Here is a 144,179-nt window from a genome sequence, read left to right on the forward strand (position 1 = left end):
GACATCCTGGAATGTGAAGGCAAGTGGGCCTTAGAAAGCATCACTACAAACAAAGCTAGTGGAGGTGATGGAATTCCAGTTGAGCTATTTCAAATCCTGAAAGATGATGCTGTGAAAGTGCCGCACTCAATATGCCAGCAAGTTTGGAAAACTCAGCAGTGGCCACAGGACTGGAAAGAACAATTTTCATCCAATCCCAAAGAAAGGCAATGCCAAAGAATGCTCAAACTACCACACAATTGCACTCATCTCACATGCTAGGAAAGTAATGCTCAAAATTCTCTACGCCAGGCTTCAGCAATACATGAACCGTGAACTTCCAGATGTTCAAACTGGTTTTAGAAAAGGCAGAGGAACCAGAGATCAAATTGCCAACATCTGCTGGATCATGGAAAAAGCAAGAGAATTCCAGAAAAACATCTATTTCTGCTTTATTGACTATGCCAAAGCATGGATCACAATAAACTGTGGAAAATTCTGAAAGAGATGGGAATACCAGACAATCTGACCTGCCTCTTGAGAAACCTATATGCAGGTCAGGAAGCAACAGTTAGAACTGGACATGGAACAACAGACTGGTTCCAAATAGGAAAAGGAGTCCGTCAAGGCTGTATATTGTCATCCTGCTTATTTAACTTCTATGCAGAGTACATCATGAGAAATGCTGGGCTGGAAGAAGCACAAGCTGGAATCAAGATTGCCAGGAGAAATATCAATATCCTGAGATATGCAGATGACACCACCCTTATGGCAGAAAGAGAAGAGGAGCTAAAAGCCTCTTGATGAAAGTGAAAGAGGAGAGTGAAAAAGTTGGCTTAAAGCTCAACATTCAGAAAGCTAAGATCATGGCATCTGGTCCCATCACTTCATGGGAAATAGATGGGGAAACAGTGGAAACAGTGTCAGACTTTATTTTTGGGGGACTCCAAAATCACTGCAGATGGTGATTGCAGCCATGAAATTAAAAGACGCTTACTTCTTGGAAGAAAAGTTATGACCAACCTACTTAGCATTGAAAAGCAGAAACATTACTTTGCCAACAAAGTTCCATCTAGTCAAGGCTATGGTTTTTCCTGTGGTCATGTATGGATGTGAGAGTTGGACTGTGAAGAAAGCTGAGTGCCGAAGAGTTGATGCATTGAAGTGTGGTGTTGGAGAAGACTCCTGAGAGTCCCTTGGACTGCAAGGAGATCCAACCAATCCATTCTGAAGGAGATCAACCCTGGGATTTCTTTGGAAGGAATGATCCTAAAGCTGAAACTCCAGTACTTTGGCCACCTCATGGGAAGAGTTGACTCATTGGAAAAGACTCTGATGCTGGGAGGGATTGGGGGCAGGAGGAGAAGGGGCCGACAGAGGATGAGATGGCTGGATGGCATCACCCGCTTGATGGATGTGAGTCTGAGTGAACTCTGGGAGTTGGTGATGGACAGGGAGGCCTGGTGTGCTGCGTTTCATGGGGTTGCAAAGAGTCGGTCACAACTGAGCAACTGAACTGAACTGAACTGAACACATTTACATATTGAAAATAAAAGCTGTACTATTTTATTGCCAATTATTTTCTTTTATTTCTTCTTTATTGAACATCTAGGCCATTGTATTTGTTCTTTAAATTAACTTCTATGGGTGAGTATTACATATAAAACTGGTAAAGCAAAATATTTGCTTTAAAAAAAGATTTTAAGGGACTTCCCTCGTGGTCCAGTTGTTAACTCTGCACTTCCACTGCAAGGGGTACAGGTTTGATCCCTGGTCAGGGAATTAAGAACCCACATGCCACGTGGCCTGGTCAAAAAATTAAAAAAAAATAATAAAGACATATAAATATATATTTAAAGGGTCATTAGTTTGAAACAGATTTAAACATTGGTGTGAACCATGAAAACTCCTTATATTAAGAGCTGCTGAATTAAATGGTCTTTAAGGATTTTAGATGGGATATGAAATGAACCATTTCTATTTAATGGTGCCCTACAAAGAACAGTGAGTTCCTAGTATTCAGCCATAGGTACACAAGAGAATAATGTGACAGCTTTTTAAAAATGCCAAGACCTACTTAGCGACTTATGCTGAAGCTGAAACTTCAATACTTTGGCCACCTGATGCAAAGAACTGACTCATTGGAAAAGAGCTGGATGCTGGGAAAGATTGAAGGCAGGGGGAGAGGGGGATGACAGAAGATGAGCTGGTTGGATGGCATCACCGACATGATGGACATGAGTTTGAGTAAGCTCTTGGAGTTGGTGATGGACAGGGAAGCCTGATGTGCTGTGGTCCATGGGGTCACAAAGAGTTGGACACAACTGAGTGATTGAACTGAACTGAACTTAGTGACTAAACCACCACCACTACCACCACCCTGGCCAATGAGATGAAATCCCAAGTATCAATTGCATGTACTTGAACCTTAAGACAGCCCCTTGGAGGAGTGATTCTCCATCCACATTACATGTTAGGAGGTACCCCCAAAAGTAGCAGCAATCCCACTAGGAAAGTCTGAGTGAGATCATGGCTACACAAGTTTTCTTAAATTTCCCAGGTGACTCTAATTTATGACCATTGGTGGGCATCACTCTTTCAGAATATAACTAGAAGTTCTGAGAGCCTAGGGCTCCCCAGGTGGCTCAGTGATAAAGAATCCACCTCCCAATGCAGAGGACTTGGGTCAGGAAGTCCTCTGAGTCTTCCTTCCACTTCCCTGGAAGAAGAAGTGGGAACCCACTCCAGTATTCTTGCCTGGAGAATTCCATGGACAGAGGAACCCGTGGGGTCTCCAAGCGTTGGACACGACTGAATGACTGAGCCTGCCTGCATGCTCAGCACCTGAGAGGTCAGTCAAGAAAGCTATGGGCTCTGGAAATTAAGCATCAGGCTTTGATGAGAGCTATGCCATTTGCTTTGTGTGCCTTGGCATCTTCTCCTGTTGAGTGAGGACCACAGCAACGTCTGCTTCATGGGGTGTGGGAATTAAACAAGTTCATTCATACATGGCCCTTGGAACAGACCAGGTGTTCTGTACTCCAGAGCCACCCAGTGAGACTTAGAAAAATATGAGAAAAATATTTTTTTTCTCAGTATAATCCCAATCCTTGTCATTCACATGTCACATTTCATTCACATCTGTTTCTAAGATGATAGAACATTCTGATTTAAAACTATGATTTTGCTTCAAGATGGCAAACTACCGTCATTCAAATGTCCACTTCTTTTAATAGTGCTCTTTTAAAAAAACCAAAAAACTTCTTTTTTAATATGGGCCATTTTAAAAGTCTTTACTGAATTTCTTACAATATTGCTTCCACTTTACGTTTTGGTTTTTTGGCTGTGGGATCTTACCTCGATGGTGAGGAATCAAACCCGCACCCCCTATACTGGAAGGCGAAGTCTTAAACACTGGACTGCCAGGAAGGTCCCTCAATCGCACTCTTGATTTAGTTGAAATCTGACTTTGTCTCTTGTGGTCTATGTATATCACTCCACCTGCCACACTCCGAGGCCAAGATTAGAGGCTCAAGTGAACCCTGGAAGGAGTCCAGAGGAAAAAAGCGTCCCACAGTCATTATAAGGTGAGCATCAATATTCTCAAACACATTGTTCCATATTTTTGAGAGCGACTTTCAGTGTATAGAAAGCATGAATAAACATGTTAGGTCTTTATGTCAATGGAGAGGTTTAAAAAAAATTAGATACTGCTGGAATCTGAGAGCTCAGGGATTCCAAGATGACTTTGAGAAGAGAGAATTTCTACAGAGCTCAGATGGTTGACCACACAAAGGAAATCCATTTGAGAAGCTGTCCAGCTAGCTCTGTGCATGCACAGACATTGTAGTATTATTTTCCTGGCACTCAGCAATTCGTTCCCCGGGTCTGAGAACATCATCTAAATCCTAATTGATGCTGTAGCTGCGCTTGACTGAGAGACGAAGATGAGTCACAGCTCCTCGCTAGTTTAAACCACGTATCACAACTGGAATAATGATTTACATTCTCTTCTTCACTTTTCTGATTTAATTCACAACAGTGTGTGTGTGTGTGTGTGTATTGTATACACACAGTGTGTGTGTGTGTGTGTGTGTGTGTGTGTGTGTGTGTGTACAGAGAGTGCTTCCCTGATAGCTCAAACAGTAAAGAATCTGCCTACAATGCAGGAGACCTGAGTTTGATCCCTGAGTCAGGAAGATTCCATGGAGAAGGGACAGGCAATCCATTTAGTAGTCTTGCCGGCAGAATTCCATGAACAGAGGAGCTACTGTCCATGGGGTTGCAAAGAGTCAGACATGACTGAGAGACTAACACATGTACAGAGAGAGGGTATAATTTTATGGCCTGAGAAATCCGAATCTTTTAAGACAGGCGGAAGGTGGGAGGGTCACGCAGTCAGCTTTCTGCCAGGGAGGGGAGGAGGACACCTCTGAGAACGGGAAGGCAGCACCATCCCAGGCCTCCAGCATCCCATCCATCCTGGGGTTGGTGCAGCTGCTGTTCTTGTATAGGTCGCCTTTCCCCTGTCACGTGACCAAACATCTGGACTCGGAACTGGCAAAAGTTTTCCTTTAAAGGTCAAGATAGTAAATCAGTGACCAGTTCAGTGGCTCGGTCATGGAAATATTTAAGGCTTTGCGGGATGTCCCTATCTGATAATCCCCCTTGTTTTCGTCTCACTCTTTTTTTTACAACCTTTTAAAAATTTAAAGTCCTTCCCCGCTCCAGAGATGTGCAAAAACAGACTGCAAGCTAAACTTGGCTGTCGGACGACAGTCTGCCAACCCCAGCTCTTGATAAATGGACCTAAAACTGGTGCCCAGGACTTAGTCAGGGCTGAGGTTTGCAGTCCTGGTTTGAGCAGACTATGGAGCTAGACGGAGGGTCTGAAGGAGAAGACAGAGCAGGCAAGGACAACCAGCAGAGCCGGGACAGGATCTGGGTCCTCACTGCACTTCACTCCAGACGTGTCTCAGTTCAGTTCAGTCGCTCAGTCGTGTCCGACTCTCTGTGACCCCATGGACTGCAGCACAACAGGCCTCCCTGTCCATCACCCGCTCCCAGAGCTTGCTCAGACTCACGTCCATGGAGTTGGTGACACCGTCCAGCCCTCCTATCCTCTGTCTGCTGCTGCCTCTTTCTCTGGACTCTGGGGAGTCCAGAGAGGATGTTGGGGAGACCCTTCGTGTACATCAGGCAGTCTCAAAACACAGAAATGAGACCTCTTGAAGAGAATGGCCGGCACATTCCCCTTCAGAAAAGACTGGAATTCTCTAAACTCAGAAACCCTCTCTGGTAATTCAAGCTACTGTGGCCAGGGGTGTCACCTGGCCCCCCTTCTCGTTGCCCTGTGAGAACTGGGGCTCAGGACTAGTGCAAAAATAAGTCTGCTCATCTGCCGCTGAGGGGAGTAAAGTCCTGCTTCTCTGACCCGGGAGTCCCGCGTCTTTCTAGGTCTGTGCCCTGACAAGAGATGTCGGCAGCCAAAGGAACTGTGAGCCAGGAAGGCATTCCCCAAGGTCTGCCGTGGCATCTTCAGATAACGTTAGAGACTATGTCTTGTTTTCGCCTTTGAGTCTGACTCAGAATCCAGGATGTTGCCTGACGGTGTGGATATTTAGTAAATGTGGACAGAAGGAAGGAGGAAGGGAAGGTAGGGAGTAAAGAAGAGGAAAAGCGAAGGGCAGCAGGGATCCTTTTCAGGGCTCACTTGTGTAAACTCTGTCATAAGCTTTTTCCATGACTACTCAATTTTTCCAAACAGAAAGAAACCAGATATTTCTAGTTCTGTCACTCTAAAGTAAAGGATGAATTTATCCATAGCCTTCCTTACCCGCAGCTTGGGGCGAGAATCCAGGACTGCAGCGAAGCAATAAATAAAGACTAAAAGGAGGTGTGGGGCAGGGGGTGGGGGAGATAGTTTCCAAAATGAGTACTACATGATTTGAGAAGGAATATCTCAGGAGTCCAGTTGAACTGTTCAGCTGCAGGCTGCGATGTTATTAAAATAGCTGACGTATACACCCTTTGTGCAGTCACTCTAAAGGAGTCATTTGGAGCCAGCTGCCCTGGCTGGAGGATCTCTGTGTGCTGTGCTTAGTCTCTCAGTCATGTCCAACTCTCTGCGACCCCATGGACTGCAGCCCGCCAGGCTCCTCTGTCCATGGGGATTCTCCAGGGAAGAATACTGGAGTGGGTTGCATGCCCTCCTCCAGGGGATCTTCCCAAGCCAGGGATCAAACCCAGGTCTCCCACATTGCAGGCAGATTCTTTACTGTCTGAGCCACCAGGGAAGCCCAAGAATACTGGAGTGGTTAGCCTATCTTTTCTGCAGGGGATCTTCCTGACCCAGGAATCAAACCGGGGTCTCCCACATTGCAGATGGATTCTTTACCAGCTGAGCTACCACGGAAGCCCAGAGGATCTCTACGTGTGACTAAATGTGTAAAGAAGCAAATGGGGCCTCAGATGAACTGTCAGTTATGAAGATGCTCTCATGATAAAAGCTGGCCCCAAAGCAATCACAGAAGCTTTGAAAGCATTCTGGGGGTAGAAAGCACGCTCAGGGAACATAGGGTCTGCAGTAGGATTATTGTTGTTATTATGATCAAGTTATTTTTCAAATAATTTTCAGTCATCTGTCATGGCTTTGAGGAAAGTCTTCAATATCATTGTCCCACACAGTGAATGTGGGTAAAACAGGAAACAGATGGAACTTTAACAGGCAAGTCTGGAGACTGAAGCATCACGGAAACCCTGGCACCAACCAGAAGTGTAACAGGTCACCTGCACCCTTTTGAGGCATTCAGAGCAGAAACGCAGCGTTTGGGTATCGACCTGCAGGGCACGTGAACAGGTGTCTGTGCTGCAGATGGCTGGCTGGTCCCCAGGGCTGGGTTCCTCTCTGACACATTCCTCATTAGCAAATGGGACCAGTGTGATAACCCAGCCAGCCAGATGTTGCTCCATCCTTGACGTCAAAGATTTTGCCTGTCATTTACAGCATTTTGCAAGCACTAATTCACAGTCCCAGGCTAGGCAAGCTCTGTATTTCCTGGGAAACTTTTAACAATTTTAAAACTTAAACATCAGAGGTTCTGATTCAGGCATGGAAACTCAGGAATAGGTATTTTTTTTTAAATTTCCCTAGTGATGTTAAACAGTCAAGTATTTAAAAAATCACCGGTGTAGACTTTCTATTTTGGAGTGTAATTAGATTGTCTCGCTGTTCTTTTATATTATTCAATTATTGCTAGGTTGAAGTTACTCATCTAAGATTTGAGAGCACTGTTCCCCAATCCCGGTCAATGGTACTCCCAGTACTGAATGAATGAATGAAGGTCCACCCAGGGTCAGAAGGTCAGGAGGAACGATGTTTCTCTCATCATCTCCACATTACTGGGAAAAGAAACACAAATCTCCCTTTTTAAGGAAACAAAAAGGGAAAGGGAGGGAGGAGAAAGAGGGTGAAAGAAAGAAGGAAGAAAGAAATCACATTTAAAATTGACAGAAAATGTTCTTTGGCTTCAGGGGCCCATGTGATAAGCCTCCAAAGAGAAAGGGCTGTGAGCTCTCTGGGTAAGGGCTGCGGTATGAACACTGCTGGAGCCCACAGCTCAGATCCTGGTTCAGATGCCAGCTCCTTCCTGGGTTCCTCGGTCCCTCCAAGGAAGCTGGGCTCCTTCCAGGGTTAACAGGTGTCATGGGAGTTAAGTTGGGGGACTCTCTACCCAAACAAGTATGGCAAAAACTGGCTTAAAGGAAAGTTAGCCGGGTCTCGATGCATCAAGATTTCTGGGCTTGAAACTTGCTAATGTGCTCAGAACTTTTCCTGAAAAGAAGCGTATCATTAGAGCTTGCCCTGGACACAATTGACAATGGCACCGATCGCGTGATACACACCCACGCAAGGATTGGCAGAGGTGCGCTGAGCACCTACTATGCGCCAGGCACTGTGCCGATTGCAAAGCAAGCCCCTTGCAGTCCCTGCCCCACCTCCATGGTGCTTTCCGAGCAGACACCTGGGGAGCACTCATCTTGGGCCCTGGGTCCCCAGTTCTCTCCCTCCTCTCCCCTCCAGTCCTGCATTTTCTCTCAGTCTTCAAGGTCTTTTGAGGACAGGGGTGGGTCTTTTCCTGGCTGGTCTCCAGTCTGGTTCCCACACTTTGACCTTCTGGGAGAACCTTGGCCTTGGCCGTCATTCCGCTTGCCCCTATAGACAGGGTCGCCTGGGCCCTTTCTTCCGCTGCCATGCTTGTCACCTTACCCAGCCTCCCTGAGCCAAGCTGCTGGCATTCATCAGCACTGTCTGTCTCCTCAGTTCTAACCCTCTTCCTTTCTTTCCATATCCTCCTGGGCTTGCACCTGAAGCTCTTCTGTCAACCCGGTTCCACAGCTCCTCCAATCCATCTGTGCATTGGGTCCATGGGTCAGCTCTCTTAGCCTCCTACCCTGGCCCACACTCTCCCTGGCCCATCTGGCTCAGCCTGGGACTCCTCCCCTGGGAGAGCCACCATAGTCCCTCTTCAGAAATTGATACTTAGCTCTACTGCATGGTGAAGACCCTGTATCTTGCTGGGGAACATCCCTCAAGGTTGTCTGCAAGTAAAGAAACAAAAATTAAATACTCACCCCTGTCCACATGCTGCTTCCTTCATCCATCCTCTGCCCTGAGTCGCCTGCCCACTGCGGGAGGAATCCGCCCCCCTCTCCAGAAGCAGCTCTGTTCTGGAAGCATGGTCCCCACCTGCCCTGCTCCGCATAAGCAGCAGTGCCCCATGCTCTGTGGGTTTTTTTTGCTTTCTTCCTTCCTTTCTTTCTTTCTTTCCTTTTTTTTTTTTTTCTGCATTGGGTCTTTGTCGCTGCACACGGGCTTTCTCTAGTTGCAGCCAGTGGGGGCTACTCCTCTTTGCAGTGCACGGGGTTCTCGTTGTGGTGACTTCTCTCGTTGCAGAGCACCAGCTCTAGCTGTGTGAGCTAGGCAGTTGCAGTACGCAGGCTCAACAGTTTTGGCGCTAGGGCTTCATTGCCCCGTGGCATGCGGAACAGCCCTAGACTAGGGGTCGAACCCCCGTCCCCTGCAGTGTCAGGTGGACTCTTAACCCCTGGACCACCACCAGGGAAGTCCTCCATGCTCTGGTTTTATACAGAAGATCAGCTCTGCTTCCTGGCCACAGCCTACTGGACCAGGAATTAGCACCTGAGCGGAAAGCAGCTCCCAGAAGCTGGGCACTGGGCAGCCAGCCACCACTTCCCCAAGTGGCTTAGATACAGCTTCTGTCCTCAGCTTCAGTTTCACCTGGAGAGCAGCAAAATGGCCTGAGAAGGGACAACTGATCAGTTTTGCTTCCGAGCAGGGGAAGAAATGAGTGAAGATGGCAAGAGGGAGGAGCAGTAGATAAGCACCACCAAGATGCTTGCCAGGCCAAGGTCAATGGTGGAGCCACAGAGGCTGGTTAACACCAGAGAATTCTTTGCCTTTTGAGTCGTGTGTGTTGCGGAGAGGCAGCTCCACCCCAGCCGTCTCTGCACCCACCATGCTGGTAAATTCTGCTGGGCCACATGGACTTCATGTGAGTGGTTATGGATAAGTTTGGTCTGGTTCTGTTTGTTAGAACATAAAGGGGGTGGTTTTTAAACCAAAATCAACTCTGCAGAATAGAGATCTTTTGTGTTTGAGAGGCACCTGAACCCCCCTGGGTTCTCCTGGGGCTTCCATTCCTTTGCACAGAGATCACCAGCAAATGTGAGGCCACAGCTGACACTTAGATTTGATCCACTTATTAATCTGCCCAACCAACTCCACAGCAAGCAAGAGCGGAAAGGGTTTTCTGGGTGCAGTAGGATTCATTGAAAATATTTGTGCAAAGAAAGTGAGTTTTGTAGGCGAAAAGGAAGAGAGCTCCCCATAGAGCAGGGGTATTTCCAGATGGTGAATCAACAATATCTGTAAAACTCAGAGATGCAAACAGGCATGAAGGCTGGTGACTCATATGCGGCAGGTGTGGGAGGCACTGAAGGAAGAGCCTTCCTTCAGGTTAAAGGCACCTATTGTTTGTCAAACAAGCAGCCCCCTTCCACTGGGAAGCTTTCCCTACCATGCATCTCCATCCACAGGATTTCCACGGGCAGTAATGTTTTGTATGACCCACCCTTCTCCTGGCGTAACAGCTCTTAGATGTAGACTGCTGGTGCTGGGTGGCCACAGTTCCTACAATGTGGATGCGGGAACCCTGGCTCTCTGAGCAGAGAAGAATGATGCATGATGAGCAGAAAGGAGCAAGAGAGATTCTTGGTGGCTTCTAAGTCTCTGTGTTCCAGTTAATCCTGAGACATAGCCGGTTTTCGGCCCTTAGATTTTGGATGTCCCACCTTCTAAAGGTTCAGTTCAGTTCAGTCGCTCAGTCGTGTCCGACTCTCTGCAACCCCACGAATTGCAGCACGCCAGGCCTCCCTGTCCATCACCAACTCCCGGAGTTCACTCAGACTCACGTCCTCTGTCTGGCACAGTCTGTGAGAGCTTCCAGAGAAGAAAGAACCCAGTGGCGGCAAGACGACTGGCCAAAAAGCTTGAACGATTGTCCGGGTTTGATGAGACTCAGATCTCCACCACGGCTTTAACATCGGGAATGAGCACATCCCTTGGAGGAGATCACTCTGTCAGAAGTGACGATGGAGTAGAGAGTTTCCCAGCATGTGGAATACTCACCATAGCAACCTGTTCCTGTGACACCTTTGTAGACGGCAGCATTTTTATAGCAGTGATGGATATAACAGCCTGGGTACTAACCCAGTAGCTCCTAGGACAGGACTCAACCACAAAACATGTCAGAAAGCCAAGGGCATTAATTTAGACTCAGGGGAGCTATAACTTAACCCAAAGAAGAGATTTACCCAGCCTTTCCAAAAAGGAAATTAAGCAACTCAGCTACCAAATTCACCAGCAAGTCCTAATCTCTCCGAATGAAAGGGCAGCTGTGACTCCACAGGAAGCACCAGGGTCTATTCCCTGGAGGGCCTGGACCGGAGCTGAAGCATCTGGTATCCAGGGAAAGCTGATCAACTGAGAGTTAGGTCCTGGAGGGGCGCCATGACAACCGGAGCCAAAAATGTGTCCAAGTCCAGAGAAACATCACAGCTCATTAGACTAGTCTGTGTTTTCTAACCACCTATACAAATATTTGTGGATCTTTCCCCTGTGATCTAGGCTGATGATAAGCTTTGGGGAAATTTATAGCACAGTGATCTCACAAACTTTCCTTGCACCAGTCTTTCTTTTAACTAAGATCCCTGACATTAATTATTAGCCATATAAGAGGGAGTCTCTTGGAACAATGATTCCTCCAGGGCCTTCTTTTAGAGGAAAGGAAGGTTTACACAGAATCCTATCATTCCATGACATTCAAGCTTATTATCCATTAGTAATTCCAGAACCTCCAAAGAAAATGTGAATGCCTAACAAGAAGAAATCAATCTACAGCAGAAGTAAGTAAGTTAGTCCTTTGGCCCTTTCAGCATTCAATTTCAAAGTATAGAAATTTTAGTTCCCTGCTCAGTGAGGGATGGGAAATAAGCTCGATCAGTCAGGGTAGGCTCTATGTTATGCTGCAGATGCAAAAGACCCAACAACCTTAGGGGCTTAAAGTGTGAAAGTGTCTGACTGTTTGTGACCCCATAAACTGAATTCTAGGCCAGAATACTGGAGTGGGTAGCCTTTCCCTTCTCCAGGGGATCTTCCCAACCCAGGGATCAAAGCCAGGTCTCCTGCACTGCAGGCAGATTCTTTACCAGCTGAGCCACAAGGGAAGCCCTAGGGGGCTTAAACAAAAGTTCATTTCTAGCTCAGATTCCATGTATAAAGGCCAGCAGGGGGCACCACTTGCAACAGCCACTCATTGGCCTAGGCTAAGAGTGCTGCCATCTCCAATTGCTGATGGCTGTGCTAAAGGGAGAAGCCTCTTACTGCTCCCACCCAGAAACACTACGTGTCTAGTCCACTCGCATCTCATCAACCAAAGTGAGCTACGTGGCCACACCTTACTCTAAGTGGCCAGCGAAGTGAAATAGTACCCTGTGCTTTAGGGCGTCCCTGGTGGCTCAGATGGTACAGAATCTGCCTGCAATGCAGGAGACTGCAGGTTTGATCCCTGGGTGGGGAAGATCCCCTGGAGGAGGAAACGTCTACACACTCTAGTATTCTTGCCTGGAGAATTCCACTGGATTGCAAAGAGTCAGACACGACTGAACACATATGCAGTTAGTCATGCGTCAGTGGAAGGGTTGAGAAGATTTTATGGAAAAGCTGGCTCACAAATGGTCTTCAAGAAGGGGTCAGGAGTTGGATGGGCTGTGAGGAAGGCATGAGGGAGGCAGGGACAGTGACCCAGCAGGCAGCATTCACGGAGATGACAAGGGAACTGGTTTGGGGTCTTCATGCGCCCAGGACCCCCGTTCCCTAAACGTCTGTTGAGTAGACTTGGCATCCCTGGGATACACAATAGAATAAAAAATATAGTTAAATCTGACTCATAGAGTACTGGAAATAACACATCATTTCGCTTATTTACATAATGAAACCAGGCAGTCTGACTTTTCACATATGTGGAAATCTGAACTTACATTGCAATCTCCTCCAAGTTCTTCTCTGCTCCAACCGTTGCAACAACATAATACAAGTTGTTAGGATCTGCAACAGCTTCCCAGGTGGCTCAGATGGTAAAGAATCCACCTGCAATGCAGGAAGTCTGGATTTGATCCCTGGGTCAGGAGATTCCCTGGAGAAGAGAATGGCTACCCACTCCGACATTCTTGCTTGGCAAATCCCCTGGACAGAGGAGCCTGGCGGGCTACTGTCCGTGAGGTCTCAAAGAGTCACCTGAGCGACTAACACACACACACAGGATACACAATAGTTAGAACATTTCTCTAGAGAGGTATAAAGGGGGGAGTTTTCTGTTTCTTTTCAAATAGCTCTTGTTAGGGGTCTTGCAAAGGATAGTACCTACCAGTTAGCAACCTGACAATGCTCACTGAACACTTATACACACAAACTCTTAGAAATAAATGTGAAACCTAAATCTATTCTTTTACCAAAACCTAGCATACACTCATCAAAGAAATCAACTCTTAGAAGCAAATAGAAGAAAGGCAAAGAATCATATCTATAGCTATGTCACTGTCTAATCACAAAAGGAAGCCACAAAGAGGGAATGCAGGAAGCCATCGGAAATCCCTGCTGCTGCTGCTGCTGCTGCTGCTGCTGCTGCTGCTGCTGCTGCTGCTGCTGCTAAGTCGCTTTAGTCGTGTCCGACTCTGTGTGACCCCAGAGACGGCAGCCCACCAGGCTCCCCCGTCCCTGAGATTCTCCAGGCAAGAACACTGGAGTGGGTTGCCATTTCCTTCTCCAATGCATGAAAGTGAAAAGTGAAAGTAAAGTCTCTCAGTCATGTCCAACTCTTAGCCACTCCATGGACTGCAGCCCACCAGGCTCCTCCGCCCATGGGATTTTCCAGGCAAGAGTACTAGAGTTGGGTGCCATTGTCTTCTCCAGAAATCCCTAGCTCCAGACAGAAACTGCATCTATTGAAGATGTTCTTTCGAATCATTAAGGCTTCCACTTGGAGGAAAATGAAAAAACAACGCAAATCAGGGTTTGTTCTATTTTTTTGGTTTGCCTCTTGGGCTGGGTGCTTAGTATAGATTATCTAAAGTCTGTTTAAATAACCATATTTTGGTTTTCCCAGCTTAGAACAGAAATTCCAGGTTTACGAGTAATAGAGAAAAGGTTAGGTAAATAGAATTAACCAGACTATGGTGCTTCCTCAACAGTCAACAAAGGAGTAGAGTTTATATGAGTGGCAATAAGGAGCCAATACAGGTTTGGGGTCAGAAAAATAGCATAATGAGACCTCTAGTTTGGGAGATTAATCTGTAAAGAGTATACAAATAGACTGGAGAAACTGGAGTCAGAGAGACTTCAAAGAAAGACAGCATATTCATTCACACAAGAGTGATGACTGGAGCCCAAGGGGAGAAATCAGAGAAACTTATGTAAAGAAATCTTTGTAAAACAATAGATTTTGAGAATGAAGGCAAATGAAAGACAACTCAAAGCTTTCCAACCTGAGAAATCAGAAAGGAAGAGTCATTGACGGAAATGGGAACCTAAAAGATGGAGCAATTCAGGGAGAAGAAGGTCAAAGGTCAAGGCCCAGGTTTACATCTTCAGTTGCCCTGAGTATTTGTGGAAGTGTGTATGTTCTCAATCCAGCACAGGCATTGCAAAAACAGATTAATCCATCATTGACCAAAAGCATATTTCTGTAATTCTCCAGTAATGGGATGTTCACATGGAGGTAAATATGAGCATTTCAACCAAGAAGACATACAGACCAGCTAAGCAGAGAACTCAGGTGATTCTCAAATTCATTCCAGTTATAATTTGTAGCAGAACCTCAGAATCACCGCCTTTATCTCAGTTGTCAGTCATGTCCAACTCTTTTTGACCCCATGAGCCACAGCAAGCCAGGCCTCCCTGTCCATCACCAATTCCCGGAGTTTACCAAATAAACTCAAGTTTATTGAGTCGGTGATGCCATCCAACCGTCTCATCCTCTGTTGTCCCCTTCTACTCCTGCCCTCAATCTTTCCCAGCATCAGGATCTTTTCAAATGAGTCAGTTCTTCGCATCAGGTGGCCAAAGTACTGGAGTTTCAGCTTCAACATTAGTCCTACCAATGAACACCCAGAACTGATCTCCTTTACAATGGACTGGTTGGATCTCCTTGCAGTCCAAGGGACTCTCAAGAGTCTTCTCCAACACCACAGTTCAAAAGCATCAATTCTTTGGCGCTTAATGCCCTAATTCTTATTCAAAGCTCAATTCCAGCACCAACTCTCTCATGAATCACTCTCCCACCCAAGTCTTAGAAACAAACACTCTCTCTCTATGCTGTCATCATATGCTATGTACTTAATTAACTTCTATTCTATAACATTTACTATTCCCACTGTATCGTTATTATCTGTTTTCTGGTTTGAAGTAGATGGTAGTTTTTAGCAGGCAAAGATTTTGTTTATCATCTTTATATCCTTAATGGAAGCAAAGTCTCATAGTAAGTACATAATATGAATGAATGAAGACAAGATTCTCATTTTGATGAACTGACTTGTAACAGACAAAACTTTCCATCAGATATCACTAGATAACTGACTAAGATATTGAAAATATCTGTTCAAAGGCATTGGGGAGCTGCCAAGGTAGCAAGACCTGAGGGGCTAAAATCCTGGAGAGAAAGAAAACGTACTGATGAGTCTGACATCATACACCACTCTTCTTCTAATGAAATTGCCAGTTTATAATCAATTTTTCAAAGTCTGAAAATCCAAGGAGAAAGTGGCAAAGTAAATGAGAAGTCACACAGACCTCGTGACAGTCTCAAACACTGGAGAGTTAAAAGTTAGAATCCAAGGTCATCAAGGCAGGTAGCACTCACAGGGCCAGCAAGCCAGCAAGCAGGGATGCACAGAGAAGTGTGTCTGATATTTGCCCTGCTTTTTCCCTGCCATTTACTGATTTGTAAGCAGTGCCCAGCCTTCCCAGGTGGTGCTAGTGGTAAAGAAACCGCCTGCCAATGCAGGAGACACAAGAGATGCAGGTTCCGTCCCTGGGTCAGGAAGATCCCCTGGAGGAGGGCATGGCTACCCACTCCAGGCAAGTCTTTCCTGGAGAATCCCATGGACAGAGGAACCCGGTGGGCTGCCATCCATAAGGTCACAAAGAGCCGGACACTACTGAAGCGACTTAGTACACACGCACACAGCAGTGCCCACAAGACTGAGAAGGTGCGCAGAGCAGTCAGTGGCCTCAGAGTGCCATGGAGACAAAAACTGGAGGTCAAGGGCTTATCCAGGCTTTCAGCTGGCATGCCTGAACTACTACATTAGGATATGAGTGAATCATGAATAGACCAACCCTTCTGAGAACTGAAACCAGATTCTAGTCAGCTCAATCCAAGACAGGATTTAGATGACCTGTCCCTATTCTAGCTGCTTTCCAGAAACAAAAATATCTCTCTGGAGAAAGACATCACCCCAAGCACCTGTAATTTTTCATATACATTGCCTGGCATTCAATAACTATTACCAGGCATACTAGGAAAGAAGTCCAAATAGCTTTTTAAAAAAGTATAGAAAAAGGCCCACAGGAGATCCAGATATTGGGGCTATCAGATATGAAAGTTAAGATAACTGTGAATAGTAAGTTCAGTATATAGACGACAGGATAAAAATTTCACCAGAGAAGTAAAATCTATTTTAAAAATCAAATGGATATTCTAGAACTGAAATATAATAGCTGAAATTAATAGCTCAACTATTGTTTAGTTGCTAAGTTGTGTCCGATTCTTTGTGACCCCATGGACTGCGGCATGCCAGGCTCCTCTGTCCTTTACGATGTCCTGGAGTTTGCTCAAATTCATGTCCATTGAATCAGTGATGCTATCTAACCATCTCATCCTTTGCCGCCCCTTTCTCCTATTGCCTCCAATCTTTCCCAGCATCAAGGTCTTTTCCATGAGTTGGATCTTCGCATCAGGTAGCCAAAGCACTGGAGCTTCCGCTTCAGCATCAATCCTTCCAATGAATATTCAGGACTGATTTCCTTTAGGATGGACTGGTTTGACCTCCTTGCACACTGGTTAGATCTCCTTGCAGTCCAAGGGAATCTCAAGTGTCTTCTCCAGCACCACAGTTCAAAAGCAAAAATTCTTCTGCTCTCAGAAAAATTATGGTCCAACTCTCACATCTGTGCATGACTACTGAAAACACTATAGCTTTGACTATAGGGACCTTTGCTGGCAAAGCGATCTCTTTGTTTTATAATATGCTGTCTAGGTTGGTCATAGCTTTTCTTCCAAGGAGCAAGTGTGTTTTAATTTCATGGCTGCAGTCACCGTCTGCAGTGATTTTCCAGTCCAAGAAAATAAAATCTGTCACTGCTTCCATTTTTCCCCCTTCTATTTGCCATGCAGTGATGGGACCAGGTGCTGTGATCTTAGTTTTTTTTTAAATGTTGAGTTTTAAACCAGTTTTTTCACTCCTCTTTCACCCTCATCCAGAGGCTCTTTAGTTTCTCTTCACTTTCTGCATTATTGTGGCATCATCTGCATATCTGAGGTAGTTGATATTTCTCCTGGGAATCTTGATTCCAGCTTGTGATTCATGGCAGCTTGGCATTTCACATGATGTATAGATGGTTCTAATGTTAGATTAAACACTAAACAGAAGAAGAAGGGGATTCGTAAACTGGAAGACAATTCAGTTCAGTTAAGTTCAGTCGCTCAGTTGTGTCCGACTCTTTTCGACCCCATGAATCGCAGCACACCAGGCCTCCCTGTCCATCACCAACTCCCAGAATTTACCCAAACTCATGTCCATCGAGGTGATGATTCCATCCAGCCATCTCATCCTCTGCCGTCCCCTTCTCCTCCTGCCCCCAATCCCTCCCAGCATCAGGGTCTTTTCCAATGAGTCAACTCTTTGCTGAGATGGCCAAAGTATTGGAGTTTTAGCTTCAGCATCAGTCCTTCCAATGAACACCCAGGACTGATTTCCTTCAGAATGGACTGGTTGGATCTCCTTGCAGTCCAAGGGACTCTCAAGAGTTTTCTCCAACGCCACAGTTGAAAAGCATCAATTCTTCGGTGCTCAGGTTTCTTCACAGTCCAATTCTCACATCCATACGTGACCACTGGAAAAACCATAGCCTTGACTAGACGGACCTTTGTTGGCAAAGTAATGTCTCTGCTTTTCAATATGCTAAGACAACTCAGTGGAAAACATCCAGTATGTATCAGAGAGAGGGGAAAAAAGGAAAAGAATGAGAGATACAACAAAAAGCACAAATTATACGAGACAGGTGAAAATGTCTTACATACATGTGATTGGAATGAGAAGAAAATGAGGCTGAAGCAATATCTGAAGAAATAGTGGCAAAGAATTGATGAAAGGCCTCAGTATGACTGACTAAAATTTTTCAAATTCACTCCTAAAAAAGTAACTCAAACATTTGTGTTGCATCAGAGCGTGTTTTAGACTGTGGGCCACAGCCAGCTCCACTCATCATTCGCGTTCAGTCTTTTCCGTTCAGATCTCTGCAAAACAGAAGGTCTACAAAGGACTCAACAGCACACCAGTTGCCAAGTGAGCATAATGTAGACAAGAGAAAAAACACAGGCTGATTTTCTAAAGGTGACTTGGGAATTTCCAAGCAGATCGACCCAACAAAGTGATGGGTCTACAAGAGAAGATGAACTGGCTCAGAAAAAGTCCAGAGTTTTGTTTGAGACTTTACATAGATTATACATAGAATAAATACAAAATGAAACACACGCAAACAATAAAATTGCATTTATTGTATACATACAATGAAAAATTTTAATAAAAACAGCAATAATTCAGTCCAGGAGCATCAGTTTTAGAAAGAAAGAGAAATGAAGATTTTTTTAAATCATTTCATATAAATCATGTGGAGTCACATGGCTTTAAACAAAATGCAAAAAAATCAGTTATTAGCCCATCATTTAACTCTCACAAAGCAATTAACTGAAAGAGCTAAATTCTTTTCTTCTTTACAACATCTACAATTTAGATTCCAACCCCCCCCCCCCGTTTCTTAACAGTTTTATTGACGTTTGTGCTCTGTCAGTCATGTCCGACTCTTTGCAACCCCATGGACTGTAGCCTGCCAGACTCCTCTATGGGATTCTCCTGGCAAGAATACTGGAATTTTATTGAGATTTAACTGATACAAAAAGAAAATTGCACATGTTAAATTGATACAACCTGATGAGTTTGAGACACACATATACACCCATGATACAATCACCACAATCAAGGTGGTAAACATGTCCATTACCTCCAAAAGCTTCCTTGTGGCCCTTTGTGGTTTTGGTTTTTGTTTGCGGTAAGAACACTAAAGTGAAAGTGAAAGTCGAGTCCGACACTTCGCCACCCCGCGGGCTGTATAGTCCCTGGATTCTCCAGGCCAGAATTTGGGAGCGGGCAGCCTTTCCCTTCTCCAGGGGATCTTCCCAACTCAAGGATCAAACCCAGGTCTCCCACACTGCAGGCGGATTCTTTACCAGCTGAGCTACAAGAGAAGCCTGAGGATGCTTGAGTGGGTAGCCTATCCCTTCTCCAGCGGATCTTCCTGACCCAGGAATGGAACCAGAGTCTCAAACATGAGATTTCCTCTCTTAACAAATTTTGAAGCACACAGTCCTGTATCGTTAACTACAAGCACTGTGTTGTCCGGGAGATCTCTAGAACTCCTTCCTCGAGAATAACCGGAGCTTTGTATCTATTGAACAACAACTGCCCATCTTCCCCAGCCCCCGGCCACCTCCATTCCACTGGCTGCTGCTACGAGTTTGACTAGTTTAGATTCCTCATAAAGTAGAGTCCTGCTTTCCTGGTGGCTCAGCTGGTAAAGAATCTGCATGCAATGTGGGAGACCCGGGTTCGATCTCTGGGTTGGGAAGATCCGTTGGAAATTGGAACAGCTGGCTATCCACTCCAGTAATTCTGGCCAGGAGAATCCCATGGACCGTATAGTCCATGGGGTCGCAAAGAGTGGGACACGACTGAGCGACTTTCACACACGTGTTAAGTGGAAGCATGCAGTACCTGTCCTTCTGAATCTGGCATATTTCACTTAAAACAGTCTCCAGGTTCATCAGCGTTGTCACAAATGGCAGGATGGCTGAGCAGCTTCCCATTGTGTGTGCGCCATGTTTTCTTCAGCCGTTCATCTGTTGATGGACATTTGGGTTGTTTCCACGTCTAATTCAGATTTTCGAAAAAGGACTCTGGTCTTCCTCTCCAGTTTCAGTATAACTCTTCACTTTAATCCCTTTCAACTGAAGATGGTAAGCATGCATAAGACTGAGAGCTGACAAGGTATTACAGATTTTCAGAACAACTGGGGCTATCCCCTCATTACGTCAGGTGTGTCACGTAGAACACCGTGGCTGCAAGAAGGCTGCCGTGAAAATACGTACATCCGCGGTTTTTAGTCACGTGACCACTTTGTCACAAAACTTCTGTTTTTCTTGAGAAGATGAATAGAAATCAATGTTCTCAGCCTCTCCAGAGGATAGCCCAGGTTGTATACACTGTTGCCAAGTAAATCTGAAGACTCTTTTAATTTTAGAGAAAAACAGAATTTTGTAACTTAACTCTTTCCTTTTTATCCCAAAGGGGAACATTCAGAGAGGACCATTTCTGAGTACTCCATGATTTCAACAGAATTCAACACAGGTCATGCCAGCATGTCTTTTTTTTTTTTTCCCAGAAAATACATTACTTCACCTATCCCCTGTGAAAAGGAAATCATGACTAAATACTTTGAATTCTTTCTTGAGCAAATAAGTTACATTTATAGGACGTGAAAGCCAAAATAAAGTGGTACAGAATGAAACAAAGCTTCAGGACATGGGGACAGAATAGGACCCTGCCCCTACCTTTAGACCTTAACTCTGAGTGGCTGTGCAACCCAAATATGTTGGTTTCTGCCGTATGCCAACATGCATTCAATGGCTTTTACTAACACCAGGCATTGCAACTAATAATCTGCTCCCCCTAGCCTGCTCTTAACACTTCAGTTCAGTTCAGTCACTCCGTCGTGTCCAATTCTTTGCGACCCCATGAACTGCAGCACGTCAGGCCTCCCTGTCCATCACCAACTTCTGGAGTCCACCCAAACCCATGTCCATTGAGTCAGTGATGCCATCCAACCATCTCATCCTCTGTCGTCCCCTTCCCCTCCTGCCCTCAATCTTTCCAGCATCAGGATCTTTTCAAATGAGTCAGCTCTTCGCATCAGGTGGCCAAAGTATTGGAGTTTCAGCTTCAACATCAGTCCTTCCAATGAACACCCAGGACTGAGCTCCTTTAGGATAGACTGGTTGCATCTCCTTGCACTTCAGAGCATCAGACAAAAATTCTAGGAAGAGACTGACTACTTTTATTGCAATGTTTTTAAAGAACAGATTGGCCACACCTTTCTCACTGCTTTTATGCTTGCACAGGACTTCTCTTGCTAGACTAGCAAGTTAGAAATCGAATTCTCAAAGTTAGCTTTCTATAGATAGTCCCAACATGGAATACTTTGGAGTTAAAAAAAGTATGGCCTCAGGAAAGGCTAAAATCTGCCCTAGAAGGAAGCGGGCACAAAAAATGGACCAAGCTGTACATACTATTTCTGGTTTCAGTGCCTTGAAAGCTTTTCAAGTCTTACTCTGTGACATTTACAGAGCAGTTTAATAGAATAGCCTTTTTGAAAGTGCCTTTCTTCAACTACAGTATCCATTTATACATCATCAGTGTATAATGATAGTTCAAGACTGATGCTAAAAATATGGCAAATGAGAGAAACTGATTCTATGGGCTCAATGAAGCTGAGTTATCCAGGGAAACAGTCCTGCAGAGAATAAGACATGGGGCTCCCCCACAGTGCTCAGACTTCTCTCCCTCCACAAAGTGAGATCCTAGATAAAATGGACTTTATATTGTTTTTTATGTGTCTGGGCTTCAGGAAGTAAGTTAAGTCTCCAAGGACACATTTTTTTTTTAAGTTATTGAGCTGAAATCAGAGCAGGGAGCCACAAGTTCCAAACAGAGGCATCAGGTGCAATTGATGTGAAAGCAAATGATGATCCCACTCATCAATAAAAATCTGAGACTTGCACCTGCTGCTAGGTGAAAAGATGACTTTGAGATTCCTGCATTAAGTTTGACCACCTGAAGACACTGGGGTATGCCAAATCCTAGTGGAACCAAATGCAAAGTCTTCTCTGGAGGGAAATCCCCAGTTTGGGCTCTCAGGACTCCCCAGTATAAAGATCAGACAAATTCAAGCTCACAACCCAAGATCAAATTAGCAAAGGAAAAATTACCATGAATGTGAGTTAACAGAAATAAATTTGGGTCCCCACACAAGGACTTCAGAGAGCAAGATCATCAAACATAGATAAATTCTGTGTTAAGTGTTTGAAAGAAGGAAATTTTGTTGTTCAGTCTGTAAGACATGTCCGATTCTTTGCAACCCCATGGACTGCAGCATGCCAGGCTTCACTGTCCTCCACTATCTCTCAGACTTTTCTCAAACCCATGTCCACTGAGTCAGTGATGCTATCTAACCATCTCATCCTCTGCTGCCCCCTTCTCCTCCTGCCTTCAATCTTTCCCAGCATCAGGGTCTTTTCAAATGAGTCAGTTCTTTGCATCAGGTGACCAAAGTATTGGAGCTTCAGCATCAGTCCTTCCAATGAATATTCAGGACTGATTTCCTTTAGAATTGACTGATTTGATCTCCTTGATGTACAAGGAACTCTCAAGAGTCTTTTCCAGCCCCACAATTCAAGAGCACCAGTTCTTTCGCACTCAGCCCTTTTGTATGGTCTAACTCTCACATCCATACGTGACTACTGGAAAAACCATAGCTTTGGCTAGATGGACCTTTGTTGGCGCAGTGATGTCTCTGCTTTTTTTTTTTCCTTTATTTTCATTTTTTTTAATTTTTATTTTTACTTTATTTTACAATACTGTATTGGTTTTGCCATACATTGACATGAATCCACCACGGGTGTACATGCATTCCCAAACATGAACCCCCTCCCACCTCCCTCCCCATAACATCTCTCTGGGTCATCTCCATGCACCAGTCCCAAGCATCCTGTATCCTGCATCGGACATAGACTGGCGATTTGTTTCTTACATGATAGTATACATGTTTCAATGCCATTCTCCCAAATCATCCCACCCTCTGAGTCCCTCTGCCTCTGAGTCCAAAAGTCTGCTCTACACATCTGTGTCTCTTTTGCTGTCTTGCATACAGGGTCATCATTGCCATGTATATGCACCACAGCTTTCTTATCCATTCATCAGCTGGTGGACATCTAGGTTGTTTCCATGTCCTGGCTATTATAAACAGTACTGCGATGAACATTGGGGTATATGTGTCTCTTTCAATTCTGGTTTCTTCGGTGTGTATGCCCAGCAGTGGGATTGCTGGGTCATAAGGCAGTTCTATTTGCAATTTTTAAGGAATCTCCACACTGTTCTCCATAGTGGCTGTACTAGTTTGCATTCCCACGGATGTCTCTGCTTTTAATACATTATCTGTGTTTGTCATAGCTTTCCTTCCAAGGAGCAAGTGTCTTTTAATTTCATGGCAGTGGTCACTGTCTGCAGTGATTTTGGAGCCCAAGAAAATAAAAATGATTATAAGACTTCAAAATATGTTTTTAACACAAAGGAAGAAAGAAAGAGTAAGGTTGCTTCCTAGGCAAGCGGTGAAAACCGCACTTAACTTCTATGACTCATTTGTTGGACCATCAGACTTTCAGATCTGGTCTCGTCTCTTAGAAATGCTCACGCATTCTTGAACACATGGATTACTAGACATCTCAAGAGTGACAGTGTTCCTCACATACCGTTAATATTTCTGACTACTGGCTTGTTAAAGCAGAGCCTTGAACACTACTGGACATGAGTTTCTCCTGAGTCTCCCTCCCTTGGTCACTCATCTGATAGCCGTCTACCTCTGAGAGCTGATCACCTAGGTGCAGAGGGAAAAACCAGATGGGCTCAATCACTGCTTTGCACTCCACTGTCCTGAGACCAAGTCCTAAGAAATGGTGGTGGATCTTCACACACCAAAGCTGACACTTGAATGGCTCCATGCCCTGGAATTAAGCAGCAGGTTCCTACATTTTCTGGGAGAGGGGAAGCAGCAGGAGGGTTATTTAGCCAAAAACATTTTGTTGGAACATTTTTTTTTTCAGTCTATCCATCAGCCAACACCATTGGACATCTACTTGTCTCCAGCAATGCCCTGGGCACTATAAAGTAGTTCCAGAAATGTCTAAGTCATGGCCCCGTGCAGCAGGCTCAAAGATTATCTGGGAGGGTTGGATGGTGTACCAGTCAAGGTTCAATGAGAAAAGCAAAGCCAGGTTTTAGGGATAGGGCATTTAATGTGAATCAGACCTCACATTAGGGGTCTAATTAGACTTCCCTGGTGATTCAGACAGCAGAGCGTCTGCCTGCAACGCGGGAGATCCGGGTTCCATCCCTGGGTCCGGAAGATCTGGAGAAGGAAATGGCAACCGGTCCAGTATTCTTGTCTGGAGAATTCCATGAACAGAGGAGCCTGGTAGGCTACAGTCCATGAGATTGCAAAGAGTCGGACATGACTGAGTGACCTCACTTCAGACTTCACATAAATCTAGGAGTGGCTTAAGAAGTGAAGACTTGGAAGGCAAAGTTTGAAGGATCAGAGAAGAATCACTCACTAGGCCACCTGTGGCTCTAACAGAAAAGTCAGAGCTTGTGGGGAAATCTGAGAAGCTGGGGTGGGCAGCCCCCAAGTGAGACAATAAAGGGGTCTTATGGAGGGGGATTTGGGGCCATGCCTCAGTGGCTTCTACCTCCGAGGGTCTATGGCCTGATACTGGGCTTGGACCCACTATGGTCAGCCAAGCCAGCAGCTGGGCAGAAGAGCTGGACACAGAGCAGAGAGGACCTGGGACAAGCTGGGAGCCACGGGGCAGCTCTGAGTCCATCCATCGCTAGACATGACCACCAGGAACTTCTGTGAGTGATGGTCACCTTCACTCCTGCCTTCCAAGGCTCACACAAATCGCTTTCAGTTCAGTTCCGTTTAGTCGCTCAGTTGTGTCCAACTCTTTGCGACCCCACGAACCACAGCACACCAGGCTTCCCTGTCCATCACCAACTCCCAGAGTTTACCCAAACTCATGTCCATTGAGTTGGTGATGCCATCCAAATCTCGATTCCAAATCTCTTTGGCCAACTCTAACGCAGGGAAGGAAATGTAAGGAATCGCAGTGCACCCAGCTTGACCACGTTGGCCCAGAACAACCTAGCACAGCTGGCAATGGCGAACAGTTCCCGAGTGAAGAACGTAGCTTGAAGAAGACAGAGAAAAGGTGGGTAGAGTGTATGTAAAACATCCATGAAGGAGGCACAGCGCTCACCAAGGTTCAAGGAAAGATATGATCAGAATATGGGGAAAGGCGAGAACAAGCAAATCAATTCAGTTCAGTCACTCAGTTCAGTTGTGTCCAACTCTTTGCAACCCCATGGACTGCAGCATGCCAGGCTTCCTTGTTCATTACCAACTCTCGTAGTTCACCCAAACCCATGTCCGTTGAGTTGGTGATGCCATCCAACCATCTCATCCTCTGTCATCCCCTTCTCCTTCTGCCCTCAATCTTTCCCAGCATCAGGGTCTTTTCCAATGAGTTGGTTCTTTGCATCAGGTGGCCAAAGTATTGGAGTTTCAGCTTCAGCATCAGTCCTTCCAAAGAATATTCAGGATTGATTTCCTTTCGGATGGACTGGTTGGATCTCCTTGCAGTCCAAGGGACTCTCAAGAGTCTTCTCCAACACCGCAGTTCAAAAGCATCAATTCTTCGGCGCTCAGCTTTCTTTATGGGCCGACTCTCACATCCATATGTGACTACTGGAATACCAACGTGGCTGCTTTTTTATTTCAGTGTTGGTCCAGGGTGTATACAGCTTCTGCAGAACACTGACAGGAACCATGGACTCCTGACCTGGGGTGTGATGTGGGGACACAGAGACAAACGAAGAGCATTGTCTGGCACTTGACTCTGTCCTGGGGGGAGACTGAGCCAGGGTCCTGCTGCCCAGACCTGGAGAAACGCGTGTGTCCCGCGGCCTCATCTTCGCATCCCACTGCTTCTGTGTCTCCTCGGCAACTACTTGGCAGGCCTGCCCAAAAAGGGAAGGCTGCTTTGAGAATAATGAATTCTGTCTGGCTGCTTTTTAAGGGCAAATTTTAAAATAAAGACAGCATTGAAAGCAAGTAGTGTTTTGTTCTCTGGTGACCTCAGTGAGGTGTCTGCCAGTACCAGGGCCCAATAGCCTGGATTACAGGTCCAATGAGCCGGTGGCCCAGAGCACAGAGCGAACAGTGCAGAGAAGGGACCTCGAGCTGTCAGCTTGCACCATGGCAGGAGGAAGAGCGGCCACTTCCTAAAGGGTCCCACCAGGGAGGGGCTGCAGAGGTGGCCCTGGGTACCTCACAGGGGAGGGGGGTGGGGAAACGCTTAAAGGGTGCCTGGTGCTCAGAAGGAAAGAAGTTCTGAGAGGAAGGAGGTTGTACCAATGAAGACATGGGCTCCGCAAAGATGAACTTCAAATCTCAACCTGTTGCCGTGTACCCCCAAACCTCAGGAGCCTTCAGAGAGCCAAACAGTAACATAGGAGCATAAGACGCCTCTGGTCCCATCATCCTGTAAACTGTGTCTCCTCGTTTCAGGAGAAGATTTGCAAGCAAGTGTTCTCCTGCGGGTTCCTTTGGGAACAATAGCAGATGTTTTCGAAGCTATCTGTTCATTATTTTCAGGTCCTCTCCCCCAGATTGTCAACATTTCAATAGACTCTTCACCTTGCCAGCTCCACGTGTGTGTTACTGTATGCATGGCAGAATATTTTGATTGGGATGCTATATTGCTAACTGGGAACATTAATGTTAACAGGCTTAAAATTTTTTTTTAATTGAAGAATAATTGCTTTACAGAATTTTTTTGTTTTCTGTTAAAACTCGACATGAATCACCCATACGTATACATATATCCCCTCCCTTTTGAACCTCCCTCCCATCTCCCACCTCATCCCACCCCTCTAGATTGATACAGAGCCCCTGTTTGAGTTTCCTGAGCCATACAGCAAATTCCCATTGGCGATTTATTTTACACACGGTATTGTAAGTTTCCATGTTACTCTCTCCATGCATCTCGCCCTCCCCTCCCCTCTCCCCGTGTCCATAAGTCTATTCTCTGTCTGTTTCTCCATTGCTGCCCTGAAAATCAATTCTTCAGTACCATCTTTCTAGATTCCATATATATATGCGTTAGCATATGGTACTTATCTTTCACTTTCTGACTCACTTCACTCTGTATAATAGGTTCTAACGTTAACAGACTTTTTAAATGGCATTGAGGAATACTGAGGTGCTTTCTGTCCCATTAGGTCACTAAGTGAGTGTCAGTAGCTCAGTCATATCTGACTGTTCGTGACCCCATCCATGAACTGTAGTCCACCAGGCTCCTCCATCCATGGGATTCTCCAGCAAGAATACTGGAGTGGGTTGCCATTCCCGTCTCCAGGGATATCTTCCCAACCTAGGGATCAAACCCAGGTCTCGCAGCATTGCAGGCGGATCCTTTACTTCTGCGCCACCTGGGAAGGGTGAGAAGGTGCCAATTCACATTTTCTCAGTTTACATCTACTCAGTGGGGTGGTTCCTTCACCTACCGCTGGAGTAAAGACACTCCCTCCCTGGAGAAGTCATTTGCCTGAAGCTGTCACTGCGCTCATGAGGGGCTCTTCTCTGAGCCCCATCTCAGGGGGACCAGTGCAGGAGGATAATGAATGTCTCAGATGAAGGAAGTTGATGGAGACGGGGAAGCCAAGGCCACAGGTTTTGACCACCTGGAAGGGCAGCCTCCCACCTGGCCCGTCCCGCTTGGCCTCACTGCATTCTCCACACCCCTCTGTGTCCAGCCAGCCCCACCCACTCTCCAAGCCGCTGCAATTGTATCTTTCCAGTGCAGGAGGGTGGGCGGAGGAGGGGTTGTACTTTCCTGCTGACAACCACCCTCTGGCTTCCACTGTCTGGTCTAAAAGCTTTTTCAGGCTTCCAGCCCCCTCTCTTCCCAGCCCCCCTCCCTGGCCTGAACTTCCTTAGGTTCTTCCCTGCTGTCACAGCAACACCACGCCTCTGGTTCCCACCTGCTCCCTCCCTGCTGGGCCAGTGCCCTAGCCCTCTCCCCTGTCCTTCTGGCCAATGCCTCTGCCTCCAGAGGACTTTGTGACCTCTAACCCCTGTGCCTGAAACCTCCTGCATGGATTTTATTCTTCATTTAGTCTTCATTTGCCTAGTTTTTCTAACCTCCATTTCTCCCAATGGAACAGAAGTTTCAAGCGTCCAGAGACTGTACCTGTTTTTCCCACCATGGTTTATTTAGAGCCGAGTACAATGCCCACCATGCTGAAAGAGCTCAATGATCACTTGCTGAGTGAGTGAATGAGTAAATGGACAAATGGTGTGGCTGAGATTTCCACATCCTGCTCCACCCGTGCCCCTGGGTGCACAGGGAGGCCCCAGGCCTGGCCATTCCTTCCTGGACTTGGGCCTGGTGTCTATGGTTATGTTAGATCCATCCACCAGCAGGAAATGTGCCCCTTCACTTCCACCCTCAGCAAAAAGCATGAGAGATCTCTACGTTCTGGAACTCCAGAAGCTCCAAGGAACTCCAGCTTCTAACCCAACCACCCTGCTCCCCTTGTTGAAGTTAACGTCACCAGCACCAGACCTGGAAGGTCCCCCTGTGGTATTTCCCCTTCGTCTCTCCCGCCCTTGTTTACTGATGAGCAAAAGACCCGGGACAGTCTCAGAGGAAGTAACTAGATAGTCTGTTCTAAAATCCTAGGATATGCTAGAATTCCCAGAAGTTTTACTGCTGTGAAATGAAATATTTTCTGCTCTACCACCAGTCAACAAGCCTTTTCCTAATACAAATTTCTGAGCCCAGGTGAAACAAAGCCAGCTGTTTGGAAGCCATCAGCTACTTCCTCCCAGTAAGTGCTGAGGACCTGGAGGGATGTGAGAGGTGGCCATGTGCCACATCCACCATCTCTTATGGTAAACAAGGAATTAGGATGCAAATGATAAAGAAAGCGGGGACTGGCCCCAGATAGCTAGATGCATATGGAAGAAATGATTTCAGCAAGCCTGGATGCCTGCATCTTCCCATACATAGAAGATTGCTAAATCTCTTCCTGTGAGAGATTTAGTTTTTCTTAATCAACAGTAATCTTTTCATATTCAGATTACCTGTCCCTTGCTACAACCTTGTTTATAGCCTGGCTTTTCCCCTGACTCCTTGGAGTCAGCTCTCTGGCGGTCTCCCAGGATCAAGTCCTAACATTCTCACAGAATAAAATCCAACTTTTAACTTTTAGGTTGCGGGTATTAATTTTTCAGTCCACACTGCATGTGCACTGACGATCTCGCTCACATGGTCAGCATCGTCCCCCTCCCATTCTTTGGGTCAGAGCTGCAGATCCCAGGAGCAGGTTATTCTTATTTTCCAAGGGCTTCTTCACCGTCAGCTCTGATTTCAGAATGACTTTGAGACATAACAAGATTTAAACCAATATTGATAGAGTCTAACCAAACAATGCTTTTGCCAGCTCTCCTGTAGAAACAATGTCTCCTCCATTTTCACTTTAAATAGTTCATTTCTGGAGCACCAGTCCTACAGGAAAACTTGACACTTGTGTTCATAGGTGTGCCTGAACACACGCTTGAATAATCTGAGTATCTCTTCCAAGAGACTCCACGTCTGAGGGATGAAATCTGACTGAGGAAGAGGGATTCTCAATGACCACAGTAAGTCAGTAAATGATCTGAGGACCACAAAAGGAGTAAGTAGAATTTTGAGCCACGAGATAAGGGAAAGGAGTTTACTGTTAAACATGTGCACAGAAAGGTGTGTCTTAATAATAACACTGTTCCAAAATGAAATTCATCTGATATAAACAGCCTGAGATGTTTTCACATGCAATAACAAAATGAAGATTATTGGCCCCTATAGCTCCTTCGGGATTATTTGTCTGTGAGCAGCATATGAAGAAACCTTTGGAACCACATCCATATAACAGAAAACATCTGTTTGGGCATCTTTCAATTATAATATGTTACAGAGAAGAAAAAACTGGGATTCAGAAATACCAGTCTGACATGTAAACTGGCCATTCCTGATTTAAACATTTCGTAGACTTACTTGGCAGAAACAGCTATGATGATTCTTTAAATTTTCCTCTTTTGCAATTCTTAAAAAATTTGTCTCCCCATCCTCTTATGTGGTAAATAAAGTAACTAGCGTGCTTGCATGCCCAGTTACATCCAACTCTTAGTGATCCCATGGACTGCAGCCCGCCAGGCTCCTCTGTCCGTTGAAATTTCCAGGCAAGAATACTGGAGTGGGTTGCCATTTCCTCCTCCAGGGGACCTTCCCAACCCAGGGATGGAACCGGAGCCTCTTGCGTCTCCTGCATTGGCAGGCGGATTCTACCACTGCGCCACCTAGGAAGGTAAGATAAAGTAACTAGACAAAGACATATAAACAAAGAGTAATCAAGAGGTTCAAAAACACTTCCCTATGAATATGTAATAAGAGGGAGGAAATAGGACAACCTGGACAGACATAGTTGGAAAATCTTAGTCATATAATGTGAGTCACTGATTTTCATTTCTCAGGTGGAGGATGGCAAGCAGTTAAGGGGGAAAGAGCTTCATCTTCCAACTTTTAAAAAATGTCTGTGATCCCACAAGGCTTTCCAATGCTGTGTTCTCTCCCAGCCATATTCTCACCAGGATGACACCAGCTTCTTGGGCTCCAGAAGCTAGACTCTTCCTTGAAGTCTTCCGAGAGTCACCGGTGGCGTCCTGATGGGTAAATATGATGCCTGTAATACATAAGGGGCTTCCCTGGTGGCTCAGATGGTTAAGCCACCTGGGTTCAACCCCTGGGTTAGGAAGATCCACTGGAGAAGGGAATGGCAATGCACTCCAATATTCTTTCCTGGAGAATTCCATGGACAGAAGGACCCTGGCGGGATACAGTCGGTGGGGTTGCAAAGAGTTGGACACAACTGAGGGACTAACACTGGGACTTCCCCTGACTCTCCAAATACTCTTCACCTTGGCAGTTGATTCCTCTTCTTCTCCACGCTATTTGCTATTTGCACATACTGGTGATTCCTAAAGCTATGTCCTGTGACAGCAGCTACCAGCCCAGGGTGTTTCTAAGCCTGCTCCATTGCCAGCTTCTCCACCTGGGTCCAGGCCCTCATCTTTCTCACCTGGACCACGGCATCTATCTGCTCACTGGCCTCCCCCACTATAGGTTGGCATCTCCACCACATCGTACCTCCTAATCATTGCCCACGTGTAGCCAGGATGGCCAGTCTAAATGGCTTTTTCTTCCTCTTTCTTAAAATCTTCCAGTGGTGCCTCCTAGGCTTTATCTAGCCCAGACTCCTCAGCTTGCCCCTCCCAGTCTGGGCCATCCTGGCCTGCTCTGCCTCCTGTCCTGCCTACCCTTACAACCATCCAACTGCTCTGGCCGGTGAGTAACTGAGGCCTCAGTCCCAGTTCAGGTTGTTCCCACTGCCCAAGATGCCCCTTCCCTTTCATCACCTCCTGATGCATCCCCATCCTCTAAGCCTCAGCCTATATGCCTCCTTTCTTCATGTCTGGCATTGGTTACTTCTATGTTCTTTCCATTTTTTCATTGATCAGTCTCACCCAAGTTAATAATTTTTATTCATCTTTTCAAAAAGCACAACTTTTGACTTTGTTGATCTTTTTTACTTTGCTTTTTCAGTACTTTCTGCTCTTGTTTTTATTATTTCTTCTTTCTTTGCATTTATTTTGCTTTCCTTTTGGCAATTTCTTGAGATAAATACTTGGCTCATTGAGTTTTTTTAGCCTACAGTCTTTCCTAATATAACATTTTAAAGTGAAGATCTCCCTAAAGGGAGTTACTTTCACATGTTTTGAAAAAAAGTAGTATATTTGTTTAGATTTTGGGGGGCTACTGAGTTAAATACTTGTCTTAACATATATGCTGATTTTTTTTAATATGTGCTGATTTTCCAGTTATCTTTTTGTTTTTTAATTGTGATCATAGATATACCTTGTTATTTTAAAATCCTTTGAAATTGTTGAGACTTGCTCTGTGGCCCATGCTGAGGTTTCAGCATCTCAGTTTTTTACTCATGCATTTGAAATCTCTTTTTTTTAACAGATTATTTTTTTTTTTTTGCCTGCTTGTCCTCTTTCTGAGGAAGATTTGTTATAAAATTCCAGCATGCCTATAGATTTATTCATATCCCCTTACAATTCTTGCTGTCTCTTTTTGCTTCAAATATTTCAAGGACATAAAATTAGATGCATATAAATTTTAAATTATTTTATCTTCCCAATGGATTGAATCCCTAGTCAATAAAAAATGACTCAATCTCCAAATTTTTTTTGCTTTAAGATCAAGTTTGTCTGATGTCCATATAGATTTACCAGCATTCCTTTGGCTACTATTGGCAAGGGTAATTTATTCCACTCTTTTATTTTCAAATTCGTTTTATCTTTACATTTTAACTTGTGCCTTTAAAAGACCGTAAAATTTGGCTTTGATTTATAATGTGTCAGAATGTCTTTGTCTTTTAACTGAAGTATTTTGTCTATTTATATTTAATATACTTGTTAATATATTTGACTTTAAACCTACCATCTTTCAGTATGTTTTCTATTTGCTTCATTCACTCCATGTTTTTTTCTCTTTTCCTGCCTTTTTTTGGATTGACCATTTTTATTATTTCATTTTTATAGCTTCATTTTTCACTTTATTTATTTGAAAGTTTTACACTTTCTATTTTGCATTTATGGTTGCCTTGGAAATTATAACATGACTTCTTGACTTATCAAACTTTAAACGTACTTGGTACTTTTACTGCCTCTTGGACAATAAAAGGACCTTAGAACACTTAAAATTTCTTTAATGTCCCGCCCAACTTAAAGATTTTTTTGTCTTATGTCTTTAAATAGATAGATTATACACTGTTATTGTTCAGTTGCTAAGTCATGTCTAACTCTTTGCAATTCCATGGACTGTGTATACCAGTCTTCCCTGTCCTTCAATATTTCCCAGAGTTTTCTCAAACTCATGTCCATCGAGTCAGTGATGCCATCCATCCATCTCATCCTCTGTCGCCCCCTTCTCCTCCTGCCTTCAATCTTTCCCAGCATCAGGGTCTTTTCCAATGAGTCAGTTCTTCCCATCAGGTGGCGAAAGTAATGGAGTTTCAGCTTCAGCATCAGTCCTTCCAGTGAATATTCAGGACTGATTCCCTTTAGGATTGACTGATTTGATCTTCTTGCAGTCCAAGAGACTCTCAAGAGTCTTCTCCAGCACCACAATTTGAAAGCATCAATTATTCAATGCTCTTCTTTATGATCCAAATTTCATATCTGCACATTGGAAGGACTGATGCTGAAGCTGAAACTCCAATACTTTGGCCACCTCATGTGAAGAGTTGACTCATTGGAAAAGACCCTGATGCTGGGAGGGATTGGGGGCAGGAGGAGAAGGGGATGACAGAGGATGAGATGGCTGGAAGGCATCACCGACCTGATGGACATGGATTTGAGTGAACTCCAGGAGTTGGTGATGGACAGGGAGGCCTGGCATCCTGTGACTCATGGGGTTGCAAGGAGTCGGACACGACTGAGCAACTGAACTGAACTGAACTGGAAAAACCGTAGCTTTGACTATACTTACCTTTGGTGGCAAAATGATGTTTCTGCTTAGATGATACATAAATAGATAGATAATAGCTTACACACATATGTACCCACAAATATGAATTATCATTGTTTTATAAATCAATATAATTTGGATTTACTCATATATTTATACTTTCCTTTGCTCTTGATTTATTCTGTATCCTAACCTTACATCTAGGATTACTTTCTGTCTGCCTAAACAACTCTTCTTAATGTTTCCTTTACTGAAGGTCTAGTGGTAACAACTCTCTCTGATTTTGTCTGAAAATGTCTTTATTTCACCTTTTATTTAAAAGACATTTTTATTAACAGTCTATATTGGTGACTCATTTTTTTTTAATCAGTACATTAAAGATATTCCACTATCTTCTGACTTCCACTGTTGCTTTCAATAACTCTATTATCAGTCTAACTATTGTACCTTTTAAAAGCAATCTCTTTTTCTCTCTGGCAGCTTTATGTATTTGTCTACAATTTCACTATAATATATCCTTTATGTTTATCCTGACTAAGAAATTTTGGGAATTTTCCTAGGACACTGTCACTCATTTTTGTTTTATGCTTAAGACTTTTCGACTCTGCTCCTTCTGAGTAGCCCTTTGGATATATGCTGGACCTTTTAATTATATCCTCTATGTGTTTCAGGCTGGTTTTAGAAAAGGCAGAGGAACCAGAGATCAAATTGCCAACATCCGCTGGATCATGGAAAAAGCAAGAGAGTTCCAGAAAAACATCTATTTCTGCTTTATTGACTATGCCAAAGCCTTTGACTGTGTGGATCACAATAAACTGTGAAAAATTCTGAAAGAGATGGGAATACCAGACCACCTGACCTGCCTCTTGAGAAATCTGTATGCAGGTCAGGAAGCAACAGTTAGAACTGGACATGGAACAACAGACTGGTTCCAAATAGGAAAAGGAGTACGTCAAGGCTGTATATTGTCACCCTGCTTATTTAACTTCTATGCAGAGTACATCATGAGAAATGCTGGGCTGGAAGAAGCACAAGCTAGAATCAAGATTGTCAGGAGAAATATCAATAACCTCAGATATGCAGATGACACCACCCTTATGGCAGAAAGTGAAGAGGAGCTAAAAGCCTTTTGATGAAAGTGAAAGAGGAGAGCGAAAAAGTTGGCCTAAAGCTCAACATTCAGAAAACGAAGATCATGGCATCCGGTCCCATCACTTCATGGGAAATAGATGGGGAAACAGTGGAAACAGTGTCAGGCTTTATTTTTGTGGGCTCCAGAATCACTGCAAATGGTGACTGCAGCCATGAAATTAAAAGACGCTTACTCCTTGGAAGGAAAGTTATGACCAACCTAGATAGTATATTCAAAAGCGGAGATATTACTTTGCCGACTAAGGTCCGTCTAGTCAAGGCTATGGTTTTTCCAGTATGGATGTGAGAGTTGGGCTGTGAAGAAGGCTGAGCACCGAAGAATTGATGCGTTTGAACTGTGGTGTTGGAGAAGACTCTTGAGAGTCCCTTGGACTGCAAGGAGATCCAACCAGTCCATTCTGAAGGAGATCAACCCTGGGATTTCTTTGGAAGGAATGATGCTAAAGCTGAAACCCCAGTACTTTGGCCACCTCATGAGAAGAGTTGACTCATTGGAAAAGACTCTGATGCTGGGAGGGATTGGGGGCAGGAGGAGAAGGGGACGACAGAGGATGAGATGGCTGGATGGCATCACGGACTCGATGGACGTGAGTCTGAGTGAACTCCTGGAGATGGTGATGAACAGGGAGGCCTGGCGTGCTGCGATTCATGGAGTCGCAAAGAGTCGGACACGACTGAGCGACTGAACTGAACTGATGGGTTTAATGTTTTCTCATGACCTTATTGCCTTTACATGCTTACTTTTGCATATTTCTATAACCAAGGTTATAGTTTACTATAGCTTTCTCTTCAACTGTATCTAATTTGTCATTGAACCTATACATTGAATTTTTAATTCAGTCAGATTTTCAAGTTCTAGCATTTACTTTGCTCTTATGTAAGTCTGCTTTGCCACTTTTTATGGTTTTCAATAATCTACCAAATTTTCCGCTGGGTGGGGAAGATCCCCTGGAGAAGGAAATGGCAACCCGCTCCAGTATTCTTGCCTGGAGAATTCCACGGACAGAGGAGCCTAGTGGGCTATAGTCCATGAGGTCACAAAGAGTCAGACATGACTGAAGGACTAACACTTTCACCAAATTTTTCAAGCTTCCCTTTCTCTTCTTGAAAGTAGTAAATACAGTTGCTAGGTAATCTCTTGCTATTAGTTCCCATACTTGATATTCTTATGAGTGTGTGTGTGTTATTTCTCATTTTCACTGGTTCCTTCATAGGTGAATGTGTACCACATGCCTAGCTTTTTGTTTTGTTATAGTTGATTTTAACTATGTGCTTGACATTGTCTTTTTTAATTTATAGAAATATTTTGAAGCCTCAGATGATGCTATTTTTCTTTAGATAGTTTTCATTTGCTTTTGCCTAGTCCTGGGGCACAATCAAACCAATCAATTATCATTTAGTCCAACTTCAGGCAATAAAATTTTCTTGGTCACCCAGATGACCTATAAATGGGCAACATTTCATGGAGGAACTGTTTCACTTCCATTTCACCCTTATTTCTAGGAGAAGCAACTCCACTGAAACTGAGACCAAGGCATAGGAAGTTTTATCCTGGGGAGCCCTGGGCTCAAATTTCACGCTCCCCTGATTTTACAGGACTAGAAGCATATTTCTCACTCTCCTAGACATGTATTTCAGATTCCCAGTTACCCTTTGGTCAAAGTAGTCCCAAATGCCAACCTCACTTCTATGAATTTTTATCTTCCTCTGAATCTGGAGCCAGTGATCCTCACTACCTTTATAGCTCCTTGATGCTATTAAAGAACTTTTTTTAATGTTTGCTGCCAAAGTCTGTATAGTCAAAGCTATGGTTTTTCCAGTAGTCATGTATGGATGTGAAAGTTAGACCATAAAGAAGGCTGAGCACTAAAGAATTGATGCTTTCAAATTGTTGTTCTGGAAAAGACTCTGGAAGAGTCCCTTGGACCGCAAGGAGATCAAACCAGTCAATCCTCAAGGAAGTCAACCCTAAATATTCATTGGAAGGACTGATGCTGAAGTTGAAGCTCCACTACTTTGGCCACATGATGCAGAGAGCCGAATCATTGGAAAAGACCCTGATGCTGGGAAAGCTTGAGGGCAGGAGGAGAACTGATTCAATGGGCATGAATTTGAGCAAACTCTGGGAGAGAGTGAAGGAGAGAAGAGCCTCGTGTGCTGCAGTTCATGAGGTCGGAAAGACTCACGATTCAGTGACTGGAGAACAATTATTTGGTGGTTATTTTCAGTGAGATGATTGACCTAAATTACTCCATCACTATCACTAGAAAACAAAGACTATCTTGTGACACTTTGAAGCAACATTATAATCTTCACATCATTTCTATGCAGTATCAAGTAATAGTGCAGCACTGGTCCATGGTATTGTGAGACTGTGATAACCCTGAGCACTAAATCAATAATTTATTCAATATTGGGCAAAAGGCTAGCAAAGAAAAAACATCCAGCTTCTCCAGTCAACTTGTGTCCCCTTCCTGGGCCTCATCCTCTTCTGTCCACTTAGTTCCTCATCAGTGATATCATTCCCACTTTCCCTTGGCTCCCTTATCTCCTGCCCCTGTATCTTTATAAAAGCAATTCATCCTAGAAATGGCTTTTGAATCCATTCTCACTTTTTATGATTCCCATCCTAAAAAATCAAAAGTGGTTTCGTTCCTGTAGGTATTCAGAAGGACTCGTCATTTTAAAAAAAGAAAGAAAGGTCCAGTTGCATTAAACTAAAAGAGACTTTAAGAAGCAAAGTTAAATAAGTGATTCATCATGCTGACATTGACTGGGAGAGCCTCCAAAGCACACAGAAGAGTAAATACCACTTAGAAAGACGGCTTTTCATGTTTAAAATCATAATAATCATGTTACCCGAGTCCTCTTTGTTGAGGCTTAAAGTGCCAGGCTAAAAGTAATTAAGTTTCACACTCAATACAGAAATATATTCAGAAAGCCATTGTGTCTCAACTTTGTTTTTATTTTTATGATTCTTTAACCAGGACTGGCTGTGATGTAAAGGAGGTGACCCTGCATTGTAAACCCTGCCATTCCACACGTGCTCAGCTTCCCTCCACTCTCACAAAAGCCTCAAAGGATGTAAAACCCACAAGATTGAGCTTATTAAAGAAAAACCCCAAACAAAATCCCCACATTCCTCCCTTTTTACATATCTCCAAAAGAACCAACAGCGCTCAGCCCTGCAAATGACCACAGTATTTCCTTTCCAATGAAAACAAACATGCTTTCACTGAGAAATCTCAAAATCCATGGCAATCAATAAGTCAGATAACTCCCCTCAAGAAAGACACATACTTGTAAATAACGAAGCAAAGCAGATTTTGGGGGGCATTCATACTCCATGATTTTCATCAGCTGTTCCCTCCAGTGTTACCCATGCTGCCTAACATTCTTCCCCAGCCAATAAACAACCTAATTAAAACCAGCTGTTTGCCATGGAAATGTATATGTGTATAGCTAGAAAGAGACAGAATATGATGTAGCTGGAGATACAGGTAAAGATAGAGATGACAGACAGAGGAGGTAGGGAGATGGAGAACAATACGAAATGTGAAAAAGTGTTCACATTTGGGTGATCTGGGTGAAGGATAGTTGGAAATTTTTTCTATAAGTCAAAAATCATTCCAAAATAGAAAGTAAAAACAACAACAAAATTCCAGGCCTTCACCCTCCATTCATGAGCTAAAACACGCATCTCCATTCTCTAGCCCCTTGTTAAATAAGTCACCACAAACAGCATCACATCCTACAGGCGGGGTGCAAAGCAGTCACCTGTGTGAGGAGCTTCTTTTACCTCGTTGCTGTCAATGATCTTCCCTAAAGCCTTGCCTTGTTGCCATGATCAAACCTGGGCGCCTTGCTGGTCTCTGCTAGAGATAGGTTAGCACACCATCTCCAGGCAGAGACCTTCTGCAGATGCTCCCAACCAAAAAGAAAAAAAAAAAAGTTGAGGATGAACAAGGTTAGTTTGTAAAGAAGAAACCAAATTTACTGATAGCTCACAGCAGACAAGGTCTGAAGTAACCTCTATTGATGTTTGGTGGATCCGTGCCAAGGTATAAAAGAAAGAACGAAGCGAAGAGGCAGACACAAATTGCACAAAGCACGCATAGGTGTCCATGGTGGGGCTTGCACACTGACTCCTCCGGCCTGGTCTTGCTCAACGTTGAGACCGTCTACCGAGCTCCGCATTCTGGCTCTGCTCCATCCTGAGGCCACGTCAGTTTCCTCAGACCCTGGAAGCTTCAGAACAGCCATGTTAACTGCAGAGAGAGCAGTTCCTTACCTACAAATTCTCATGTTGCAGTCTTTAATGCACAAACATTAAACACAACTTAAGCACAAACAAAATTAAGCACAAACATCTCTCAGCCTCAACTACAGAGACTTCATAAACATTCTTTTGCTCCAGGTCTTCCCACCAAACAAATTCATTAATTCCAAGAACTGGTGGAGGCAGAACCCTCTCCAAGTCAAACACACTCAGCAAAATGCCATAAGCTTGCTAAGTCCTCTGGAGTGTGGCTAGGGGCTTACAGACATTCCTGGGTTTAGGTAGGAACAACCATATCCTCCATGCTGAGGGCTCTCTGTGTGATCATTCTCTGTTTCTCACTTTTCCTCTGTATTTGCCTCCCATCTTTCTTCTAGCTGTGTTAAAAACCCATCCACCTGCTAAATATTTGCCTCATTGGACCTTTGAGATTTCATGTTTTATGTACTTACACTCATGGGTTACAATTATTCAGCAAAACCTGCCAATGGGGTGGACCACAAACAAGGTATTGTTCCTGCTGACCTACAATGCATGTGCTCTCAGAAATCATACTTCAGATATGAGTATTTGACAGTGTATCATGTATCCACATGAGAAGTATCAGCTCAGATAACGTTGATTAACCCTCTATACCTACCTCGCACTAGGCAGCTTTTAAAATAATGAATGAAAATGTAGTAAACATCTACAAAGTGACCTCCCTGGTGGCTCAGATGGTAAAGCAAGTGCCTACAATTGCAGGAGCCCCAGGTGCAATCCCTGGGTTGGGAAGATCCCCTGGAGAAGGAAATGGCAACCCACTCCAGTACTCTTGCCTGGAAAACCCCACGGACAGAGGAGCCTGGTAGGCTACAGTCCATAGGGTCTCAAAGAGTTGGACACGACTGAGTGATTTACTTTCTTTCTTTTAGACCCAAAAAAGGGATAGAGAAGAGGGGTGAGATGGTACTTCTTAACCTACAGGAGTGGGAGAGTTCAAACGCTTCTTAGAGGAGACAAGACATAAATGTGTGGAACAGCAACCATTTATGAAACCTAAGAGCCAGGAAGCCCCACCCCTTTAAAAGAAAGGTGGAGTCAAGGCACCTGCCCTGGCGGGGTTCCAGACATCATGAAAGCGACGTGAGAAAGGTTTCCAAGCCGACTTTCCGGATGCTCTTCCACTCAGGTTTCGCGGGGTACTGTCTATAGCGCATCCCTCCAATGGTACAGAATGGGGTGCCCCACCTGCTCACAGCAGCTGCCACGCAGCTCAGGTTACAGAGGGTCCAGGGGGCGCGCAGGAGACCACCAGGTATGGGAGCTGCGCACACGCACGGCCACCCCGTGTGCTGGGCGTTCCCAGGCACCCTGGGCGGTGGAAGGTCTGTGCGCGTCTTGCTCCCCGTGTACTCAGGAGGCGCGTCCTATCATCCCGGACAGTCTCAGATGCCTGCACTCCTCTCCCCAGCAAAAGGGGCAGACGATGCCAGCCTGATACATGGTCGCCGCCCTGAGTCCTCCGGGCATCAGGCTACCTGGCCTGAACCGTCTGGCCGAGGCCTCTGGTGCCTGCTGTGGAGTGGGCTGGACCACAGGGCACTTGAGAAACACACACGAGTGTGGATGGTACAGCCTGCCCGCGGGGCCCGGGCCGGGTTGTGGGGAGAGGAGCAGAGGTGGTTGTCGGGCTGTTGTCCCTAAACCACGCGGGTTCACCTTCATTCACTCCTTCCTTGGGATGAACCTTTGCTGAGGGCATTCCTGGTCGCTTCGAACAGTGACAGCTGGGTTAAAGCAGCAAAGACTCCAAAGGGACCCCTCCATCGCCTGTGAGGCCAGTGGTCTGCTGTCGTGCCCCTGTTAATTCACAGGACACCGCAGAGGGCCAGCTCTGGGGTCCAGGACACTGACGCTGGATGCCCGTCTGAGATGTGGGGACAGAGACACGTCTGGGAGAGCTGGGGTTCACCTTCCTGCTGGAGAATCTCCGGCCCCGATTCTTCCTTAGGGAAGAGGTTACCAAGCTGATTAAATCTCCCATCGCGCCAGGACGCAGGCTCCATGAGCTCCCTACGCCACCAGTCAGCTCAGACGTCTGGAAAGGAGATGCCAAGCCAGCAAGTAAAGCAAACGCTTCCCTCCACCTCCACCCAACTCCCACCCAGTGATGAAGCCCACCTGCCCCACCTCCTGAGTGGCCCAGGAGACACAATGTGGTGGGGTGCAGAGTCCTGGGTGGTCTGCCCCTCCCTCCAGCCTCCCCAACCTCCCCACCTTCCCCCCCACACCACCCCCTTCACCCCCTGTCACCCCCCAGTGCTCACTTTGGAAAGTGCCACATAGGCAGCTCCTGAGTGTGCCTTTCTGAAGCTGCCGTCACAGTCCAGAACTCTCTCCTTGGGGTCCTTCCTGGCCACAGGCTGGAACAGAAGGTGTAGAGCCCATGTTCCCCGGCAAGGCAGGGAGTGATGAGGACTTTCAGAGGCTGCCTGGTGCCTCTGAATTGTGCTTTTTCCTCCAGGAAGGCAGACTCTCCTGGAATAACTGAGCCAGCCTGAGCTCCTGCTCTGCCCTCCTGCATCTGGCTGGGCGGCCGAGCCCAGTGCCCACAGCGCCTTCGTTGACCATGACCCCATCCCCAAATGCCACAGACCAGGCCTCCAGGAGCGGGAGCAGCGGGATGGAAAGGAGTGTGAAGTCTGCGGATGTGGGCGGACAGAGCTTCACAGAACTCCCAGCCCCTCTCGACTCCTGCACTCACCTCCTCGCACACAGTGAGGCCTCCCTGGAGGGCTTCCGGGCAGAGGGGGAGGGCGGAGCTGAGAGCGGCGGGGAGGTGATGGGCAAGGAGGGGGAGCCCTGATGCCAGGGTGACGAGGCTTCTCTCAGGTTGGATTAGGAACCCTCTGAGGGCTCGGGGCACCTCCTCTCCAAGAGAAAGGCAACCTAGACAGACGTCAGGGGCCATCCCAGAAGCCTGCAGACACAATGGGGACACAGGAGGCCAAACTGGGGAAGGCGGTTGTGAGACACACTCTCGTGGCACCCGGCAAAGGGGCCTTGAGGTCTCAAGGTTCCCCCTACTTGGCCCAGCCTAGACCCTTGTCTCCCCACTTCCCCTCCCGACCACCGCCCCCTCGGTCGCTGCCGGTCAAGGTCAGAATGCTCTTCACCTTGACTCCCGTTCTGCGTCAGCTGCTCAGAGTTCTAGGGGCTCCAGAGGAAACAAGGAATTGCTGGGGCCACCCTTTCCCCGGGAGCCCTCTTTCTGCTCAGCCTAGTCGTTATTAAACAAACTATTGGTCTCTATTCGCGTGGTATATCTTTTTCCAGCCCTTCACTTTCAGTCTGTATGTGTCCCTTGTTTTGAGGTGGGTCTCTTGTAAGCAGCATATAGAGGGGTCTTGTTTTTGTATCCATTCAGCCAGTCTTTGTCTTTTGGTTGGGGCGTTCAACCCATTTACGTTTAAGGTAATTATTGATAAGTATGATCCTGTTACCATTTACTTTATTGTTTTGGGTTCGGGTTTATACACCCTTTTCGTGTTTCCTGTCTAGAGGATATCCTTTAGAATTTGTTGGAGAGCTGGTTTGGTGGTGCTGAATTCTCTCAGCTTTTGCTTGTCTGTAAAGTTTTTGATTTCTCCTTCGTATTTGAATGAGATCCTTGCTGGGTACAGTAATCTGGGCTGTAGGTTATTGTCTTTCATTACTTTAAGTATGTCTTGCCATTCCCTCCTGGCCTGAAGAGTTTCTATTGACAGATCAGCTGTTATCCTTATGGGAATCCCCTTGTGTGTTATTTGTTGTTTTTCCCTTGCTGCTTTTAATATTTGTTCTTTGTGTTTGATCTTTGTTAATTTGATTAATATGTGTCTTGGGGTGTTTTGCCTTGGGTTTATCCTATTTGGAACTCTCTGTGTTTCTTGGACTTGGGTGATTATTTCCTTCCCCATTTTAGGGAAGTTTTCAACTATTATCTCCTCAAGGATTTTCTCATGATCTTTCTTTCTGTCTTCTTCTTCTGGGACTCCTATAATTCGAATGTTGGAGCGTTTCATATTGTCCTGGAGGTCTCTGAGATTGTCCTCGTTTCTTTTAATTCGTTTTTCTTGTTTCCTCTCTGATTCATTTATTTCTACCATTCTATCTTCTATTTCACTAATCCTATCTTCTGCCTCCGTTATTCTACTATTTGTTGCCTCCAGAGTGTTTCTGATCTCGTTTATTGCGTTATTCATTATATTTTGACTCTTTTTTATTTCTTCTAGGTCCTTGTTAAACCTTTCTTGCATTTTCTCAATCCTTGTCTCTAGGCTATTTATCTGTGTTTCCATTTTGATTTCAAGATTTTGGATCATTTTCACTATCAATATTCGGAATTCCTTCTCCGGTAGATTCCCTACTTCTTCCTCTTTTGTTTGGTTTGGTGGGCAACTCTCCTGTTCCTTTACCTGCTGAGTATTCCTCTGTCTCTTCATCTTGGTTATATTGCTGTGTTTGGGGTGGCCTTTTTATATTCTGATAATTTGTGGAGTTCTCTTTATTATGGAGCTTCCTCACTTTGGGTGGGGTTCTATCAGTGGCTTGTCAAGGTTTCCTGGTTAGGGAGGCTTGTGTTGGAGTTTTGGTGGGTGGAGCTGGGTTTCTTCTCTCTGGAGTGCAGTGGAGTGACCCGTAATGGGTTATGAGACATCAAAGGTTTTGGGATAATTTTGAGCTGCCTGTATATTGAGGCTCAGGGGAGTGTTCCTGTGTTGCTGGAGAATTTGCGTGGTAAGAAAGCAGGAGTAGCAATACTCATATCCGATAAAATAGACTTTAAAACAAAGGCTGTGAAAAGAGACAAAGAAGGCCACTACATAATGATCAAAGGAACAATCCAAGAAGAAGATATAACAATTATAAATATATATGCACCCAATATAGGAGCACCACAATATGTAAGACAAATGCTAACAAGTATGAAAGGGAAATCAACAATAACACAATAATAGTGGGAGACTTTAATACCCCACTCACACCTATGGACAGATCAACTAAACAGAAAATTAACAAAGAAACGCAAACTTTAAATGATACATTAGATCAGTTAGACCTAATTGATATCTATAGGACATTTCACCCCAAAACAATGAATTTCACCTTTTTTCAAGTGCTCATGGAACCTTCTCCAGGATAGATCACATCCTGGGCCATAAATCTAAACTTGATAAATTCAAAAAATCGAAATCATTCCAAGCATCTTTTCTGACCACAATGCATTAAGATTAGATCTCAATTACAGGAGAAAAACTATTAAAAATTCCAACATATGGAGGTTGAACAACACACTTCTGAATAACCAACAAATCACAGAAGAAATCAAAAAGAAATCAAAATATGCATAGAAACTAATGAAAATGAAAACACAACAACCCAAAACCTGTGGGACACTATAAAAGCAGTGCTAAGAGGAAAGTTCATAGCAATACAGGCATACCTCAAGAAACAAGAAAAAGTCAAATAAATAACCTAACTCTACAACTAAAGCAACTAGAAAAGGAAGAGTTGGAGAACCCCAGAGTTAGTAGAAGGAAAGAAATCTTAAAAATTAGGGCAGAAATAAATGCAAAAGAAACAAAAGAGACCATAGCAAAAATCAACAAAGCCAAAAGCTGGTTCTTTGAAAGGATAAATAAAATTGACAAACCATTAGCCAGACTCATCAAGAAGCAAAGAGAGAAAAATCAAATCAATAAAATTAGAAATGAAAATGGAGAGATCACAACAGACAACACAGAAATACAAAGGATCATAAGAGACTACTATCAGCAGTTGTATGCCAATAAAATGGACAACGTGGAAGAAATGGACAAATTCCTAGAAAAGTACAATTTTCCAAAACTGAACCAGGAAGAAATAGAAAATCTTAACAGACCCATCACAAGCACGGAAATTGAAACTGTAATCAGAAATCTTCCAGCAAACAAAAGCCCAGGTCCAGATGGCTTCACAGCTGAATTCTACCAAAAATTTCGAGAAGAGCTAACACCTTTCCTCCTCAAACTCTTCCAGAAATTGCAGAGGAAGGTAAACTTCCAAACTCATTCTATGAGGCCACCATCACCCTAATACCAAAACCTGACAAAGATGTCACAAAAAAAGAAAACTACAGGCCAATATCACTGATGAACATAGATGCAAAAATCCTCAACAAAATTCTAGCAATCAGAATCCAACAACACATTAAAAAGATCATACACCATGACCAAGTGGGCTTTATCCCAGGGATGCAAGGATTCTTCAATATCCGCAAATCAATCAATGTAATTCACCACATTAACAAATTGAAAAATAAAAACCATATGATTATCTCAATAGATGCAGAGAAGGCCTTTGACAAAATTCAACATCCATTTATGATAAAAACTCTCCAGAAAGCAGGAATAGAAGGAACATACCTCAACATAATAAAAGCTATCTATGACAAACCCACAGCAAACATTATCCTCAATGGTGAAAAATTGAAAGCATTTCCCTAAAGTCAGGAACAAGACAAGGGTGTCCACTTCCACCGCTACTATTCAACATAGTTCTGGAAGTTTTGGCCACAGCAATCAGAGCAGAAAAAGAAATAAAAGGAATCCAAATTGGAAAAGAAGAAGTAAAACTCTCACTGTTTGCAGATGACATGATCCTCTACATGGAAAACCCTAAAGACTCCACCAGAAAATTACTAGAGATCATCAATGAATATAGTAAAGTTGCAGGATATAAAATCAACACACAGAAATCCCTTGCATTCCTATACACGAATAATGAGAAAGTAGAAAAAGAAATTAAGGAAACAATTCCATTCACCATTGCAACGAAAAGAATAAAATACTTAGGAATATATCTACCTAAAGAAACTAAAGACCTATATATAGAAAATTATAAAACACTGATGAAAGAAATCAAAGAGGACACTAATAGATGGAGAAATATACCATGTTCATGGATCGGAAGAATCAATATAGTGAAAATGAGTATACTACCCAAAGCAATTTACAAATTCAATGCAATCCCTATCAAGCTATCAGCCACATTTTTCACAGAACTAGAACAAATAATTTCAAGATTTGTATGGAAATACAAAAAACCTCGAATAGCCAAAGCAATCTTGAGAAAGAAGAATGGAACTGGAGGAATCAACCTGCCTGACTTCAGGCTCTACTACAAAGCCACAGTATTCAAGACAGTATGGTACTGGCACAAAGACAGACATATAGATCAATGGAACAAAATAGAAAGCCCAGAGATAAATCCACACACATATGGACACCTTATCTTTGACAAAGGAGGCGAGAATATACAATGGAGTAAAGACAATCTCTTTAACAAGTGGTGCTGGGAAAACTGGTCAACCACTTGTAAAAGAATGAAACTAGATCACTTCCTAACACCGCACACAAAAATAAACTCAAAATGGATTAAAGATCTAAATGTAAGATCAGAAACTATAAAACTCCTAGAGGAGAACATAGGCAAAACACTCTCAGACATAAATCACAGCAGGATCCTCTATGATCCACCTCCCAGAATTCTGGAAATAAAAGCAAAAATAAACAAATGGGATCTAATTAAAATTAAAAGCTTCTGTACAACCAAGGAAAATATAAGCAAGGTGAAAAGACAGCCTTCTGAATGGGAGAAAATAATAGCAAATGAAGCAACTGACAAACAACTAATCTCAAAAATATACAAGCAACTTCTGCAGCTCAATTCCAGAAAAGTAAACGACCCAATCAAAAAATGGGCCAAAGAACTAAACAGAAATTTCTCCAAAGAAGACATACGGATGGCTAACAAACACATGAAAAGATGCTCAACATCACTCATTATTAGAGAAATGCAAATCAAAACCACAATGAGGTACCACTTCACACCAGTCAGAATGGCTGCGATCCAAAAATCTGCAAGCAATAAATGCTGGAGAGGGTGTGGAGAAAAGGGAACCCTCCTACACTGTTGGTGGGAATGCAAACTAGTACAGCCACTATGGAGAACAGTGTGGAGATTCCTTAAAAAATTGCAAATAGAACTACCTTATGACCCAGCAATCCCACTTCTGGGCATACACACCGAGGAAACCAGAATTGAAAGAGACACATGTACCCCAATGTTCATCGCAGCACTGTTTATAATAGCCAGGACATGGAAACAACCTAGATGTCCATCAGCAGATGAATGGATAAGAAAGCTGTGGTACATATACACAATGGAGTATTACTCAGCCGTTAAAAAGAATTCATTTGAATCAGTTCTGATGAGATGGATAAAACTGGAGCCGATTATACAGAGTGAAGTAAGCCAGAAAGAAAAACACCAATACAGTATACTAACACATATATATGGAATTTAGGAAGATGGCAATGACGACCCTGTATGCAAGACAGGGAAAGAGACACAGATGTGTACAACGGACTTTTGGACTCAGAGGGAGAGGGAGAGGGTGGGATGATTTGGGAGAATGACATTCTAACATGTATACTATCATGTGAATTGAATCGCCAGTCTATGTCTGACGCAGGATGCAGCATGCTTGGGGCTGGTGCATGGGGATGACCCAGAGAGATGTTTTGGGGAGGGGGGTGGGAGGGGGTTCATGTTTGGGAATGCATGTAAGAATTAAAGATTTTAAAATTAAAAAAATAAAAAAAATAAAAAAAAAAATAAACAAACTAATCCTAAATCTTCTGCTTTGTCCGGAACTTTAATCCATCAGGGTCCCAAGAAGGGACAGTCTTATCCTGGCCACATAGGCAGAGAAGTCTGGATAACTCGGAGTTTGCATCAGATGCCACGTACACCCACCATAGTGATGGTTCCCAAGCCTTTGCCTGTCAACCCCACGAAGATTCACGGCAACACCTGAGGTAAACACAGACATCACAGCTTCGTAGGGAAGGAAATGAGAGGTCAGGGTTCTCAGCTGTAACAGGTCCTGTGAAATTCCACCTCATAGTATCGTTCTGAAAATTAATGAGATGGGACTAGAGATGAATAGGTAGAACTCAGGAAAATTTTAGACTGTTTTAAACTATTCTATGTGGGTGGCTCCATCAGTAACCAATCTGTCTGCCATGCAGGAGACCCAGGTTAGTCCCTGGGTCAGGAAGATCCCCTGAGAAGGGAGTGACAACCCACTCCAGTGTTCTTGCCTGGAGAATCGAATGGACAGTGGAGCCTGGTGGGCTGCTGTCTACAGGGTCACACAGCGTTGGACACGACTGAAGCAACTTAGCCGCAGCAGCAGCATATATTGAGCTGTAGAATGTCTTAGTTTCTTGTTTTTCCACAACACACACAAACACAGCCTCCCATGTTGAAGAAAGCATTGTATAATGGAATTACTGGGACTTCCCTGATGGGCTAGTGGTTAAGACTTTGCCTTTCAATGCAGGAGGTGTGGGTTCAAACCCTTGGTTGGGGAGCTGAGAATACACATGCTCCTTTGGCCAAAAAGCAAAACACGAAACAAATTCAATAAAGACTTGAAAAATGGTCCACCTCCAAAAAATCTTTAAATAAAATATAAAATTAAGAATTTTTAAAATGGAATTAACATCTCATGGGGTAAGTGAAAAATTGGTCATAAAACATAATAGTTACAGCTAGTGATCTCCTTCATGGTATCAATGATGACTCACAGCCGGGAGAGAAGACACAGCTGCCTCTGGCTTCCTTCTTACCACTCAGGAACCACCTGCTATGAAGCAGACACCAGGCCACGTGCTGGGACCAGCCTGCAGAGGTCACCATGCAGTGAGTGCAGAGGTTACCAAGCACTGGCCCCCTATCAATGAAAGGGCGTCCCAGGTGGCTCAGTGGTAAAGAATCCACCTGCCAAGCAGGAGACGTGAGTTTGATCCCTGGGTCAGAAAGAGCCCCTGGAGAAGGAAATGGCAACCCACTCCAGTATTCTTGCCTGAGAAATCCCATAGACAGAGGAGCCTGGTGGGCTACAGTCCATGAGGTCGCAAAGAGTCAGACAAGACTAAGCGACTAAACAGCAGTAACATTCTTCCATCAGTGAATGCCAAAGCCAGCGGGTGAAAGCGTCGAGATTATAGGAACCAATATTTTCTCAAAGTCTCTCTCCACAGGCCTGGTGGCTCAGATGGTAAAGAATCTTGTCTGTAATGCCAGAGACCCTGGTTCAATCCCTGGGTCAGGAAGATCCCCTGGAGAAGGGCATGGCTACCCACCCACTCCAGTGTTCTTGCCTAGAGAATCTCATGGACAGAGGAGCCCGGTGGGCTACAGTTCAAGGGGCCACAAAGAATCAGACACGACTGAGCGACTAACACTTTCACACTTTCTCCCCACAAAATCCTTATTAATTATGATATAAAGTCACTTTTCAACGGAGACACCTGGCAGGGACCACCTTAACCAATCACCAAATTACCATTTCCAGAAACAGAACTGATCAACTGCCAGGGCCTCTGGACTAGAGGCACAAAGACACATCATCACTCCCTTGCTATGACGGATGGCCCCAAGCTCACAACCCCAACCTGATCACGAGGAGTCAGTCGACACACCCAGAGTGAGGGACGAGTTGCACAATCAGTGACCTGTACTCTTCAAAAGTGCCAATGTTATGAGAAACAAACAAAGCCTCAGGCCCTGCTCCAGATGAAGAAAGACTAATGGGACAAGGCAATGGAATGCAAGGCCTTGGGTTTCCTTTTTCTGTAAAGAATACTGTTGATCCATTGGCAATTTAAAGTTTCCAAATTAAATAGTGTTATTGTGTTGGTGCTGATTTCCATTTTTTGATATAATTATACTCTCTATTATAATTCCTGGATTTTAGGAAACAAAGACATTTAGGAATAAAAGGGAACCATATCTCATGTCTATAACTTTCTCTTACATTATTCAGAAAAAACCCTACACATATATAATAATAAACCTCTGTGTATCTGTACATGGTGTGTGTGTGTGTGTGTGTGTGTGTGTGTGTGTGTGTGTGTGTAGAGAAAGAGAGAGAGAATGAATATAGTAATTTGTATAGTAATTTAGGTCCTCTAGGTGAAATTGTTCAGAAATTCCTTGTATGATTCTTCCACCTTTCCTGTAATTTTCACATTATGTCAAAAATTTTAAAAATTTACATTGAGGTACTTGGGCTCTGCCCTTGGAAATTTTGATTCTGTAGTTCTGGGATGAGTTGGTGTTTTCATTTTTAACAAGTACCTAGGTGGTTCCGATGTAGCAGCCTGCAGGAAAGGACAAGTGAACCAGTATGCCCTGAGACTTCCCTATGATCATACAGCTAGTCAGGGACCAAGCCAAGACCAGAAGCTCTCTTTCCTTCCCATCCAGGGCTCCTCCCACCACACTGCATACTTTGTTAAAACAAATTAGGCACATTTTAAAGATGATTTCCAGTCAATAGTTTTCAAAATTGCAAAGCTAGGAGTAAACAGGAGAAGGCAATGGCACCCCACTCCAGTCCTCTTGCCTGGAAAGTCCCATGGATGGAGGAGCCTGGTGGGCTCCAGTCCATGGGGTCGCTAAGAGTCGGGCACGACTGAGCGACTTCACTTTCACGCACTGGAAAAGGAAATGGCAACCCACTCCAGTGTTCTTGCCTAGAGAATCCCAGGGACGGGGGAGCCTCATGGGCTGCAGTCTATCGGGTCGCACAGAGTCAGACACGACTGGAGTGACTTAGCAGCAGCAGCAGCAGGAGTAAAAAAGAAAGAATGACCCATTCAGGTCAACTCCTCTCAATGTTTGTATCAAAATTAAACTATCCGTCCTCTACTAACCCCAGAAAACCTCTCAATGGCTATATTTCCTACTAGTCAACTCACTCACCTGAACCAGAAACTGGAAGCAACCTGACAATTCTGTTTCCATCAGTTTCCAAATCCTCCTGCCCTAAGAGTTAAATTCCGTTGTCCTTCTCTTACTTCAGGGATGGTTTTTTTGCTTTGGTATATCAAGTTCATTAACCTTTCCTTCTGCAGTGTCTTCTCTGCTGTTAGTTCTGTCCAGGAAGCTTTGTATCTTAAAGTCTTTAGAAGTTCAATATGGATATTTTATATATCTTTTACTTCTCTAGTTAATATTTACTTACTTAATATTTCTCCACTTAATACTCAAGTATTACTCTATGTTTTTAAATACAAGGAATTGCTATTGTTTTGTTCATTTGCTCAGTTGTGTCTGACTCTTGGCCACCCCATGGACTGCAGCATGCCAGGCCTCTCTGTCCTTCACCAACTCCTGGAATTGACTCAAACTCATGTCAATTGAGTCAGTGATGCCATCCAACCATCTCATCCTCTGCTGTCCCCTTCTCCTCCCATCTTCAATCTTTCCCAGCATCAGGGTCTTTCCCAGTGAGTCGGCTCTTCGCATCAGGTGGCCAAAGTAGTGGAATTCCAGCTTCAGCATCAATCCTTCCAATGAATATTCAGGACTGATCTCCTTTAGGATGGACTGATTTGAGCTCCTCGCAGTCTAAGGGACTCTCAAGAGTCTTCTCCAGTGCCACAATTTGAAGGCATCAATTTTTCGGTGCACAGCCTTTTTTATTGTCCAGCTCTCAAATCCATACATGACTGCTGGAAAACCATGGCTTTGACTAGATGGACCTTTGTAATGCAAAGTAATATCTCTGCTTTTTAATACACTACATTTGTCATTGCTTTTCTTCCAAGGAGTGAGCATTTTTAATTTCATGATTGCAGTCACTGTCCGCAGTGATTTTGGAGCCCAGGAAAATAAAATCTGTCACTGTTCCCATTGTTTACCCATCTATTTGCCATGAAGTGATGGGACTGGATGCCATGATCTTTGTTTTCTGAATGTTGAGTTTTAAGCCAGCTTTTTCACTCTCCTCTTACCATTAAAATTATTTTAAGATCCATGTCTACTAATTGAAATGAACCATCTGTGTCATTTTCAGATTGGCTTCCATTGATTGCCTTTTTTTCTCATAGGTTGTACTTCTCTGTTTTCTTGTAGCTTGATAGTTTATTTATTAGATAATGGAGTGAGTGAATTTAGTCTTACTGAGTGCTGAATACTTTTGAATTTCTATAAATATTCTAGAGCTTTGTTCTGGGTTGCAGTTAAATTACTTTCCAATAGTTTAATCATTTTGAGGCTTGTCATCAAGCTTTCCTAAGGGAGACCAGAACAGCCTTTAGTCTCAGGCAAATTTCTAACCCACCCCCCTCCTGGTGAGCCAAAACTCAGCTATATACTCTACCCGTTGTCCCATGAATTTCAAGGCTTTTCCTCTCTGGCTGAAGGGAACACAAATTATTCCTGCCCTTGTGTGAGTTCTGACATTTGCTCCTTCTGTGCTTCTTCAGTGGTTCTGTCCCCAGCACTTCGTAGAACAATGCTCAGGAAATTTTGTGTGCTGATGGAACAATGTGTTACCTGTGAAACCCAACACAAGGTAACATTCAACATGTTCCGAGGGAGGGAGAATCCTGGAGAAGCTGGGCCTTGGCAGCATGGGAACGCTCAGTGCAGGAGGTGGACTGCACGGGTTGAGCATTCTATTTTGCATCCTATTTCTACTTTGTGCTCTTCAGAAGGCATAGACGTGCTGGTTCACAGGCTCAGAAGCTTCCCAGTGAAACAAGAAACTAGCCCTCATACTTGGAGGGCAAGGAGAGACCAAAGGAAGAGGTAGACCGCTCTAGACTGGTAGGTGGAAGGCTTAATAAGCAGAGAACTTACACAGTAGGTGTGTCTTGGGCAGCCTCGAGATGGGTAGATCTCTGCCACTGCCTATCACAAATATTGAATATTGAATATTTAGAGACCTTAATGGCTTTCAGGTACATACACCCTCTGGATGGTCTCAAAACACATTGTTCTTTCAACTTTGTGCCTTTGAAAATGGCTCCAACTATGGGGACAGTTATATCTACTACTGTTGAAGAAATGGAGTAGCCATCACAGTCAACAAAAGAGTCCAAAATGCAATACTTGGATGCAATCTCAAAATCAACAGAGTGATCTCTGTTCATTTCCAAGGCAAACCATTCAAAATCATGGTAATCCAAGTCTTTGCCCCGACCAGTAATGCTGAAGAAGCTGAAGTTGAATGGTTCTATGAAGACCTACAAGACCTTTTAGAACTAACACCCCCAAATATGTCTATTTCATTATAGGAGACTGGAATGTAAAAGCAGGAAGTCAAGAAACACCTGGAGTAAGAGGCAAATTTGGCCTTGGAGTACAGAATGAAGAAGAGCAAAGGCTAACAGAGTTTTCCCAAGAGAATGTACTGGTCATAGCAAACACCCTCTTCCAACAACACAAGGGAAGACTCGACACATGGACATCACCAGATGGCCAACACCGAAATAAGATTAATTATATTCTTTGCAGCTAAAGATGGAGAAGCCCTATACAGTCAGCAAAAACAAGACTGGGAGCTGACTGTGGCTCAGATCATGAACTCCTTATTGCCAAATTCAGACTTAAATTGAAGAAAGTAGGGAAAACCACTAGACCATTCAGGTATGACCTAAATCAGATCCCTTATGATTATACAGTGGAAGTGAGAAATAGATTTAAGGGACTAGATCTGATAGACAGAGTGCCTGATGAACAATGAATGGAGGTTTGTGACATTGTACAAGAGACAGAGAGCAAGATCATCCTCAAGAAAAATAAATGCAAAAAAGCAAAAATGGCTGTCTGAGGAGGAGCTATTTGTCTTAAAAATAGCTGAGAAAAGAAGGGAAGTGAAAAGCAAAGGAGAAAAGGAAAGATATACCCATTTGAATGCAGAGTTCCAAAGAATAGCAAGGAGGGATATGAAAGCCTTCCTCAGTGATCAGTGCAAAGAAATAGAGGAAAACAATAGAATGGGAAAGACTAGAGATGTCTTCAAGAAAATTAGAGCTACCAAGGCAACATTTCATGCAAAGGTGGGCTCAATACAGGACAGAAATGGTATGGACCTAACAGAAGCAGAAGATATTAAGAAGCGGTGGCAAGAATACACAAAAGAACTGTACAAAAAAGATCTTCATGATTCAGATAATCACTTGATTGGAATGTGAAGTCAAGTGGGCCTAAGGCCAACTTTGAAGCATCACTACAAACAAAGCTAGTGGAGGTGATGGAATTCCAGTTGAGCTATTTCAAATCCTAAAAGATGATGCTGTGAAAGTGCTGCACTCAATATGCCAGAAAATTTGGAAAACTCAGCAGTGGCCACAGGACTGGAAAAGGTCAGTTTTCATTCCAATTCCAAAGAAAGGCAATGCCAAAGAATGCTCAAACTACCGCACAGTTGCACTCATCTCACATGCTAGTAAAGTAATGCTCAGAATTCTCCAAGCCAGCCTTCAACAGTGAACCACAAACTTCCAGATGTTCAAGCTGAATTTAGAAAAGGCAGAGGAACCGGAGATCAAATTGCCAACATCTGCTGGATCATGGAAAAAGCAAGAGAGTTCCAGAAAAACATCTATTTCTGCTTTATTGACTATGCCAAAGCCTTTGACTGTGTGGATCACAATAAACTGTGGAAAATTCTGAAAGAGATGGGAATACCAGACCACCCGACCTGCCTCTTGAGAAACCTGTATGCAGGTCAGGAAGAAACAGTTAGAACAGGACATGGAACAACAGACTGGTTCCAAATAGGAAAAGGAGTCCGTCAAGGCTGTATATTGTCACCCTGCTTATTTAACTTATATGCAGAGTACATCATAAGAAAATCTGGGCTGGATGAAGCACAAGCTGGAATCAAGATTGCTGGGAGAAATATCAATAACCTGAGATATGCAGATGACACCACCCTTATGGCAGAAAGTGAAGAAGAACTAAAGAGCCTCTTGATGAATATGAAAGAGGAATGTGAAAAAGTTGAATTAAAGCTCAACATTCAGAAAACTAAGATCATGGCATCTGGTCCCATCACTTCATGGCAAATAGATAGGGAAACAGTGGAAACAGAGGCTGACTTTATTTTGGGGGCTCCAAAATCACTGCACATGGTGACTGCTGCCATGAAACTAAAAGACACTTACTCCTTGGAAGGAAAGTTATGACCAACCTAGACAGCATAGTAAAAACCAGAGACATTACCTTGCCAACAAAGGTCTATCTAGTCAAGGCTATGGTTTTTCCAGTAGTCATGTATGGATTTGAGATTTGGACTGTAAAGAAAGCTGAGCACTGAAGAATTGATGCTTCTGAACTGTGATGTTGGAGAAGACTCTTGAGAGTCCCTTGGACTGCAAGGAGATCCAACCAGTCCATCCTAAAGGAGATCAATCCTGGGTGTTCATTGGAAGGACTGATGTTGAAACTGAAACTCCAATACTTTGGCCACCTGATGTGAAGAACTGACTCATTGGAAAAGACCCTGATGCTGGAAAAGATTGAGAGCAGGAGGGGAAGGGGATGACAGAGGATGAGATGGTTGGATGGCATCACTGACTCAATAAACTTGAGTTTATCTGGTAAACTCCGGGAGTTGGTGATGGACAGGGAGGCCTGGCTTGCTGCAGTTCATGGGTTCGCAAAGAGTTGGACATGACTGAGTGACTGAACTTAACTGATGGGGACAGTGGACAGAGCCTACATTCCAAGGTCAGGGGTGGGGGATGAGCAGTCTTTGTGCACCCAGGTCCAGTTCTCAGGTCAACAACAGTCGCTTCCTTCCAATGACCTCCTCCAACAGGAAGTCAGATTCACAACTGCAGATGGTCAGGCCCCCACTGCAATGAACAATAGTCAGCAAGCCAGGGGTCATGTACTCACCACAGAGCTATGAGTTCACACTTGCCCTGAAACAATAATTATTTCCCAGTGATGTGTATATGTATGTGTGTGTGCACACGCACAGGAATTCTTGGATCCAAGCAGTACTTGGTGCTATATAAAATACAGCTCAGAGAATATTAGTCTTCAGTTCTTAGAATGGGAGACTCAAAGGGAAGTGAAGTCGCTCAGTCGTGTCCGACTCTTTCAACCCCATGGACTGTAACCTATCAGGCTCCTCCATCCATGGGATTTTCCAGGCATGAGTGCTGGAGTGGATTGCCATTTCCTTCTCCAGGGGGTCTTCCTAACCCAGGGATCAAACCCAGGTCTCCCGCATTGTAGACAGACACTTTACCATCTGAACCACCAGGGAAATCCAAAAGAACATGTTCTTTTGGGAAGAACATGTTCCCAAATATCACCAATTTTCATAAAGAGAGAGAACTGTTCTGGGAATTGATGAAATTCTCAGTAAGGGCATTGTTTAGATGAATGTCTAATATCAACCCTGCCCAATATGCTCTCAGGACCAACATGGCAAGAAAACATAGATAAGCCATCAACAAAGTAAGAGGATATTTCTTCATCCTCGAAAAGAAAAAGAGGGATATGATTGTTTTTGAACTTGGGCATCCTAACCAGTGCAGGGTGAGTCAAGTTCTGTGAAGTTGATTTGTAGCTAGTGATGACAAGTGGAGAAGAGAAGGACGTTTGATTGAAGAAGAAATAGAAAAAAAAAGTGATTCTCCTCAGGCGCAAGACCGTGTGATGAACTGTTACTTCCCCACGAGCACACGTTTCCTTCCTTAGACCAGAGGAGTAGGAAGGTCTGCTTCCCACCACCCTGGCCGACGACGCTGGGTCGGGGAGGTGCGGCTCTTGCCTTTGGTTTGAGAAGTCCAGAGATCAGGTGAGCGGTGCTTCCAGTGCAGGAGGAGAGTGGTACAACCACCAGGGTGTTTCCTCTGCCTTCTCCCACTCCTCTGATCCAAATCACCTCCAGCGCAGGGGAAGAGCAGGGAAGCAAGCATGAAAAGTGGAAAAAAGTGTCAGTCGCTCAGTAGTGTCCGACTCTGCGACTCCATGGACAGTAGCCCACCAGGCTTCTCTGTCCATGGAGTTCTCCAGGCAAGAGTACTGGAGTGGGTTGCCATTTCCTTCTCCATGGGATCTTCCTGACCCAGGGATCCAACCCAGCCTTCCTGCATTGCAGGCGGACTCTTAACCATCTGAGTCACCAGGGAAGCCCTTGAAGAAGGGTTTAATGTCCCTTAATGCCTGGATTGTAAGCTGAATTGAGAAAAACCTCAGCTTTTAGTGCACGCCTTGCAGAGAATGCAGGGACAAACCAAGGGGCGAACACAGCAGTAGGCCTGGAAGAATGGAAGGAAGACACCACCTGGACTGACCTTCCACCATGCCCATGGAGGAGGGGGGGCTCTGCATGTGCACCTCACCTGACCTCTGGGGCCTTACAGCTATCAGTAAAAGGATGGCCACTCAGTCACATGCGCCAAAGGCCTGGATGAAGTCATTGTTATTATGCTCATTTTCAAAGAGAACATTTCCTCTCTAGAGTGGGGATCTTTGCCAAATTGCTTAGTTACCAAGTATGTGTTTGCAGTTGTATTTACAAACTCAGCCCTTCCCTCCCCTGTTTCAATCACCAGGAACCCCATTGGTTTATGTCCCAATGCCTGGCTTTGAGACCCGCTGCCAGCAGAACTCCTTTCTAATAGTTGCACCAAGAGGGCTGTTCCCCCAGGACAGCCATCGTCATGTTCAGAGGCCAAGTTCACTCATCTCTAGCTGTGCATCCATCGCCTCACTCCCTCCGTGTCCCCAGTCGATGGTGTTGAGCGGCTACTGCACCAGCCACTCTGCTGGGCATCGAGGGCACCTGGACAATGCATGGTAAAGCTCTTACTGTACATGAGGCTCAACTCCAGGGACTTGACATATCCTGACATATATGTAACCCTCACAACAGCCGTAGGGAGAAGACGTGAATGTTCCCATTTTACAGAAGAGCCAATAGAGGCACAGAGCACTGTAAGTAACGTGGCCAGTGTCACAGTATGACCAAGTGTTGGAGCCACAGTTTGACCCAGGAATTCTGCAGACAGAGCTCCTACACTGTAATAAGGCCTCAGGACTCAGCAGCAGGATCAGGACACTCTCGCAGGTCACCAGTGTGGGGCAGCAGGCTGGGTGACATCCTAGAGGGGGACTCGGGGTACCACGGGGCCCTGGAGGGTGTCCGACTTTACCTGGGGTCCTCCGCACTGAAGACGCAATGTCTGCAATTTCTCTCACCGGCCTTGGAGCCCCAAAATCATCATGGCAACATCTCAGATGTTCCCCTCAGGGCTTCAAGACCAACTTAAGACATAAAGTCATGGGCGAATGAAAGGTGGCCTCCAGTGTGTGTGGACACAGCGTCCACGGTTCACTGGCTCCACATCTCCCTTCCTGCAGCAATAGAGGGCATGTGCCATCTAAAAGAGCGTTGTTTAAGGCTGTAGCCCTGGACAGCTCATTGCCTCCGAGGAGCTGCCAGGCCTGGCTCCCTTAGCACGTGGGACTTTCTCATCTTAGCCGGTTTCAGGGCTGCCCTCTGGACCACAGGGCCTGCTGCTGCTGTGGACACACAGACCTTCACTCACAGGCATTCCTCAACACCCACCACGTGCCAGGCACTGGTCCAGGCGCTGGCAATACCGCAGTGAACGAACAGGAGAATAATTGCCCTCATGGAGGTAGTGGAGGACAGATAACAAACAGAGTGAGCGCCTGCATGCTCAGTGGCTTCAGTCATGTCCAGCGCTTTGCGACCCTATGGACTACAGCCTGCCAGGCTCCTCTGTCCATGGGATTCTCCAGGCAAGAATATTGGAGTGGGTTGTCATTTCCCTCTCCAAAATGAGGGAGTGAGGCATGCAAATAACCAGGGCAAGTATTCTAGGCATCAGTCGTGGAAAGGTCCTGAGGCAGGCATGCATCTGACCCACCAAACGTTCCAAGGCTGATGGAGCAGGGCTCACAAACAAATGTCACCAACAAATGTCACCATCCCACTGTCCCTTGAAAGAACAGGGGTGGGGGTGATTAGGGGAGCAGGGCTCACAAACAAATAAAATTCAAATAAAACAACCTCTTGCCTAACTTTAAAGTCAATCTCCCTGTGGTCAGCTGAGACTTCTAATTTTGTTAGCTGGTTTTGTTTTGTTGCTATTCAGTTACTCAGCTGTGTCTGACTCTTTGCGACCCTGCGGACTGCAGCACTCCAGGCTTCCCTGTCCATCACTAACTCCCAGAGCTTGCTCAAACTCAAGTCCATTGAGCCAATGATGCCATCCAGCCATCTCATCCTCTGTTGTCCCCTTTTTCTCCTGCCTTCAATCTTTCCCAGCATCAAGGTCTTTTCCAATGAGTCAGTTCTTCCCATCAGGTGGCCAAAGTGTTGGAGTTTCAGCTTCAGCATCAGTCCTTCCAATGAACATTCAGGGTTGATTTCCTCTAGGTTTTGTTTTAATCTTGTTTAATAGTTTATCTTCAAACTGCCTGCCTGGGGCTATGTAGTCCTATCTATAGAGTCAGAAATCACAGAATTTTCAAGTTAGAAATGCTGTTTGAAATCCCTCAGGCTGTTCCCCATTTTACAGATAACAATACCAAGGTCCAAGGAGATTTGGTCACAAGTTCAAGTTCCCTCTTCTACCTGTGTAGAAGTGAAGTGAAGTCGATCAGTTGTGTCCGACTCTTTGTGACCCCATGGACTGTAGCCTACCAGGCTTTTCCGTCCATGGGATTCTCCAGGCAAGAATACTGGAGTGGGTTGCCATTTCCTTCTCCAGGAGATCTTCCCAACCCAGGGGCTGAACCTGGGTCTCCCACATTGTAGGCCGTTGCTTTACCATCTGAGCCACCACATGGGTAGAGCAGGGGTTAAAATGCCTCTGCTGTCTCTTAGCCTAAACTACTACTGCCCAAAGCCTCAGGATTCTCTTCTCTAATGTCATAGCTATTTCTGTACTAAACATAACAGGCTCAGAGATAAAATTTCTGAAAATCCTAAACTCGGTTCAGTAGTTTTAATCAAAACATCCTATGCTCTTCTGCCTTCCTGGTTTCTCTGCTTGCTTCTGTGACTCCTTCACCCTCATATTTTTTTTGCTGCCTTTTATTCTCATTTCTACATAAAAGAATCCCATCTACTTCTAAATGTGCCTTCTGTGTTCAGTGGCATCTGTTTCCAACCATCTTAGTACCTGACAGTCCACAGTGTAGCCTCTAGACTGCCGTGTGTCTCAAGAGGGCATATGGCACCAAGTTTTATAGAGATTTGAATGAAGAGCGGAGTTGAGAATAAAGTAATTACGATTGTGCGTAGCTGCTCAGTCATGTCCAACTCTTCACAACCCCATGGACTGTAGTCCGCCAGGGTCCTCTGTCCATGGGATTCTCCAGGCAAGAATACTAGAATGAGTAGCCATTTCTTTCTCCAGGGGATCTTCTTGATCCAGGAATCAAATCTACATCTCCTGTGGCTCCTGCATTGCAGACAGATTCTTTACAGTCTGAACCCCCAGGGAAGCCCGTAATTATGATTACACATGCTTTATTCACCTTCATGTTCATTTGCTAAGGATAATGTTGAAATAAAATCTTCCAGGATAGGAAGTTGCCTGTGAATGAAACTTTGGCATCAACCTTTTGAAGGGCCCTCTACCAGAACTCACAGATCTATGCACTTTTCTTATACATACATACATACATATATATATATATAGACTGTTCTAGGTGTTAGTTGCATAGGTCTAGTTTCCTGACCAGGGATCAAACCCAGGCCCCCTATGTTGGGAGCACAGAATCGTAGCCACTGGACCACCAGGAAAGTCCCTGAAATTTTCTACTTGGGTAACTAGTCACATATAATTTGGTAAAGCAAGTGCAGACCAAAAAAGAGACAGAGATCTGAAGGTTTAGAGCCTTCTTTTGTTTGTCCCCACTGTCGACAACTCCAGAGGAGGCTGGTCTTGTCACTGGGGTTCTTTTGTTAAGGGCAGAAAGAATACTTCTTCCTTTGTAAGCAGTAATGTAAAAGCCAGCTCTTTATTACTTTGAGTGACTCCTAAGTGTCCTACAGCTGTGTCCTTTTATTTGTTCTGAAGTCTCAGAGGAGGCACGATGAACTCGGCCAAGAGAGTAGGGGTGGTGAGGGTTTGGGGACTCGAGGAAGGCATCCAGAAGGAGCTGAGCCTTGAAGAACTGCCCTCTCCCCACCCCCGGCAAACAGGGCAAGGAGCAGGGGATGGGCTCTCCAAGCAGAAGCAGCTGTTGGGGGGGGGAGGGGGTGGTGTGAGGGAGGCTGTGTGTTAGGGGGCTGCCCAGGTTTGGTGGATGCGGCCCAAGGTGGGCTTTTCATACCAAGCAAAGGGACCGCCTGTAGCATGAGGTCCTCATTTGGGGTCTAGAGAGTAAGTTTTTGGAAATTTTTGTTATTGTCTTGAAACTATCTGTGTATCTGTTTATTTTTCATAAACTTTTCAAAGACACATGTGACCCCCAGTAGTTTAAAAACAACTGCTGGAGAGGATGAGAGCCACAGGAGGGATTTTAAGGACAAGAGCAACCTGGTCATGTTTTTTGCAGGTCTCTGTAATGAGAATGTGGAGAATGGATGCCAGGGGAGCCAGGTGGGCAGCATGGAACTAGTGAGAAGCATGATGAGGGGGCCTGGGGGGAGGGGATGGTGGGCACTGAGCCAGATGCCTCCTGCAGGGCAGGGGGCAGGGGACCGAGTTTTGAACATCAGGAGGGCACCATGGAAGATTTTAGAACCTTCCACGGATAGAAGTGGTGGAAAAAGAGAGGAATCTGACAGGAGGCCCTGGATTTCAAGCACAGGTAATGACATGATGTTATCAACAAACAAGGCAGGGAAACCACTGTGAAGTGAGGGTGATGGATTCAGCCTTAGACACTTGATACTTGAGCTTCCCATGGCAAAGATGCTCAGAGATGGTTAAAAACACATCCAAAGCTGTGGGGTGATCAGACATAGATAGAAAATATCATTAACGTGCATTTAGGCGTCAAAGGTCCGTCTAGTCAAAGCTATGGTTTTTCCAGTAGTCATGTATGGATGTGAGAGCTGGGCCACAAAGAAAGCTGAATGCCGAAGAATTAATGCTTTTGAACTGTGGTGCTGGAGAAGACTCTCGAGAGCCCCTTGGACTGCAATATCAAACCAGTCAATCCTAAAGTAAATCAACGCTGAACATTCATTGGAAGGACTGATGCTGAAGCTGAAGCTCCAATACTTTGGCCACCTGATGTGAAGAGCTGACTCATTAGAAAAAAACCTTGATGCTGGGAAAGCCTGAAGGCAGGAGGAGAAGGGGACGACAGAGGCAGATGGCTGTCATGCTGCAGTCCATGGGGTCACAAAGAGTTGGACACAACTTGCTGGCTGAACAACAACAAGGTGACAGTTTGAATCGTGAAATAATCAATCTTATCTGCAGAGAAAATGAGGCAGGAGGATGGAGACGGGCAGGAGACAGAAGCCTGTGACACGTCAACATTTAAAGAGGAAAGAGAAGGGCAAGTCATGAAGGAGGCAAAGGAAATGACTCGCGGAGGGTGAAGGAGGGTCACAGGGTACACAAGTCAGTAAGACAAGCCCTAGGAGCCATTCACTGGACTTTGCAAGTAAAACACTATTGGTTACCTGAGCTGCAACAATCCCACTCCCTTGATCTAGATGGAAGAAAAATGATTACTGATTTTAAATGTTTGAAAAGTAATGAAGAAGAAACAACTAAAGCATTGATCCATTCAGGATTCTGTAACAAAATACCACAGACTGGGTGACTTATAAATAGAAATCTACTTCTCACAGTTCTGGAGGCTGGAAGCCCAAAGATTTAGGGTCTGGTGAGAGCACACTACTAGATTGCAGACCGCTGACTTCCTGATGTGTCCTCACTGGGAGGAAGGGGCAAAAGAACTCGCTGGAGTCTCTTTGTTGCTGCTGCTGCTGCTAAGTCGCTTCAGTCATGCCTGACTCTGTGTGACCCCATAGATGGCAGCCCACTAGGCTCCTCTGTCCCTGGGATTCTCCAGGCAGGAATACTGGAGTGGGTTGCCATTTCCTTCTCCAATGCATGAAAGTGAAAAGTAAAAGTGAAGCCATTCAGTCATGCCCAACTCTTAGCAACCTACCAGGCTCCTCCGTCCATGGGATTTTCCAGGCAAGAGTACTGGAGTGGGTTGCCATTGCCTTCTCCTGGGGTCTCTTTAAAAGGGCACTAATCCCATTCATGAGTGCTCCACCCTCCTGACCGAATCACCTCCCACTGACCCCACTTCCTAAGACCATCACATTAGAAACTAGGTTTCAACATGTGAATTTGGGCAGATGCAAATACTCAGACTGGAGGTTAGTGTAAATCACCGCATGGAGAATGTGAAATGAGAAAGAAAGAGAGCAAGTGTTAGAGTGGTAGCTAGAGATGGAGTAGAGTCCAGGGGACTGGAGTGTGCTAACACTTGAAGGGGACAGTGAAAGATGGAGAGGGAAGTGCAAACTCAGGAAGGAGGGGGAAGCTGGTTGGCATGGGCCTCTGAGGAGACAGTGACCTTTGTGGCATAGGTTAGCTTTCTTTTCTCTTTTCTATTGTATATATTCATACTTAATATGCACTCAATATGTCAGCAAACTTGGAAAACTCAGCAGTGGCCACAGGACTGGAAAAGGTCAGTTTTCATTCCAATCCCAGAGAAAGGCAATGCCAAAGAATGCTCAGACTACCGCACAGTTGCGCTCATTTCACACGCTAGCAAAGTAATGCTCAAAATTCTCCAAGCCAGGCTTCAACAGTGAACCACAAACTTCCAGATGTTCAAGCTGAACTTAGAAAAGGCGGAGGAACCAGAGATCAAATTGCCAACATCCGCTGGATCACGGAAAAAGCAAGAGAGTTCCAGAAAAACATTTACTTCTGCTTTATTGACTATGCCAACACCTTTGACTCTGTGGACCACAACAAACTGGAAAATTCTGAAAGAGATGGGAATACTAGACCACCTGACCTGCCTTTTGAGAAACATGTATGCAGGTCAGGAAGCAATAGTTAGAACTGGACATGGAACAACAGACTGGTTCCAAATAGGAAAAGGAGTACATCAAGGCTGTATATTGTCACCCTGCTTATTTAACTTATATGCAGAGTACATCATGAGAAACGCTCGGCTGGAGGAAGCACAAGCTGGAATCAGGATTGCTGGGAGAAATATCAATAACCTCAGATACACAGATGACACCACCCTTTTGGCAGAAAGTGAAGAAGACCTAAAGAGACTCTTGATGAATGTGAAAGAGGAGAATGAAAAAGTTGGTTTAAAATTCAACATTCAGAAAACTAAGATCATGGCATCTGGTCCCATCACTTCATGGGAAATAGACAGAGAAACAGTAGAAACAGTGACAGACTATTTTGGGGGGCTCCAAAATCACTGCAGTTGGTGAGTGAAGCCATAAAGTGAAAAGACGCTTACTCCTTGGAAGGATAATTGTGACCAACCTAGACAGCATATTAAAAAGCAGAGACATTACTTTGTTAACAAAGTCCATCTAGTCAAAGCTATGGTTTTTCCAGTAGTCATGTATGGATGTGAGAGTTGGACTATAAAGAAAGCTGAGCACCAAAGAATTGATGTTTTGAACTGTGGTGCTGGATAAGGCTCTTGAGTGTCCCTTGGACTGCAAGGAGATCCAACCAGCCCATCCTCAAGGAAATCAGTCCTGAATATATTCATTGGAAGGACTGAGGCTGAAGCTGAAAGTCCAATAATTTGGCTGCCTGATGTGAAGAACTGACTCATTGGAAAAGACCCTGATGCTGGGAAGATTGAAGGCAGGAGGAGAAGGGGATGACAGAGGATGAGATAGCTGGATGTCATCACCGACTCAATGGACATGAATCTGAGTAAACTCTAGGAGCTGGCAACGGACAGGGAGGCCTGATGTGCTGCAGTTCATGGGGTCTCAAAGAGTCGGACACAACTGAGCGACTGAACTGAACTGAACTGATACTTACAGTGTGCAAACTGATGGTATGATATACATGAATATTCATTGTGAATGAAAGTCACTGCAACCAAACCAATGAACACATTCATCGCTTCACATGGTTACCATTACTGTATGTGTGTATGTTTACATGATGAAAACACTCAGAATCTATCCTCTTTATAAATGTCAAGTATACAGGACTCTATTGTAACTAAAGTCAGCATACTCTACATTAGATCTCCAGAACCCATTCATCCTACATAACTGAAATTTGGTACCCTTGACTGGAATCTTCCATTTCCCCTCCCCCCAGTCCCTGGTAAATATTCTACTCTCTACTTCTACAAGTTCAGCTTTTTAGATTCCATGTATGTAAGATCATACAATGTTGGTCTTTCTGTGTCTGGCTTATTTCCCTTAGCATAATGTCCTCCAGGTCTCCCCAAGCTGTAGCAAATAGCAACATTTCTTTTGTTTTGTTTTGTTTTTTTTTTCAGGCAGAATAATATTCCTTTGTGTATACAAACCACAGTCTTTTTATCCATTCATCTTTCAGTGGACACTTGTGTTGCTTCCCTGTCTTGGCTATTTTCAATACCACTGTAGCCAACTTAAGGAGTGCAGGTATCGCTTTGAGATCCAGCTCAGTCCTTTTGGGTAAATACCCAGATGTGGGATGATATGATGGGTCAACTTTTCACAGACCCATACTGAATCTCCATACTGTTTTCCATAGCAGCTGCTGCTGTTGCTGCTCCTGCTGCTAAGTCACTTCAGTCGTGTCTGACTCTGTGCAACCCCATAGACGGCAGCCCACCAGGCTCCCCTATCCCTGGGATTTTCCAGGCAAGAATACTGGAGTGGGTTGCCATTTCCTTCTCCAATGCATGAATGTGGAAAGTGAAAGTAAAGTCGCTCAGTCATGCCCAACTCTTAGCGACCCCATGGACTATAGCCCACCAGGCTCCTCCATCCATGGGATTTTCCAGGCAAGAGTACTGGAGTGGGTTGCCATCGCCTTCTCTGATAGCAGCTGCACTAGTTTACAAATCCCACCAACAGTGCACGAGGGTTCCAATTTTTGCTCATCCTTGCCAACACTTGTCATCTTTTGCTGTTTTTAATTATCATTATACTAACAGGTGTGAGGTGATATCTCATTGTGGTTTTGATTTGCATTTCCCTCTTGATCACTGATGTTGAGCAACTTTTCATGGACCTCTTGGCCAGTAAATCTTCTTTGGAAAAATATGTCAGTTTTCAATGGGAACTGAGGAGTTTCAGAACCAAGTAGAATGTTAGCATTAAGCCATCCAAGCCCTTCAGTTGTTGGGCCGAGCTTAATGCACAGTAAGGATCTTGGCTGTCCTAGGTTGCAGAGAGAGAGTGTGGCAGGCAGAGCACTTTCTCCTCCAGAAGAGAAGCTCTGCTAGTTATGGTTCTTGTGCTTCTGGAAATAAGCATCTGAGTTGCCAGTGGCAAGTTTCATGGGGCTGCAGTTGGCTTATAACCCTATATCTCTGCGTCCAAGGCTGAGTTATCCATGCACGGTTCATGATCACTCCCCAGAGACCATGGCCACTAAAGTCTGCCAGCAGTCACCCCCACAATGAATGTGGTTTCATTTCTTTGACAATGATCTGGAAGAAAGAATGGAGAACACTCCATCCAGCTTGGTAGATGCTGCTGAGGGAGGCAGGACAGCTAGCATCTTGGAAGAAAGATGCAGAATTCAGCCACTTGGATGAGTTAGACAAATGATTCAAAGGGAAAAAAAAAAAAAACCAAGATGAAGTTTTCCAGGAGTAAGATTAAAAAATAGCATCACACATGCCCAGAGGATAAAGATTCAACAGGTAGAGCTCAGAAGAAACAAAGGAACCAAGAAAAGACAATTGCTTCCAAAAGTTGGGAAATTATTGTCCTATTACTATCAGTTTTGGTCTCAAAATTCCTATAATATTGTATATAACTTAGATCTTTGCAATTATTAAAAATTGAACTAAAGAGAGCTGCTGCTGCAGCTAAGTCACTTCAGTCGTGTCCAACTCTGTGCGACCTCATAGACGGCAGCCCACCAGGCTCCCCCATCCCTGGGATTCTCCAGGCAAGAACACTGGAGTGGGCTGCCATTTCCTTCTCCAACACATGGAAGTGAAAAGTGAAAGTGAAGTCACTCAGTCGTGTCTGACTCTTAGCGACCCCATGGACTGGAGCCCACCAGGCTCCTCCGTCCATGGGACTTTCCAGGCAAGAGTACTGCTAAGAACAAGAAAAAGAATGAAAGGAGATAAGAAATATACCTTACATAGGAAAGATGAAGAATAGAAGGACAAAAGGTTTGAGTACTGTCACGACCATTCAACAATTTTTTAAAGAAAGGCCACCTCATTCAAAGAGCCCACTCATTGGAAAAGACCCTGATGCTGGGCAAGATTGAAGGCAGGAGGAGAAGGGGAAGACAGAGGATAAGATGGTTGGATGGCATCACCAACTCAATGGACATGAGTTTGAGTAAACTCTGGAAGTAATGAAGCACCAGGAAGCCTGATGTGTCGTAGTCCATGGGGTCACAAAGAGTCAGACACAACTGAGCAACTGAGCAGCAACAAAGATGTGAATATATCAATAAACGAACATAATGTCTTTACCGCTTTACGGTGTTCAAAGAATAAATATTGGGAAAACTGGTTTGTCTTCACTTTTTAAAAGAATTAATGAAGCCAGGAGGGGCAGAGCTCAGCTGGCCTACAGAGAGGAGTCTGTGGTCTGGGAGTGTCATCCAAATCATTTGCATGACAGAGGGAACAAACAAGATTCTTAGAAAAATGGAAGGGGCCTCATAGGAGATCTGTTAATGATTTGGATTAAGATTCGCTTGAACAATCTAAGCACAGTGGATAAATCTCCTGTAGTAGAGTTGAGCGGAGAAGGCGATGGCACCCACTCCAGTACTCTTGCCTGGAAAATCCCATGGACAGAGGAGCCTATTGGGCTGCAGTCCAGGGGGTCACTACGAGTCGGGCACGACTGAGCGACTTCACTTTCACTTTTCACTTTCCTGCACTTGGGAAGGAAATGGCAACCCACTCCAGTGTTCTTGCCTGGAGAATCCCAGGGACAGAGGAGCCTGGTGGGCTTCCATCGATGTGGTCGCACAGAGTCGGACACGATTGAAGCGACTTAGCAGCAGCAGTAGAGTTGAGGGACAGGAGTCGCTGGTAGTTGTAGATCCCAGATCTGTAGATTGCTGCTAATAGAGTTATTTTGTTTCTTTTAAGAGCTTACTCCATAAGGATATCTACTCTACTCTTGGGTTTTTTTAATGTAGTTTTTATTTTGTAAGTGTGGTTTGGAAAATTCCCAGATATGCTCTGGATCTCAGAATAGACACACATACATCCTAAGCGCTGAGAATGCAGGAAGGGGGCCCCGGTGGCTGCTGCCCCCTGGTGGTGAGGGTCCAGCAGCGTACAGAAAGAACACCTGTTGCAGGGACCCAGGTGACAGAGGCAGCTTCAAGTTTAGAAACAACAGATCCAGGGTTCAGTCACTGCAAATGCCCCACGTTGATGTAAGCACTCATATCTGCGAGCCTCGTGACTGTGTTCAGGTCCTCAGACCTCTTCCACTGTGAGGGGCTGGCTGGATGCTATATTTTTGCTTGCAGTCTGGAGGGAGGCTGGTGAGCAGTCGATTGCTGGAGCCCCCTACATGCTTCTGTGAAAAGAGAAAAGAGAGACACTTCCAGAAACATGGTGAAAAATCGCCATGCACAACTTAGTGGTAAAGAAACCCTGAAACACAAGGTAAATAGCGGGAGAGATGAAAGGCAGAGAACTGATGTTCTCTTGAGCTCCAAATCTCCCCCTCTTCTCCACTGCCCCTACCAACCTTCCCCACTCCTCACATCCAAATGCGCTACTCATTCTATGAGGCTACCATCACCCTAATACCAAAACCTGACAAAGATGCTACAAAAAAAGAAAACTACAGGCCAATATCACTGATGAACATAGATGCAAAAATCCTCAACAAAATTCTAGCAATCAGAATCCAACAACACATTAAAAAGATCATACACCATGAAGAAACGAATCGCCAGTCTATGTCCGATGCAGGATACAGGATGCTTGGGGCTGGTGCACGGGGATGACCCAGAGAGATGTTATGAGGAGGGAGGTGGGAGGGGGGTTCATATTTGGGAACGCATGTACACCCGTGGTGGATTCATGTCAATGTATGGCAAAACCAATACAGTATTGTAAAGTAAAATAAAGTAAAAATAAAAATTTAATTTAAAAAAATGCACTCTCACGATTCCCCTACCTTGAAAGCTTGTGACCTGAAGTAGTGACTTCACCCTGCCATCGCTCATCCACAGTGATCACAATGTAACTGGGCCCCCATGGATCAAGGGGGTTGACTGAAGGGCCCTGAAGCTCCATCCTGATCCTGATCTGTGCAGTGACGTGACTAAGGTTAGCGATCTGGACCGTGACTGGAAGTAAACAAGAGCCCTGGAAGAAGCTCAGTGGGAGAGCAGGGACCAGGGGTGACAGTGGGCCAGCCCACAAGTTGCCGCATGAAGGAGGCACAGAGGAAGTCCAACAACTCTGCTCAGGGTCAGAACTCACCCAGCACAGAGTGGCACTTAGACTGGTGAGGACCATTCATCATCATCAAATCACTCTCTGTATACGATTGATAGTACGGGCAGGAATGATAGCTGTGGCCTTCCCTGGTGGCTCAGCTGTAAAGAATCCGCCTGCCAATGCAGGAGACTCGAATTTGATCTGTGGGCTGGAAGATCCCCTGGAGAAGGAAATGGCCACCCATCCCAGTATTCTTGCTACAGTTTCTATGGGAGTCACAAAGACTTGGACACAGCTTAGCGACTGACTAAGGACGCCAGTTCCCTTGTGGCTCAGCTGGTAAAGAATTTGCCTGCAATGTGGGAGACCTGGGTTCAATCCTTGGGTTGGGAAGATCGCCTGGAGAAGGGAAAGGCTACCCACCCCAGTATTCTGGTCTGGAGAATTCCATGGACTGTATAGTACATGGGGTCGCAAAGAGTCGGACACGACTGAGCAATTATCACTTTCACTTAGAGGCTAAACAGCAACAACCATGATAGCTGTAGCATTCTACCCTAAGAGAATTGGCGGACTGCATGGATAGCTACAAACCAACCGGGACTCAAGGTGAAAATCACTTGCAGCCTCACCTACCAGACAAAGAGGAAGAAATCATCAAACTAGACCAACCTGGAATTGGAATTAAGTCTGGGAAGAGCCCCCAGGACTCTTCAATCCAACAGAAGTAGCAGTCCTCATAATCAAGGCCGAGAGGCAGGAACGGAAACCTGGAGGCCAGTCCTTGCCCAAAACTTCAGCCACACACTGGCAACTTACATGCATTGATTACCTACCTATGCTGCGAATTTGACATTGAGCATCTCATCCTCCCCATGTGAAGAAAGGTTATCGGGGTCCCCATTTTGGAGATGAGGAAGCAGAGCCTCAGAGAGCAGCCTGTGGTGACTTCACTCATAGGAGATGAAATCCAGATGAGGCCAAGGCACCCTGACTCTAGAACTCAGTGCTTTTATTCCACTTTTTCCAGTTTTACTGAAGCATAGCTGACAAATAAATTGGATATATTTAAGATGTCTAACAAGGATGTTTGGCAGAAAACAACAAAATTCTGTAGAGCAATTATCCTTCAATTAAAAAACAAGTTTTTTTAAAAAGATGTCCAACATGATTATATATATGTGTGTGTATGTGTGTGTGTGTGTGTGTGCACACTGTGAAATGATTACTACAATCAAGTTACAATCCATCACCTCACATAGTTACCAGTTTAAAAGTTATAGCTTCATATTGGCTCCCTTAAGGAAGTCCCATGGATGAGCTAAAGGAAATAGAATTAGATGGGGCAAACTCAGCACCCTGCCATACAGACACCAGGTAGATTCCGAGGGTACAGGTACAGGATGGCAGTCACCCAGTTCCTCTCAGTGCCTGCGGCTGGCTGTCTTTAGCTGTTTGTAGTCCAATTCATTTTATTTCTTCTTTGGCCCTTGAATTACCCATGTCCTTTACTCTTCTCAGTCAAGCAAACCTTTGACAAGTCCAAAGCTACTTTTGACGGGTCCTTGCCCTTCAGAGCGTGGAAGTGCGTGATCCTTCCACTCCTTCATGTAAACAGACCCCCCCCCCCCGAGAATTCTCCCTCACTTGATCCAGGACCCTCTTTCTGTGAGCTCCAACCACATGGATTGACTTCATGAAGATGGTCAAGGTCCAAATACCCCTAAAACTTATTATGAAAAACTGTTGTTCAGCTTGATCTTCAGTTGGTGTTTGTTCAGAGAAAACAGCAAGAGTCATTTGTGTCTTCTTTGAAGGAATATGCTGCTGCTGCTACTGCTGCTAAGTTGCTTCAGTCATGTCCGACTCCGCGCGACCCCACAGACGGCAGCCCACCAGGCTCCTCTGTCCCTGGGATTCTCCAGGCAAGAACACTGGAGTGGGTTGTCATTTCCTTCTCCAATGCATGAAAGTGAAAAGTGAAAGTGAAGCTGCTCAGCCGTGTCCGACTCTTCAAAACCCCAAGGACCTCAGCCTACCAGGCTCCTCCGCCCATGGGATTTTCCAGGCAAGAGTACTGGAGTGGGTTGCCATTCCCTTCTCCGTTGAAGGAATATGAACCATCACCAAAGCCCATTTGAGGCCTTGAGTATAGTCAGAGCTAAGGAATCTTTGTGTGCCCAGCTGAAGACTAGGGTAACACCTCTGTCTACTGTTGGACCATCAGATTCCCACTTTTGTTCCTATTGTCACCTTTCCAAGTTTGCATAAATAATCTTTATTATTCTACTTACTGTAAGCTCCTTCAGAAAAGATGTCTGTTTTCCATAGTGCCTCACACACATCTCTGCCAATAGTATAAAATGAATAAATTTAATAAAATACATTACCAAACTGTCAGTACAGTCAGATCTGAGGAATAGTCATTTTATAAAATTACATTTGTAACAAAGGTACACAGTCCAACTTCAACTAACAACTTCAATTCAGTTCAGTGTCTGATTCTTTGCAACCCCATGAATCGCAGCACACCAGGCCTCCCTGTCCATCACCAACTCCCAGAGTTCACTCAGACTCATGTCCATTGAGCCAGTGATGCCATCCAGCCATCTCATCCTGGGTCATCCCCTTCTCCTCCCGCCCCCAATCCCTCCCAGCATCAGAGTTTTTTCCAATGAGTCAACTCTTCGCATGAGGTAGCCAAAGTACTGGAGCTTCAGCTTTAGGATCATTCCCTCCAAAGAAATCCCAGGGTTGATCTCCTTCAGAATGGACTGGTTGGATCTCCTTGCAGTCCAAGGGACTCTCAAGAGTCTTCTCCAACACCACAGTTCAAAAGCATCAATTCTTCGGCACTCAGCTTTCTTCACAGTCCAACTCTCACATCCATACATGACCACAGGAAAAACCATAGCCTTGACTAGACAGACCTCTGTTGGCAAAGTAATGTCTCTGCTTTTCAATATGCTGTCTAGGTTGGTCATAACTTTTCTTCCAAGGAGTAAGCGTCTTTTAATTTCATGGCTGCAGTCACCATCTGCAGTGATTTTGGAGCCCGAAAAAATAAAGTCTGACACTGTTTCCACTGTTTCCCCATCTATTTCCCATGAAGTGATGGGACCAGATGCCATGATCTTCATTTTCTGAATGTTGAGCTTTAAGCCAACTTTTTCACTCTCCTCTTTCACTTTCATCAAGAGGCTTTTTAGCTCCTCTTCACTTTCTGCCATAAGGGTGGTGTCATCTGCATATCTGAGGTTATTGATATTTCTCCTGACAATCTTGATTCTAGCTTGTGCTTCTTCCAGCCCAGCATTTCTCATGATGTACTCTGCATATAAGTTAAATAAGCAGGATGACAATATACAGCCTTGATGTACTCCTTTTCCTATTTGGAACCGGTCTGTTGTTCCATGTCCAGTTCTAACTGTTGCTTCCTGACCTGCATATAGGTTTCTCAAGAGGCAGATCAGGTGGTCTGGTATTCCCATGTCTCTCAGAGTTTTCCACAGTTTATTGTGATCCGCACAGTCAAAGGCTTTGGCATAGTCAATAAAGCAGAAATAGATGTTTACCGTGGCACTAAAACAGACCTCAGTTTCCCCAGTTGCTCGTTGTTGTGCCCTTTGTGTTGATGAGCCTCCAGCCTCTGCCGCTAACTTGCTGCAGTCGTGTCCGACTCTGTGCGACCCCATAGACTCTAGCCCACCAGGCTCCTCTGTCCATGGGATTCTACAGGCAAGAATACTGGAGTGGGCTGCCATTTCCTTCTTGGGGAGATCCTCCCCACCCAGGGGTCGAACCCAGGTCTCTTATGTCTACCTGCATTGACAGACAGATTCCCCCTAGGAAGCCCAATCTCTAGCCAGAAGATATTTAGAACATTCCTCAGAAAACGTTTGAGCTAAGTCAGTACTGGAACCTGATTATACACATCAGTTTCCACAGAGATTGAGAGGTATCTCCCAGGGGCCATTAGCCTCTCCTTCACAAGAAGAACCCCAGTTTTTAGTTGGGACCATTGGTTCTCCAGCCTTTCCAGCAGCTAAAGGTAGGCACGTGACTAAGCTTCAGCCAATAACGGATGATCAGAAATATATGCAGCTCCTGAAAAGTGTCTTTGGAGGGAAGGAGCTGGCCCCTCTCCCTCCTCCTTCCTGCCATCTGGAAAGAAAAGCTGGTGGCTGGACCTGATGATACAGAATCAAGACTTCACCTTGGAAATGAAATTCACACATAGGAAAACAGTATCGAAGGCAGACTGAATGCTAAGGCCAGGGGACCGCCCACCAGCTCCAACCCTGCCCACGACTGCCAACCTCTAGACTTCTGCATGCTGCTGCTGCTAAGTCACTTCAGTCGTGTCCGAATCTGTGTGACCCCATAGACAGCAGCCCACCAGGCTCCCCTGTCCCTGGGATTCTCCAGGCAAGAACACTGGAGTGGGTTGCCATTTCCTTCTCCAATGCATGAAAGTGAGAAATGAAAGTGAAGTCGCTCAGTGGTGTCCGACTCTCAGCGACCACACGGACTGCAGCCTACCAGGCTCCTCCGTCCATGGGATTTTCCAGGCAAGAGTGCTGGACTGGGGTGCCGTCACCTTCTCCGTCTTCTGCATGAGACAGAGAAAAAACATTTAACTTCTCCTGGAGAGAGGGCTTCTCCGTTGCTCCCAGGCAAATCTAATTCAAGACAAACTCAACCTGACATAGCAAGCCCTCCAGCCTTGCAGGTGTGTTTTTTAAGTTGGTGAAAATGCAGTGATGCAGATTATTCTTAATGAGTCCACTGGGAGAAACTCCAGCAGTTAAAAGAGAATTCAGGTTCACAGGGTCTAGCCCCAGGTAGCAATTTCTAGCACGCTTTACAATGCATAGCATAAACTGACTGGGTTCAGTCCTAAACTCTCTCCCATATCAAAACTCCCCTCCCCTTTAGGAGAAGCTCACATTCCTTTTGATCTGGGTGAAATTCCTACAGCTGCCCTCCAGCCCTGCCCATTTCCCAAGTGGGGCGATGAGGGAGGCCCTGAAAACAACCTGTCAATCATAGTTTCTGTATGAGACCAGCTCCGTTCCCAGGGCCTTCCCAGGGAATTGCCCCTGCCTGTCCTGCTTTCTGAAACATCATGACCCTCATAAATGAAGTTGCCTGGAGGAGGAAAGGGGCATCCCAGGTAGTGCTGGTGGTAAAGAACCCACCTCCCAATGCAGGGCCTTAAAGAGACACGGGTTCGATCCCCGGGTCAGGAAGATCTCCTGGAAAAGGGAATGGCAACCTGCTCTAGTATTCTTGCCTGGGGAGTCCCATGGACAGAGGAGCCTGGCAGGCTACCATCCATAGGGTCATAAATAGTCAGATACAACTGAAGCAACTCAGCATACATATCATGCAAGCATGAAGGGAGGAAAATCAGCATTTTGTAACCAAATTTCCAACAGTCACAAGGCCCAGATTAATCCTTTGCTGAGATTATTGAGAGGGGAAAGCTGAATGTGAGTCCCTGATAGTCACAGGGTATCCGGGTTTATGCCCTTCAGAATACACACTTGGGGCTCCCTGGAGTCAAACATTTCTGTCTGAAACACATCGGGGCCCATTTATTGGCTGCAGCATAGCTCCTAATTTCTTCTTTATAAACAGAAGATCAGAACTCCACTCAGCATGATTCCCACCTTTATCAAGCCACTCAGGCACTTGCCAGCCAGTTTTTGAGTCACATGGTGCCCTTCAGGTTACTAAACCACTGTCTGATGATTCATAGACAAATATTTTTAGAATACTGTGTAGCTGTTACGGGGCTTGCAAACTCTCTGCAGCCCCTGAGCCTCTTCCCAGAAACAAGAAAACTCAATATCAGCTAGACAAGCTTTTCTCCTAAACAATGCCCACCTTGAATCTCTGCACCCTTCAAAACCTCCTAAGCATCTGCCCTTCTCCTCTCTCCAAGTGTTTAGGGCCCATGGACCCAGGATTTACATTTTCTTCTCCCTCCTCCTAAAGTTCCCACCCAGGGCCTGACGCCTGCAAGGATGGGCTGGCTTGGATGGGGCTGGGGGATCTCATCCCCCCTTTGCTGGAATGACCCCTCCCTTTCCCAGTCTCTCCAGCTGCCTTCTGCTCTATTTTCCTCCTTTACAGAGAAACTTTCAGCCTTTTCCTCCCCTCCCTGCATTAGGAACTGGCTCCTCTTCAGCCCCACTCCCTGGGGCTTCCATGTCATTTTTCTCAGGCAGGTCTCTGATTGCAGATCCAGGAGCCGCCTGCTCTTCCCGCCTCCCCCTCCTCTGAGCATCACTGGGACGTTTTTCTAGAAGATGTGGTTATATGCCGTAGACTGTGTCGAGGAAATAGGAAGATCTCACTTTTATTGAACATTTACTATCTGCACATAGAATATATATTTTTTGCCCCTAGTATGTTTTCTCATTTAATACTCACAGTGAATCAAGGTGGTTTGTCTCTATATTCCCATTTTTTAGATAAGAAAAACCAAAGCTTTGAATGGATAGAAAACTTTTCCAGGGTCATAGCATGTGCTAAATTCTGCACTCAAATCCAAGGTTGTATGACTTTACAGCCCATCTTGGTGCAGAGGTTAAAGCATCTGCCTGCAATGTGGGAGACCTGGGTTCAATCCCTGGGTCGGGAAGATCCCCTGAAGAAGGAAATGGCAACCCACTCCAGTATTCTTGCCTGGAGAATCCCATGGACGGAGGAGCTTGGTGGGCTACAGTCCACGGGTCGCAAAGAGTCGGACACGACTGAGCGGCTTCACTTTCACTTCACTTTCAAAAATGAATCAATAAAGGGACTTCCCGGGTGGTCCAGTGGTGAAGACTCCGTGCTCCCAAGGATGCGGCACAAGTTCTATCACTGGTTGGGGGACTAAGATACTGCAAGCCACATAGCATGTCCAGATTATTACATTAGCATGGACTAAGAATTAATTAATTAAAATGGGACATCTCTGACAAATATATTAGAAATTATTATTATTTACCAGTTACCTGAAAATGCAATTCAATTATTTTACTCTGAATCCTGGAATTAAGGCAGTAAGAAAACACCTTGTCTAATTTGGAAAAAAATAGTTGGATTTTTGAATTTTTTTTTAAAATTTGAAGTCCCTTAAGACAGTAGCAAGCCAATTTCAGGACCAAGCTAGGAAAGAAGCACTTAAATCCTAATTTCATTTTAAAAGAATTAAGAGTTTTATTAAGGTCAAAAATAGAGCTTAAAACACAGAGTCCAAAGTTTAACTATCCTGAATTTAGGCAGGAACAATACAACCAAAAAGAGAATTTACATAATAATCTGGACAATTTGGGGAAATATTTTGTAAATGTAATATATAAAATAAACTTTGGTCACAGAAAGTCCCCACTTCACATTTATGATGCCAGCAGCAACTCAGCTACATCCATTTAAATTAATACTTTAGTTTCTAGAAGTGCCAACTTCTTTTAATGCCAATACTTCAGAGAAAAGAAAGGAATATTTGCTTTCGAGTATATGCCTTCTTTGTTTCAAGGGAAGGAAAGAAGGAGGGTTAGCCTAGGTGAACATCTCTGAGATTCTTATTACATATGTGGAAAATGGGCTGAAATTGTCAAGAAACTGACTTCTGTAAGACTGGGCGGTCTCCAGGCAGGAGTGATTGTGGATTTATTCTCAGCAGTTGAAGTCACTGGTTTATCCTTTTTATTAAATTTTTCATCTTCAGCTTTCAGTGCTGTTGCCAAGTTCCATGAGAAGATGCTTAAAGACATGTTACTGGGAGCAAAGGGCCCCTCTGCTGTATGAAAGTAATCTCCCTGGTCTCCCCCTCCTATCCCCCAAGGCCTTCAACAGACACATAAAATACATAAATTCCATTTCCGTATGTGGCCTGGAATGCTAGTTGTCATCACGCTATTGTGTCTGCTGTAAATATTTGTGTTCTAGGAAGGCAACTGATTAGAGCTCTGCAGGAGGGATGAAGGACCCACGGCCTTTACTCTCTTCCCATTTGTATCATCGCTTCCATTTCCTTCTCTCCTGAGAAGCTATAGGACTGCTACCCTGTAACAGGGAAAATTCAGGTCCCATCCTAAGACCCAGAAATGGGAATCAGCTGGGTAGCACCTAGAGCTCAGACTTCACCTCCTCACCATTTGGGGCTGCAGCCCACCCACATCCCACAGGAGGGAGGCAGAGAAGGAAGGTTAGGGAGATCTTTATTGGGAGTGGGTGGGGCCAGAGTACCATTAGTCTTAAGGCTCCAAAAACTTAATTATGCCCAGCCTCCCTGCCTGCCAGGCTCCAAAATACTGTTGGCTGTTTCACAGCACAGGGCCTTTGTCCCACATGTTCTCAAGTCAATAACGATCAGCTCTGTCCTGGAGTATTTTAAACATACAGAAAAGCAGAAAGAACGATGTAACCAACACCCATTTCCATCACCCAGATTCTTAAAGCACTGGAGCACAGAGATATCCAGGCCGGTGGACATTCCAGACCAGCTTTACCAGTCGACGCTGCCCCTGATCCACCGCCCTGTGTTGGGACCCCCAGGGGTTTGCATCTCATGTATCAGCTAAGATGTGTAAACAGCACATCTAATTCCTTGAGCTGATGAAAGGTGCTGTGTAATCACAGTACATGCTCCACCAACAGAGCTCACGTCTGCCTTCGCACCCAGAATATCCCTGCAGCATCCCGGGCTGGAGGCCCTGAGGAAGGACCACCTATGCATAGGTACATCATAAATTGTGCTGAGTTCACTAGTCACAATTATCCTAATTTGAAGCTGAAAGAACTCCCAGGGCACATCCAATGAAACTCTCATTTTACAGATGGCAAAGAAATTGATTCTCCTTTTTCCATACATACAGATGACCAATAGGCACATGAAAATAGGTTCAACATCACTAACTATTAACATTAGTGTTAGTTGCTCGGTTGTATCGACTTTATGATCCCATGGACAGTAGCACACCAGGCTCCTCTGTTCATGGGATTCTCCAGGCAAGAATACTGAAGTGGATTGCCATTCCCTTCTCCAGGGCATCTTCTCGACCCAGGGATTGAACCCGGGTCTCCTGCATTGTGGGCAGATTCTTTACCATCTGAGCCACCTAATTAATAGAAAAATGCAAATCAAAATCACAGCAAGATATTACCTCACACCTATCAGAATGGCTATCATCAAAAAGACAAAAAAAAAAAAAAAACAAATGTGGTCAAGGATGTGGAGAAAAGGGAACCCTTGTGCACTGTTGATAAGAATGTAAATTGGTGCAGCCACTACGGAAAACAGTACGGGATTCCTCAAAAAAATTGAGAATGGAACTACTATACAATCCAGCTATCCCACTTCTGCATTTTATCCAAAGATATGACAACGGTAATCCAAAAAGATACACGCACCCTTATCTATATTTATCGCAGTCCTGCTTACAACAGCCGAGATACTGGAGCAACCTAAGCAAACTAGGTGCCTATAGACAAATGAATGGAAGAAGAAAAGTATATTATGCAAGGGAATACTACTTAGCCATAGGAAAGATGAAATCTTGCCATTTGGACAACATGGTTGGACCTTGAAGGTATTATGCTAAAGGAAATAAGCAGTGTCCCCAAGGTCACACTGGATGGAATCTGGGCTAGAAACTCTGGTACCACTCAGTCTAATGCTTTTTCCATCATCACACCATATTGCTTTCGTGAAGAGTAAAGTGGAATCCATGCGCTCTCGCTTTGACCATCAACAAGGAGAATGCAGGGAGCAAAGGTGATGTTGGATGCATTGCCACCTTTTGCAACATTGGCTTCATTTGGGGCAGGTTTCATCCCGACTTCCCAGCACCTTCTGCGGCTCCCCGTCTGGGCTCACCTCACTGAGCCCTTCAGCAACACCCCAGTCCTGTTCCCTCTGTCCTTTGCTGTGCCAGGCCACTCAGAGCAAGGAGCGATCCCGACAGACACTACACAGCTGGGTAACTGCCCGCTGGAGGCCCTCAGCTCCCAGGGCCCCACAGACTCCCTGACCCTGAACCTCTTTCTTCTGTCATTGCCAGGGAGCAGTGCACTGAGCCTTCTCCTATTCTCTTTCCCTCCACTATCAGAAAATCCAAGTGCAATATCCAAAATGCAAAAACACGAGGAAAGAAATAATATACAGGAAGAGAAAAGGAAGAGACGTGGATCCACCAACTGAAAAAAATATATATAATAAACCTAACACTGGAAAATAAAGAACAGGCTATAATTCTGTCTTCTCATGAACATATTTCCAAGTGACTAAATCTTCCGAGTATTTGGGTGAAGCAGTGAAATCAATCTGGAGACACCAAGAAAGCTTACACGCCCACACTTCCACGTCAGGAAGAAAGAGGCGTCTGGACTTCTAGTCACCTGGGGTTTGGATACCAAACACAAATCCAGACCCTGGTCCCCAGCTGTCTCCCTGGCAAGTCCTGGCTCTGCTCTCATCTACACGATGTCACCTCAGGACAGTGACAGGGTCTGACTCCACACAGCCTGGATGACAGCAAGGAGCCCTGAGTCCGGGTCCAGAAAGAGGCCTGCACACGGCACTCAGAGCTCCTCCATCACCGCCCTGGAGCTCCGAGAGATCTGATCTCCCGCCATCTCCAAGTCTGGCCTTAGGTCATGGGTTTCAGATGGAATCAAGGGTTAGAGTCAGTCAGGTCAGTCGCTCACTCATGTCCGACTCTTGGCAACCCCATGAACCACAGCACACCAGGCCTCCCTGTCCATCATCAACTCCCGGAGTCCACCCAAACCCATGTCCCTTGAGTTGGTGATGCCATCAAACCATCTCATCCTCTGTCATGCCCTTCTCCTCCTGCCCTCAATCTTTCACAGTATCAGGGTCTTTTCAAATGAGTCAACTTTTCGCATCAGGTGGCCAAAGTATTGGAGTTTCAGCTTCAAAATCAATCCTACCAATGAACACCCAGGACTGATCTCCTTTAGAATGGACTGGTTGGATCTCCTTGCAGTCCAAGGAAGTCTCAAGAGTCTTCTCCAACACCACAGTGCAAAAGCATCAATTCTTTGGCACTCAGCTTTGTTTATAGTCCAACTCTCACATCCATACATGACTACTGGAAAAACCATAGCCTTGACTAGACGGACCTTTGTTGACAAAGTTAGAGTAGCAGAATGCAAATAGCCCTTTTACTTTAAAGCCCTAAGACCCTATGAATCCAGGGTCACTTTTCTGCAGAGCTGGGGATCCTGACATTCCCAGAGGCGTTTCCCCAAGTTGGGCCCTGTGGGCCCTAGAGAAGCCCTCCTTGATCTGAAGAACGCCTCTTTCTTCTCCTCACCTTGGTTCCCAAGTCCTGGCAGTCGGGCAAGAGAGGAGAAAACATGCATGTTTTTGTGAGGGAACCTCATGAAACTGACCACCACTGACTAGGGCAGACTGGGAACCAGGCTGCGGACCAACCTCTCTGCATGCCATAGACACAACACACAGCAGCCTCAACACCACCTCACAATACGCTCCAGAGAGGCAGGCTTAGATCTCATGCTGCCTCCAGGACCGTCCAAGCTTGTGCATCCAAGCAAGTTACTTAACCTCTTCAAGATTCAATGTCCACCTCTAAAACAAGGAGGATAGCTTAACTTCACTCACAGGGAAAGGAAATCAGTCCTGACTATTCACTGGAGGGACTGATGCTGAAGCTCCAATACTTTGGCCACCTGCTGTGAAGAGCTGACCCTTTGGAAAAGATCCTGATGCTGGGTGAGACTGCAGACAGAAGAAGAGGATGACAGAGGGTGAGATGCTTGGTTGGCATCACCAAATCAGTGAACATGAACTTGGGCAAACTCCGGGAGACAGTGAAGAACAGGGAAGCCTGGCGTGCTGCAGCCCATGGGGTCGCAAAGAGCTGGACACAACTGAGCAACTAAAAAACAACAACAAAATGAGGAAATACACAGAAGTGTCTTAGCACAGTGGCTGGCGCATAGTAAAGAAACAATATCATTCACCAGCAGGTCTCACAGGAGCTGAGAACTAAATAATCTTGGAAATAGTATTAGATGGGTCCACCCATCTAATACAGGAGAAAACGGGCCTAGAAAGAGAAATTACTCTCCCAAGTTTATGCCTCTAGTTGGCACAGAGTACAGATCAGAATTTGTGTCCACTGGGCCACATCTGTGTGCTCCTGACCCCTCACCACCTGAAGACTGTTCTCTGTCTCAGCTTAGCCCTTTTCCTAATAACCACAAGCTGTCTTTAATATTTGCTTGGTGTTTTCTCTGTTAAGCTGAAAATACCACCTTCTCAAGTGCCATTCAGCCTGATTCCCTTCTCAGAGAGGCCCTTGGACTCAGGAAAGGCATGACATTTCATCCAGTATCTCCAGAAACTTGGCATCAGGCATCCTCCTTTTCCCTTCCTGCTTTTCTATTTTGAGCCCTTTGGATACTCACAGTCTCAACTACAACCAAGTTTGGAAATCCAAACGCTTCTAATGGCTCACATCAAAGCTCTCTTCTCACCTTCTGTCATGAACCTCAGCCTCCCGACTGACCTCTCATGTGTTCTTGAGGGTCGAGGGCTGGGTCTATACATCATCTCGGGTACAGAAGCTACCGCTGGGCCATGTCATCTGGCCCTAGGGACAAGGACACAACTCCCACGACAAACATTTTGCAGCTGCGCTGAAGAAATGTGGCTTCTGCTCTGGAAGTGAACTTCAGAAATGGGTTTTCTTACTAAGGTTCTCACCAGCTACCCTGACACTTCTTGTCATAAGACACTTGTTCAGTATCCGTTGATCCGAAGTCAACTAAATTCACAACTGACTCATTGGGTGACAAACATACTTAGAGGCAGTGCCACAATTTATGAAATGGAAATTCTATTTTCAAAATCATTTCAACTCGATACATATTTATGGAGCACCCTGTGTGCAGGGCTCAAAACAGGCATTTTTATGTACTTTTTTGTTTAATCCTCATACTCCCCAAACTCATAGGTTTTCTTCTGTTTCAGTGAGTATTTCGTGAAGGCAAAAGTGAACAGTAGTACAGCCCAGGGCCAGAGGCAAGAAATTATATATACATCCTTGTCGTCAATTCAGTATAGTATTCATACATTTCTCAGGGCTTCCCTGGTGGTTCAGATGATAAAGACTCTGCTTGCATTTCTCTACTTACGTGTTCTATGAAAAACATGCTTCATTAGTGGAATTAATAGCCATATTGTTTTACATTAAAAGGATCGATTAAAGTGGTTTTATTCTGAGCAGAAAAATTTATGATAAGCCCTTAGTTGCTATTTTATTATTATTTAGTTACTGTTGCATTATCTTTTGGGAAGCCAGATGGGTGATAGAAACTCAGAGAGCTCCTGTGACTCATGAGGATTTTCAGATTTTAAGTTTGCTCGGTGTGACCAAGATTACAGGAGGGCCCAGAAGCGGGTATTACTGGAGTGACTGTTAACATGACTGAAAGCAGGACACATGTGAATCCCTCCACCCCTCGAGGGGGTCTGTGTGGAGGCCAACTGTGACCCTGGGGTGTCGATCTCACGTGGCGACACCAAATTGTGAAATCCTAGATAGACCCAGTATGGGTAGACAGCTGCTGCCAATTAAAACCAGCCCAAAGAAATGATCATTCTTATTACTGGGTAATTTATAGCATTCTCTCTGATCTCCTGCCCTGGGAACCATGTGCTTCAAGACATCTTGCACAGGGATGAGAACACCCAGCTACAATAAAGCCTTATTTAGGTTACTGTTTATTGAGATGACTAGAGGCCTCCCACCAGCCCGAGTTGGTAGATTTCAGCAGGATTTTGTCACTGCTGGAAAGCTGGCTCTCAGGCCTTCCCATGTAAATAGACAGGCATTTCTGTACCATCCGGTGGTAGATTAGCCCCTTGGTAACTTGCCAACATTCAGCCAAACTCTCGAAGATTCAGAATCCATCACTGGCTCCTCCCCGCTCCACCCAACAACATCCTCGTTTATTATTCATCTCTTTTATTGAGCTTGTGCATCCACATATTGTGTATGCTAATTTTTGATATTAAGCTAAATAAAGCATCAACAGAAGGCAAATATCCTGGTCCAGATGGACCAAAAGAAAGAAAATCATTTCTGTCTTTTGCAGAGATTATTCCACTGCTTCCTGCCAACAGTGCTGTGGTGGAAATCTGCCTGAGAAAAAGCATGTATGTTTCGACTTAGCTGGGATGTTACTTCCCACGTGTGGACACAGCAGGGCCCGTGGCCTTCGGAGGAGGTGTCCAGGAGTGTATCCTCCTCGGTGGCTGCTGAAGGCAGAGGAAGGCAGTATGTCTGACTCTGTGCACATCTGGCAACCTCTTGCTTCCCAGTGGGCTCTTCTGCATATTCGCCAGCAGGAGAAAATGGCAAAATTTTTCTCACTGTGGATTGTAGCTTCAATTCCCTGATCTCTAATCTGCCTCTTAGAGTGTAGTCAGGGAAAGCTGACTCCACTTAGGTGATCAACTCTGGGATTCTGTTGATGCCTTAACCTCAGACAGCAGATAACCCTTATTTCCTGGCCCTGGAGGTCAAGCCTTTGACTGTGTGGATCACAATAAACTGTGGAAAATTCTGAAAGAGATGGGAATACCAGACCACCTAACCTGCCTCTTGAGAAATCTGTATGCAGGTCAGGAAGCAACAGTGAGAACTGGACATGGAACAAACAGACTGGTTCCAAATAGGAAAAGGAGTCCATCAAGGCTGTATATTGTCACCCTGCTTATTTAACTTCTATGCAGAGTACATGATGAGAAACGCTGGACTGGAAGAAACACAAGCTAGAATCAAGATTGCCGGGAGAAATATCAATAAGCTCAGATATGCAGATGACACCACCCTTATGGCAGAAAGTGAAGAGGAGCTAAAAAGCCTCTTAATGAAAGTGAAAGAGGAGAGTGAAAAGGTTGGCTTAAAGCTCAACATTCAGAAAATGAAGATCATGGCATCCTGTCTCATCACTTCATGGGAAATAGATGGGGAAACAGTGGAACCAATGTCAGACTCTATTTTTGGGGGCTCCAAAATCACTGCAGATGGTGATTGCAGCCATGAAATTAAAAGACCCTGAGATTAGGGAAAGATGGCGAAGGAATAGGACAGGATGACCACTTTCTCCCTCACAAATTCCTCAAAAGAACATTTCAACGCTGAGCAAACTCCACAAAACAACTTCTGTAGGCTGGCAGAGGACATCAGGCAGCCAGAAAAGGAGACCATTGTCTTCAAAAACAGATTTTTAATCTTTGCTCTTAGGTTTTTGTTGTCAATTTTGTACATTTAAAAACCCAAACTTCACTACCCAAGTTTACCTGAGAGCGAGATTACTGGCTTGACCACTCTCTCCTCCTCTGGACTCTCCTTTTTCTCCACCAGGTGGCCTCTATCTCTTTTCTCCCCCATCTCTTCTCTATCCAACTCTGTGAATCTCTGTGTATTCCAGACGGTGGAGAACACCTAAGGAACTGGTTACTGGCAGGATTTGTCTCTCTCCTACTCATTCCTCTCTCTTATCCTCCTGGTCACCTCTGTCTACTTCCTCCCTCTCCTCTTCCCCGTATAACTCTGTAAATACCTCTGAGCGGTCCAGACTATAGATCGCACATAAGGAAGTGACTACTGGCTAGCTTGCTCTCTCCGCTTTTGATCTCACCGCATCTCATTCCAGTTACCTCTAACTACCCCCTCCATCTTCTCTTCTCCTTGTAACTCAGTGAACCTCTCTGAGTGTCCCTCAATGTGGAGAAACTTTTCATCTTTAACCTAGATGTTTTATCATCAGTGCTGTATAGATGGAGAAGTCTAGAGGCTACTGTAAAAATAAAACTGAAAACCAGAAGCAGGAGGCTTAAATCCAAAGCCTGAAAACATTAGAGAACTCTTGAATTCAGGGAACATTAAGCAATAGGAGCTCATCAAATGCCTTCATACCTACACCGAAACCAAGCTCCACCCAAGGGCCAACAAGTTCCAAAACAAGACATACCACGCAAATTCTCCAGCAACACAGGAACACTCCCCTGAGCTTCAATATACAGGCAGCTCAAAATTATCCCAAAACCTTTGATGTCTCATAACCCATTACGGGTCACTCCACTGCACTCCAGAGAGAAGAAACCCAGCTCCACCCACCAAAACCCCAACACAAGCCTCCCTAACCAGGAAACCTTGACAAGCCACTGATAGAACCCCACCCAAAGTGAGGAAGCTCCATAATAAAGAGAACTCCACAAATTATCAGAATATAAAAAGGCCACCCCAAACGCAGCAATATAACCAAGATGAAGAGACAGAGGAATACCCAGCAGGTAAAGGAACAGGAGAGTTGCCCACCAAACCAAACAAAAGAGGAAGAAGTAGGGAATCTACCGGAGAAGGAATTCCGAATATTGATAGTGAAAATGATCCAAAATCTTGAAATCAAAATGGAATCACAGATAAATAGCCTAGAGACAAGGATTGAGAAGATGCAAGAAAGGTTTAACAAGGACCTAGAAGAAATAAAAAAGAGTCAAAATCTAATGAATAATGCAATAAATGAGATCAGAAACACTCTGGAGGCAACAAATAGTAGAATAACGGAGGCAGAAGATAGGATTAGTGAAATAGAAGATAGAATGGTAGAAATAAATGAATCAGAGTGGAAACAAGAAAAACGAATTAAAAGAAATGAGGACAATCTCAGAGACCTCCAGGACAATATGAAACGCTCCAATATTTGAATTATAGGAGTCCCAGAAGAAGAAGACAGAAAGAAAGATCATGAGAAAATCCTTGAGGAGATAATAGTTGAAAACTTCCCTAAAATGGGGAAGGAAATAATCACCCAAGTCCAAGAAACACAGAGAGTTCCAAATAGGATAAACCCAAGGCGAAACACCCCAAGACACATATTAATCAAATTAACAAAGATCAAACACAAAGAACAAATATTAAAAGCAGCAAGGGGAAAACAACAAATAACACACAAGGGCATTCCCATAAGGATAACAGCTGATCTTTCAATAGAAACTCTTCAGGCCAGGAGGGAATGGCAAGACATACTTAAAGTGATGAAAGACAATAACCTACAGTCCAGATTACTGTACCCAGCAAGGATCTCATTCAAATATGAAGGAGAAATCAAAAGCTTTACAGACAAGCAAAAGCTGAGAGAATTCAGCACCACCAAACCAGCTCGCCAACAAATTCTAAAGGATATTCTCTAGACAGGAAACACAAAAGGGTGTATAAACCCGAACCCAAAACAATAAAGTAAATGGTAACGGGATCATACTTATCAATAATTACCTTAAAGGTAAATGGGTTGAACACCCCAGCCAAAAGGCAAAGACTGGCCGAATGGATACAAAAACAAGACCCCTCTATATGCTGCTTACAAGAGACCCACCTCAAAACAAGGGACACATACAGACTGAAAGTGAAGGGCTGGAAAAGATATACCACGCAAATAGAGACCAAAAGAAAGCAGGAGTGGCAATACTCATATCCGATAAAATAGACTTTAAAACAAAGGCTGTGAAAAGAGACAAAGAAGGCCACTACATAATGATCAAAGGAACAATCCAAGAAGAAGATATAACAATTATAAATATATATGCACCCAATATAGGAGCACCACAATATGTAAGACAAATGCTAACAAGTATGAAAGGGGAAATCAACAATAACACAATAATAGTGGGAGGCTTTACTACCCCACTCACACCTATGGACAGATCAACTAAACAGAAAATTAACAAAGAAACACAAACTTTAAATGATACATTAGATCAGTTAGACCTAATTGATATCTATAGGACATTTCACCCCAAAACAATGAATTTCACCTTTTTTCAAGTGCTCATGGAACCTTCTCCAGGATAGATCACATCCTGGGCCATAAATCTAAACTTGATAAATTCAAAAAATCGAAATCATTCCAAGCATCTTTTCTGACCATAATGCATTAAGATTAGATCTCAATTACAGGAGAAAAACTATTAAAAATTCCAACATATGGAGGTTGAACAACACACTTCTGAATAACCAACAAATCACAGAAGAAATCAAAAAGAAATCAAAATATGCATAGAAACGAATGAAAATGAAAACACAACAACCCAAAACCTGTGGGACACTATAAAAGCAGTGCTAAGAGGAAAGTTCATAGCAATACAGGCATACCTCAAGAAACAAGAAAAAGTCAAATAAATAACCTAACTCTACAACTAAAGCAACTAGAAAAGGAAGAATTGGAGAACCCCAGAGTTAGTAGAAGGAAAGAAATCTTAAAAATTAGGGCAGAAATAAATGCAAAAGAAACAAAAGAGACCATAGCAAAAATCAACAAAGCCAAAAGCTGGTTCTTTGAAAGGATAAATAAAATTGACAAACCATTAGCCAGACTCATCAAGAAGCAAAGAGAGAAAAATCAAATCAATAAAATTAGAAATGAAAATGGAGAGATCACAACAGACAACACAGAAATACAAAGGATCATAAGAGACTACTATCAGCAGTTGTATGCCAATAAAATGGACAACGTGGAAGAAATGGACAAATTCCTAGAAAAGTACAATTTTCCAAAACTGAACCAGGAAGAAATAGAAAATCTTAACAGACCCATCACAAGCATGGAAATTGAAACTGTAATCAGAAATCTTCCAGCAAACAAAAGCCCAGGTCCAGACGGCTTCACAGCTGAATTCTACCAAAAATTTCGAGAAGAGCTAACACCTATCCTCTTCAAACTCTTCCAGAAAATTGCAGAGGAAGGTAAACTTCCGAACTCATTCTACGAGGCCACCATCACCCTAATACCAAAACCTGACAAAGATGTCACAAAAAAAGAAAACTACAGGCCAATATCACTGATGAACATAGATGCAAAAATCCTCAACAAAATTCTAGCAATCAGAATCCAACAACACATTAAAAAGATCATACACCATGACCAAGTGGGCTTTATCCCAGGGATGCAAGGATTCTTCAATATCCGCAAATCAATCAATGTAATTCACCACATTAACAAATTGAAAAATAAAAACCATATGATTATCTCAATAGATGCAGAGAAGGCCTTTGACAAAATTCAACATCCATTTATGATAAAAACTCTCCAGAAAGCAGGAATAGAAGGAACATACCTCAACATAATCAAAGCTATATATGACAAACTCACAGCAAACATTATCCTCAATGGTGAAAAATTGAAAGCATTTCCCCTAAAGTCAGGAACAAGACAAGGGTGTCCACTTTCACCGCTACTATTCAACATAGTTCTGGAAGTTTTGGCCACAGCAATCAGAGCAGAAAAAGAAATAAAAGGAATCCAAATTGGAAAAGAAGAAGTAAAACTCTCACTGTTTGCAGATGACATGATCCTCTACATGGAAAACCCTAAAGACTCCACCAGAAAATTACTAGAGCTAATCAATGAATATAGTAAAGTTGCAGGATATAAAATCAACACACAGAAATCCCTTGCATTCCTATACACGAATAATGAGAAAGTAGAAAAGAAATTAAGGAAACAATTCCATTCACCATTGCAACGAAAAGAATAAAATACTTAGGAATATATCTACCTAAAGAAACTAAAGACCTATATATAGAAAACTATAAAACACTGATGAAAGAAATCAAAGAGGACACTAATAGATGGAGAAATATACCATGTTCATGGATCGGAAGAATCAATATAGTGAAAATGAGTATACTACCCAAAGCAATTTACAAATTCAATGCAATCCCTATCAAGCTACCAGCCACATTTTTCACAGAACTTGAACAAATAATTTCAAGATTTGTATGGAAATACAAAAAACCTCGAATAGCCAAAGCAATCTTGAGAAAGAAGAATGGAACTGGAGGAATCAACCTGCCTGACTTCAGGCTCTACTACAAAGCCACAGTCATCAAGACAGTATGGTACTGGCACAAAGACAGACATATAGATCAATGGAACAAAATAGAAAGCCCAGAGATAAATCCACACACATATGGACACCTTATCTTTGACAAAGGAGGCGAGAATATACAATGGAGTAAAGACAATCTCTTTAACAAGTGGTGCTGGGAAAACTGGTCAACCACTTGTAAAAGAATGAAACTAGATCACTTCCTAACACCGCACACAAAAATAAACTCAAAATGGATTAAAGATCTAAATGTAAGATCAGAAACTATAAAACTCCTAGAGGAGAACATAGGCAAAACACTCTCAGACATAAATCACAGCAGGATCCTCTATGATCCACCTCCCAGAATTCTGGAAATAAAAGCAAAAATAAACAAATGGGATCTAATTAAAATTAAAAGCTTCTGCACAACAAAGGAAAATATAAGCAAGGTGAAAAGACAGCCTTCTGAATGGGAGAAAATAATAGCAAATGAAGCAACTGACAAACAACTAATCTCAAAAATATACAAGCAACTTATGCAGCTCAACTCCAGAAAAATAAACGACCCAATCAAAAAATGGGCCAAAGAACTAAATAGACATTTCTCCAAAGAAGACATACGGATGGCTAACAAACACATGAAAAGATGCTCAACATCACTCGTTATTAGAGAAATGCAAATCAAAACCACAATGAGGTACCACTTCACACCAGTCAGAATGGCTGCGATCCAAAAATCTGCAAGCAATAAATGCTGGAGAGGGTGTGGAGAAAAGGGAACCCTCCTACACTGTTGGTGGGAATGCAAACTGGTACAGCCACTATGGAGAACAGTGTGGAGATTCCTTAAAAAATTGCAAATAGAACTACCTTATGACCCAGCAATCCCACTTCTGGGCATACACACCGAGGAAACCAGAATTGAAAGAGACACATGTACCCCAATGTTCATCGCAGCACTGTTTATAATAGCCAGGACATGGAAACAACCTAGATGTCCATCAGCAGATGAATGGATAAGAAAGCTGTGGTACATATGCACAATGGAGTATTACTCAGCCATTAAAAAGAATTCATTTGAATCAGTTCTGATGAGATGGATGAAACTGGAGCCTATTATCCAGAGTGAAGTAAGCCAGAAAGAAAAACACCAATACAGTATACTAACACATATATATGGAATTTAGGAAGATGGCAATGACGACCCTGTATGCAAGACAGCAAAAAAGACACAGATGTGTATAACGGACTTTTGGACACAGAGGGAGAGGGAGAGGGTGGGATGATTTGGGAGAATGGCATTCTAACATGTATACTATCATGTAAGAATTGAATCGCCAGTCTATGTCTGATGCAGGGTGCAGCATGCTTGGGGCTGGTGCATGGGGATGACCCAGAGAGATGTTTTGGGGAGGGAGGTGGGAGGCGGGTTCATGTTTGGGAACGCATGTAAGAATTAAAGATTTTAAAATTTAAAAAATAAAAAACTATAAAAAGAAAATAAAAATAAAAATAAAAAATAGAAAAAATAAAAGACCCTTACTCCTTGGAAGAAAAGTTATGACCAACCTAGATAGCATATTCAAAAGCAGAGACATTACTTTGCCGACTAAGGTCCAACTAGTCAAGGCTATGGTTTTTCCTGAGGTCATGTATGTGTGAGAGTTGGACTGTGAAGAAGGCTGAGCGCCAAAGAATTGATGCTTTTGAACTGTGGTGTTGGAGAAGACTCTTGAGAGTCCCTTGGACTGCAAGGAGATCCAGCCAGTCCATTCTGAAGGAGATCAGCCCTGGGATTTCTTTTGGAAGGAATGATGCTAAAGCTGAAACTCCAGTACTTTGGCCACCTCATGCGAAGAATTGACTCATTGGAAAAGACCCTGATGCTGGGAGGGATTGGGGGCAGGAGGAGAAGGGGACGACCGAGGATGAGATGGCTGGGTGGCATCATGGACTCGATAGACGTGAGTCTGAGTGTACTCTGGGAGTTGGTGATGGACAGGGAGGCCTGGCGTGCTTCAATTCATGGGATCGCAAGGAGTCGGACACAACTGAGCAACTGAACTGAACTGGAGGTCCTGTCTAAGCTGTAGGTCAGTATCTTAAGGTCTGGTGGCCTGGCATCAAGGTCTGAGTCAGCTTGAAGCAACCACCATCTCCCATACAGGCCTGGGCTAGTCCAGCAGACCAGACAGCACATGCGGGCAACCAGCACACTGTCTGCTCCCTGCCCCTCAATAGAGGGAGACCTCTCAACTATCCTTCCTTCTTGCAGATCCTATTCAAATCATCCAGTATATAAAGTACAAGACAATTGACTGAGTTCTTTATTAATCACAACTTCCATACTGTTGTAGATCACTCATTCACTTTGATCAGACTCTGATAATCCCAAATCTCTCAGCTACACATTTATAAATTATTGGGAAAGAATTTTTTTTTTTTTTTGGCCATGCTGCATAACCTGCAGAATCATAGTTCCCAACTAGGGATCAAATCTATGGGCCCTGCAGGGGAAGCACTGAGTCCTAACCACTGGACTGCCAGAGAAGTCCCAGGAAGGTATTTTTAGAAGGCACTTATTTGCCTTAAATGTATTTCAATTAATAAGAGGTAAGGGGAATCAGGAATACTAGAGGTGGGATGTAAGCTGGAATTTTAAAAAGGATGAAAAGTGCAGACCTTATGAGAAGGTAACATCTGAGCAAAGATCACATTTCACTGTACAAGGTATTGCAAGATAACCAAGGTGAATCAGACACAGCATCTGAGCCCAAGTAGTTTGTCTCTAGTGAAGGAAAATTTTCAAGACACATACCAAACTGAAGTCATAAAAGACAGAAGAAAAGGTGTACGTAAATAGCAGTGAAAGAAAGAATATTTTAATTCTAATGAGATATGTGTAAGTAAATAGCTTTTATCCTGGAATGAAAACAGGGAGAAAAAGGTAATTACCTGGTCTAGTAGCTTGACGAGGAAAGGAGGAAAGGGCTAAAGAGCCACTGTTAGAGAAGCAGATGGTATAATGTTGGGAAGAGGTGAGCGTGTGTGAAGCTTGGAAGAGATGGGAGGAGATGGGAGAAGGGTCAGTGGGTGGTGATGAAACATACAGCGTGGTGACTGTGACGAATGTGTGTGCGCGCATCTGTGCTCAGTGGTGTCTGACTGTGAATCCACGGATTGCAGCCCACCAGGGTCCCCTGTCCACGGCATTCTCCAGGCAAGGATACTAGAGTGGGTTGCCATTTCCTTCTCCAGGGGATCTTCCCAATTAGGGATTGACCTTGTGTCTCCTACATCCTCCTGCATTGGCAAGCGGATTCTTTACCACTAAGCGACCTGGGAAGCCCTAATTAATTATTACTTAGTAATAATTAATAATACTGTGTTGCATATCTGAAAGTTGCTAACAGAACAAGTTGTAAAAGTTCTCATCACAAGAAAAAAGTTCTGTAACTTTGTATGGTGATAGATATTATCTAGACTTATCATGGTGATCATTTCACAATATATACCAACATTGAATCATTATGTTGTATGTCAATTATATCTTGAGAAAATAAAATAATCATAATCATAGAATAGTCGATGGCGAGAAAGCAACTAGAAGGTATGATAGATGTTTGTCTTCCAGGCAAGAATGGTCTAACCATGTTTCTTACATGAAATACTAGGGATTCCCCCAGATAATACTTTTAAGGTGATTCATTTATGTTTGGGATGGACATGTGCAGATTGCTATATTCAGGGTGGATAACCAACAAGGTTCTACTGTGTAACACAGGGAACTCTGTTCAATGTTATGTGGCAGCCTGGATGGGAGGGGAGTTTGGGAGAGATTTGATACATGCATATGTATGGCTGAGTCTCTTTGCTGTCCATCTGAAACTATCATGACATTGTTAATCAGCTACACTCCAACATAAAATTAAAAGTTCAATTTAAAATATTTAAAAAAAAACAAACTCTTCTCTGTATTTGGGCAAAGGAACCTCATTAGCCAGTACATCATTGCCAATGACCATCAAAGGGTTCTGTCCAGGCTGTGTGGTGAGGCAAGCGAGGTCAGAGAAGGAACTGTGAACTGTGAGGTTTAGGGTCGTCTGACGGCCGGGTAAAGAGAGTAAGGATGAGGAGCAGTCGCCGTGGGAGGGGAGGAGGGAGAATACAGGAAAGAAGAAGGGTCAGAGAGAATGCAGGAAAGGAAAGCCCAAGCTGACCTCGAGTGCAGACCCTGATGCTAAGGGCTCCAGTGTGAATGGGAGAGCTGACCTGGACCCCAGGTGAAGGTCATCTGGGACTGGGAGGCTGACTTGCTGTAGGTCTGTTTTTCCTTCTCCAACCCATCCTTCTAGAAATCTCCAGAGTACTCTTTCCAATAGCAAAATCTGAACTGAACTGCATGCTTGAGAAAGGCCACTGATTCCAACTGATGAACACTTGCACATCCTTCGAGCCTCTGCTCAGGTGTTAACTTTCTTGAGAAGCCTTCCTGGGCTCTCAGGTGGAGTCTGCCATCTGCTCCTCCACAGTCTCCTAGCACTGCTCATAAGTGTCATTAGCACATATTGCTGTGTGTTGCAGAGTCAACATATCAATTCTCCTCTAAAACCGAAGATCTTAAGGGCGAGAGTCAGACTTCTTTATATCTGTGCCCCAGGCCTACACAAAGACTGGCATGCTATTTGTGCTCAACTAATGAAGCTTTAAGGGTAGGGGTTTTTAACAGGTGTGAATGGTTGGACCTCTTGGGAAATTTTTTCAAAATGCAGAGACCTTGGCCCTTCCCAGGGCTAATGGATCCAATCTCTGGGGCTGCATTTGGGTGACAGTGTTTTGGAGAAGCTTCTTCGGATGAGTCAGATGCTGTTCATGATGAAAAGCCTCTGCTCCAGAGATGCGGCTCCAAATTCTATGCACGCTACTGACATCACTCGTGGGGTCTGGAAGCAGGAAGCCCCTGTGAAGAACCGAGGTTTCAGAGCCAGAAGGGTCTGGATTCAATCTGTAGTCTCAGCCTGTGAATCCATCACCAGCCAACCGTGGGAACTTGGGCAAATTCCTATACCTCACTGAGCCTTGACTCAGAGGTTGTAAAAATTAAATGAGACCATAATACATAGTAGACACTCAAGCTGGTGCTGATTTTGTCTGTGACAAATCAAAGTTTCAGGCATGCTCTTTCCACTCAATCCTGTCTATCAGAATAATGATGATCTTTTGTATATTTTCAAAACTTATTATTCTTCTCACAAAATGTTCTTGCCTTTGACATCATTCAAAACTTTTAGTGACTCTGAGAATAGGGGCAGAAAATGTCTTGTCTAGTCATTTTATACGTGAGGGAATGTCATTTCTTGGAAATGTAAAGATTAGCCGTGAGCACAGCCAAGTGTCCAGTTGGGAACAGACACCATCCTGCTCTTCTCATTGGGGCCACCAGCTCATCAGCACACACCTGCCCTCTCCCCCAGGTAGTTGCAGGTGTGCTGGGAGCTGGGGAGAAGCCCCAGGTTGACAGCCATGAGTAAGTCATAATCTGCCCAGGATCAGAGGAAAGCAGCCTGTCAGAAGTGAGACTTTCACCTAGAAAGAGAAAACTCCAGGCAAAGAGAATGTCACGTACTACTGTGGAGAGCAAGAAAGAGACTGGTGTGTGTGAAGGATAAACTCATGGCTGATTCTGATGAGTAAGAGAATGTGCTAGAAGGGGCATCCTGGCCTGATCACAAAGAACCCTGAATGACATTCACTCTTTGTTTCCTTGGCAATGCAGAGCCACTGAAGATTTTAGCAGGAAAATTGATAGCCTCAACTTTCTGACCCTGGCTTTCTGAATGGATTAAAATAATAATATTAACAGAAGCTAAACTCACACTAGGCACTGCCCTAAGGGCTTTACAAAAGTTAACTCAGTTAATCCTCGTACCCACCTTTTGGACAGGTCTTATCATTTATTTTCCTCATTTTATAGACGAGGAAACTGGGATGAAGGGATGTTAAAGAACTTACCACCATCACTCAGCTGGTAAGTGGCAGAGCTCAGGTTTGCTAGTGGTCTGGCTTAAAGGGTAATGCTTCTAATTTCCCCCAGAGTGGTACCTCACAAGAAACCTAAAAGCAGACAAAGCAATTAAGAGATGGTAGCGGTTTAGGAGAATGAAAAGGGAGAGACAGAAGACTTGGTTATGGATAAATCAACGTAGACTTCTAAACACTATTATTTAGTATACACGGAAACTTACTGGCCAGAAAATTGAAAGACAATTTTCCCTAAGCATTTTTATAAGGAGAAGGATGGTTGGTAAGAATGATTTGTTTTCACCCCCATCCTTGTTTTGCAAGTAAGGAAATGTTCACAGGTGTTCTAAGGATGCTCCTTCTGTCTGTCAAGCCCATTCTTTGCTCTGATGGGACTGATATCTCACACTTCGTATAGAGGATAAGTCATGGCTCAAAGAGAATGATCACAGGAAGGAAAGCACCCGGTCTGCGCTTGCGCTCAGCCTCCTTCATCTTCTGAAGCCACGCCTTCTAAGAAGATGGTGGTGGTGGTTTAGTCATGACCGACTCTTGCAACGCCATGGTCTGTAGCCTGCCAGGATCCTCTGTCCATGGAATTACCCAGTCAAGAATACCAGAGTGGTCTTCCATTTCCTTCTCCAGGGGATCTTCCTGACCCAAGGATCGACCCCATATCTCCTACATTACAGGCAGGTTCTTTACTGCTGAGCTACCAGGAATTTCAGGCTTTCATTGTGGCTCAGTTGGTAAAGAATCTGCCTGCAGTGTGGAAGACCTGGGTTCGATCCCTTGGTTGGGGAGATTCCCTGGAGAAGGGAAAGGCTACCCACTCCAGTATTCTGGCCTGGAGAATTCCGTGGACTGTATAGTCCATGGAATGGTTAGATGGCATCACCGACTCAATGGACATGAGTTTGGGTAAACTCCAGGAGTTGGTGATGGACAGGGAGGCCTGGCATGCTGCTGGTTCATGGGGTTGCAAAGAATCGGACATGACTGAGTGACTGAGCTGAACTGAAGCGACTTTCACTTCACTAGCAGGGATTTCCCTTTTAAAATATACTTGGCAATAAAAGATAAAAGAATATAAAGATTGGGAGGGTTAAGGAGAGGGATCAAGAGTAAAAACAAAACTGAAATACTTCAGCTCTCTTTGAAAATGACCAGAAATCTCAAAGCATAAAACACTTTCAAAGTTGCAACTGAAATGGAAAGAAAACAGTGTGAAATGAAAGCAGGCCCAAAGCATTGCCTCAGCTGTCCCTGTGTCCTCCCGAAACGGCACTGAAAGTCTCTGTGCCGAGCATCTGGATGCTTCAGAGGCGTCCCTGCTGACCTCATGCCCTTTCACTGAGCTCATCTTGGTTGGCTTCATGGACAGGCAAATCGTGTTTCATGTGCGGCTTTTAATATCTGTCCTTGTTTTCTGGCTTCTCTTTGCAGAACCTCCAGAATGATGTCAGCTCCACACTTTCCTGAAAGACTGTTTCCAAGGAGCTCCCATTTTGCCATTCTGAGCAGTTAACAGTAGCCTCTTCAGAAGCCATCCCTTTGGTGGGTTTTGTCATATCCTGTTCCTTACAAGCAGACGTGATGGACACTAGCTGGCTGCTCTCCCAGCTGAGTGTCATTCCCTCCTGGGCATCCAGCTACTCCATTTCCCAGCATTAGGGGCACCCATGTGCCTGGGTTCTAGGCAAAGAAGGTGGCCAGAATGATGGACACTATTTTCATTCTGGCCCCTGAAACCCTCCCACATGCCATGTGAGCTCTGCTTCAGTCCTGTTGAGTTTGACATGCCAGTGAGACATCCAGAGCTGCGTGTTTAGAGAAACGTCTGAACTCGAGATGCAATCACTGGTACAGATGTGATTGTCCAGAGGCTGGAGAATGAGGAAGGGCCAAGGACAGATCCGTGAAGACCACCTGCCCTTCACGAGGAAGGCTACCTGAAGAAGCTGGCGATGCATTCTGAGAAGGAAATAGAAAAAGAAAAGCAGGGTGAACTTTTTCATGAACATGGAGGAAGGAGAGTGTTTCCAGGAGGCCGTAACCAATAGAGACAACAGTCACTGCAAGTTCAATAATAAGAGGAAAGAATAAGGGTCTGTCAGATTTGCCAGTGCCAAGTTCTTTGACAGCATTTGCCAACATCTGGTGGGGATGGGGAGCGGGATTTGCTGGTACAGGACTGTGTCTTCAAGAATGTGAGGACTGAAGGAGGACTTGATGTTTACGAGGGAAAGGAAGATGGAAGGAAACAGCACCAAGATAGAAGGAATATATTAACAACATGAAGAAAAGCATTTTAATGAGAAGACAAAGTAAATGAGAAAATTAATCTTCATAATCATCCCAATTTTGTGTATGTGGGGGGAGGGTAGATAAAGAGAGTGAGAAGGAACACACGTACCAAAAAATTCAAAATATATTATGCAAAAATGATAAAGGTCATTATCCTCTAATAGTAAGTGGATTTGGGGGTTTTCTTTTCCTTCTTCAGACTTTTCTGGATTTTCCAAGTTTTTGACGGTGACTACTGTATTACACTGGTACCAGTAACAGGTTTTGGTTTTGAGACTCAAGCATGATTAAAAGCTAAGACCTAAGAGAAAGTGGGAACAACGAGAAGTGGGGAGAAGTGTGTAAAATAGAATTCTGAGGTGGAGTGGGGAGGGAAGCAGCAACTCAGCTCAGTGGAGAACATTCTCCTCTGACACTTTATTTTCTCAAGGCTGAGACTGAGGAAGAAGCCACAGGCATGGGCTGAAGAGTTCAGAGCTGGGAATTGACAAGAACATGGAAACTCGTGGTCAACACTCCACCACCCACCTACCCACCCCCGAGAACCAGTGCCCTCCTGCCAGCAGCTTCCTGTCGAGATTGTCCTACATTGTCTCCAGGACTGACTTCTTGGGCAAAAAGAGAGCTGTCTTCCTTCCTTCCTTCTACCCAAAATTAGTTTTCCTGTTCATCCTATGTGGCCTTCCTCCAAGCTGACGACATTACCTAGCAGCCCATGAATTAACTCACCGTGTGAAGCTGACAGTGAATAACAAATATCCCTTAACATTCCTTCCTACTGGTGAGAAGTTGTATTTTAATAGAAGACCTTTAGAGCTATGTGTTTTAATCAAGAGATGAACATTTCCACCTCGGTGGTGCTTGAGAGGGCCTTTTTATTTTTTCAGTAGAAGGGGAATAGTGGTTCCAATTTTCTCTAAATTCACCATCGAGATAAAGGTATACCTTGTTTCCATTGAAGGACAACAATGCTGATAGATGGGTTTTAAATCCTCTTCTGTTACAGAACACTTTAATGGAAAGACTAACAGTTGCATAAGAAAAGACTGTATACATCACATGTGTCCTTCCAGGACCAGGATAAAATAAAGAGCTTTTAAAAAAAACAAAAACTGAGAGAGTTTGCTAGCAGCAAACTCTTACTAAAGGAAATCCTTAAGCATTTATTTCAGGAAAAAAGGATATTATCCCAGATGGAAAGAATGAGACACAGAAAGAAAAACAAAGAAAGGGGGAAATATGTGGGTAAATATGGAAAAACATTGATACATAAAATAAGAAGAATAAGCTAATAATAATAATAATGTTCTTAGGGAGCAATTTAAAAATAGAAATAAAATACACAGTAATAATACCACAATGTTAGAAGGAACAACTGAAACTGAAGTATTTTAAGGACATCATGTTACTTGGAAAGAGGGTTTACTGTTGATAATGTAACATTTTGATAAACTATGCATATTAAATTTCTATAATAGCCACAAAAGTAATTGAATGCATAACTCTTAAACTACCATAGGAAAAAATAAAATGAGAAAAACTGAACAATCAATCCAAAATAAGATAAGAAAGGAGAGAGAATGGAACATAGAAATGGTGGAACAAGGAGAAACTACAATTATTTTAATTAAAAATACTAAAATTACAACAATGTTTTGCCGCTGTTTAGTCGCTCAGTTGTGTCCAACTCTTGTGACCCCCATGGACTGCAGCAAGCCAGGCTTCCCTGTCTTCCACTGTCTCCTGGAGTTTGCTCACATCCATGTCCGTTGAGTCCATGATGCCATCCATCCATCTCACCCTCCCTTTCTCTTCCTGTCCTTAATCTTTCCCAGAATCAGGGTCTTTTCCAATGAGTTGGCTGTTGGCATCAGGTGGCCAAAGAATTGGAGCTTCAGCCTCAGCACCAGTCCTTCCAATGAATATTCAGGGACGAGTTCCTTTAGGATGGACTGGTTTGATCTCCTTGCAGTCCATGGGACTCCCAAGAGTCTTCTCCAGCACACAATTCAGAAGCACAAATTTTTCGATGCTCAGCCTTCTTTATGGTCCAACTCGCACATCCATACCTGACTACTGGAAAAACCATAGCTTTGACTGGATGGTCCTTTGTTGGCAAAATGATGTCTCTGCTTTTTAACACACTGTCTAGGTTGGTCATTACTTCTCTTCCAAGGAGCAAGCATCCTTTAAGAGTCCAGAGGACTGGACACTTTCAGTCAGTTTTCATTTAAAAACCAAAGAAGGGCAATGACCAAGAATGTTCAAACTACTGCACAATTGCACTTATTTCACTTGCTAGCAAGGTAATCGGAGAAGGCAATGGCACCCCACTCCAGTACTCTTGCCTGGAAAATCCCATGGATGGAGTAGCCTGGAAGGATGTAGTCCATAGGGTTGCTGAGGGTCAGACACAACTGAGCGACTTCACTTTCAGTTTTCACTTTCACACATTGGAGAAGGAAATGGCAACCCACTTCAGTGTTCTTGCCTGGAGAATCCCAGGGACGGGGGAGCTTGGTGGGCTGCCATCTGTGGGGTCACACAGAGTCAGACACAACTGAAGTGACTTACCAGGAGCAAGGTAATGCTCAAAATCCATCAAGTTAGGCTTCAACAGGATGTGAACCGAGAGCTTCCAGATGAACAAGCTGGGTTTAGAAAAGGCAGAGAAACCAGAGATCAAATTGCCAACATCCATTGGATTATAGAAAAAGCAAGTGAATTTCAGAAAAACATCTGCTTTATTGACTACGATAAGGCCTTTGACTATGTGGATCACAACGAACTGGAAAATTCTTCAAGAGATGGGAATACCAGACCACCTGACCTGCCTCCTGGGAAACCTATATGCAGGTCAAGAAACAACAGTTAGAACCAGACACGGTTCAGCGAACTGATTCAAAATTAAGTAAATACGTCAAGCCTGTGTATTGTCACCCTGCTTATTTAACTTCTATGCAAAGTACATGTGAAATGCTGGGGTGGATGACGCACAAGCTGGAATCAAGATTGCCAGGAGAAATATCAATAATGTCAGATATATGGATGACATCACTTTAATGGCAGAAAGTGAAGAGAAACTAAAAAGCCTCCTGATGAAGGTGAAAGAGGAGAGTGAAAAAGCTGACTTAAAACTCAACATTCAGAAAACGAAGATCATGGCATCCAGTCCCATCACTTCATGGAAAATAGATGAGGAAACAATGGAAACAGTGACAGACTTTATTTTCTTGGACTCTAAGATCACTGCGAATGGTGATTGCAGCCATGAAATTAAAAGACCTTTGCTCCTTGGAAGAAAAGCAATGACAGAACAATATAATAAACACAAAATGTCAGTAATTATAATAAATGAAAACAGATTAATTTCTCCAGTTAAAGATAATAATCAACAAATGATTTTTAAAAGAAACACATTAAAAACAATTGGATACAAAAGCATTAAAAGGAAAGGGTAAAAATATATATGTGGATGAATACTAGTCAAAGGGAAAACCATTGTGGTTATAGAAATTTTAGGGAAAAAAGTGGACTTTAAAGCAAACGGCATTGCTATAGGTATGGAGAGTCACTACTTAATGATAAAAGATTCGGTTTGGTAGTAAATTAAAGTAATTCTAAACTATTATGCACTTAGGTGCCTCAAAATAAATCAAGCAAAAACTGACAGATGATATAAAATCAATAATTTCACCACCATTGCGGGCTTCCCAGGTGGCACTAGTGGTAAAGAGCCTGCCTGCCAATGCAGGAGAGGTAAGAGACGTGGGTTGAGTCCCCGGGTGGGGAAGATGCCCTGGAGGAAGGCATGGCAACCCACTCCAATATTCTTGCCTGGAGAATCCCAAGGACAGAGGAGCCTGGCGGGCTGCAGTCCATAGCATCACAGAGTTGGACACAACTGAAGTGACTTAGCACTCAGCACACCACCATTGCAATAGATTTTCAAATAAAACCCACAGAAATTATGAGTCTAAGCATTCAAAAAAATCACCAGAGACATAGAAGATTTGAAAATACAAGAATTAAAAAGTTTGACCTAATAAACAGATAGATAGAATATTATACCTAATAGCTACTCAGAGTATTTGTAAAAACTGACTATACAAAGTGCCATTACACATGTTTCAACACATTTGAAAGAGTTGGCATCAGCCAGAACACATTTTATTACAATGCTGTCAAAAGATATTATAAAATATAGCAAGGAGCCACTAAAACTGCCATATATTTGAAATTAAGAATCACTTTTAAGTAATTTACAGATCAAAAATAATCAAAATGAAAATTGAAAAAAAATTTAACTGGATGCTAATGAAAATACTATGTATCAAAGCTTTCAAGATGCAGCTAAAGCAGAACTTAAATGGAAATTCATGGCTTTAAAATTTTAGATTAGTGACAAAGAAAAGCCAAAAATAATTGCTATAAGCATACATCTACAGAACCTAGAAAAAGAATTGCAAAATAAGTTCCATTTCAGTAGACAGAAGAAAACAAAGGTAAGAAGGAAATTTTATGGTACTAAAAAGAAACATAAAAGAGAACAAAGTAAGTCCTTTGGAAAGACTAAAAAATAGCAAACAATTGATAAAGAAAAAAGAGAAATAACAAATACAATTAAGACAAAGCTTCAAGTATTGCCCATGTTAAGAAACAACACAATATTAAGAAAAATGTTTAAGAAAAATTTTGTGCAAAAAAATTTACAACATAACTGAAAGAACCAAATTCCTAGAAAAATACAACTTACCAAAACTGAGTTAAGAAAAAATGAAAAGCCTTAATAGTCTAACAAGCATTAATGAAATTGAATCAATAGATCTTTCAGAGAACACAATTTTGCACAAACTATCCTAGGATTCAGAAAAGAAAGGAACACCTCCCAAGTCATTCAGTGAGGTCAGTATAACACACAGATGAAAGAGAGAGGGAGAAAGAAAGAGAGAGAGAAGATAAAAAATGTAGTGTGTGATTAAGAATAAGGTGTCTGTCACACACAGAGAACAAGCTGGTGGTTGCCAGTAGAGATGGGGAGGGAAAGGGGCAACCTAGGGGTAGGGGACTAAGAGGTACAAAGTACTAGGTATAAAGTAAACTATAAGGGAGACCTTCCTGGGGGTTCAGTGGTTAAGACTCCACGCTCTGAATGTGGGAGGCCCAGGTTCAATCCCTGGTCAGGGAACTAGATTCTGCAACTAAGACTTGATGAGGCCAAATAAATATCTTTTAAAAAAATAAACAAAATAAGCTACAAGGATATATTGTACCACACAAAGCATATAGCCAATATTTTATAATAACTATAAATGATTTATAATCTTTAAAACTTGGGACTCACTATATTGTACACCTGTAACTTATATAATACTGTATACCAACTATACTTCAAAGAAAGAGAGAGAGAAAGTTCAGGAATAGAGAGCCTTTATAAACTGTGCTTACTGAACAAACCAAAGAAGTATTTGAAAGTGTTGCTGTCTGTATAGTCTTCCCTCAGCAGGGATTTCAGCAAGAGTGACTCTGACAATTTCAAACTCTCAAAGAGGTGTAAATCTATGCAATTCCAAGGAGGGACTAGAAAGTGGGAGAGTCTTCTATTATCCACAAGCTGACCACTAAGAAACTGGTTCTCTTCTACATATGGCCCTTGACTCTTGAGTGCCACATTTGGGACACAGTCTTTTTTTTTTTTAAACAAGTTTCAGAATTATGCCTTCTCTCATGCCAAGACCATGCCTTTCTGGGGTCCCTCCATCTTCCCAGGATGCTATCAGGACCTTACAGATCTCTGCTGGCTTATATTCCAAGGTAATGTCTACTCCTGTTTCTCCAAAATAAATGACTTCTTTGTTCAACCCCTTTCCTCTCTCTTGTTCTTGCTGCAGTAGATATTTACAGCCTGCTACATCCAGCCTCTTAATCAGTCCTACCAAAAATGCAAATTGCCTTAACTTCAAGAGCAAAGAGCATTTAATTTTTTACATCCCTGGTGGCTCAGATGGTAGAGTCCGCCTGCAGTGCAGGAGACCCAGGTTCGATCTCTGGGTTGGGACGTTTCCCTGGAGAAGGGCATGCCAACCCACTCCAGTATTTTTGTCTGGGAAATCCCATGGACAGAGGAACTACAGTCCACGGGGTCACATGAGGCTGTAGAGTTGGACGTGACTGAGCAACTAACACACAGGAAGGAGAAGAGAAATATTTGTGCTCCATCCTTCTAAGGCATCAAGGATGAAGAGAAAAATAAAACGGTTTCATTTCCTACTGACCCAGTCTGAGTATTCACTTGCTGTCACACTTTGATGACAAATATGTACTGGAATCAGCAGCGTGGGAGCCACAGGGCAGCTGTGCCCTAATGCTGTTTGTGATGGGCGACTGGGGAGGGTGTGCTGGCTGAATGCTTGAGGTGGGAACACCTCCATCCTGTTGCTGTGAAGGAAGACAAGTGGACAAAGGATGCATTCCACCAAAACCACACTAAACAGAGTTTTGTAAACTTTTTTTTCCACTTAAAATGCACTGCTGACATTCTCTCATCTTTAAAGAATCTTCAACATTACTAAAAATAATGGTGGCTTGAACATCTGTACATGTACATAACCTAGTTTTGATACAGCACTCCCTTGTTGTTAGGTGTTTACATTGTGTCTCATTTCTGGTTATTGTATGTTATGCGTCAGTGACCGTCCTTGTAGAGAAATATGGCTTGCACCCTTGATATTCCATCTGGATGCATTCCTAGAAGTTACAATGCTGGGCCAAAGGATGTAAGCCTTTTCTTTAAAAAAAAAAAAATGAAAAACATGGTCAAAATGCCCTCCCAAAGTCTTGTGCCAATTTACATTCCCACAGTCACTAGAGCATGTTAGACTGACACATGAGGGAGAAGACTCACACGTGAGGGAGAAGACACACACGTGAGGGAGAAGACACACACATGAGGGAGAAGACACACACGTGAGGGAGAAGACACACACGTGAGGGAGAAGACACACACGTGAGGGAGAAGACACAGATATGAGGGAGAAGACTCACACATGAGGGAGAAGACTCACACATGAGGGAGAAGACTCACACGTGAGGGAGAAGACTCACACGTGAGGGAGAAGACACACACGTGAGGGAGAAGACACACACGTGAGGGAGAAGACACACACGTGAGGGAGAAGACACACACGTGAGGGAGAAGACACACACGTGAGGGAGAAGACACACACGTGAGGGAGAAGACTCACACATGAGGGAGAAGACACAGATATGAGGGAGAAGACTCACGCATGAGGGAGAAGACTCACACGTGAGGGAGAAGACACACACATGAGGGAGAAGACACACACATGAGGGAGAAGACACAGATATGAGGGAGAAGACTCACGCATGAGGGAGAAGACTCACACGTGAGGGAGAAGACACACACGTGAGGGAGAAGACACAGATATGAGGGAGAAGACTCACACATGAGGGAGAAGACACACACGTGAGGGAGAAGACTCACACATGAGGGAGAAGACACAGATATGAGGGAGAAGACTCACACATGAGGGAGAAGACACAGATATGAGAGAGAAGACTCACACATGAGGGAGAAGACTCACACGTGAGGGAGAAGACACACACGTGAGGGAGAAGACACAGATATGAGGGAGAAGACTCAAACGTGAGGGAGAAGACACAGAAGAGAAACTTGTGTGAAGATGATGGCAGAGACTGTTCTCATTCTGCCACACTGAAGAAATGCTTGAAACCACCAGAAGCTAAGGGTGAGGAAGAAATCCCCCAGAAGTCAATAGGAATGTGACCCTGCAGCTATCTTGATTTTCGCCCAATGATACAGATTTCAGACTTCGGGCCTCCAGAACTGTGAGAGAGTAAATTCCCTTGGTTTGTGGCCACATCACTGCTATCTGTTTCCAGGGTCACCTCATCTTTTCTGTGTGGATGTCTAATCTTTCTCTGTCTCTCTTATGAGTAGACTTATGATGGCATTTAAGACTTTCCCAGATAATCCATGACAACAACTTCATCTCAAGATTCTTAAAGTAATCAGACTTGCAAAGACCCTTTTTCCATTTATAGGTTCTGGGATTAGGACCTAATATCTATGGGGGGGGATTAATCAGTCTGCCATAACCCCCAAATCTCATTGACTTAACACAGCAGAGACCAACATGAACAAGTACCCTTCTCCATCTTGTGGTACGCCAACTGGGACACTTGATGGCCAAGGTCAGAGCAGCAAGGAAAGAAGAGGGAGAAGAAAACACTCTAGGCTTTTAATTACCTTTGGCTGAAATTTACTCATGTTAATTCTGCTCACAGTCCATTGGCCAGAACTAGCCATAAGGACCCAACTTAACTGTAAGGAATACTGATGAAATGGAGCGGGATCTTAGGACCCTTCCCCACGCCCACCCCACCACATCCTCACCCCGTCTTTTGTCTGTGGGAAAACTTTAGCCAAAGAATAAGTTTAATCAGAGAAATGAGAAAATGCAGGAACAAAAGAAAATAGTCCAACAAGAATAAATAATAATAGTTGTAGTCATTAAGCAAAGCCAAGGACCTTTAGTTCCTCCTCAAAGGCTGTAGATAATATTCTGAGCCATATCCTATGAGCTGTCTTGTAGATACTGAAACTCCCACCAGGTGGAAGAAGTTAACTGCATAAGTCCAGACTATAGCCATGACATAAACTGCCACAATTTGGGAGAACTGGCCTCAAGGAAATGGGAACAAATCAATCCTGGAACTGAAGATTATGGACTTAAAATAATCAAGATGACGCTGGTCAGACCACCAATGATGAATTTCAAGATGACCGTCAGAGCTGACTGTGCTGTTTCTGCACATAGCCCCCTCCTTCTGCCTATAAAAATTCTTGCCTCTTGATTGTCAGGGAGAGGGGGAGCTGGCCTTTGGACGGCAGTCTGTCCTCCCCCAACACAGGTTGCTGGCATCCAAAATAAAGCAAACTTTCCTTTCCACCAAACTTGTCCCTTTATTGGCTTTTGAGCAGCAAGAAGTCAGACCCCATTTGTGGTTATATTGACATATGTAAGGGGGCAAATAAATATTTGATGAACACTAACTGTCTCTGCAACATGCTGAGACCAGAAAATCACGCAAACTTTTGCTGTGGGAGACAACTACTGCTTCTGTCGCCCGACATGGTTCCCCGCGCCCCCCACTGCAGCAGAACTGCTCCTCTTCACGCCGCGTGGAGCCAGTTTCAAAGGTGTCCACATTACTCAATCTGTCCAACTGAAGTCTTAGTGTGGAATTTTCCACTTCAGTGTTGGAAATCGCACCAAAGGTAGCGCAATGCATTTTGTACACTAAAGACGCAGGTGCCGGTCTAGTTGCTCAGTCATGTCCGACTCTTTTGCAATCCCATGGACTGTAGCCCACAAGGCTCCTTGGTTCATGGGATTTCCCAGGCAAGAATACTGGAGTGGGTTACCATGTCCTTCTCCAGGGGATCTTCCAGAACCAGAGATCAAACCCATGTCTCCTGCATTGGCAGGCAGATTTTTTTTTTTTTTTTTTTTTTACCACTAGCGCCACCTGGGAAGCCCCAGCTACCCAGAGTTAGGTCGAATTTCACAGGTTAAGGGCACCGTCCTCTACAGCCCACCCTCACTGCAGGCACCAGCCCAGGCCACCCACACTTCTGACCCACTGCTGCAAATGCAGGGGTTCCCACGAGCTCCTTGGGTTTGATAATTCCCTAGGACAACTCATAGAACTCAGGAAAATACTATCCAGATTTATTATAGCAAAAGGATACCAAACAAGAACAGCCAAATGAAGAGACATATGGGGCACCATGTGGGAAGGTTCCAAATGCGAAGCTTTTGTGTCCTCAGGATGAGTCACTCTTCTGGGACATTGATATACTCATCAGAGTTGTTTTTACTGGGGTTTCACTCTATAGCTATGTGATGGGACCATTGGCCATGAGATTGAACTCAATCTCCACTCTCTTTCACCCATGGAAAGTGGGGCTGATATTACTTGGTTCATAGCCCCAACCCTCTAATTACATGGTTGGCCCTTCTGATCTGGCCGGCCCCATCCTAAAACTCTCTGGGGGCCAACAATGAGTCACCTCATATAAACTCAGGTGTGGTCCAAGAACCCACAGATGAATTACAAAGGCACTCCTATCACTCAGGAAATTCCAAGAGTTTTGAGGTTTTCTTCCAGGAACCAGGGACGGAGGCCAGCCAAATTCATCAGACAACAGCTGAGATGATGAAAGTCTGTAGCTACCGGCTACCAGGTCACCTGCCCTCCACTCATTCCCCCTGCCCACCCCCATCACCTACCACAGAGAGGAAAATCCTGGTAATGAGAGAGAATAAAATCAACACAAAGAGAAGATGAGATGAGATGAGACATGGAGAGTGAGAGCAAGCCCTGACTACACAGGCTGATTTCTTCAATGCAGCCCTGTCTCTCCCAGTTACAGGAGTCAATAAATCTCAACTCTCATTTAAGCTGCATGAAATTAAATCCCTGTCACTTGAAATCCAAAAAAAAAAAAAAAAAAAAGAATAGCCTTCCCTTCAGGAGCATACTATTTGAATGAAGGGTGACGTATACAAATGAAAAACGACATGACAATTTTCAGGCAACAATTTAAGAATAATCATACATTCATTCCATTCATTCCTGATTAAGTGCTGCAGGAGAAAGAACTATTCTTCTCAAGGAAGATCCAAAAGCTATGACATCCACTTTTATTCTAGTTCTCACTTTATTCAACAACATGCCGCTGCTTGGAATGACAGGACAAAGGTACTATGGAACACATCTAAAAGCAGGAGGAACACAAGGAAGAGCTGGACCTCATTTCATCCATCAGGGTGTTCACCATCATCCCCGTGGGAGTGGAGGCCATTAGGAGTACAGCAGAGTCATCAAATTCTAAAAATACATATTGCCTTTAAAACCAAAAACAAGCTTTAATTTGCAATCTCTTTTAAAAGTATTAATGTATATCTTTCAAAGTAGGTTAAAAAGCTTATTTCAATGAAAGAAAGGTGGAGAGCAACAATAGCAAATCACACAAGTAGCAACATGCTCCTCTTTGCAAAACACTGAGAATCACTACTTTATACAATAGGTATGTTTCTGAGAATCACTCTGTGACTCCTTGATTTGGGTCCTATTTTACCATCAATTACCATGATTATTTCAGATCGATGGGCTGCTCCATTCAATCAGACAATCAGCAATGTGTCATCTCCCTGCCAGGTCCTGATGGGTCAGTAGGTTAAGCAAAGTAAGCGCTGAACAGGCATCACTCCTCCAGAAAGTATGTTTCATGATACCAGCAGAATCCTAAGTCCACGGTGGGTGTCAAAAGTAGAGACTGCTTGGCAGAGCCCCACTTCGACAAAGTCTCATCAGAGTCACCCTAAAAGTATCCTTCCACGAGGGTGAAGCTGTCGGCTTCAGTGTGACTTGCACAGTTCTCCAAGGGAGGCTCCACCTCCAGCATCAGACCATAGAGTTTTGACAGGGAGCTTTGGTCCTAAGGATGTTCTTGAATCTGAGGAAGATGGCCAGGATCGGAAAACCCTAGCGGGCAGGTGAGATGGTGACTATTGACAGCTGATAGGCTCAGAGGCTGGCAAAATTATATGTTGAATGAATCCCTTTGACTGCAAGGATCACAACAAATTGTGGAAAATTCTTCAAGAGATGGGAATACCAGACCACCTTGCCTGCCTCCTAAGAAATCTGTATGCAGGTCAAGAAGCAATAGGTAAAACTGGACATGGGACAACAAACTGGTTCCAAATTGGGAAAGGAGTACATCAAGGCTGTATGTTGTCACCCTGCTTATTTAACTTATATGCAGAGTACCTCATGAGAAATGTTCTGCTGAGTGAATCACAAGCTAGAATCAAGATTGCCAGGAGAAACATCAATAACCTCAGATATGCAGATGATACCCACTCTTAACGGCAGAAAGTGAAGAGGAGCTAAAGAGCCTCTTGATGGGGGTAAAAGAGGACAGTGAAAAGCTGGCTTAAAACTCAGCATTCAAAAAACTAAGATCATGGCATCTGATCCCATCATTTCATGGCAAATAGATGGGGAAAAAGTGGAAACAGTACAGATTTTTATTTTCTTGGACTCTAAAATCACTGTGGATGGTAACTACAAGCACAAAATTTTAAAAAACTCTGGTTCTTTGGAAGAAAAGCTATGAAAAACCTAGACAGCATATAAAAAAGCAGAGACATCACTTTGCTGACAAATGTCCGTATAGTCAAAGCTATAGTTTTTCTAGCAGTCAGGTATGGATGTGAGGGTTGGACCAGAAAGAAGGCTGAGCACCAAAGAATTGATGCCTTCCTACTGTGGTACTGGAGAAGACTCTTGAGAGTTTCCTAGACAGCAAGGAGATCAAACCAGTCCATCCTAAAGGAAATCAACCCTGACTATTCATTGGAAGGACTGATGCTGAAGCTGAAGTTCCAATGCTTTGGTCACCTGATGCGAAGAGCTGACTCACTGAAAAATACCCTGATGCTGGGAAAGATTGAAGGCAGGAGGAGAAGGGGGTGACAGAGGATGAGATGGTTGGATGGCATCACCAGCTCAATGAACATGAGTTTGCAAAAACTTGGGGAGATAATGAAGGACAGGGAAGCCTGGCGTGCTACAGTCCATGGGGTCACAAAGAGTCAAACACAACTTAGCGACTCAACAAACGAAGCAAACAAAACACACCGTGACATCTTTGTAGCAAAGGATCTTTTTGCTAAAATGACGTCACCTTCAGGGGCCTGTAATTTTGGTAAATTCTGATTCCTAGGAATAATATATCTCATATCTACTGAACTTTCCACAATGACCAAGAGTTTTCAACACTGTGGTTTAGGAAACTGGAACTTCAGAACATGTACCAACAGCATTTTGGCTTGAATGCCAGCCAAGGACTCTCTCCCCAAAGGTGGGATCAGTCAAGACTTGAGAAATCAGGATATTAGCTACCATTTATTTGTGCTCACTATGTGCTATATCAGGCTTCCCTGGTAGCTCAGATGGTAAAGCGTCTGCCTGCAATGCAAGAGACCCAGGTTCGATCCCTGGGTGGGGAAGATGTGCTATATCAAATTGTATCTACGTCATCTTATCAAATCTCACAATGACTTTACATGGTAAATATTGTTATCCCCATTTTAGAGATGACGAAACTGAGGCTCGGAGATGTCACCTGCTGCTAAGCAGTGGAACTAGGACGTGATTGCTTGTTCAGCTCCAAAACCCACACTCCAAACACCTGCTCCCTCAGCTGCAAGTTGCCAGCATTGTCAAGGAGAGTATCCCACTCTTCACCTACAGCCTGATCAAACTTGCCTCCCTGTCCTCTGAGACCAGGTGCAAATTCTTCAGTCTGATCAAGACGCCAGAGGATTACACCATCATTGTCGATGAGGAGGGCTTCCTGGAACTGCCCTCCTCAGAACACCTGGGTGTGGCCGATGCCACCTGGCTGGCCCTCAGTGCGGTGTCTGGCAGCGGCAGCTTCTCCAGTTTCCAGCCCATCGGCATGACCGAGATCGTCAAGTCATTCATGGCCCCAATGACCAATCAGAACATCTGTGTCCACGCTGTCCACCTACCAGATGGACTTCATCCTGGTGTGTGAGTAGGACCTGCCCTTCATCACCCACACCTTGTCATCAGAGTTAACCACCCTGCACGTCATCAATAGCGAGACGCTGGCAGCTGAGAACCTCAGCATCACGCACTGCTTCATGAAGGCTGAGGCCGTCCAGAGGCCCATCATCCACCCACTGTCCAGCCCGAGCAACAGGCTCTGTGTCACCAGCCTGGACTCTGACATACCGCCCACTGTTGCCACACTCCTTATGGACGTCACGTTCTACTCCAGTGGACTGAAGGACCGCCTAGTGTCCTCCAGCGGTAACTGTGGCCCCACCCACTTCTCCTTCTCCCTGATCGAGGGCTACATCTCCCTGGTGATGGACGAGCAGACCCAGCAGAGGTTTCCTAGTAATTTGTTGTTCACGAGCGCATCTCGGGGGCTCTGGAAGATGGTGAGGATTGGAGGTCAGGCCCTGGGATTTGATAAGTGCATCGAAGTGGCACGGATCTCCAAGCCTTTGGCCACCGCAGACATCCCAACCTACTACAGCAGCACCTTCAAGTTCCTCCACACACTGGTGCCAGAAGAAAACATCAGCGCCCTGAAAGTCAGGCAAGCAGAAAAATAAGGAGGGCCTCTTCCATTCCTCCCCATCCGTGCCCCCAGGCCTGGGCCCACCCTGCCCTAAAGACTCCTGCAGTGTTTCTCAAAAGACTAGAAAATTGGCCCCGCGGCCCCCAAAGGATGGGTCTCTAGGAGACACCCTCAGTGGCTGAGACCCAAGCCAAGGCTTCCCCATGGCCTCCTGCCTTCCTGGAGTCCCCAGATCCTCCAGTGAGACCCCCAACCTCTTCCCCCACCCCAGAAAATGATGTCTGGGGCCCAGGGAGTTGTAAGCCCAGCCACCTTCTCATCCGGCCTCACTCAGGGCTGGGGTGGGTAGGGGCGGGGCGGGGGCGGGGAGGCGTTGGCAGATACCAAAGGAAGATGGGGTACCGATTCTCCTGTCATCTTGGGGGCTGGCTGAGCAGGGCAGAGTTCATGGAGCCCAGGAAGGCCCTTGTGAGGACAGGGGCTCTGGATCCTGTTTGCTGGTGTCTGGTTCCATCAGCTCTGGGCTGGTTCCCGCAGACTGCAGGCCAGTGGATGGTGGTGTGCTGGTGAGGCTCCCAGGGAGCCCCCGGTGGGGGCGGAGGGAGCTGATCCGGGCGGGGAACCCAGACACCCAGAACCTTGCCTGCCAACCAGAGGGCCCGTGCCCCAACTCCCAGCAAGACTACCAAGGGGGTCCTGTCCAACCCTCTCCACCACAAGCGCTCATCCTCAGGACAGCAAGTTTCCCTAGAGACCCAATAGCCTGGAACACAAGCTCCTATGCCCTCTCCTTTCCCCAGACCCTCCTGGGGCTGGCAGAGCCTCGGTTCTCCCCAGGTGGGGGCATCCCCAGCATTCTGGGCTGGGGTTTCCTTAGCTCACCCCCACCTCCCCAGCAATCGACTAGACTGGCCCAGGGCTCCCCCACTGTCCTGCCCTCCCTGACCCACTTGTGCGGAAACATGGAAGGCCTCCGCCCCCCAACTCACCTGCCCGCCCGCCCCTCAGTCCAAGGACCGTGGCGTCATGAGTACTTAACCACGGAGGCAGCTTGTCTGAGCCTGAATAGAGAAAACTGTGCCTTGGTGTAGTTTCCCACTTAATGTATTTGCACCCACGCTGAGGTTGGCAGTGGGTTCAGGAGACAGGACATGCTGAGCCTGTTGGGGCCCAAAGTGTAACATCACTTGGTTGATACCTGTGGCTCCAGGGACAACCATGAGAACTGGAGCTGCTTCCAGGGCTTTCCCTTCAGAGCAGAAAGCTGGAAGCAGAGGTCAGTTATGATCCAGGGGTCCCCAGGGCACCCCACACAGGGCTGGCAAGGCACAGTGGTTCTAAGCATCAGAGGAAGGGCCACGAGGAGGTGGACAGGCGGATGGCAGGAAAGCCCCCACCCAGAGAATGGGGGGACCCCTGTGTCTCCTCTCCAGTGGGTGGTGTTTTCTGAGTGAGCAGGACTGGCAGAGTCCTCCTCAGTGACTAGACATCTGCTGACAGTGCTGTCCCTGAGAAGCTGGGAGGAGAGGGGCCATTCTCTTGAGCAAGTGAAAGCCCCACTCACCTCCTCTCCAGGCCACATGGGACCCTCTGAGTCCCGGAAACCCACACGGTCAGGGAGCTGTGTCTGAATCCTTACAGATATTCAGAGCCCAACCACTGATTCAGAACCCATGTGGCTGGATTTTTTTTTTTTGGTTGTTTTTTTTTAAGTGAAGTCATTTTGCACAAAAGTCCAGAACACCCAAAACATGTCAATTGTTTGCTGGTTCTGAAACCGGGGTGACTGCATGGGCAGGGCAGCCCCTCAGGTCCTGAGCCCCCTTTCTGTCCTTGGAAGGCCTTAATTTTTCCATGGTGTGCCCTCCAGTGACCCCGAGTCACTCCCCCACCTCTCCTCCCCACAGAGCAAGTGTGTGGGCCCCTGACCCCCAGAAACAGGTCTCCCCAGATAATATACGGACTAGGACATATATTGTACACACATATAGATACCTGTGTTTTATGTTGATATAGATATATACTGTAAATAGCATATATACTTGAGCACTATATATGTTAATATATATTTAAAAAAACAACAAACACCTGCTCCCATGTAACCTACACTACCAACTGCCCTCTAACTGCCATTACCCACCTCTTTCATAGTTGCATAACCCCAATTGTGTATTAATCTTATACGAGCCAGCACCACTTCTCAAGATTCAAGTAAACTATCACTGGTCTTGGAGAGAAATCAACATGACCCACAAACACAAGCCTCATGCATAATTTCATGTTTTCTAGTAGGCACCCTGAAAAGAAGTAGTACAAGAGAAAAATCAATTTTTATAATCTGTCTTAATTAGCCCAATATACTTAAGATATTATCATTCAATATGTAATCAGTTTAAAAATTATAAATGAAAACTTATAAGGACACTGAAAGTGTGGGAGAAACCCAAGAGTTGAGGGCAAAAGAAATGAAAGAATGGAGTTGCGATTTACTGAGGCAGGACAACTAGAGGAAGGGCAGATTTGGGGCAAAGAAGAAATCAAGAACTCAGTTTTGATGCGTTGTTTGAGATGCCAGTCAGACATTGCATGGTCAAGCTCAATTTGTGGATTTACAAGATGGATTTACGAGTCTGGAGTTTGGTGGAGAGGTCCAAGTTGGAGGTCTAACATGGGGAATCATTAGCACATGAATGAATTTTAAAGCAATGAGATGGGATGAGCTCATCAAGAAAGAGAACAAATAGAGACGAAAGGTTTGAGGACTGGCCTCAGGGTATCTGAACATTCGAAGTCCAAAAAAACCGGAAGAATCCCAAAAGGAGACTGCGGGGCAGTGTCAGTATTATAGGAGGGGAACAGAGGAGCCAAGAAAAAAAAAAGTGTTTCAGAGCAAAAGGGCTGATCAACTACATCAAATGCCGCTGATGGGTCAGGAAAAGAAGGTCACCCACTGGGTCTGTCAGCACATCAGGAACTCTGCTAAGAGGAGCTCCCGTGGAGGAGAGGGCGGTAAAGCCCACTCATGCTCCACGTCAGGGAAATGGAACTCAGAACCACAGGGAGATAGCACGTCACACCTGTCAGACTGGCAGCTGTCAGAAAGTCAAGAAATGACAAATGTTGGTGAGGATGAGGATAAGAGGGAATCCTTGTGCACAGCTGGTGGGGAGGGGGTGGAGCCACCATGGAGAGCGAAATGGAGATTTCTCAAAAACTTAGAAAGAGAGCTTCCATACGATCCAGCAATTACACGCCTGGGTATTTATCCAAAGAAAACAAGAACCTAACTCAAAAAGATACATGTGCCCTCATGTTCATTGCAGCATTATTTACAACAGCCAAGACATTGAAACAATATGTGTCCATAAATAGATGAATGGATTTGAAAACGTGGCATACATTTAAAATGTGGATTTTTAAATGTACTAATGTGAGAGTTGGACCATAAAGAAAGCTGAGCGCCGAAGAACTGATTCTTTTGAACTGTGGTGTTAGGGAAGACTCTTGAGAGTCCCTTGGACTGCAAGGAGATCCAACCAGTCCATCCTAAAGGAAATCAATCCTGAATATTCATTGGAAGGACGGATGCTGAGATGAAGCTCCAGTACTTTGGCCACCTGATGTGAAGAGCCAACTCACTGGAAAAGACCCTGATTCTGGGAAAGACTGAAGGCAGGAGAAGGCGACGGAGGATGAGATGGTTAGATAGCATCATCAACTCAAAGGACATGAATCTGAGCCAACTCCAAGAGATAGTGAAGGACAGGGGAGCCTGGCATGCTGCAGTCCATGGAGTCTCAAAGAGCCAGACACGACTTAGTGACTGGATAACAACAATACAGTGGAATATTAGCCATAAAAAAAGAAGGAAATCTTTCCATCTGCAACAAAATGGATGGGCCTTGAGGGTGTTATGCTAAGGGAAATGTCAGACAGAGAAAGACAAATAGCAGATGATTTCACATATGTACAGAATCAAAAACAAAACAAACAGCAAATTCCCATTGGCTGTCTATTTTACATATTGTACTGTAAATTTCCATGTCACTCTCTCCATGCTGTATGACTCGGGGAACTCAAACAAGGGCTCCGTGACAATCTAAAAGGGTGGGATGGGGAGGAAGATGGGAGGGGGGTTTGGGAGGGAGGGGACATGGGTGTACCTATGGCTGATTCTTGTTGATGTATGATAGAAAACCACAAAATACTGCAAAGCTATTATCCTTTAATTAAAAACAAAAAGGAAAAGCCCAAACTTGTAAATAAAAGATTGGAGGTTTTCAGAGGCAAGAGGTGAGGGGTGGGTAAAATGGGTGGAGAGAATCAAAGTGTACAAACTTCCAGCTATAAAATAAATGTCATGGGAGTGTACTGTCCAGCCTGGTGACTATACTTAATAATACTCTGCTGTATATTTGAGACTTGCTAGTACATCTTAGGGCTTCCCTGGTGGCTGCCTGCAATGCAGGAGACCCGGGCTCAATCCCTGAGTTGGGAAGATTGTCTGGAGAAGGAAACGGCAACCCACTCCAGTACTCTTGCCTGGAAAATCCCATAGATGGAGGAGCCTGGGAAGCTGCAGTCCATGGGGTTGCAAAGAGTCGGACACAACTGAGCGACTTCACTTTAGTACATCTTAACAGTTCTCATCACTGTGGCTGATTCATGCTGTATATGGCAGAAACCAAACACAACACTATAAAGCAATTATCTTTCAATTGAAAATAAGTTATTTTTTAAAAGTTCTCATCACAAGAAAAGTATTTGTAACTATGTGTGGCGATGGATGTTAACTAGATTTATTGTGGTGATCACTTATCAACACAAAAAACTATCAAATCATGTTGTACTAACATGACTAGCACAATGTTACATGTCGGTCACAGCTCAGCATTTTTTAAACCCTGACTGGAGAAGATTCAAAAGAAAATTGAAGGAACAGAAGAAGAGTTAGTGAGTAGGGAAACCATTTGAAGCAGTTTTGCTGTAAAAAAGAGAAACAGTTATTTTAGTGTAGAAGTTTCAGGGTTGTTGTGTGTGCTTCCTGTGTGAGTACCATTCAGTGGAGTGGAAATATGATTTTGAAGAAAGGGAAAGATGAAATTGACACAAGGGAAATTCTTAGGTAGACAGGATGGGAGGGGCAGCAGTCCACAGTTTGAGAAAGCGAGATGAAGATAGGAATACAGAAGCCCACCCGGGATCTCCTGTTATGTAAAGCTATACCTGTCCGATGCAATGGACGTGAGTTTGAGCAAGCCCTGGGAGTTGGTGATGGACAGGGAAGCCTGGCATGCTGTAGTCCATGGGGTTGCAAAGAATTGGACACGGCTGAGCAACTGAACCGAACTGATACATTTTAATGTTTGTTGTTGTTGTCCAGTCGCTAATTGGGACCCCATGGACTGCAGCACACCAGGATTCCCCATCCTTCACTATTTCTGAGTTTGCTCAAATTCATGTCCATTGAGTCAGTGATGCCAGCCAACCATTTCATCCTCTGTCATCCCCTTCTCCTCCTGCCTTCAATCTTTCCCTGAATCAGGGTCTTTTCCAATGAGTCCGTTCTTCACATCAGGTGGCCAGAGTATTGGAGCTTCAGCTTCAGCATTAATCCTTCCAATGAATATTCAGAGTTGATTTTCTTTAGGATTGACTAGTTTGATGTCTTTGATGTCCAAGGAACTCTCAAGAGTCTTCTCCAGCACCACAATTCAAAGGCATCAACTAAGTCATGTTAGTTGATTTTTCAGCTGTCTATAGGCAAAACAACATCCTAGTAGAAACATTTTACCAGGAGACCCTAAAGGGGTTTACCAAGTGACTTATATGATCGGTAAAGACATGGGCTTTGAAAGCCAATAGACCAAGAGGCAAAGCAGAGATTCGGGACCTTCAGAACAATGAGGCTCTCAGCTGCCCTACTACTACCACTACTAAGTCGCTTCAGTCGTGTCCGACTCAATGCAACCCCATAGACAGCAGCCCACCAGGCTCCTCCATCCATGGAATTTCCCAGGCAAGAGTACTGGAGTGGGGTGCCATTGCCTTCTCCCTCAGCTGCCCTGGAAGCCACAAATTGAAGCTCAGAATAAGAGGGTTTCCAATACTTTAAGAATGTAATAATTTAACTCTGCTATCTATTTGTCCTACACTGATGACTTTCTCAATAAAAACCAAGAGCTGGACCTCTCCCAGAAAGCACATTCATCCCATTCTGAGGTCATTCCCCTGGAGTAAGGAGCTCCTTTGGAAATGGATGTGTTTTTTGGCAGGAGACAGCAGGAAAGAGTCCCACATTCTACTCAATAGACATCCCCTGACTCCTACCTAAGCTCAGCCGAGTTTCCAGGAGGTGGGAAATGGAAGTCAGTTTTAAGGACAGAGAAATGAAATGCCATAAGGGGAAGTTAAGGGCTCTGCACTCACGATCCCAACGTGGGGGTTGGATTTTCCCCACACCACCAAGTGACGCTCTGTGACACCAACTGGGTCCTACAAATCAGCTCCATTCTGACACCATCTATCCGCAGAGAGCATCAGGTTCTGCAGGTAAAGGGCTCAGACCGCAAGCACAAGTCCAGGTTGTTACCTGTGCTTCTGCTTGGCTACAAGTTGGAGGTTCAAACAATCCCCTCCAACTCAAAAACAAACACTGCAGCAGTTTCCCATGGCTCATAGAAAGTGAAACTCCAAGCACAGCCTCCTGGCTCCTTCCTACACTGTAGCCCCGCCCCCTCCCCAGCCATGGTGCCTCAGCCCCTCTGTCCTTTTTCTGTCCTTCACACACACCACATGCCCTCCCCTTCGTCTGACACACTTCTCCCTCCATCCTGCCTCATTTTCTCTGCTTGAGCCTCATTGCCACTCAGAACCTTCGTAACATCCCTGAGCGGGTTACATCCCCATCCTGTGTTCTCATTAAGCGGTGTGTGTCTCTTTGCTGCAGACACTGTTTTGAGTCCTGTTGGGCTGACATGATCAGTACCCAAGAAGGCGTTATACTCCCACCACCAGGCATAGAAGAGGTAATTGGTCAGGATGGGCTGAATACATGATATAAAGATGAAACGCGCATCAGAGTAGTTCTCTGCTGTCTACAGAGTGCTTCTGCACAGAGTAACATGTCACCTTACAACTTCACTTTGAAGGCAATGTTAGCACCACCTTTCTGTAGATGACAAAGCTTAGTTTTCTTAGATTTAGTTCTGTTTTACTCTCCTGTGATTTTGTAAAATGCTATTTCATTATTCCTGCTCTAATCTTTACTATTTCTGTTCTTGTCTTTTTTGATTTTGCTCAGTTGCTCTTTTCCTTCTTAAACTGGAACTCAGCTCACTGATTTCATAAACTTTTTTGTATACATTTAAAGCCAGAAGTTGCACTCAATATATTGCCTTAGCTATAATACATTCCACAGTTTTGGGTAGTGTTTTTGGTATTAGTTCAAAATATTTAAATTCCCCCATTAAGATATTTTCTTTGCTCTAGGAATCATTTAGAAATCATATTTGATTTGACTTTTAAAATGCTTATATCACAAAAACTTTAGGGGATATCTTTTTAGCTGTCGCTCTCAAAAAATTGCTGTAGTCTGGTCAGACTTTTTATTATTGATTGTTTGGTTTTGTTGTGATTACCTTATGGTCAAGTATGTAACCAATTATTGTAAATGTCACATGAGTTGCTTGAAGCCTCAATGTTACACAGGGTGGCCCACTTGGATGGGGGACTCTAGGACTTAGTGTGCCTGATATTCCTCTTGAGAAACTTAGGTTTATAAAAGTTTTTGCTTTTTACTTCCTTTCTTTTTAAAGTTTATTTTACTGAAGTATAGTTGATTTACAATGTTGTGTTAATTTCTACTTTTTCTACAGCAAAGTGATTCAGTTATACATATCTATGTATATGTTCTTTTTCATTTTCTTTTCCATAATAGCTTAAGTCGCAGGATACTAAACATAGCTCCCCATGTGGTACAGGTGGGCCTTGTTGTTTATTGACTCCATATATAATAGCTTGCAGCTCCTAACCCCAACCTCCCAATCTTTCCCTCCCCCCACCTTGGCAACCACCAGTTGGTTCTCTGTGTCTGTGAGTCTCTTTCTGTTTCATAGGTAAGCTCATCGGTGCTGTATTTTAGATCCCACATATACGTGATATGGTCTTTGTCTTTCTCTTTTCAACTTACTTAGTGTGAAAATCTATAGGTCCATCCACGTTGCTTGTGCTTCCTTTCTAATCACTGTAATAGAATGGAATGTGTTTCTGCTGATATTAGTACATTTTTTGAGTCATTTGTGCCATCCACCGTGTTAATCTGCTTTACGAACATAATCTCAGTTAACTCTTACCACATCCTGAGAGGGTATCTTTTATTAATGCAGCCATTTTACAGACAAGCATACATGGCACTCAGAGGTTAATCAAACTTCCTAAGGCAACTCCACAGTAGAGCTGGTTCTCATCTTGGTTTACATGACTCCCATGGCTGCACATTTAAGGACAACATGCTGGACCAAGGGAGTGAGCTGCCACATCTTGCTGGGGAATTAGGTAATCCCCGCCTCTCCAACTAAATGAATCTGAGCCCTTCTAGGCCATGGACAACTCAGAGAAAAGACACATGTGATTCCAACAGGGTCTGTTTTCCTCTGCTTGGTTTACAACAGCAAACTATCTTCTCCTAATCCTCTTCAGTTCAGTTCAGTCACTCAGTTGTGTCCAACTCTGTGACCCCATGAATCGCAGCATGCCAGGGCTCCCTGTCCATGACCAACTCCCAGAGTTCACTCAGACTCACGGTCATCGAGTCAGTGAAGCCATCCAGCCATCTCATCTTCTGTCAGCCCCTTCTCCTCCTGTCCCCAATCTCTCCCAGCATCAGAGTCTTTTTCCAATGAGTCAACTCTTCTCATGAGGTGGCCAAAGTACTGGAGTTTCAGCTTTAGCATCATTCCTTCCAAAGAAATCCAAGGGTTGATCTCCTTCAGAATGGACTGGTTGGATCTCCTTGCAGTCCAAGGGACTCTCAAGAGTCTTCTCCAACACCACAGTTCAAAAACATCAATTCTTCAGTGCTCAGCCTTCTTCACAGTCCAACTCTCACATCCATATGTGACTACTGGAAAAACGATAGCCTTGACTAGACGGACCTTTGTTGGCAAAGTAATATCTCTCCTTTTGAATATGCTGTCTAGGTTGGTCATAACTTTTCTTCCAAGGAGTAAGCATCTTTTAATTTCATGGCTGCAGTCACCATCTGCAGTGATTTTGGAGCCCCCCAAAATAAAGTCTGACACTGTTTCCACTGTTTCCCCATCTATTTCCCATGAAGTGATGAAACTGGATGCCATGATCTTCATTTTCTGAATGTTGAGCTTTAAGCCAACTTTTTCACTCTCCTCTTTCACGTTCATCAAGAGGCTTTTTAGTTCCTCTTCACCTTCTGCCATAAGGGTGGTGTCATCTGCATATCTCAGGTTATTGATATTTCTCCCGGCAATCTTGATTCCAGCTTGTGTTTCTTCCAGTCCAGCGTTTCTCATGATGTACTCTGCATAGAAGTTAAATAAGCAGGGTGACAATATACAGCATTGATGAACTCCTTTTCCTATTTGGAACCAGTCTGTTGTTCCATGTCCAGTTCTAACTGTTGCTTCCTGACCTGCATACAGATTTCTCAAGAGGCAGGTCGGATGGTCTGGTATTCCCATCTCTCTCAGAATTTTCCACAGTTTATTATGATCCACACAGTCAAAGGCTTTGGCATAGTCAATAAAGCAGAAATAGATGTTTTTCTGGAACTCTGTTGCTTTTTCCATGATCCAGCAGATGTTGGCAATTTGATCTCTGGTTCCTCTGCCTTTTCTAAAACCAGCTTCAACATCAGGAAGTTCATGGTTCATGTATTGCTGAAGCCTGGCTTGGAGAATTTTGAGCATTACTTAAATTCAGACTTAAATTGAAGAAAGTAGGGAAAACCGCTAGACCATTCAGATATGACATAAATCAAATCTCTTATGATTATACAGTGGAAGTGAGAAATAGATTTAAGGGACTAGATCTGATAGATAGAGTGCCTGATGAACTATGGAATGAAGTTCGTGGCATTGTACAGGAAACAGGGATCAAGACCATCGCCATGGAAAAGAAATGCAAAAAAGCAAAATGGCTGTCTGAGGAGGCCTTACAAATAGCTGTGAAAAGAAGAGAAGTGAAAAGCAAAGGAGAAAAGGAAAGATATAAGCATCTGAATGCAGAGTTCCAAAGAATAGCAAGAAGAGATAAGAAAGACTTCTTCAGCAATCAATGGAAAGAAATGAGGAAAAGAACAGAATAGGAAAGACTAGAGATCTCTTCAAGAAAATTAGAGATACCAAGGGATCATTTCATGAAAAGATGGGCTCAATATAGGACAGAAATAGTATGGACCTAACAGAAGCAGAAGATAATAAGAAGAGGTGGCAAGAATACACAGAAGAACTGTACAAAAAGATCTTCACGACCTAGATAATCACGATGGTGTGATCACTCACCTAGAGCCAGACATCCTGGAATGCGAAGGCAAGTGGGCCTTAGAAAGCCTCACTACGAACAAAGCTAGTGGAGGTCATGGAATTCCAGTTGAGCTGTTTCAAATCCTGAAAGATGATGCTGTGAAAGTGCTGCACTCACTATGCCAGCAAATTTGGAAAACTCAGCAGTGGCCACAGGACTGGAAAAGGTCAGTTTTCATTCCAATCCCAAAGAAAGGCAATGCCAAAGAATGCTCAAACTACCTAATCCTGTTAGTTGGTGTTAAATCAAGTTTCAATTACACATTAAAATCAGAAGCGGTGTGGGTGCTAGGATGAGAGAAGTGGGGCAGAAGCCCTTTAGAGCTCCAGTCTGATGGTCCCTCACTGCATCCAGCGACTCCCTTCACCTTCCAAGCAAGGGGACTCTGCCCTACATGGGCCACGAGAGCAGGAACCAGCATCTTCTCTGTTTTAAAATGTATCCAAGCCAGGGTGGCCTACAGTGAGATATAGATATAACAACGCTATAAGACAGAAACAGGAAGCATACGAAAAGAGAAAAATCAGTATACCAGGACCTTGGCTCCACCATTTATCAACTGTGTGTCCTTGAGCAAGTCTTAATCTCTCTGGGCCTTCAAGTTCCTCACATGTAAGATGGAGATAGCAATGGTATCCACTTCACAGGATGTTATGGTGATTAAGTGAGTAAATATACACAGAACACTGAAGGCAGCATCTGGCTCATCACAATGGCTATATAAATGTTAGCTACTATTATGTTGGTTTCCCAACAGAAGAGACACTAGAGCAATGAATAAATTTATATCTAAACTATGCATTTTGGAAGCTCTTTCCCAAGGGAAAAACTGCCAGGCATCAAGACGGAAACTTGAATAATACTTGTGTTTTCAGTGAAGTTTCTGATGGGCCAAACGAGATGCTGAAAGTTTGTGTTCTGAAGCTGATACTTTTCCTGTATTTGAATAATTCTTGACATAAACTTGGAATCCTATGTGAGCATACAAAACTATTTTTAGTCATTAATTCACAGAGACTTAATGTGGTCATGTGGAAGTTAACGCCATTTTTTTTTTCCAAATAATTTTCCTGCCACAATTTAAGCTAGAAACTGGCCAGTTGGAGGGCACTCATACTTTCCGCATAGCTCAGTTGGTAAAGAATCCGCCTGCAGTTCAGGAGACCCAGCTTCAATTCCTGGGTCGGGAAGATCCACGGGAGAAGGGATAGGCTAACCACTCCAGTATTCTTGGGTTTCCCTTGCAGCTCAGCTGGTAAAGCTAACCCTAGCCTCCAATGTGGGAGACCTGGGTTCGATCCCTGGGTTGGGAAGATCCCCTGGAGAAGGGAAAGCCTGCAGTATTCTGCCTGGAGAATTCCATGGACTATGGGTTGCAAACAGCTGGACACAATTGAGTGACTTTCACTTTCAGGTAGTTAGTGGTTAATCAACAAGATTTAATTTGGCACCTTCCCTAGAGCAGACCCACCCAACTTTGGAGATAACTGGAATGCAATCTTCTATACATTTTTAATCTTTCTGACTCTGTTTTTCTCCTTCTATATAAATGAAGGGCCACTGACATGGTAAAATGATATTACACAGGAAAATCCCATGGACAGAAGAGCCTGGTGGGCTATAGTCCATGGGATCGCGAAGAGTCAGGCATGACTTAGTGACTAAAGAACAACAATTAAGATTCCTCCCAGCACAGTGCCTGGCGCTAAGCAGGCACTTGAGAGCTAGGTTTCCATCTCTTCCCTTTCTTCACAGGTCGTGACCCCTGCTTTGAGGGGCTCACCACCCTCAACCCTGTGGTCAGGGCGAAAGCTTAGGGGGCTGCAGGGCTTGACTGAGCTCAGACCCCCACTGAGGCCTGGGTAGAGTGACAGCTTGCAAAGTGGGTTTGCGGGACCCGGGAGTGCCTAAATCGATGGTGGATTCAACAAGGGGGAGGTGGTCTGAGCCCCTCTCAGGAGGGTTTGCCTGGTGGTGGGCAGGAGGCGGGCAGGGAGCGGGGTCTGAGGCAGCAGAGGCTCCTCAGGGAAGTTCTGAAATGTTGTCTAGAGACGAAATCGCCCCTCCCGCGGCTTCCTTACTGTTGTTTCTAATTAGTTCCATGAATCTGTCCGGGTCGCTGAGGTTACTTTGAAAGGAAGCATGGAGAAGTGGGTGGCTTTCCTCTCCCATTGTCGGGTGACTAATAAAGCCGTCTTGTTTTGTTTTCTGGCCTGAGACTCTGTGAACATTTTAAGAAAGAACAGAGACCTTTTCAGAGAATGCAGAGCCTCTGTTCTGGAACTCCCCCCGGAGGAAGGCACCTCCAAAGCTCTCTACCCAGCCCCGCCAAGGGAGAAAACAAGAACACTGCCGGACTCAAACGTCCATGCTCGATGGAAGCGCCGACGTGCTGACATCATTCGTGCGTTTTAAAGCCTGACATGAAAACTCCTCTGAAAATGAAGCTAACAGCCCACGTGTTCACTTTGGTCATTGGACGAAAACAGAAAAGGAACATCTTCTGTTAAAATGAAGCCCTGTGAGCCCCAGGTGCCTCACCGGATGGAAGATCCCTCAGCCGGAGCTGTGGTGACTCAAGAAACCCAGGAAACCACCAAAGTTGGGAGGAAAATTCAACAAACCTGAAGGTGAAGAGCAACCCCACGAAAGAGCTTCATGGTATCAGTATATTAACTGAGACCCTCTGATAAGCAAACACTAAAATGTGAAGTTCTAAAATGATAAATCCATAAATGCAAAGTAATGCTGCTGTCTACCTTAAATGTTTCAGGTAAAATTTCTTTTGAAAATAAAAGTAAGAATATCTGAAAACAACAACAACAACTGGGAGGACCTCTCAAAAGCTGAGCAGGACTGAGGCAGCATTGCCCGAATCCCCAGAATTTTCCTTAACCTCCTGGTTGGGGTACAGAATGTAATTTGTGGGTCTGGAAAGACATGCATACTCATGTCGCAGTGACAATTTCATCTAATCATTCATAGATAGAGGAATCAGTTGTCCAGTCGCTCAGCTGTGTCCAACTCTTTGTGACCCCATGGACTGCAGCATGTCAGGCTTCCCTGTCCTTAACCTGGTGATTGTCAAAGACAGACTTCAAATTAAATGAATCCACTGCTGTAAAAACCACTGTCTTCTGGCTGAAAAGTTGCTTTCTTCATTGTCAATTTCTAGTTCATCATTACTTTTTCTCTACTTGATCATTTGAAATCACTGGATTTAGAAGTTTGATTTTGACCAAACAACAATGTCTTTAAAAAGTATGGCCTTAATTGTTCCCTTACTTTCAAAAATGCCATCACACACTGAGGGTGTCATTCATTCACCAAATATGTGTGCATGCATCTATCACATTTTGCAGGAGACTGTATTAAGAAGAGTCATGTAAACAAATCACAAGCACCTGAAAAGTTCAGTAAGAAGGCCAAACAATGAACGCAGGAAGAACAATCAGAAATCTATGTTTAATTCGTAAATAACACTCAGAAAGACACAGCCTGAGTTCAGCACCGAGAACCTGCAAGGTTGTCCGGAGTGGGCCAGGAGTCTTGTGAGAGAGATCAATCTGGATTTGGACCTTTAAAAATAAGGAAAAGTTGGAAAATCTTAGAGGCTAAGAGAAGACATTTCAGAACAGAAAAATTATGTGAATAAAAGCTTGAAATCTGAAAAATGTTGAAAAAGTTTCTTAATGGAAAGTTCCGTAGCCTGATACCAGAACCAACCAGCGATGGAATTAATGGGAAGAACATACCCTTACCTCATCTCCTCTGCTGCTTCGCTGCTGCCCTGGGTCCTGGCATACAGGGTCAGTGATGTAATTTGCCAAAGTAAATGCAAAATGAAAACGCACAGCCCGACGGGGTGGGGAAGCGAAACTCCCCTTCCCTTGGGCCCATCACACCAACACACAAGGAATGGATGACCCCAAGGAACTGCAACCTCTGCACAGGATGTGCTGGGCCCCTGGACCAGGAGCAGGTGAGAGGCCCCTGCCAAAGCCAGATAACAGCCAGCCTAAGACAGGACAACCACCATCTTGCTCTGCCCCAGATGCCGTGGGGCCTGCACTTGACTCTGACCCTCCTGGGCCCACAGGCAGGCCCTGACAGGAGTGGAAATGGAGCCTGGGCCTCCCCACCAATGCCCCTGGGCAGAAGGCAGCAGGGGTCCTAGCAGGCGAGTGGGGAAGGCGGAAGTGGAAGATCAAGAGAAGGGGAAAGACCAAGTCCTCGGGGAGCTGGGTAACTGAAAGACGTTGCAGTGCAGTCAGCAAATGTGAAGGGTCAAGTTATTCTGTGAATAACATATATTCTGGTTCTGCTTATTCCCCTGCACCCCGGAGACCCCCAAGACAGTGACTCTCCCAGCCTGACTGACCCCATCCTGTCACTCTTTGGAAAAACTGTCTACCATTAAGAGATGATGGACAGAATCAAACCAATTCATCAAGTGATTCAATGTGCAAAATCCAAAATAATAACTTTGAACCTCAGCTCTCCCTGTTATAGCTTATGTAACTATTTTTTGTCCCCTCTTTTTATTTAGTCTACTAGGACAAAAGACCAACTATCATATTTGCCACAGAAGGTCCTTAAGATGAATGAGCATCAATCTTTTTGAGCTACTGCTGTCATATCCTTCCATTATCGACGCATTGCTTACTTTTTAGATCATTTCACATCTTCCAAGAGAAATTTTGTTAATTCTTAACCACACTTAAGAAAAATCTGGGTGATTCCAGCTAAAGATTTGTCAATTTTGTTTATCTTTTCAAAGAACCAGCTCTTGATTTCATTTTGTCTTCTTAGTTCTCTGTTTCATTTATTTCCGGTGTAACCTTTGTTGTTCCCTTCCGGCGACTAACTTTGGACTTTGTTCTTCCTTTTCTAGTCTCTTGAGGTATAAAGTTAGGTTGCGATTGGAGATTTTTCTTTTTTCCTGAGGAATTTCCTCTTTCTTTTATTTTTTAAATTTACTTTATTGAAGTATAGTTGATTTACAATGTTGTGCTAATCTCTGCTGTACTGCAAAGTGATTCAGTTATACATATATATACCTTCTCTTTTATAATCTTTTACTTTGTGGTTTATCACAGGATATTGAATCGAGTTCCCTGTGGTATACAGTAGGACCTTGTTGTTTATCCATCCTGTATATAATCTGCTAACCCCCCAAACTCCCAATCCAACCCTCCTCCTTCCCCATCCCCTTGGCAACCACAAGTCTGATTAACTTCCCTCTTAGAACTGCTTTTGCTGTATTCCACAATAGGATTCTAGAAGTTGACTCTTCATTTCAGTTCTCCAAAGAGAATCAAAGGCCTGATAGCTTCCTGAAAGTAGGACAGAGCTTAAACACAAACAGAGAAGTCCTGACTCACAGGTCTGGGGTCAGCTGACATAGTTCCAGGAGGAGCAGCTGGAAACACACCTGAAGCCCCCCAGAAGCTGGTCCCTTGTGAAAGGCTCTGATGAGTGAGGGTCCCTGGGGAACATCACAGAAGGCCATTCACCCATGAAAACTACAATTCGAGATTCCACCGCAGAAATAAGACCTACCGTGGCATGCTGATTTTGCCCTCATGTGTTGCAAAGGCCTGACCTTGCCTGTGTGTGCTCAGTCGCTTCAGTCGTGTCTGACTCTTTGTGACCCTATGGACTGTAGCCCTTCTCTGTCCATGGAATTCTCCAGGCAAGAATCCTGGAGTGGATTTCTATGCCCTTCTCCAGGGGATCTTCCCAACCCAGGGATGGAACCCAGGTATCCTGCATCTCCTGCATTGCAGGTGGATTCTTTACCGCTGAGCCACCGGGAAAGCCCCGACTGATCTTAAAAATACATAAAATAGACATATTGGCCATCAGATGCATTATACTCCTAAACGAACCAGATATTTTTCAGTCAATTTTCTGATTAATCAGGCTGTTTGTCCTTCAGTCTTACACAAAGTTTTTCTAAAGGCAATTTGAAATCAAACAGCATTTTCTGTGATGTTTTTCCCCTACTTTTTATTTTTAACATTTTCAAGCTTGGAATAAGATGACAGAATGCCACAATGACTATCCCTACCCCCTCACCTACGTGCACCAGCTGTTACACTTTGTCACGCTGGCTTGGTTCAGCAGTAGTTCACCTTGGAGTCACACAGGATGAGCCTTGAGAAGGGTGAGAAGAGCCTCGTGCAGGCCAAGACGCCCTGGCTGCATGCCAACAGGTGGTTTCTCAGTCGTCAGGCATGTTGAGACCCTCTCGGCCTCTCTTGGCTAAGGCTTGACTGCTCTTTCTAGATTAAGAAACAAGAGAGATTAACTGAGGAAAAGTGTGCATTGCACTTACGCAAATGCACTTAAGGGAATGTCGATAAATTCAGTAAATACAGAGACTTCCCTGGCGGTCCAATGGTTAAGAATCTGCCTTCCAATGCAGGAAACATGGGTTCAGTCCTTGGGCAGGGAACTAAGATCTCACATGCCAAGGGGCAACCAAGCCCACGTGCCACAACTAGAGAAAGCCAGCGTACACACCGCAGTGAAGACCCAGCACAGCCAAAAAGAAAACATTCAATAAATAGAAAAAGAAAGAAAGTGAAGTTGCTCAGTTGTGTTCGACTCTTGGTGACCCATGGACTGTAGCCTACCAGGCTCCTCCATCCATGGGATTCTCCAGGCAAGAATACTGGAGTGGGTTGCCATTTCCTTCTCCAGGGGCTCTTCCCGACCCAGGGATCGAATCCTGGTCTCCCACATTGCAGGCAGACGCTTTACCTTCTGAGCCACCAGGGAAGCCCAATAAATAGAAAGTGTATTTTTATTTACTTCAAGCAAATTGCAAGCAAAACACATCTTACATTTGCATATATCAGACATCCACTCACCAAATGTATATGAAGCTCCTAGCCATGCCCAGCACTTTCCTGGACTCGAGACGTGGCCGCACAGGCAAGCTCAGACCTCATGACCTTCACCACGGAGGGACGGGGACCAATGACGATGTAGAACAGAAATGCCGCACCAGGATGTGTGATCTGGAGGAAATGAAACGGGGCAATACTTAGGGCAAAGTTAGTGACTCCAGCTCATCCCTCAGAACCATGGGCCCAGCGAATGGAAAGAGCCAGAAAAACATGTTCCAGATACAAACAGGAGGAATGGAGTAGGGGGAGGAGGAGGAGGTGAGCCCAGAAACCATCAGGCCCTGATGCATAAGGTCTCACTGGCCTGGAAAATAACTTGAATTACATTCTAAATTCAGAGGAAAGTCAGTAGGTTTTTATGCAGAGAAAGGGCACGATCTGAAAGAAATTGCAAAGATTCCTCTGGCTGTTGTGCAAAAACAGTGGTCGTAGGGTCTGTATTAGCTGCTACAGGATGCTGTAACAAAGTACCACAAACTGGAGGGAGGTGGGGAGGGTTAAAACAGAAATCTATTGTCTCAAAGTGCTGGAGGTCAGAAGTGCAAAATCAAGGTGTTGAGAGGTCTTGTTTCCTCCAAAGTCTCTAGAGGACGAGGCTTCCTTGCCTCTTCCAGCTCCTGGTGGCCCCAGGGGTTCCAGAGACAGACTGGGACCTAGGCCCCTTTGCTGCAGTGCTGCAAAGCTTGCACCTGGACACACCTCTCCTTGAAATACAGAATACAAAGAAACCATAAGGGACTAAAAATAACTGTGTGCATGCCCAGTGGGGGCAAATTCTGGACCAAAAGATGCCCAAAAAATCCAGCTGCTCTTTCTGAGGAGCTGGGAGCAAAAACTGGGTGTTGGGAGCAAAAGCAGGGTACACATGCCCCCCTGCACTCAACACCACAAAGGGGTGGGCAGACCACCCAGGCCACTCCTCCAGCCCGACCCTAAACACACCCCTGCCCTCACCCTGTATAAGGGACGATATAAAGGAACACGTTTGCCCTCCCCACCCCATGGGAGGGAGCAAGTAAACGTGTTACTTGTTTTTGCTTCCTCTTGTAGCCAGCACAGGAGCCCCAATAAAGCCTTGCCTCAATTTTTATTCATTTTTTTAACATCTAGACAATTTATTAATACAAAACAATAACTCGAGGAATCCAGTTCACAGATAGTGACCACGGTGACCCCCCTTCCCGCGGGTGCTGTCAGAGGGGTTGGGCGTGACATCCTCAATCCACCCAATTTCCATCCCTGAGCAGGCGAGGGCTCCAAGCACTGACTGGGCCCCTGGTTCAGGAGTCTTGGTGGTATTTCCTCCTGCGGCCTGGAGTTTGATGTGGAGGGCAGTGATGCCCAGCTCCTTGCATCGCTGGGCTACATCCTGGGCAGCCAACATGGCAGCAGATGGCAAGGACTCATCTCAATCAGCCCTTCATCCCACCAGTTATACAACAGATGGTTTCCTTGCCAGAAAGATCAGTGACATGGACAAAAGTGTCACTGAAGTGTGCAAAGGTGTAGCACACACCAAATACATTTTCTCCTTCAGCCACCTGAAGGCCAAGGCTGATGACCTTCTCTTCCTTCTTTTCTTTCCCCTTGAGAGCTGTTATTTCTGCATGTCTTCTCCACGCTCCACCCCCAGAAAGAGAGCTTGCTTGAATTTCTTGTCTGGCCTCTTGTTGTTGTTTAGTCACTAAGTCATGTCTGACTCTTTGAGACCCCGTGGATGGTAGCCCACCAGACTCCTCTGGTGGATAAGGATTTCCTAGGCAAGAATACTGGAGTGGGTTGCCATTTCCTTCTCCAGGGTATCTCTCTGGACCAGGGATTGAACCTAGGTCTCCTGCACGGGCAGGTGGGTTCTTTACCACTGAGCCACCACCTCTAGTCAATTTCTACTGACTGGGGAAGGTCAAGAACTCAGTCGGTATCAGGCCTGGGTTCATGGCAGCAGCATCACAGTCTCTGCCTCCATCCTCACGTGGCCATCTTCCCTGTGTGTGTGTGTGTGTCTCCTTGTCTCTTCTGCTCACAAGCTCGCCAGCCAGATAGGATTAGAGCTAATGCTAGTGATTTCATTTTCACTTGATTGCAACTGCAAAGATCCTATTTCAACATAAGGGCAGATTTCCAGTTCCCAGGGGTTGGGACTTCAATTATCTTTTAGGGGAACACAGTGGGCAGGGGCACGGGAAGAAGTGAGGGGCTCTGTGGGGCTCCTGCCGTGTCCAGATCCGAGACAGGCAGCTGCAGTGCTTGGACAAGGAATGGGGGATACGAGGGGAGATTTTGTAAATCTACCCACAAGACTTAGGGAGAGTGAGAGCAAGAGGGCCATCAGAAGTGCCTTCTAGAATTTCAGATGACAAAAGTAGGAAGATGGTGCGGCCATTTACGAGATGGGAAAGTTAAGAGAAAGATCGAGTTTGGAGAACAAATCTGTAGCTGTCTTTGGAGCATGTTCAACTTGAGATGCCTTTGAGATGCGCCTGCGGAGCTATCAAGGAAACTCTTGAGTCTGCATGTCTGGGTCTCGGGGGAGAAGTCAGGACTAGACGTGTGGATTTGGAAATTAGTGGCATGGGGATCTTCATTTTAATTTCTTCTTTTTCATGTTTATTTATTTCTGGCTGCACTGGTTCTTCGTTGCTGGGCATAGGTTTCTCCAGTTGCAGCGCTGTGACGCTCCGGGTTTCTCATTCCAGTGGCTTCTCTTGCTGTGGAGCACAAGCTCTAGGGTCAGTAACTGCGGTTCACAGGCTCTAGAGTGCCGGCTCAGTAGTTGTGGCACAGAGCTTAGTTGCCCGAGCAGGGATGGAACCTGTGTCCCCTGCACTGGCAGGCAGATTCTTAACCACTGAACCATCAGGGAAGTCCTTAAACTGAATTTCATCATGAGTAGGTCAGTTGAAACTTTGAATGAGAAAGTGATTTTTAAAAAATGATAAAGGCTAGTTTAATCACCAATATGTTGCCAGAAAGTAATTGATGTGACGAAAAGTGAAAGTGTTAGTTGCTCAGTCGTGCCTGACTCTTTGTGACCCCAATGACTGTAGCCCACCAGGCTCCTCTGTCCATGGGATTCCCTAGGTAAGAATACTGCAGTGAGTAGCCATTCTCTTCTCCAAGGGATCTTCCCAACCCAAGGAGCAAACCCAGGTCTCCTGCATTGCAGGCGGATTCTTTACCCAATGAGCCACCAGGGAAGCCCAGTTACTTGAAGCTCATAGCTAAACAGAGAATGTTGTGGAGTCACTGGCCGATGGTTTCGTTTACTCGGATATTAGGAAGTGAGGGGACCGTGCGTGGCTGGCTTTGTTACTCTGCGACTTGTGAGCCCTGGAATTTGGTTATTAATCAAGCAGAAGTGAATCCTGTGTGACATGACAAAAATGTTTCCATATTTCGAACAACTGTTCTTAAATCCAAAATAATCCCATAAGAAAGAGCTCCATTTGTTGATGTATGACTGCTGACAGCTTCTAAGCCTCATCCTTCCGGCCAACCCCTCCACCACATGGAGCAAGAAAGCCTGAGTGCGCCCTCTTTCGGCCCAGAGGGACAGTCCAACCATGGAAGCTTTTCCCATGCCTGGACCCTCAACTCAGCCCCGCCCCAAGAAGCCCCAGGCCAGTCTCTTCCTTGCTCTCTCAAGACTTGTCTGGACCAGCTTGAGAAGCCTATTCTGCTCTTCCCAAATGCCTGATTATGTGGGCAATAACCTTTCCACACACCCTCCTGCTGTGAGTGTGGCATCAGCAGTCTTAGCATCCAAACCCAGGGCCAGGTGGGATTCCATCTCACTTCTTCAAAGCAGTTAAAACAAAACCCAGGAATCAGCAGTAAAGTAGTGTTTAGGGAAGAAAAGGACTGTTTACCACTCCAACAGAAAAGACAGGAAGAAGCTGGGAAGGCTGATGAAACAGTGTCCGATAAAACAGCTGGATCCACAGGAGAGGAACCTGCAAGCCCGGGGCCACTCGGTGAGGCCCCAGCACCCCTTCAGAGGGGCATAGAGCCTCACCAGCAGAGAGTAAGAGCAGGCTGATGGTTGAGCCATGTTCCAATACAAATCAGAATCTCAATTTGAAAGAGAAAAGTGGAAGTCGTTCAGTCGTATCCGACTTTTTGTGACTCTGTAATACAGTCTGTGGAATTCTCCAGGCCAGAATACTGGAGTCGGTAGCCTTTCCCTTCTCCAGGGGATCTTCCTAATCCAGGGATCGAACCCAGGTCTCCCACATTGCAGGCAGATTCTTTACCAGCTGAGCCACAAGGGAAGCCCAAGAATACTGGAGCGGGTAGCCTATCCCTTCTCCAGCAGATCTTCCCAACCCAAGAATCGAACTGGGGTCTCCTGCACTACAGATGGATTCTTTACCAACTGAGCGATCAGGGAAGCCCCTTGAAGTAGAAAGGTTAGTAAATTACAGAAATTTGCTTCTTGTGTTTGGGGGCTAGAGGACAGGTGGGGAGGCCCAGGAGATGCAGACAGCACGTGAGGCACAAAACTCACATCCTCCAACTTGCAGGACAAGACGAGTGACTGTGTTACCTGGAAAGCATACACCTCTGTGGTTTAACTCGTGTTTTCTCTAAACCAGCGGTCTCCAGCCTTTTTGGCACCAGGGATTGGTTTCGTAGAAGACAGTTTTTCCATGGACGGGGATGGGGGGATAGTTTTGGGTTTGCCTGCTGCTCACTTCCTGTCATGTGGCCCATTTCCTAATGGGCCACAGACGGGTCTATGACCCTGGGGTTGGGGACCCATGTTCTAAACCACTCACAGTTTTCAGGTTAAGCCTTCTCAGAGCTGGTAATCTCTAAACATGTGTTGTATCTTGTTTCTACACCCTGGTTTTTGTACTCCTTTGTAGGAAATATGTACCAGATTATAGAAAGGCTCAGTCAGGATGGGGCTATGGTGGGGCGGGGCCAGTGCGTGCTTTCTGATGCAAAGGTCTCCATGGAGAACATGAGAAAACACACCATGTGTGTTGGTGCAAAAAAGGAGGGCAGGGAAGGACAATCAGGGAACTTTGAGTGATACTGCAGAAAGGATGTGAGAGCCGAGTTCCAGCCCCATTTCTGTAACTGACCTTAGGAAACTCATTTAACATCTCACTTCCTCAATTTCTCCTCCATAAAAGAGCGAGGTTCAAGTGGATGGTCTCTAAGGTCTGAAATCACTACAGTTCCATAATTCATGGTCTCTAAGCCAAAGACGTCAGGCTTAAAAAGTTACAAATGACAGAGATGTGGCCAGATAGAATCCCCTTCCAGCATGACTTGTTTGTAGCCTGTGAATCCATCTGAATGAGGTTCCAGGTCTCAGATCCTACCAGATCCCCCCATAAATCCTGGGAGACTGCAACCCTGTTATTTCCAGGGCTGGAGTCGATGGGCGCCAGCCTCTCCCGTCTCTGCCACACACCCCTTTGGAAACCACTCCAGTCACGAGGCGAACGGGAAATAACTCAGGTCTTCCAGTTCCCGTGGACGCTGTACACGGTTTCTCCACTGGAGCTGCCAAGATGCTAAGCTCCTGTCCGCAGTTTTAAGTGGCTGCTCTCGAAGAGACCAAGCAAGATGAGGGATGCGGCAAGGCTAGCCCCAATGCACAGAGTGCCGGAAGCCAAAGCCGACTTAAGCCCACAGAACCTGGACCAGGAAAAGGCTGGTTTCCTCTCTGTTTTGAAGGCACGAGAGACGCTCCCGAGAACCAAGAAGTCAAACTAACCCTGCTTGGAAGGATCTATATTCTAATGCTTTCTACATTATGCTGTTGGCCAGCCAGCCACCTGGCACATCTGTTTCCAGCTACGAAACTGTTCTTGGAAAACACTCTGGCACACGCATCCTGTCCTCAGACCATCCCCTCTCTCCAGGACCCCAGGAAAACCAAGACAAAACCAGGACCCCCGGAAAACCAGGACAAAGGTGGCCCTGGTGAAGATGAACTGAACCAGGTTCTATTGACTCACATTAAGACTCTGCAGAAGTCACCACTAATTTACATCTAAGTTGCATCCAGTTATACAGGAAATAAAGTCAGGCTTTGCTTGCTGATGTTATGGCTTTTTCCACGCATGCATGCTGACTTGCTTCGGTTGTGTCCAACTCTGTGCGATCCCATGGACTGACTGCAGCCTGCCAGGCTCCTCTGTCCAAGGATTCTCCAGGCAAGAATACTGAAGTGTGTTGCCACGCCCTCCTCCAGGGGGTCTTCCTGATGCAGGGATCGAAACTGTCTCTTACGTCTACCAGCATTGGCAGGAGGGTTCTTGACCATCAGCACCACCTGGGAAGCCATCTTGAGCCAAATCATGCGCCACTGTCTTCTTTCTCCGGATGGATATTTGTTACAAAATTACTCCTCCCTCTTCCCTGCAAATGGAGAGAACTTCCCCCCACCCGGTGTTTAAGCCCTTTGACCCTTTCTTTTGTCTACGAAGGGCTTCATCCACGTGGAGAGGGTGACAGGCCTGAGAAACTGAGGGACATCATGGCTGGCCTAAAGAAGAGGACTTTCACTTCTAATTACAAAACAAACCCACAGGCAGGAAGGCCAAGGGTCTCCAAACAGAGGAAAATAGGCTGCAAGTGTCAGACATTTTTTTATCTCTCCCTTAAGCAGCAGGATGAAACAAACTACAAGTGCCAGATTTTTTTCTCTTCGCCATACAAAATTAAAAGGAGGTTTCTCTATGGAAATGTTTTTCTTAAGCTATGTTAATGAAACTATGTATTTGCTTTGGAATTTACCTTTCTTCAAAATGGTTCCACCTAAGACTAACTTTTTTTCTTTTCTCAAACCTTGGGCTGATAATAGCTCAACAAACCAGTATTCCCATCAATTGTTTTACAGCTGGGGGATGACACACGCCATGCCATCCTATCTCAAAAATGCACATTGTGGGAGAGGGGTCTGCTGAAACTCATCAGCCTTGAGGTATCTCTCTTATCTGATTCACAGCTTTCTAACAGACATAAAACAGCTTGCTAAAGACTAGCAGGGGGCACTCTCCGTCCCCCTTCTGATGTTTATGTCAGACGCTTTCTCTGTACCTTTTTATACTTTAGTAAAATTCTGCTGTACAAAAGCTCTTGAGTGGTCAAGATGGGTCCCTGGTCCCAAAGCTAAATCTTCTTCTTCAGAGATCACAAATCCGACACCGTTCACTGTAATCTATCATTTCCCTCATAATTATTCCTGAATTGACATAATTTGATGAACCAGTCAAATACGGGAGGTGCATTCAGTCTCTGGGGGACTAGAATTAAGAGTGAGAGGTGTCCCTCTGGTTTAAGAGGAGCCCATGGTGGGCACCACCTCTGCTGAGAAGTTCCTGTTCCAGAAAAACTGGGTTCCCCACACACTCGAGTGGGGAGGATGCATACAAACTCACACGTCACTCAGAAGAATAAGTCCATGATTCGTACATAAATGACAACATCAAGACACTGGACTTCCTGGTCTGGCTGGTAAGACTTTGTCACTCCTGATGCAGAAACCTGGTCCCTGGCCAGGGAACTAGATCCCATATGCCTCAACTGAGAATCTGCATGTTGCAACTAAGGCCTTGCATGGCCTAAATAAGCAACTAAATAAAATATTTTAAAAAATAATAATAACCGTTACTCCTCCTAGTCCTGGGCATTGCCAAGCACTGTGCTGGTCCTTCACCTGTCTGCTCCCAGATCCTTCCCCTTGGTCCCTTCTTTGCTACCCTTCCTTCCCCAGCCCTGAGACCCCATCCAAAAAGTCCCTCTGACAGATATCAGTGCATTTCCATTCAAAAGGATGGAGAGTGTGACTGGATAGCCCGCATATTTGGACTACAAGTTTTCTAGGAAAATACTGGTCATAGGAAAAATGCATTCATAAAATCACAAGAGAAAAAAAACAAAAATGGTGAACTATACCATTTAGACATGTGAGTCAGTGATAATGTTAGTGTCTGCAGTCTTCATATCAAAATGTTGAGTAAATAATTGTAAGAACTGTTAGTGTTCCCATTTTGGACTTTCCTGGTGATGCAGTGGATAAGGAATCCACCTGCCAATTCAGGAGACATAGGAGTCTCAGGTTCGATCACTGGGTCGGGGAGACCCTCTGGTGAAGGAAATGGCAACCCACTCAGTATTTTTGGAAATCCCATGGACAGAGGAATCTGGTGGACTACAGACCACAGAGTCACAAAGAGCTGGACACAACTGAGCGCACACAGGATCCCGTTTCACAGGTGGGGCCAATGGAACGCTATTTGTATGGCTCCAGAGATTTGTCAAGCGTTGAGTGTAAAACTATGTTCAAGTCGTCCAGGGGGTAAAACCTAGAGGCCACAACTGGAAACGGTGCCCTGCAGACAGGTCAAGTCACTTATCACACATGACTGTCTAACCCGCACTCCTCAGAAGATGCAGGTTCAGGGTCACCAAGGGGAATTTTTATTATCTGAACCACAGCCAGAATTCTATTAGGGAGGGAGATAAGCCTCACTAGTTGCTCTGAGTAGAAGGTGAAGATCTAGGGGAATATCTGCGTGGAGAAGCCTGGGCCACCAAGGCAGGCACAGTCAGGGGGCCGTGGGGGAACCAGTGATCAGACAAGGAGGCGAGAGAAGGCAGGAGGGGAGGAGAGGAAGCAAGGACGTGAGAGGGGAGAGGCAGAGCCAGAGGCAGTGAGATGGTAACCAGTGGGATGGCCGTGGAGCAGGGCCGTGAGAAACGTCCCTGGCCGGAGGCTGAAAGTGCTCAAGGGTGAAAACATCTGACGTCAAACACCGGATGATATCGCTTGTAATATGTGCAATCGCAACTATAACACAGATGGGACTTGCCTGGTGGTCCAGTGCTTAGGACTAGGTGCTTTCACTGCTGAAGCCCTGGTTCGATTCCTCCTGGGGGAATTAAAGGCTCGCAAACCTCGAGGCGCAGCCAATATGTAAATAAATAAACAAGCAAATAAACAAATAAAATATGAACACATCTATGAAACAGAAATAGACTTACAGACATAGAGAACAGACTGTGGTTGCCAAGCAGGCAAGGGTTGTAGGGGAAGGATGGATTGAGAGTTTGGGGTTGGCATGTGCAAACGGCTATACATAGAATGGAAAAGCAGCAAGGTCCTACTGTAGAGCACAGGAGACCAGATTCGATATCCTGTAATAAACCATACTGGAAACGAATATGAAAAAGAATATATATATGTATGACTGAGTCGCTATGCTGTGCATCAGAACCAAATACAGCACGGTAAATCAACTAGACATCAATAAAAATTTTTTTTAATGTCTGACATGACTTTTAGGTTCTGCACTGTGGTACTAGGGTTAATACTTGAGTGTTTTAAATGTTTCAAATGTTATTCATTTTCTTCCTTCTATCAGATCTCATCTCACATTTCAACCCTGACCGCCCCTGCTGCTGCACACCTGACCCTGTCAAACAAGGTACCTTGATCCTTTCTGGGCGTAAAACAGTCTGTTTCACGTTATAACCACCCCTTTCCGAGTCCTTTTTCACCCCGTTTCTCCTCAGCTTCTCCCCAGACTTCATGACCGCGTGTGTGTGCGCCTGTGTGTGTTCAGTGGATGTCAGTGTCTGTTCCGGTTCTCATGGCTGCTATGCTGACACCTCTCGGACCTCCGGCTTCCACTGCCAGATTCTCAGCGTTTTTAACGTTCTCATGTGTATCATGAAATCCCACACCTGACAAAATGCGCTCATTGGCTGGCAGGGGCATTGCCCGCCCCTTCATCAAGTTCTCTCCTCTTGAACGTGGCTAACAAGCCTCCTTGGAAGCCTGACATTGCCTTCAGAATCATTAAAGACCACGCGTGAATTATCAGCCTCTGTCAAAACAAACTCCAAATAGTTCCTGATTGCAAAGTATGGTGTAATAGCGCTGCTGGCAAGGGATGAAACTAATCTCATGCAAATAACTAACTGGTCTCAGTGTAACTGTGACCTTGGGCAGCTGAGCCCTGAAGAACATGAGGTGCCTTCTAGCTGGAGCGCTTCAGAACTTAGAGGCCGTCCCTGCTGCTGAATCAGACAGATCTTGTCCTGATGGATTAACCTCCCCCATGTTCCACACTCAAATGTAATCTTAGCTAGAAACCTGAGCCTGGACACCCACGGTCCTACAAGCATGGAGTGATAATCTATTGCCAAAAACCTGGTTGGGTTTTTCCAGAAAGAGCCCAACTGCAGATTTAGGGGTGTCTTATCTTCCTCTCATTGCCTCCTAGCCTCTGCCCCATTCCACGCCATCAGATCCTTCCAAAAAGGAGGAAATGAGAGCTCTTACGGTCCACCAGAGCAAACATTCCAATGCCTTTAGCATCTCAGGTCTGCAGAAGACACTCGTGGCTAAGAAAGATGCTGAAAACTGCTGTCCTGGACCAACCCCACCTTCATCAGAACCAGTTAAGAGAAAGGGAAGAAAGGGCACTAATTTTAATGTGTGCAAGCAGTGCTGGGCAGTAGCATAGCATAACTTGTTCATCCGTTATCTCTGTTACAATCAAGAACACGCAGGCTCAGAGAGGCTATTGACCATGTGCGTGATCATAGCAGTAGGAAGGCTATGATTTGAACTTCTGCTTCTGACACGGAAACTTACCCTACTTCCACTAGATCCGTAGCTCTGTGGGGTACTTGACTACGAGGCAGATGAAAAAAGGAGCGTGTTTTTTTTTTTTTAATACACACCTTTATCAGACTGAAGAAGTTTCCTTCTGTTCCTAATTAACTGAGAAGTTTTATTGTAAATGGCTATTGAATTTATCAAATGCTCTCTCTCAGTCTACTGAGATGAAAATACAGTTTGGTTTTGGTTTGGTTTTGTTGGGGAGGGGTTTAAGTTTGTGAATTATATAGATTGATTTTCAAGTTTCATGACAACTTTGCACTCCTGGAATAAATGTATTATTCAATTTAATATATAATTGCTAAAATTGTGTTGAGAATTTTTATACCTCTTCTCATAATAATATTATTTCCTTATAATGCCTTTGTCTGGTTTTATTATTGTTTCTCTTTATCTTTTTGTGGGGGGGGAGGGGGTGCGCCATGCAGGAGCTTAGTTCCTTGACCAGGGATGGAATTCAAGCCCCTTGCGTTGGAAGTACAGAGTCTTAAGCACTGGATCCTCAGGGAACTTCCTACCATTTATAGAAGGTAGTGTTAACCTCATAATGATTCCCTGGTGGTGAAGATGGTAGAGAATCCCCCTGCAATGTGGGAGACCTGGGTTCAATCCCTGGGTCAGGAAAACTCCCCAGAGAAGGGAATGGCAACCTACTCCAGTATTCTTGCCTGGAGTATTCCATGGACAGGAGCCTGGTAGAATACAGTCCATAGGGTCGCAAAGAATCAGACACGACTAAACAGCTAACACATTCACTTTTCAGCCTCATAGAATGACTTGTGAAGTATTATTTCCCTTTTCTTCAATTGTCTGGAAGACTTCAGGTAGAATTGACATAATTTTTCTGTAAATGTTCGGTATGATTCCTGAGTGAAGCATCTGGGCCTGAAATTTTCTTTGTGGGAAGTTTATAACTACAAATTCAAATTTTTAAATAGACATTGGAAAATTTGGGTGATTTGTCTTTTTTTGGGTGGTTTTGATAGCTTGTGTCTTTCAAGGAAAGTATCCGTTTCATCTAAGTTGTCAAATTTATTAGAATAAGATTGCTCGGAATTGTCTTCTATTATCCTTTAGTATATGTGGGATCTGTAATGATATCACATCTCTCATTTTTTATATTGGCAATTTCTGTCTGCTGTCTTTGTTTCCTGATTAGTATGACTAAGGTTTACCAATTTTATTGATTTTCTCAAAGAAGCAGTTTTTGGCTTATTAATATTCTCTACTGTTCTTGAAGTGTAATTTTTATATTGTTTCCTTTCTTCTGCTTATTTTAGTTTGCTTTTTTTGTTTGCTTATTTCCTAAGTAGAAAGTAGAATTCATTGATTTTGAGATCTTTCTTCTTTACAAAATATAGCCATTTAGTGCCCTGAATTTCCTAGTAAGTACTGAATTAGCGACATGTCACAAATTTTTATATATTGCATTTTCATTTTAGTTCAGTGCAAAGCACTTTCTAATTTCTCTTTTGAACACTTCTTTGATCCCAGAGTTCTTTACAAGTGTGTTGTTTAATTGCCAAACATCTAGGGACTTTCCACAGACCTTCCTGTTACTGACATCGAATGTAATTCCATTATGATCAGAGCGCATACAGTGTATAACTAGAATTCTCATCAATGTATTCAGATTTTAGGGCCCCATACACAGTCTATCTTAGCGACTGTTCCATGTTCACTTGGAACAAATGTGTACACTGATGTGGTTATGTGGAATGCCAGTCAGGTCAAGCTGGCTGATAGTGTTTGCTCAGGGCCTCTTCTATATCTGTGGCAGTCTTTCATCTACTTGTTCTGTTCATTATTGAGAGAGGGACATTGAAGTTTTGGACATGGGAACTTCTGAGTGAAAGAATCAGCTTTCCAGGACTTCCCTGGTGGTCCACTTTGCCTTCCGACGCTGGGGGTGTGGTTCGATCCCTGGGCAGAGAGCTAAAATCCCACATGTCTCATGGCCAAAAAACCAAAAATACCATGGCCAAATATTATTTCTGCTTTTATTTCTTTATAAAGCAGAAATAATATTGTAACAAATTCAATAAATGATCCACATTGAAAAAAATAAATCTACCTTCCACTGCAGGGAACACAGGTTCCATCCCTGGTTGGGGAACTAAGATCCCACATGCTTCAAGGCAACTAAACACGTCAACTAGAAAGCCCATGCGCCCAAAGGAAGAGCCTGTGTGCCACAACCAAGTCCCAACGCAGCCAAAAATAGACATTTTTTTAGGAAAAAAGAAATCTCTGACATGATTGTAGCTTGGCTATTTGTCTTTGCAATCCTACCAGTTCTCGCACTATATATATTGAAGCTCAGTTATTAGAAGCATGAAAGTCTATGATTGTAATGACCTCTTGATGAACTAACACCTTTATCATTACAAAATGACCTTCTTTATTTCTGTTCATCTGCTTTGGTCTGAAATCCATGTTGTCTGATATTAATGTAGTCACCCCTGCTTTCTGATTAGTGTTAGCATGATATATCTCTTTTCATAGTTTCACTTTTAACCTATTTGTCAATTTATAATTAAAGTGTGCTTCTTGTAGACAGCACACAGTCCTGTCTCACTTTTTATCCAATCCAACAATCTCTTCGACTTAATTGAAGTAGGTACTAGTTTGCCAGGGCTGCTGTGACAAAGAACAACAAAGTAAGTGGCTTAAACAACAGAAACTTACTGTCATATAATTCTGAAGGCTAGCAAATTTTGCACTGTTTCCAGTGCTTTGTAACAAACTAGAGGCGTGGTGGGGTGGGGTGGGAGGTGGAAGAAGGTTCAAGAAGGACGGGACATATGCATACCTATGGTTGAACCATGCTGATGTATGGCAGAAACCAACACAATATTGTAAAGCAATTATACTTCAATTTAAAATAAATTTTAAAAAGAAAGAGGGAAATTAATTTTTTTCTTGGTTTCTACTTCTGGGCCTTCAATCTTTTCACTAAACCATTCTTCTATAATGTCTCATTTGTTATCAGGCCCATCCAGTGTATTTTTCTTCTGAAACATTTCAGTTTTCATCGCTAGAAGCTATACTATAGTTTTTTATAATTTCCATGTCTCTAACTTTCAAACATACATAAAACAGTAATATTAATCTTTAATGTCTTTGTCTGTTAATTCTAAACTGATTGCAGTCAGTTCTGGGTTATTTTCAATTGATTGACTTTTCATTGTGAGTTGCATTTCCCTTCTTCCAGGCATGCTTGGGAATTTGTAATGAGGTGTCACATATTTCCAATTCTAATTCATTAGGCAGTGTCTATTTTTGTATGCCCATAAATTTTCTTTAAATTTGTTCTGGGATGTAATTAGGCTTCTTAGAATCTGCTTGATCCTTTTGGGTCTTGCCTTTAAGCCTTATCAAGCCAGACCAAAACAGTGTTTAGTCTAGAATTAATTATTCCCCACTATTGTGATCAGTGAGCAACCTTGTAATTAGATCCTTCAGCGTACTCTATCCAGTTCTCCATGAGTTATGAGCTTTTTCAGTCTGGCTGGAGGGAATAGGCATTAATCTTGGCCCTGGGCAGACACTGGGTACTGTTGCCTTTACCTGCTTCAGACAGCTCTCTTCTGATCTCAGGCATCACCCATCCCTGCCTCAGCGACTTGGGATAAAAGCAGGAGACCCCTCAGGCCCTTCCCAGCCTCCTGAAGCTGGGTACCTGTGGGCCTGGCCAGTTGTATCTGTTGGCCTGGTGGGTCTGGTATCACCCCATAAAGAGACAGAACCTCCCCTGCCACAGTTAGAACATTTGACCTATGACTCTCACCTCCCTGCCCCCCATGCTATTTGCTTCTGGATGCTCACCTTCAGCTGGACAAACCCCTGTCTGTTCTCTGTCTGGCCTCACTCTCCCAAGTGATGTGGCAGCGGGCCTAACTGGGCAGTACCCAAGGATGAGGTAGGAGATGGGGTGGGGTCCCTCTTACTTGAAGCTGGCCAGTGATCATGACAGAGGTTCATCTGCAAGCGGAGCCAAGTCTAAATGAGTAACTGGTTCAGATCCAACGTGAGAAAGAAAGGGGAGTGTAGTGAGGTCAGGAGGCTGGTGAAGAAGAGATGGGGGGCTTCCCCGTGGTCCCGTGGTTAAGTCCTCCATGCTCTCAAGGAGGTTGAGAGTTTGATCACTGCTCTGGGAAATAAGATCCTGAGAGCCGTGCAGCTCAGCCAAAAAGTTTAAAATGTTATTAAAAAGAGAAAGAGTGGGGAAGGGGAGAATGGGACGAACTG

General features: G+C 44.5%; 1 non-coding gene and 2 pseudogenes across 1 annotated transcript; 2 read left to right on the forward strand and 1 right to left on the reverse strand.

Annotated features, from left to right (window-relative positions):
• Window positions 1-41,826: 41,826 nt before the first annotated feature.
• LOC101111200 (cytosolic arginine sensor for mTORC1 subunit 2-like) lies at window positions 41,827-111,834 on the forward strand (annotated as a pseudogene).
• Window positions 110,623-110,694, forward strand: TRNAC-GCA (transfer RNA cysteine (anticodon GCA)). Its single transcript has one exon. It is a non-coding gene; the product is annotated as a tRNA-Cys (tRNA).
• Window positions 111,835-130,371: 18,537 nt separating the features above from the next.
• On the reverse strand, window positions 130,372-138,832 carry LOC105608365 (small ribosomal subunit protein uS11-like; annotated as a pseudogene).
• Window positions 138,833-144,179: the final 5,347 nt, after the last annotated feature.

This window comes from Ovis aries, chromosome 8 (assembly GCF_016772045.2).
Source record: "Ovis aries strain OAR_USU_Benz2616 breed Rambouillet chromosome 8, ARS-UI_Ramb_v3.0, whole genome shotgun sequence".
Lineage (NCBI taxonomy): Eukaryota > Metazoa > Chordata > Mammalia > Artiodactyla > Bovidae > Ovis > Ovis aries.